The sequence below is a fragment of the Mercenaria mercenaria genome, chromosome 19 (genome assembly GCF_021730395.1).
Source record: "Mercenaria mercenaria strain notata chromosome 19, MADL_Memer_1, whole genome shotgun sequence".
Classification (NCBI taxonomy): Eukaryota; Metazoa; Mollusca; class Bivalvia; order Venerida; family Veneridae; genus Mercenaria; species Mercenaria mercenaria.
This window is the reverse complement of record NC_069379.1, coordinates 33,111,479-33,247,909: the sequence shown is the minus strand read 5'-3', so window position 1 is coordinate 33,247,909 and position 136,431 is coordinate 33,111,479. Positions and strand designations below refer to the sequence as shown.

The 136,431-nt window shown below is 35.6% G+C and overlaps 5 protein-coding genes and 1 long non-coding RNA gene across 9 annotated transcripts; 3 read left to right on the top strand and 3 right to left on the bottom strand.

Annotated features, from left to right (window-relative positions):
- The first annotated feature begins 17,518 nt into the window (after positions 1–17,518).
- LOC123542192 (ras-related protein rab-11.1-like) lies at positions 17,519–25,321 on the top strand. Of its 2 annotated transcripts, none has more exons than XM_053531005.1 (5): positions 17,519–18,014; positions 18,299–18,358; positions 20,897–21,099; positions 21,550–21,643; positions 24,715–25,321. In XM_053531005.1, exons 1-5 carry the CDS (start codon positions 17,830–17,832, stop codon positions 24,833–24,835), a joined length of 663 nt encoding a protein of 220 aa, XP_053386980.1. In that variant the 5' UTR covers positions 17,519–17,829; the 3' UTR covers positions 24,836–25,321. The 2 variants fall into 2 exon arrangements, with proteins under 2 accessions (XP_053386980.1, XP_053386981.1); XM_053531006.1 differs by having other exon boundaries at positions 17,546–18,014; positions 21,550–21,630.
- Positions 25,322–32,978: 7,657 nt separating this feature from the next.
- Positions 32,979–39,212, top strand: LOC123542319 (ras-related protein rab-11.1-like). 3 transcript variants are annotated; one of them, XM_045328117.2, is made up of 6 exons: positions 32,979–33,948; positions 34,726–34,843; positions 35,986–36,072; positions 36,848–37,016; positions 37,889–37,969; positions 38,458–39,212. In XM_045328117.2, exons 1-6 carry the CDS (start codon positions 33,873–33,875, stop codon positions 38,479–38,481), a joined length of 555 nt encoding a protein of 184 aa, XP_045184052.2. In that variant the 5' UTR covers positions 32,979–33,872; the 3' UTR covers positions 38,482–39,212. The 3 variants fall into 3 exon arrangements, with proteins under 3 accessions (XP_045184052.2, XP_045184051.2, XP_045184050.2); XM_045328115.2 differs by having other exon boundaries at positions 32,993–33,948; positions 36,848–37,047; XM_045328116.2 differs by lacking the exon at positions 37,889–37,969 and having other exon boundaries at positions 32,980–33,948; positions 36,848–37,047.
- Positions 39,213–44,567: 5,355 nt separating this feature from the next.
- LOC123542257 (acidic leucine-rich nuclear phosphoprotein 32 family member B-like) lies at positions 44,568–56,168 on the bottom strand. The gene is made up of 8 exons (XM_045327990.2): positions 56,009–56,168; positions 53,594–53,737; positions 53,179–53,298; positions 52,189–52,345; positions 51,072–51,125; positions 50,392–50,558; positions 49,610–49,694; positions 44,568–49,325 (listed from the first exon to the last, which is right to left on the bottom strand). Exons 1-8 carry the CDS (start codon positions 56,060–56,062, stop codon positions 49,270–49,272), a joined length of 837 nt encoding a protein of 278 aa, XP_045183925.1. The 5' UTR covers positions 56,063–56,168; the 3' UTR covers positions 44,568–49,269.
- Positions 56,169–56,611: 443 nt separating this feature from the next.
- On the bottom strand, positions 56,612–60,538 carry LOC123542258 (uncharacterized). The gene is made up of 3 exons (XR_006684712.2): positions 60,381–60,538; positions 57,093–59,081; positions 56,612–56,626 (listed from the first exon to the last, which is right to left on the bottom strand). It is a non-coding gene; the product is annotated as an uncharacterized LOC123542258 (long non-coding RNA).
- Positions 60,539–66,189: 5,651 nt separating this feature from the next.
- On the bottom strand, positions 66,190–103,129 carry LOC123541786 (dipeptidyl peptidase 9-like). The gene is made up of 20 exons (XM_053531003.1): positions 103,077–103,129; positions 96,689–96,973; positions 96,336–96,521; positions 92,932–93,034; positions 92,022–92,193; positions 91,427–91,605; positions 91,004–91,120; positions 90,208–90,311; positions 89,521–89,695; positions 87,995–88,145; positions 83,937–84,007; positions 83,268–83,338; positions 81,493–81,701; positions 79,243–79,420; positions 78,569–78,680; positions 78,081–78,183; positions 77,512–77,561; positions 76,758–76,900; positions 75,434–75,545; positions 66,190–73,762 (listed from the first exon to the last, which is right to left on the bottom strand). Exons 2-20 carry the CDS (start codon positions 96,886–96,888, stop codon positions 73,670–73,672), a joined length of 2,529 nt encoding a protein of 842 aa, XP_053386978.1. The 5' UTR covers positions 96,889–96,973; positions 103,077–103,129; the 3' UTR covers positions 66,190–73,669.
- Positions 103,130–107,967: 4,838 nt separating this feature from the next.
- Positions 107,968–136,090, top strand: LOC123542814 (uncharacterized). The gene is made up of 11 exons (XM_045328819.2): positions 107,968–108,113; positions 109,898–110,041; positions 110,966–111,031; positions 111,686–111,934; positions 112,205–112,310; positions 119,913–120,833; positions 121,820–121,949; positions 122,971–123,068; positions 126,984–127,100; positions 129,645–129,739; positions 135,938–136,090. Exons 2-11 carry the CDS (start codon positions 109,910–109,912, stop codon positions 136,088–136,090), a joined length of 2,067 nt encoding a protein of 688 aa, XP_045184754.2. The 5' UTR covers positions 107,968–108,113; positions 109,898–109,909.
- Positions 136,091–136,431: the final 341 nt, after the last annotated feature.

Genomic DNA, 136,431 nt, shown 5'->3' with positions numbered 1-136,431 from the left:
AAGGGGCCCAGAATTAAGATTTTGTCATACTGGAGCTGTGTACATCTGTTTTGAATGAATTTTACCTCGTATTTCAAACAGTAAGGTTATTGTACCCCCCGACAACAAAGTTGTAAGGGGGGGTATACTGATTTCAGGTTGTCTGTCTGTCTGTCCGTAGACGCAATCTTGTGCACACCATCTCTCCTTATCCCCTTGACAGAATTTAATGAAACTTCACACAAGTGATTAGTACCAACAGTAGTTGTGCATGAGGCATGTTAGGTTCTTTTAGAAAAAAAATTTGCAGAGTTATGGGACTTTGTTTTTTTGTTACTGTACTATATACATAGACACAATCTTGTGCGCACCATCTCTCCTCATCCCCTTGACACAATTTAATGAAACTTCACACAAGTGATCAGTACCAACAGTAGTTGTGCATGGGGCATGTTAGGTTCTTTTAGAAAAAAAAATTGCAGAGTTATGGGACTTTTGTTTTTTTGTTACTATACTATATACATAGACACAATCTTGTGCGCACCATCTCTCCTCATCCCCTTGACACAATTTAATGAAACTTCACACAAGTGATCAGTAACAACAGTAGTTGTGCATGGGGCATGTTAGGTTCTTTCAGAAAAAAATTTTTTAGAGTTATGGGACTTTTGTTTTTTTGTTACTATACTATATACATAGACACAATCTTGTGCGCACCATCTCTCCTCATCCCCTTGACACAATTTAATGAAACTTAACACAAGTGATCAGTAACAACAGTAGTTGTGCATGGGGCATGTTAGGTTCTTTCAGCAACAAAAATTGCAGAGTTATGGGACTTTGTTTCTTGTTAACATACTATGTACATACAGTCTGCATATGCAATCTTGTGCGTGCCTAATCTACCAAACCCTTACACACAATTTAATGAAACTTCACACAAGTGATCAGTACCAACCCTAGTTGTGCATGGTGCATGTTACATTCTTTTAGATAATATTCTGCATAGTTATGGGACTTTGTTTTTTGTTACTATACTGTATACATACAGTCTATAACATACAGTCCACATAATTATGCAATCTTGTGTGCGTCAAATTGCAATGTACTGTGTCAGTGCATGCGGGGGGGACATTCATCACCTTTAGTGATAGCTCTAGTTTATTATACAGCTGGTGAAAATTCCTAATTGACGAGTACCTTGCTATCCTGATTTTAAATACAATATTAAGATGTATTTTTCCTTAATACAAAGTTTGAAACTAGTTCACGGCATTTTTAAAAAAGAATTGTGTTTGTTTCATGACCAAAACATAATTGTCATTTTATGAAACATTGGTTAGAATTCCGAATGTTAACTCCTTGCAAAATATATTTACAGAATGCGCAGGCTTACAAACTTGGGTAATATCCACCGAAAGACAATATATAGTTCCAGACTCCGTAGATCGTATTGGTTTATATTACGTTTAGAAATAAGCAAATAACGCGTTAATTTTTGCTGGTCTAAAAAATGAGCAATAAAATTACAGAACGCACCACTAAAACCTTTTAAAAACATAAATCTGAGTGTCTGGATTTCGGTTAACTTGCCCGATCAGCAATCCCACAATGAACTACACCCATCGTAGATTCATAAACTTGCTGGATTTTCTTTAAACGATAAATTCGAAGAAGTCGGCCTTACTGGCTTTGTTTAGTTATTACTTTATACTGAAAAATGATTTTAATTTCGATTTTCAGAAATGAAACAGATTGCGTGGCAAACATAAAATAGTTTAATTTTCTTATTAGTTTTTCGTGAAAGTCAGAAAGTAATCGCCTCATGTTTGGCGATAACTAACATCAAACTTTTTTTCATCAAAAGGTTTAAATAAGGTTAATTTCAAGTAAACTCCTACATTCAGATCTGCCAGTCCTGTAAATGTCTTCGGATATCCTGTAATACTTTGTTAAACATGAAACCTTATATCGTATCCCGGATATATAATATTTTGGTTAAAAAATGGCCGTATTAATAAATTTTAAAAAAAATGACACTAAAAAAAAACATAACAGAAACTGTATATCTATTATAGTATACATCAATTCATTAGGACTCAACAAACTTTGTTATACATTTGAAAATTCAATTGCATCAAAAAACTAATTTTTACATTTTTATAACCTCATGTTTAATTGTAATTTTTCAGCTAATATCCCAACAGTTAATTTCTTGTCATTCAGCAGTTTAAAGAAAACCGTAATGTTCAAGAAGGGAAAACATTGCCTTTGAATCAGCTGCCTAGATTCCACAAATTTGGTGTCATAATATATTCAGTAGTGTAACTAAATGACGGTTAAGCTGTGTGTGTAATTTTTTGAAAATACTGTAAGCACTGATTGTTGATTTTGATTTTAAGTTAAGTGAAATTACTCACGGAAAAAAGGTTTTTTAACTTTGACTGAAATGAGCAAGAGCTTTACACGCCAGTCTAGCCACTAAATTTATTCATTTATCAATTAATGGCAATTTCGGTGAATTAAAATTCTAATTCCACTTCGCCTGGGCAACCTAAACTGATTTCAACTTGCCCCCTTAATCCCTTTTGGATCTCTTCTAAAACACGTCCAATTCCAAACATGGGCAGTGCCTGTGAAAAAGGGTTACATCAAAACAGTTACTTTCTACCTAAAACTGATTTATGATCGGCTTTTATGAAATGAAACAGCATGCTTTGGAGGAGCAGTCATCAAGTAAAGATAGTCATAACATTTTCTTTATTATTTTTCCTTGAAACTCGGAGATATGAAAAAAACACAACCTCACTTGGTAATTCACTCACTCGACCGTATCACGAAGTTTATTTTATTCACAGAAGGCTTCCATAGGATCATTTCGGGTGGCTGTAACATCAGATTTTGCAGCTTCCCTTTTAAAGTTTTCTTGCGTCTAGTTTTTTACTTCAGTGCAATGCCCTTATTTACACGGAAATGAAAATATATCTTCATATAAAGTGTTCAAACCATCTTTAAAAGTATTTAGACATAAAAAAAACACAGAATGAGTAGGAAAACAAAATAACAGATAACCTTTTTACAGTTTCAATATAATTATAGCATGTCGGGCCCTTATTAAGATCAAATAAGCCTTACTGTTCATGACCTCTCTTTAAAAATTCTGTCCTAAAAAACAATGTACTTTATAAACTCATGTAGAATTAAATGCAAATTAACGTCCAAACACTCGGCAATGTCCAACTCATTACTTCTCCCCCAAGAGCATACCGTTGGAATTTGCCGTCCGACGTCACGCCCTTCATTTTAAAATACATAGAATCATTTGTAGAACCTTAAATTTGATAGGATTGTAGGGTGTGGAGTGCTGTTCTTTTGGTACTGTCAAAGGCAAAGGATTTAAATTGAAAATTTCAACAATAAGTAGAAACACTTACTCAGGAAAATTTTTGAAACTTATGATGAATTTGGGCATAGTTAATCCCCATTGATTTTAGGTCACTTATCTTGTCTATGGCAGGAAGGGGTAACATTGAACAATTATTTCTAACTAACCACTTGAGCCAACATTAAACTTTATTAATATTGTTAAATTATCCCAATCAGCGCCTCTCAGTCAGAAGGAATCACGGGCTTAACATTTAAACCCTTTCCTCTTTAGAAACACTGACCGATTTACTTTACGGTATTTAATGCAAAGATGATGCCTACGATTTATGGGGTCTCATCCATTTAAAGAGTTAAACGGGGGCCCGAAAATGAAAACCACGGGCCCGTTAATTGAACCACTTGTTCCCATGATGAAACTTCGGATGATTGAAAAGTGACCATGACATTTTTGGATATTAGGGTTAAGCCACATCGACCTCGAGCATGAACCTTATGCAATTCATACTTGACTGATCTGCAAATTAAACTTCACTGGCTGGCTGCGGTGTAATCCGACTTTGTTTTTGGGGTTCCCGTCGCAATTAAGGCAGGTCCAGTTTGAACTTGCCCGTCATGATTTTTAACCTTGCCAGAATGGGCAAACCTTATTTTGAAAATTGAAATGAAAGATGACATTGATTGTTTAAAACCAGTCCCTTTAAAATGATTTTAGTTAATAACAATACAAAAAAGAAATGGAGAATTTAATAGGATAGGCAAATGGGAGTATAACCCTTTTAATTGGGTACAATTGATCTCGGCCTTTGCGGCCTGAACAGTGACTGAGACCCTATCCGAGTGTTGAATTTAGCGGGAGACTTTGACAGCCCAAGGGAGAGTCCTAATTGAAAGCAACCAAGTTCTTATAGAAATTACGTTGAATTGACTTAAAATGCAATAGTACTTGGCATTGGGGACAACATGCTGCTACAAATTTACAGTTTTTGGTTTTGATTATCAGGTCATTTATCTCTGACTATTTCATCTAGGACATTTTGGGTTCTTCATATTTTGCGTGACTGAATTTGATCTGAGTGATTATATAATTTATATACTTTATGTTATAAAACTTTAACCAGTCGAATTTCTGTTTTTAGAAAATTTGATTATGCTTTGTGGGCTTTTGGGTGACGCGTATATTTGTGCATGATAGCCTATTGTCTGAATGTCTCTTTGAATATTTTTTTGATGTATTGTGGGTAAAAGTTTCTGAATTTAATTTCTTTTCTATTTCAGAGATATACAAAATAGTTTCACAAAAACAGATACGTGACAACCCTGACGACGATAATTCCCCGAGTAACAATGTACAGACTATTACTGTTGCGCCGACTGATAATAACGTTTCAAATAAAAAATCGTGTTGCAATGTTTGAACGTAAACTTTGTGTGATTGCGGATACATGTGTGGACAGAATTTTTGATGTAATGCTGTGGATGAGGGGGAAATTTTAAAAATGTCGCCGACTTACATAGATGGCTTTTGATAGGGTATTATAAAACGAAGATATGTGCGACATTTTAATATCGAGGGTGAAAGATTATACATGTCCTCGTCTTTTTTTCTGGTAGATTCATAAAGCTTATAAAAAATGTGTATATTTTTAGCGCTATTCCATAAGAATACTATTTATATGATGTTAATATTTTTTGCTTGTATCCTAAAATGAAAGAAGCTTCTGTATAAAAAAAGGTCAGTTATCACTTCTGCGGATTCTTTGATTATTTTCATCGTACGGTTAATATTGATGTAATATCAGCAGCTGTCTTTTTGTCTCGATGTATTCACTGGGTTTTGTACCAGGTTTGGTTTAGTTAACTGAAATGTCTGTTACTAGTGGTGGTAACAATTTATAACAATATGATAACCAACGTATGATAATTACACAGTGATATACATTTGTAAGTTACTTTCAAGTTGTTAATGCATGCACACATTTTCGTACTGTGCCAGTATGTTTATAAATAATTTTAAAAACAAACTTAGGTCATATATTCATATAAGATAAGTGGAGATTGTTGTTTTTTGCCTCTGAAAACTCCTACATGCTGTTGCTGAAGGTAAAAATAATATATACATAAACTCTGCTATGAAAAAGATCCTATTGAAGCATATGGTACAACCATGCAACTTAGTAGCAGACTCTGATGTGAATGCGTCGGTTCATTACCAGGACAGAGGTAATTGTGTTGCACAAAACCCCTCGAGGCCCCATTTTAGCAGAATTTTTTTCTTAAATATAGTTTAATGGACTTCATGATACATAAGGACCAGAAATACTAAGTCGAAGGTCATTTACCCCTTTTCAAAGTATTGAATTAATGTGCATTTTGAAAATGGCAATTCATGCCTGTAAGAAATAGCTTAGAATATCAGAAATGTTTGTTAAAATTTCTTTATTTTCTCTTTCTTTAGATACTTCATTTTTATTGTGTAGATGTAAGGCTGTTGTTTGAAATATATATATGATGTGATAAACTATTAATTATTCTGGTAAATATATGTTATGTCTATTAATAGATGTCATGCCTATATATAGATTTCTGTGTCTATATATAGATTTTAATGCTGCTTATTTTGTGACATTGTTGCAGTGACCACTTTGTACATTCTGACTTCAGTTCAACATTTATGTATCTGTCTTATAGTGTATGAATGGTTTCGTGACTCATGGCAGTCTGAATCGTACTTTGATTTTAATTAGGAAAATATTGATATTTATTATAGCTGTGTGTCATGGTTATAAAACAGAACAGGGGAGATAAGTCTTGGAAAGCAAGTTCGAAAAAAAATCGAAATCTTATTTAACCAGTCAGATGTTGGGGTTGTATATTTCAGATTGTAAACAATGAACCAAGGTGTTAAACTATACCATTTGCAAGATAAATGTCATCAAAACTGCCCAGATTTGTATACCAGATAAGATTGGGGCAGGTTGGGTTTTTTTTAAATTTACTTTGAACAAAATGTCTGATTGGACTTTGTATGGGTGCATGTGTATGCTTTCTTACAGTAACTTCAGTTTAAGTATGTATTCATATGTTTTCTAATTGTTCATTACAATACCTACTCATCACTGTAATGTATAGAAAATGAAAGATATATGAAAAAGTACTATCAAGAACTGTTTTTCATGTAACATATACCATTTATGCTGTTCTGTTCATTGTAATGGTTTATCACTGTTACAGGAAAAATGTCCATTTAAATGTTACAGCTTTGGTACATTCTTAAAAGTTGTATTGTTTGTAGAAAAAAAACAGCAGAAAGCACACAAGTGATTTATTTCTATAAATATACATGTATGTAAAGGGAAACAACTCCTGTTAAAGCGTCACTGGCTTAAGCACATAGGCTCTACCGAGCAGTTCATGTGGTTCCCAGCTGTTTTCCGTATATTTTCTATGTTGATTCCCAGCTGTTTTCCTTACATTTTCTTTGTTGGTTCCTGGCCGTTTTCTCTATATTTTCTTTGTTTGGATCACTTGGGGGATAACTTAAGCTTTTTGCTCATCCATCTGAGACCTCCAAGAGACCAGTTAATGATTTATTGTTACAGCTTGAACATTTTGTTTTCAAATTAAAAGCTGCATTATATTAATTATATTGTGAAAGTAAGAAAAATATTTCAGCTGGTTTCTGCTGTTGCATACAAGCGTTTCTTTGATTTATAAACTTTTATATGCATAGATATAACAATAGAAGTATCTTTTAAAGCTCATGTTGACGAACATGACAAAAAAATAGTTGAATAAAACTCTGAACTGGAACAAATGCATCAGTTTTTCTGTTTCCAAGATGAAATATATTAAATATATATTTGTTATCCATTTATTGTGTAAAGAATTAATGTGTACGGTTGTTTAGATATTAAAGAATGTAATGCTATGTCCGAGCAAGTGTTGTAAAAAATTGGTGCAACCCTTGATGGGGGGAAAAAAACAGAACACAAGAGTTATGTATTTTGACATCTTTATTTTCAGCTTTTATTTTTACTGGCTGTTGTTTCTCCGTTGCAAACAGAATCATATCACCCTTGTTCTTATATGTAACATGTCATGTACAATTGTTCAAAATGAGTAACTTATGTATAATAACACTAATAAATTATGAACTGAACAAATGTAAAGTTTTTTTTCGTATTTTGTTAATCAGTTCAGTGTAAGTGTTAAAGTGTTGATGATATACTGAAAAATATTTCTCAATTTGTTGGTAAAATAATTGCTTTACATACTGTCCTAAATTTTAGGAACAGAAAATATCCAAGATGATCTGTTTCCCAAATTTTAGGGATGAGATGAACAATTTTTTTTGTTCAAATTTTGAGTGTCCAAACACTTGGGTAAAATACATTAAAACTGGAGAGCCATGATATGGTTTAAAGGTTGATAAAACTAAGCTTGGAATCAGTCTTAAAACTCTAGCATCTGATTGGTTGAGTCTGGTCTCAGTCTTGATATTGACCAATGGCAAGGCTGTATCCTTAGACTGGTTTCTACAGAGTGATTATTCAAAGTTTTGTATAGTGAAGTTTCTTTAAGTCAAATGATTCAGTACTGTAATCATAATTATTTCAGGTTTCCTTGTGTTCATGGTTCAATATTGAGTACAGTGAATTCAAGTTTGCAGACATCGAATGATTCAGTACTGTGATCGTAATTAATACATGTTTCTTGCTGTACATGGCTCAATGTATTCTTTATTAGATATTTGTTTTGTTCATAAGAGGTGATGCTTAAGGCTCGTACATTTTGTATGATTTTAAGTTTGTGGTTCAGTGTTCAGTACAGTGGTGGCCATGCATTCATGTTTCCATAAGTTAAACAGTTCAATACAGTGATGATGATGATGATGACTTATGCTCCGTAAGCAAATGGGCTCAGCACAGTGATGGCAATAAAGTGATGTTTTCATAAAGTTAATGGTTCGAGGTCCAATACGGAGATGGCAATGAATTCCTGTTAACATAAGATAAATGGTTCAGAATGATGACAACAATGAATTCATGTTCTTAAGTTCATGGTTCAATGAACAAACCAGTGGTGGCAATGAATTCTTATCTTAGAATGAGCTACACTTGCATACATGAAACAGTCTACAGATGATTGTAAAAACGATATCAGAAATAGCTTTTTCTTATAACATTGATATATAATAAAGTGAAGAATATAAGAATGTTTTAGTTTGCTTCAATGTCACTATCATCTTTCAGTTTTTAGCTTGTCTGATTTGTGAAAAAAGTTACTGTCATCAATTGATGGTCGGCGTTGGTTAAAATTTTTGTTCAGGTCCGCCTTATCTCGGTAAGAGCTAAAGCTTTGAAACTTACCACATTTGGTTATCATCATTATATGACTACGTAGGTCAAGAACCATAACTTTATTTTGCATTTTGATAGAATTTTGTCCCTTTTTATACTGAGCTCTCTTATTTTGTCCAGCACTCGCAGACGAGTGATGGCACCTGTAGGCGGTGCTCTTGTTTAAAAAATACAGTAATAAATGACAGTATGTTCACCAAAAAGATGTGTTTGATCTTTGTAAGTGACACTTCTCCCTGCTTGATCAGAAATGAACAAAGGTTTGTTTTGTCACCTCCTTATAATAGCATAGGGGATCACTTTCAGTTTGTCTGTCAAGTCCTTAAAGCTTACCTGCTCAGCATTTTTAGCTCACCTGAGCCAAAGGCTCATGGTGAGCTTTTGTGACCACTCAATGTGTGTTGTGCGTCCGTCAACATTTTCTAACAAAATCTTGAAAACCGCTGAGCAGAATTACACCAAACTTCACAGGAATGATCCTTGGGTGGTCCCCTTTCAAAATTGTTCAAAGAATTTAATTCCATGTAGAACTTTAAAAATCTTCTTGTCCAAAACTGCAAGGCATAGAGCCTTAATATTTTGCATGTGAGATCATTTATGGTCGTCTATCAAGATTGTTCAAATTGTGCCCCTGGGGTGAAGAGGCCCCGCCCCGGGGGTCACAAGTTTTACATAGACTTATATAGTAAAAAATTTTAAAAATCTTCTTGTCTTAAACCACAGGACGTTGGCTTTTGATATTTATGCCCCCCATCGAAGAAGGAGGAGTATATTGTTTTATAGATGTCGGTCGGTCGGAATGATAACTCAAGAATGCTTGGGCCTAGGATCATGAAAGTTGATAGGAAGGTTGGTCATCACCAGCAGATGTCCCTTATTAGTCCCCTACTGGTTGAAAACCAGTTTCGGGGACTATAGGAATGCGCTTTTCCGTCATTCCGTCCGTCCGTCCGCAATTTCGTGTCCGGTCCATAACTCTGTCATCCATGAAGGGATTTTAATATTACTTGGCACAAATGTTCCCCATGATGAGACGACGTGTCATGTGCAAAACCGGACCCCTAGCTCAAAGGTCAAGGTCACAATTGGAGGTCAAAGGTCAACAGGGCTTTTTTCCTGTCCGGTCCATAACTCTCCCATCCATGAAGGGATTTTAATATTACTTGGCACAAATGTTCCCCATGATGAGACCACATGTCATGGGCAAAACCCGGACCCCTAGCTCAAAGGTCAAGGTCACAGTTGGAGGTCAAAGGTCAACAGGGCTTTTTTCCTGTCCGGTCCATAACTCTCCCATCCATGAAGGGATTTTAATATTACTTGGCATAAATGTTCCCCATGATGAGACGACGTGTCATGCGCAAAACCCGGACCCCTAGCTCAAAGGTCAAGGTCACAATTTGAGGTCAAAGGTCAACAGGGCTTTTTTCCTGTCCGGTCCATAACTCTGCCGTCCATGAAGGGATTTTGATATTACTTGGCACAAATGTACCTCATAATAAGATGATGTGTCATGCACAACTTTCAGACCCCTGGCTCAAAGGTCAAGGTTCCGTCTGTCCGTCCGTCCGCAATTTCGTGTCCGGTCCATAACTCTGTCATCCATGAAGGGATTTTAATATTACTTGGCACAAATGTTCCCCATGATGAGACGACGTGTCATGCGCAAAACCCGGACCCCTAGCTCAAAGGTCAAGGTCACAATTGGAGGTCAAAGGTCAACAGGGCTTTTTTCCTGTCCGGTCCATAACTCTCCCATCCATGAAGGGATTTTAATATTACTTGGCACAAATGTTCCCCATGATGAGACCACATGTCATGGGCAAAACCCGGACCCCTAGCTCAAAGGTCAAGGTCACAGTTGGAGGTCAAAGGTCAACAGGGCTTTTTTCCTGTCCGGTCCATAACTCTCCCATCCATGAAGGGATTTTAATATTACTTGGCATAAATGTTCCCCATGATGAGACGACGTGTCATGCGCAAAACCCGGACCCCTAGCTCAAAGGTCAAGGTCACAATTTGAGGTCAAAGGTCAACAGGGCTTTTTTCCTGTCCGGTCCATAACTCTGCCGTCCATGAAGGGATTTTAATATTACTTGGCACAATTGTACCTCATAATAAGACGATGTGTCATGCACAACTTTCAGACCCCTGGCTCAAAGGTCAAGGTCACACTTAGCAGTCAAATGTTAACATAGCATGAACAGGGTCTGTTTCGTGTCCGGTCCATAACTCTGACATTCATTAAGGGATTTTAATATTACTTCGCACAAATGTTCCCCATGATGAGACGACGAGTCGTGCGCAAATCCCGGACCCTTAGCTCAAAGGTCAAGGTCACAATTGGAGGTCAAAGGTCAATAATTTTTTTTCCTGTCCGATCCAGAACTCTGTCATCCATCAAGGATTACAATATCACTTGGCATAATTGTTCCTCATGATGAGATGACATGTCATGCGCAACACCCAGTACCCTAGCTTAAAGGTCAAGGTCACACTTTGAGATCAAAGGTCAGTAGGATTTTTTCCCTGTCCAGTCTAAAACTTTGTCATGCAAAACAGGATTTAGATATCAGTTGGCACAAATATTCCCCTGGATGAGACAACATGTTATGCGCAAAACCCAAGCCCAGGTCTAATGTCAAGGCACACTTAGAGACCAAAGGTCAGACACAAGAATGACTTTGTCTGGAGCATTTCTTCTTCATGCATGGAGGGATTTTGATGTAACTTGCACTAATGTTCACCAACATAAGACGGATTGTCATGCGCAAAAACCAGGTCCCTAGGTCTAAGGTCAAGGTCATATTTAGAGGTCAAAGGTCAAATTCAAGAATGACTTTGTCCGGAGCATTTCTTCTTCATGCATTGAGGGATTTTGATGTAACTTGGACCAAATATTCACCACCATGAGGCACCCTTATTTTTAGAATTAAGTCCCTTTGTTTTACTATAAATAGATTTTATTGTAACTTTTTTATTATTGGCCGTAGAGAAAAATCGAGATCACTTTTCTGTGGTACAACATGCATGTTACATCCATTTTTTAGGTGTATTTTGACCTATCTCTACCTGGTAAAGAGTTTCTTGTGGACTTATATTATATGGATTTTTTTTTTTTTTTTTTAAGATAAATTTCCCTTTGTTGGTACTATAAATAACTTATATGATAACTTTTTTATAATCGGCAAAAACATTTCAATATGAAAACAACTGTGGGTTTTTATATATGCACATTTTAATCCAGGTGTGTTGTTATAACATATTGTATATAATAGTACAATATTGTTTATGCATCATTGACAGATATCAGTTCATGATGTTATACTGCAGTAGAGAAAGTTAGGTGCCTTCCAGTAGGGGACTTTGTATTGCATGGCAATACTTCATTCACTTGTTAATTTTGAGATCTGTATGTCAAAGGTCACAGTGACCCTGAATAGTTAAACGGGCTTAGGATCATGAAAGTTGACTGGGAGGTTGATCATGACCAGCAGATGACCCCTATTGATTTTGAGGTCAGTATGTCAAAGGTCAAGGTCACAGTGACCAGGAACAGTTAAACGGTTTCCGGATGATAACTTAAGAACGCTTAGGCCTAGGGACATAAAAGTTGATAGGGAGGTTGGTCATGACCAGCAGATGACCCCTATTGATTTGGAGGTCATTAGGTCAAAGGTCAAGGTCACATTGGCCGGGAACAATTAAACCGTTTCTGATCTTCTTGTCCTAAACCACAGGGCCTAGGGCTTTGATATTTGGTATGTAGCAAAATCTAGTGGTCCTCTACCAAGATTGTTCAGATTATTTCCCTGGGATCAAATATGGCCCCACCCCAGGCGTCACATGGTTTATATAGATTTATATAGGAAAAAAAATTGAAAAACCTCTTGTCCAAAACCACAGGGCCTAGGGCTTTGATATTTTATATATGACATCATCTAGTGTCCTCTACTAAGATTGTTCAAATTATTCCCCTAGGGTCAAATATGGCCCCGCCCTGGGGGTCACATGGTTTACATATACTTATATAGGGAAAAACTGTTAAAATTTTCTTGTCCAAACCGCAAAAACTAGGGCTTTGGTATTTGTAATGTAGCATCATCTAGCTGTTCTCTGCCAAGTTTTTCAAATTATCCCTCTAGGGTCAAATATGGCCCCGCCCTGGGGGTCACATGGTTCATATAGACTTATATATAGGGAAAAACTTAGAATCTTCATATCCATAACCTACATCATTCAAATTTGGACCACTTGTATAGTTTTGAGTGACAAGATGAACCTTGACATGAGCTGACCTTGATCTTGACTTAGTGACCTACTTTCACATTTCTGTAGCTACAGCCTTCAAATTTGGACCACATGCATAGGTTTGTGTACCGAAACAAACTTTGACCTTGTTATTGACCTAGGGACCTACTTTCACATTTTTGAAGGTACAGGCTTCAAATTTGGACCACATGCATAGTTTTGTTTTCCAAAATAAAATTTGACCTTGATTTTGACCTAGTGACCTATTTTAACATTTCTCAAGCTATAGCCTTCAAATTTGAACCACGTGCATAGTTTTGTGTACCGAAATGAATTTTGACCTTGAGATTGACCTAGTGACCTACTTTCACATTTCTGAAGGTACAGGTTTCAAATTTGGACCACATGCATAGATTTGTGTTCCAAAATAAAATTTTACCTTGATTTTGGCCTAGTGACCTACTTCCACATTTCTCAAGCTACAGCCTTCAAATTTGTTTTGTGTGCCAAAATGAACTTTGATCTTGAGATTGACCTAGTGATCTAGTTTCACATTTCTCAAGCCACAGCTTTCAAATTTGGACCACATGCACAGTGTTTTGTACCGAAATGAAATTTGACCTTGATTTTGACCTTGAGACATTCAAAAATGGTTCAGTGGTGGGCGCCAATAACACTCTGTGATCTCTTGTTAGGTTAATAGGTTAAAGGTCAAGGTCAAATTGAACCAGGACACTAGAACTATTGTTTACAGTGAGCAAGTTATTTCTGTTTCTTGTGCAATTACTGAATGCATCAAGGGGGGCATTTCGTGTTCGACGAGCTCTTGTTTGTATGTAGCATTGCCTTGTGGTCCTCTACCAAAAGTATTCAAATTATGCCCCTGGGGGGAAAGAGGCGCTGCCCCGGGGGGTGGGGGAGTCTTAAGTTTTACATAGACTTATACAGGGAAAAAAAAACTTTAAAAATCTTCTTGCCTTAAACTGCAAGACTTAGGCTTTTGGTATTAAGTATGTTGCCTTTCCTAGTGTTTATCTACCAAAAATTTTCAAATTATGTCCCTAGGGTGAAAAGAGGCCCTGCCCTGGGGGTACCAAGTTAAACATAGACTTATATACGAACAAAAATAAAGATCTTCTTGTCTAAAAGTTCAAGGCCTAGGCCTTTGATATTTGATATGTAGCATTGCCTGGTGGATTTCTAACAAGTTTGTTCAAATTGTGCCCCTGGGGTGAAAAGAGGCCCCAACCCGGGGGTCACTTGTTATAATTATGAGTTAAAAAAGAAAAAATACTTCAAAAATTATCAGATCATATTTCCTGGACTGTTTAATCATAATTACCTGATGACCCCAAGAGATTAGGGATCATTTGACTTTTACCTTAAACTACTGACCTACTTTCTTGATTTTTAAGATACAGCCTTGAAATTCGGATGACATGTACAGTTTTTGCACACCGATATTAAAACTGACTTTCAGTTACCATGAATGTGACCTACTGACCTACCTTTTTAATATTTTAGCATCAGTTCGCCATTTGAAACATGTGGCTCATATTACTCAGGTGAGCGATTCAGGGTCATCATGACCCTCTTGTTTTGTGAGTTATTGTGATCGCTGAATGTCCGTCGTCTGTCTGTCAACATTTGGCTTGTGTATGCGACAGAGGCTGAATTAGTAGAATCAAAGAAAAACTGTGAATGCAATAGGGGCTACATTTTAGGCAGGAAATTTGATGAAAATGTTTGCTTTGATGAAATTTAGGTCAAGTTCAGATATAGGTCATGTTGGGTCAAAAACTAGGTCACCTGGTCAAATCAAAGAATAACCTTGTGTATGCAATAGGGGCTGCATTTTTAAGCAGATCTTCATGAAATTTGATCAGAATGTTTGTCTTCATGAGAACTAGGTCGTGTTCAAATATAGGTCATGTTGGGTCAAAAACAAGGTCTCCTGGTCAAATCAAAGAAATACCTTGCCAATGCAAAAGGGGTCGCATTTTAAGCAGGATATTCATGAAATTTGATCAAAATGTTTCTTTTGATGCAATCTAGGGCAGGTTCAGATATGGGTCATCTTGGATCAAAAACTAGGTCACCCTGTCAAATCAAAGAAATACCTTGTGTAAGCGTTAGGGGCTGCACTTTAGACTTGATATTCATGAAATTTATCCTACTGATTGTTTTGATGAAATCTAGGGCAGGTTCAATATGGGTCATCTTGGGTTAAAAATAGGTCAACCGGTCAAATCAAAGAAGTACCTTGTTCTAGCTGTTCTCGGGTGAGCGACCTAGGACCATTTGGTCCTCTTGTTTTAGAGTGCCCGTATTTGCTATTCACTTTGTATGGTCTTTTATCCTGGATAGTTTGTGGCTCCTATTTAGTTTTAGGATAACAGAGACAAATGTCAAGGTCACGGTGTCTTTGGTGTGAAAAAAGGAGTAATTTCCATAGTATCTTTCCATAGTATCTGATAAGAACACCAGTATATCTAGCATCGAACTTTATGTATATATTGTTTCTGAACAGTAGATGGACCGTATTTATTTTGCTCAGGTACGTCTTTGACATATGGCGGCGGTGTCGCCTCAAGATCGGCTAGTTGTATATTAGAATTGGCACTTGATTGTTGGGCTTGTGCATCTTGCATGGGTTTTTTTTCATTTCTTATTTCTTTACTTCGTTTTCTGTAAAATTAAGAATTTAAGCAATTACTTAAGTTCTTTTTTCATGAAATTGGGGCCAGTGTTTCGAACTGGTTGCCTCTCAGCTCTATGTCGCCATATGAGGAATCCATTCTTGCTGATTCTGCCCACCCCAACCCTGCATCTGTTGCGGTATTTAGCCTGCTAAATTTCTGAAATGGACTGGCCCATTATTCAGTTTGGGCAATACCATTTATTATTCTAAAGGGTGTTCACTGATAATTCACTGACTGAATAGCGAACAGTGCAGACCATGAACAGACTGCACGAATGTGCAGGCTGATCTTGGTCTGCACTGGTCGCAAAGGCAAAATTACTTGCCGACAGCAGGACGTGAGGTCTTTCTCCTCCCTTTTACCATTAAAAGCTGGAAAGTCTGCTTAAAACCAACCAAATTTAGACAGACAAAATGAGCCGCGCCATGAGAAAACCAACATAGTGGGTGTGCGACCAGCATGGATCCAGACCAGCCTGCGCATCCGCGCAGTCTGGTCAGGATCCATGCTGTTCGCTAACAGTTTCTCCAATTCCAATAGGCTTTAAAAGCGAACAGCATGGAGCCTGACCAGACTGCGCGGATGCGCAGGCTGGTCTGGATCCATGCTGGTCGCACACCCACTATGTTGGTTTTCCCATGGCACGGCTCAGATGTCTTTTTCCATGCTTTTTCTTGATGCTTGGAATAATTTTTTTAACGAAACTGTAAAGTTCAGAGGTTTTTTGTTTGAAAAGCATAGAATTCATTTGAGAGAAAATGAAAAAGAGCACCAGTATTTGAATATATGAAAACAGTTCGGCATTTATTTTATGGTTTAAAAACTTTTACATGTTAACGATAATCTATTTATAGCTGTACATGTATTTTACCGGCGTATTTTACTTCCTGATACACACCATTATAAATGTATCAAACGGCCAAATAGTCCAAAAAAAACAAACCATTTAAGACAGCGCGTAACGCCTTCTACTGGTCGCTGTCATACAACATCCCGATAAGCCAAGTGACAACGAATGAGCAAGACTGTGGTAAATGTTTGACGTGCGAAAAGTAAACAAAAAAGTATTTGTTATTCGCCGTCGATAAAAATAAATCTCACATCCGTGTATGACGAATTTGAAAATTTACTAAGTTGAAATTACTGTGAATGAAAAACGATGAACAGAGAGACGCTAAGGGCATCATGTCTGTCTCGTGCCAGGATTGTATTATAAAACGCTGTCACTACTGCCTTACCAAAGGAGCATTTGTTATCAAAGGTATATTTATTAATATTTTATCTTTCCTGTCAGTTGACCTGTATTTAATTAAGAACATCTTATTGCTTATTTGTGAAACAAGAGAGGATACGACACTCTCCAACATCTGCCGGTAGAATCTATGTTAATATAAATTTTGATGTGTTTGATATCTTTAATAAAATTTCCTCTAGGCTGAAAAAGAATGTATTTTGTTTCAGTTATTTTGCTTGGAGACAGTGGTGTTGGAAAGTCGAAACTAGCGTTTCGAAACTAGCGTTTCGTTTCTGTTATGATATTTTTTCCCCCGGTACATTTCAACCTGCATATATCGAGTTAAATTTTGGCTGCTCTAACTTTTAAGGTGATCAGTCACATTTACGCAACATTTGGATATTTTTCACTTTTCTTATATTCTTTTACAGTTATATTTAAGGAAAAAACTCTTTACATGGAATTAGGTCCCTATTAGAAATGTATATTTTATTGACTTATAAAAATTTGTAATTAATCCCCTATCATATATAGGGTATTTCTTCGGATTTCATTGTTATTTTCTAGAGTTTGAAAACAGCACATAGCTTTGAAAGTAATTTATTTCCATTCTATCTTGTTTGCGCCATCAATATAGGCAAATGGGAGATAACAATTTTGCAAACATGCATTTCCATTTAGTTTCTTGTAAATGCTAATCTCCGGAAAAAAAATGTGGTATCGTTTAATACCATTTCTATTGCAAAGTATGTTAATCAATTTTATGGTTAAGAACTCAGAAAATTTGATTTTTAATAATACCTCTAATGAAAATCCAACATGCATTAAGTGCCAGGGAGCATAAGTTTTGACAATCTACAACGTTTCATCCTTATTTGATTTCGCCATTTTCCGGTTGTGACGGTACTGATTGTTGATGACCGAAGAATGCCGAAGTAACAGACGAGAATACGGAACCGCACGGAAATTGCCGATTGTCCTACTAAGTTTCGTTCATGAACGATTCTGTTATTCTTTCTACAGAACCATCGAAATTGAGGGTAAAACAGTGAAGTTTGACGTGCATGAGTTTAGGGTCCCTTTACCTGCCGCTGAGGCTGCGTAAGTATTACGTTTATGATATATTTATTTATTTGTTGGGTTTGGAGTCGCATCGACACAGTTCAGGTCATATACCGACTTCTCCAGCTTTTGATAGTGGAGGAGGACCCCAGTTGCCCCGCCGAGCATTGTTTCAGGCGCGGATGGGCACTTGCAGTCTAATTACAGATACGTATATATTGCAACAGATCCAGCTATATGGTCTATTTACAGACAATACTTGATCTATTTACAGATCCAAATACTTGCCTATTTACAGATCCGTATACTTGTTCTATTTACAGATCAGTTTATGGTCAGAGACCACCAATTCAAAAAAGTACAGAGAACTTACTGGGAATGAGGTAAGTTTATACCTGGGAATAAGGTAGCATCTGTGCGTTCTGATTGGTCAGTCATGTAAACAAACCCAAGCAGTGATTATTTCTTTCAAAATTGAGATTTTTTACTACATTTACAGTATTTTATTATACATTTTGACAAAATTTGCTACATTTTATGTGTATTGAAAAAAGTTTTATCAAACGAATTTCTCCCGCCATGCCAACGATGTAAACAGGGAGTCATCTCGTTCACACGAAAATTACTTAAATAAAGTATCACTATTCATATGTTTTTCGTCCGATATTTTGGTAGAACTAGGATACTTCTTGAAATATGTGATTAGATATATATGTTTCGATTTATAGAAGGCCGTACACGCCTTAACCTTATAATGTAAGTCTATGGGAAAACAATTGGCTGTCTGTAACCATACTATAGTATGTAATTTATTCACAGATCGGTATACATAGTCCATTTACAGATCCGGCTTCATATTCTGTTTACAGATCCGCATGCATAGTCTGCTTACAGATCCGGCTTCGTATTCTATTGTGCAGATCCGTGTATTTAGTATATTTACAGGTTCTGCTACATGATCTATTTACAGTTACTTCTACATTGTCTATTTACAGATCTTTTAAGTCACCAGAACACAACGCGCTCAAGGTGAGCTACTAGTAATTGTGGCCACTCCGCCAGTCGTCTGTTTCTCCGTCTGTTCGTCCGTCAACTTGAACATTTTCTTCGAACGAAATCTTCTCTAAAACCATTATTAATGAAACTTCGTCCTGATGTTTCTTTAGTGGTCCACTTCCATGTTTGTCCAATGAGGCTGATTCGTTGCACATAAATGTCACCAGAGAATAGAATAATCTTCAAACAATATCTCCTCCTTTTCTGCCTATCCGATTTTGAAAGAAATTAATGTTCAGGGACTTCTACCAAGATTGTTCAATTTATTCCGCTACATAAAAACTTGGCCATCAGGGAGCTCTGGCGACCATCAAACAAAGTTGAACACTTACATTAGCAAGGGGTCACCTAAGGAATTTAAGTAGTATTATTTCAAAGAATAGTTTTTGTAAACTTATTTTAAAATTGGACCAGCAGTTTCATAGATATAGGAAAAAGTGACCATGCCCACTCGCGGCCATTTTTTTAATGAAAAATTGGTGGAGGGCAAATCGACGATCACTTGTGTAAAAATATTTTAAAATCAGGCCAGCATTTTCTGACAAGCTGGAAATGTCGGTGTATGGCCTGAATTGTGTTGATGGGGCTCTAAACCAAACCAGTAAATAAATTTATCACGTCTGTGAAATATTGGTATTAACCTAGTTTAATAAAACTTTGACGATGACGATTTTGAAACGATTTCACGGAAATGTTTCCTTGGGTGACACTCTACTACTAACTTGTCAAAAACAAAACAATCGTGGCTGAGATTGGTCTATAGATTTCCCTGTTTGACTCTATCTTCTCACCTGAATCTGTAGTCTATGTTTCAAAGTAATAATATCATATGGCATACATTTTTCCTGTTATACTGTTTAACCCTTAGCCTGCTGGCGGCAAGTGATTCTGCCTTTGCGACCAGCGCAGACCAAGATCAGCCTGCACGTCCGTGCAGTCTGATCATGGTCTGTACTGTTCGCTATTCAGTCAGTAAATTTTCAGTGAACACCCTTCAAATCATAAATGGTATTGCCTAAATTGAATGATGGACCAATCCATTTTAGAAATTTAGCAGGGTAAGGGTTAAGGTAGTTCTGCACGTTCAGATCGAATTTTTTTCTACAATGTAGAATTTGCTTAAACTCTGATTTTTTAAAACTTCAAAATAAACTTCGAAAATTCAACAAATAAAAAAGACAGGCCGATCCTGTATTTGATTTTTTGCTAGACTGATTTGAAAAATTTGGACTTCACTGAATTTTTCATTATGGAAGTCTATGTGAAAATCTCAACTTTCATAACATTTTCGCGAATAGATTTTTTTTTACAATGTAGATTTTAATGAAACTTCTCACAGTTGTAAATTAACATATGGTCTATAATGTGGTGAAATAAAATGTATAGGTCTTAGTGCTAATTTTTTTTATAGATATTTGACCATTATTAAAGCGAACAGCACATTTCAAGCTAATTTCAAGAGGTTATATATGATAACATGGTCAACTTTTAACTTTAGAAAGATCGTAAACGCGTCAATGTAATAAATTTACTCATGGGTTGCCATGAATTCATAAAATGATTTTCATTTCCGTATGTCGAATCCAGCATTATTCTATATTTCCCGGAAAAATGACATAACGCCATCACTTCCGGTTTATCAAACGTGCAGAACGGATAGCCCTTTTGAAGTTGCGAGACCGAAGACTCTCAGTTCAGCGACATGGAGCCATTATGGTTCTCTTATTTATTATGTATTTACATATCCGTCCGTGCGATCTATATACAGATTATCTTATATGTTTTCTTTTGGCAGATTTTATTTTTCTGTATGGTCTATCTATAGATCATGCCACATGCATTAATTCTACACGTTCTTTTAACAGATTATACTTCAGGAATATTGCCGGGGCTATGTTGGTGTATGACGTCACCAAACGTTCAACATTTGAACACGTAGAGTATTGGCGGAAACAAGTGCGTGAATACGCAGGGTACCATTCTAACGTTCCAATATTGTTGGTAGGAACCAAGTGTGATTTACAAAACCAGATTGAGGTGACTATGGAGGAAGCTTGTATTTACGCAGGTACTAATACGCGAATAAGACGCTTTAAGCTTTCCTTAAGCTGACGCGCATTTGTATAATCCAGGACTGTTTTGAAATCTGGTTTGACTGATATTTTGAGAGAATTCAGCGACTAAAAGATAGGTTAACTTGCTGCATCCTTACAAGAGACTGTTAACCGATAGAATGGGTTCCTAGTTTTGTTTTCCGCCGTATTTGCCATCGGACCATCCCTCTCCATAGTTATAAGTTTAGGCTACAGAATGTTTGGCACAGTCAAAGGAATATGGCGCTACTGCCGTTCAGCAATTTTTTTTTATTCACTTTCACATGAAGTCATCGCATTTCAATCCCAAAAGAACGTATGAACTAAAAAGTTAACTGCTTTAAAAAGTAAAGGGTTGACACAAACTAAAAGGTATTGTCCTTTTCATATTATGCGTAAAACTTTTCTTTGTCGTTTTATTTCAGGGAAGAACTCTATGTCATTTATCGAAACCTCTGCACGAAATTCAACGAACGTTAACACAGCATTCGAAAATTTATTCAAAGGTACAGATAAAGTGTACGTTTCATTTAAATGTAGATGATAGTAATATACGCATAGGAGCTAGGCTTCTTGATATTTGCATCAAAATCACTCGTTGAATTGGACGAAATGTTTCTGAAAAAGTTCCTTTTTTCAAAAAAAAAATGGTTATAACGAAAGGGGGGGTCCCAGTTAGGTGTCTGCGCAAAATGTTTTTTGATTTTATTAATATTTTGTGGTAATATACCTACATGTATTAAGTTTCATTAACAAGTGTTATTGTTACCAGTTTTTACTTACTTCTATAGATATTCATATTTAAAGTGGGTGGGGTAATCTGACATGTGACCAGCCAGGAACACAATTTCTGTTATTCTTTTAAAAATGGTTCTAACTTTTTACCTGAAACTTTCATGATAAAATAACTATGCAATGGAGATTCACGCAACATGTTGCATTTTAAATTGTACTGAATGCTTTTTTAATCACAGAGCCACAAAGTGGTCTGATCAAATTTACTGATTTTCAATGGACGAACTTTACCAAAAAGCTAAAACATTTTTCATTAGTTGAGATATTAAGGTGTTATTTTCAGCAGATATTGCAAACTAAATAAACATTAAAATGACAGTATATCAGTATATTTCGATTAGTATTGGTTGAGTGGTACACTCTCAAACTGGGAAAAAGTGGGTGGGGTAAATAAATATTCGAAGCAACACTACAAAAATTGTGCAGTTGTTACGAAATGGCCTCAGATTGTCTATTTCTATCTTAATTGTGCCACCAAGAGTGGTGGGGGCATATAGATTTGCATTTGTCCGTGCGTCCGTCCGTCAATCCGTCTGTGCGTCCGTCCGAAGTTCGTGACGCGCTTAGATCAAAAAGTATTTGATGTAAATTGATGAAACCTTGCAAGAGTCTTTATCATGATTTAAACTTGCACACCTTCTATTTTTCATCTGGCTCCGCCCCCTAATTTTAGAGTTACTGCCCCTGGAATATAAAAAACGCACATTTTCACCTTGTGACACGCCTGCTTCAAAAGTATTTGATATAAATTGATGAAATCTTGCATGAGTCTTTATAATGATAATGAACTTGCACATTTTCTATTTTTCGTCTGGCTCCGCCACTATTTCTAGAGTTATGGCCCCTGAAATAGTAAAAATTGCACATTTTCACCTAGTGACATGCCTAGCTCAAAAAGTATTTGATATAGATTCATGAAACCTTGCATTAGTCTTAATCATGATATGAACTTGCGCATCTCCTATTTTTAATCTGGGTCCGCGCCCTATTTCTAGAGTTATGGTCCCTGAAATAGTCAAAAATGCACATTTTTCACCTTGTGACATGCCTAGCTCAAAAAGTATTTGATATAAATTGATGAGTGTTTATCATGATATGAACTTGCGCATATACTATTTTTATCTGGTTTGCCCCCTATTTCCAGAGTTATGGCCCCTGAAATAGTAACTGATAAATGCAAATTTTTACCTAATTATGTGCCTTACTCAGAAGTATTCTCGTTGCCTTACTCAGAAGTATTTAAATGTAAATTCATGAAACCTTGCTTAATCTTTATCATAATGTGACCTTTGCACTCATGGCACTTCTGAGAATTTTAGCATTTATTACAGAGTTATGGCCCTTGAAATAGCTAAAATATTGGATTTTTTGTTTGTGATGCTCATAAAGTAAAATGGTATAGAATAATGAATCCTTTTCATAGTTTTTTGAGGCTATACCCCATTAAGACTGCAAACATTTGAATTATTTCCCCTTATTTGTGACAAATGTACCATGCGAGGGGTAGCGGGGTGGGGAGGGGGACACACCCTGTGTCCTACAGACACATCTAGTTTTATTAAATACAGACGTGGTTGATAAATTTTAACAATTTTTTTTCACTTTAATAAGACTTTATACATGTGTGCCATGGAAAAATCAATGCAGAAATTTAATGTTAATTTGAACAATAGCTTTCCTCAAAATATACTGCCTCAGCAAAACATTTTGTTAAATACTTGAGCTTTCAGGTTAATTTGGTTTGTCTACATGTCATGTTCAAGGTCCATGCTTTTTCCATGACACACATGTATAAAATGGGATTTTTTTGTTAAAATCTATCAATCAATGCTGTATTTAATAAAATTAAGATAGTAATAGACAATCTGAGGCCATTTCTTAACAACTGCACAACTTTTGTAGTGTTGCGTCGAATATTTATTTACCCCACCCACTTTTTCCCAGTTTTAGAGTGTACCACTCTTCCAATATTAATCAGAGTATACTGATATACTGTCATTTTAATGTTTATTTAGTTTGCAATATCTGCTGAAAATAACACTTTAATATCTCAACTAATGAAAAATGTTTTAGCTTTTTGGTAAAGTTCGTCCATTGAAAATCAGTAAATTTGATTAGACCACTTTGTTGCTCTGTAAAGAAAAAAGTATTCAGTACAATTTAAAATGCAACATGTTGTGTGAATGTCCATTGCATAGTTATTTTATCATGAAAGTTTCAGGTAAAAAGTTAGAACCATTTTTAAAAAAATAATAAAAATTGTGTTCCTGGCTGGTCACATGTCAGATTACCCCACCAACTTTAAATGTGAATATCTATAAAAGTAAGTCAAAACTAGTAACAACAATACTCGTTAATGAAACTTAATACATGTAGGTATGTTACCACAAAGTATAAATAAAATCAAAAAACATTTTGCGCATACACCTAACTGGGACTCCCCCCCCCCCCCCCCCCCCCCCCCCCCTTTAGGTCTTGAACTATTGTTCTGTTCTTTGCATCTTCTAGTAATTTCAAAGTTTACACTGCGAATTCTGAGCCATTTACAATGTTCGCCGATGTTTCTCAAAAGTCCGTACCCGAGTGGTTCGAATAATATTGTCATCACGAAAGAAAGCCACCCAGCTGTCACGGTCGGTGGTTCTACCTGGGTGCCACCCGCTCCCTCCACCATGAAATACAATTTGACCTAAATTGATCAAATTTGGACGGACGAAAATGCCTTTGCTGAAAATGTTTTGAAATATATATTTTCACAACATAACTATCCTTGCATAATTCATTTAAAATTTCAGAGGTTCACTGTTCAAAAGATGTAGACGATTGTTCCTTCTTTGGGAGATCGAGAATAGACATATCGAATACAAGAATCTGTGGAATTATTTGAAAGAATTATCAACAACATGCTCATGCTAAAAGATGTGTCTTTTTATGGGTATAACAGTACAGCAAGACATTGGTTTTAATACGAGCGCAGTGCAGTACCAGGCCTTTAACTTCCAAGTATGACCTTGACCTAGTGACCTTGGTAGTTCGTTTTGCATGTTGTCTTGATGAGGTTAACCATTGATGCGTTTTATGAAAATCTTCCCTGAGGTAAGGAAGATAAGGAGCAGACACAGACGGAGAGATGGGCGGACAGATGAAGGGACCAAAAGACATGTGACTCATTTACTTTGTATCTGTTATAAGGAAATCTAATATCAAATGTTAAACTAGATGTGTTTTCTTAAGCTATGGCATTTCAAGTATTTCTTTGATTTGACCTTTGTTAACATTTTTCTGATTTGTTCTAGTGACCTATTTTTTTACCCAAGATGACAAAGTTTCATCTTCACCTGACTTTATAAAGACAAACATTCTGAGCACATTTCATACGGATCAGGCAGAAAATGTTCACTTTCCAGTGTTATTCTTTATCAATTTGTCCCAGTGACTTGGGTTTTGATCAAATGACTCTGTTCCAACCTTGACCAAGATTCTGTAAAGCAGCCTTTTGACGTTTTGTGTAAAGTACAAAATTTGGTCTTGTGTAAAGACAATTCTGGGAAATGACCCCAAATAACCCAGTTTCAGTTTTAACGCAGAATACATAAACTCAAATATTCTTACCAAAGTTCATGCTGATCAGGCAGATATGGCCTCTTCAGTGGTCTGTTATTCGACTACGTGACCACATTCATTTTAACTTGACCTAGACACTCGGAGCAAGTTTAATGTAAAGACAGTTGAAAATAATTCTATGATTTGATCTAGACTTGTATCCCAGATTTTTCAGTATCGAACTTGCCCAAGCTTCCATCGAGGGAAACATTCTGATCAAGTTTCATCATTTAAGATTGGGCCAAAATAAGACAAATGGACAAATGGTTCAGTATGATGATGACCATGAACTCATGTTCTTTAAGTTCATGGTTCAATGAACAAACCAGTGGCGGCAATGAATTCTTATCTTAGAATGAGCTACACTTGAATACGTGAAACAGTCTACAGATGATTGTAAAAACGATAGTCAGAAATAACTTTTTCTTATAACATTGATATATAAGTAATAGAAAGAGTAGGGGTTCACAAGAATAATTAGGTTATTTCGAGAAGGCGTAGCCTTCGAGATATAACGTCATTATTCGAGTAGCCCCTACGCTTTCTGTTTTGTAATACAGAATAACCTCATTATTCGAGTGTATCATGGTCTGCCAATATGAACAACGCATTCGGCTACTAATTTTCATTGACAAGTTAACATTCCATTTTAAGCGTTGGTACTATCACGTGACAAGCGTACTTTAACGGAAATAGAGAACGGTTTCAGAAAGTTCAACATTTCCCTGCAGGATTCTGTATGTAGGCGGGACCTAAGACATGTTCTCTAACTTAGAGAACGGCTTATAGCCACGCCTCTTCCTCAGTTGAAGAATATTACAGATAGAAGTTAACAGTTATAATGACACAGCAGGTAACACACTGGATAACCGGCTATCTTGACGCCCGCTGGAAATGTAACTCAGCTGGAAATGTAACGCAGCTGTAAATAGGTAGGTAAAGTTTTTCATTTATTTCTATTAAAACGAAGCCAATTCTTGCAAATCAACTTGACAGTTTTATCAAGGAATGACCATTGCTTACATTTACAATTTCTGGGCCAAAAACGATCGTTATGTTTTGAGATATTCGCTAACAATTTCTTCACTTTGAAAAATCGAGCAAAAATCCAAAGTTTTGCGCAAATTGTTTTGTTTATGAACAACCTGTGAAAAATTTTATCATCTGGTTGAACAGATGTGTCCTTTCGGAACACCTGTGTGAAGTTTCCGGGTTCTACGTTATTCCTGAAAAAGTATATTAGCCGTTAAATAGGCATGGTCGAAAAAAAAAGACTGTCGAAAACGGCCGCTGTTATTTGCAAAAGGCAGTCGTTGAAGTCAGCTGTCGGCTATCGAGAATACAGCTGTATCAAAGTAAAAAAAATGTCTTGTAGACATGTAATATGCCCCGTAGAGTCTCTTCTTTATGTATATTTTGGATCTGTTTTGTCTGTCTGTGTTTTTGCGACTTCTTTCGTCTTTAATTTGTGTAAAATGTGTATACTTGCAGTCCGTAAACAGTTTGAATATACTTATGTATGGTCCTTATTGCCTTGTCGAGTAATTCTGGTTGATTTCATTATCATTGTCCGTTTGGTTTAGGGTCTAAAAGTTGCTTAGTTCCTTTCGTCTGTCCGTTCGTTCCGCCCGCAGTGTCTTGTCCGGAATCTGATTCTACATGCATGGACTGATTTTTAACAAAGACCTATAATACTTCTTTGTTTTTAAGTATTAATTTTTAAACTTCAAACATATGTTACCAATGATACAAGTATTACTGAGGCCCATTCATTAATGGCCACCTCCAATGTCGGTATAACAAAAAAAAATAACACAGACCTATATATAAGTATTTTGTGTCAGACTGGCAATTTCTACATGCATAGACAAAATTTCAAAGATATGGTATTAATTCCATTTTTTCCATAGGTTTATAAAGCAACATTTTGTTTTGTCTGGCGTATGACTTTATCATTCATCGAGAGATTTTGAAATATGTTACGCAAATGTTTACTACAGCCAAATTATCTTAGACATGCAAGAGTCGTCATCCTTCCTTGAAAATTAAGGTCGCAGTTTCGAGACCGGTCTCCAAGCAACAATTCGTGTCCGGAGCATAACTTTGTTACTCAGTGTGGTATTTTGAATTAATTTTATATTATTAATTACACAGTGAAACTCAGGAAGGTCAAGGTTGTATTTTCGATTAATGTTTGTACTATAGTGTCGTATAGTATAACTTTTATTTGCATGTGGTTTTATTTGATTGCTAACTATGTATTGCAGGGCAATTTAACTTGTTTCAATATGTCCTTTTCCTTACCTTTTTTCAATAGAAAAATATGCTGGATGAAGTAGCTGATTTACAGTTGGTAGGCAATGATATAATGGGTTTATTTCTTTTTTTCACGTAATACATGATTTATAATTTCAAAATTCAATTCAATTCATTGTTATATTGTTTATGGATCATGCATGTACTTATTTATTAAGTTGCCAGTCGTTTCTCGATAATGTATATAGTTTACATTTGATTTCAGAATGATGTACATCTGTTACTATTGTTCAGCGGTGTATGAGGTGTACAGAGACATTATACATCATCTTATCAAAAATCATGACCACAAATGCCTGAAGTACAAAGAGAAAGAATTGAACTCTGAAACTGGACAATTTGGGTATAGAACTAAAAGTTTCGAGGATATTATTCCAAAAGAGTGCAAAATAAGTATTATTAAATTAAATAATTATGTATGAGCAAATAATATTATACACCATCTAGCACCATCAAGGACTGACGGCCAGAAGCAATCATTTGCACTTGCAAAACCCGAGGTGAAATTACTTTCTGTAGTAGCCCGGAGGCACCTGTAGTGGTTTTCCTCCACCATCAAAAGCTGGCAAAATTGCAATATGTACTATATTGCTTCGGTGTAACTGCAAAAAAATATATGGTTGGCTTTCGCATGCTGGAAAAATGGCAAGAACGCGTGAACTACGTTTAAATTCAGCCCGGGTGTGAAGGAATATAGTCCTAAAGCCTCTTGAAATGAAAGTGCCAATTTTAAAAATAATTACGTTTCCGTCAAATCACTGCCAGTAATACTTTTTAATTACAAAAGTATTCTAAATCATCGGAGTTAATGGATAGTCTATAAATGCTAACATCTGAGTTCAACGACAGCACTAGCGGCCGTTTTCGACAGTCTTTTTTTCTCGACCCTGCCTATTTAACTGCTAATATACTTTTTCAGGAATAACGTAGAACCCGGAAACTTCACACAGGTGTTCCAAAAGGACACATCTGTTCAACCAGATGATAAAATTTTTCACAGGTTGTTCATAAACAAAACAATTTGCGCAAAACTTTGGATTTTTGCTCGATTTTTCAAAGTGAAGAAATTGTTAGCGAATATCTCAAAACATAACGATCGTTTTTGGCCCAGAAATTGTAAATGTAAGCAATGGTCATTCCTTGATAAAACTGTCAAGTTGATTTGCAAGAATTGGCTTCGTTTTAATAGAAATAAATGAAAAACTTTACCTACCTATTTACAGCTGCGTTACATTTCCAGCTGAGTTACATTTCCAGCGGGCGTCAAGATAGCCGGTTATCCAGTGTGGGTAAACCATGATACAATAAAGTGAAGAATATAAGTAGAGATGGTACCCACCCAATAAATCTAAGGGGAACAACTCTGACTTGACCAATAAACTGAAGCCAACATAAAACGTTGGTCAAAAGTCAAATAGGTCCTTTTCCCAACAACTGATCGGGCAGACAAAATATGACCTACATTTGTTTAAATCTCTTTGTATTCAATATACAATATGCACACTTTTCTCATGGCTTACACTGACAGTTATTCTATAAGTTGTAGTGAGGCCCTGATAGAAAGTTCAGTAGATCTAGTGCATAAACAATAAAGTAAAATAATGTATAAATTCCTTTAAAGGAATTTTACGACATTAAGACACGTTATTAAGTTTTGATCTGTTAGCCAAAGTTATTTATTGTTCTCAATGATGATACCTTGGTTTACACAAAATTTATATGTTAAAATGTAAAATGTATATATCCAACAATGAGAAATTACAAAAAAAGTTAAATTGGTATCACGTTTGTGTAACAACGTAGGTAGACTGGTTATATTCATCATTTCAATTCAATCATTTATTTTGAAGCATTTTTCTTACTGTTCATGAGTTTTTTGCTGCAAATAATGTAACACAAAAAGTCATTGTCATCAAATGAAATTACAACATTTTAAGGTTGTGGTTGTAATTACAACATTTTAAGGTAGATGATATGTAATGACTTTCTGCGATGTATTTTAAGCAATTCAGCATTCTCTGGTTGGAACTATCACGATCATTGCTTTCCATGAAAAACGAATAAATGCTGAAAAAGCATATGGAGATTATTTTATTTGATGATTTTCGTTACAGGTCAACTATCTTAAACAAACTACAGTAAGGTGGTTTATTTATTGTCGTAAACAAAGTAAGCGGGTAACTTCGGATATCAACATTAATTTACAGGTTAAACTGTTTACACAACTTGAAAAAAGATTTTTGTTGGGTCTCTCATTTACAATTATATCAACAATTATCACCTGAATTGAGTGCATCCATGAGTGGAAAATATTGATGGTAAAATGGTGTAGGGGTTTGTTTACATTATAAAATCTTTAATAACTTCTTTCAGGTAAATTTTTGGTATGGTTTTGGTAAGCTTATAATAAATAGCATGGTATTCTCTTTCACTCAGATTTTTTCAAGTTCATAAGTTTTAGGCTCTTGGCTAGTCTTGGATTTTGACTTTATTAAAAGTCAAAAGGAATGTCAGTACAGGCTCTTTCAAAGTGTTGAAAGTAGACTAAACTTACACTATACTCTTGTAGCAGTGTGTATATAATGTATATAATTAGCCTGTGATATCGATTGTCCGATTAGCTCAGTTGGTAGAGCATCTGACTTGCCAGCAGAAGGTCGCAGGTTCGAGTCCTGTATCGGGCTGCACATTTTTCCGCTCCTATTACACTGGTGCCGTGAGTGTGGTGACTAGCCTTGGAATCCTGGAGCTAGGGTGAAGCAATGGCTGGGTTAGTCAAAATAATCTGAGTTTGTCTTTAAAAAAGGAGGGAGGAATATAGCAGTGTGACCGTGAGTGGGGTGACTAGCCTTGGAATCCTAGAGCTAGGGTGAAGCAATGGCTGGGTTAGTCAAAAGAATCTGAGTTTATCTTTAAAAAAAGGAGGGAGGAATGTAGCAGTGTGTATATAATGTATATAATTAGCCTGTGATATCGGTTGTCCGATTAGCTCAGTTGGTAGAGCATCTGACTTGCCAGCAGAAGGTCGCAGGTTCGAGTCCTGTATTGGGCTGCACATTTTCCCGCTCCTATTACACTCTATTGAATTTATTTAGCTGTGGAGACTTTTGATATAGACTATAATTGGGGGAAATCCTAAAATCATTGAAAAACGGTCAATACAAGAATTGACCAAATATTTCTATTTTTACACGGAGAGGAGGAAAACCATAAATATATTAAGTAAATTGGTGCACTTTGAAAAAAATCTGTAAAGATGAATTTGAATTTTTAGGTACCATCTCTATATAAGAATGTTTTAGTTTGCTTGATTGTCACTTTTAGCTTGTCTGATTTTTGAAAACAATTCTACGAGGTATTGTTACTTGATCGTCGGCGTCGGTTAAAAGTTTTTGTTTAGGTCTGCCTTTTCTCAAAACCTATAAGAGCTACATCTTTGAAAGTTTGTCTACTTGTTTATCATCATTAAGTGACTTAGTAGGCAAAGAACCATAACTCTGATATGTATTTTGACAGAATTATTTCCCTATTTGTACTTATAAAATCTGAACTCTCTTTTCTTACATATTGTCTAGCACTTGCAGACGAGCAATGGCACCGGAAGGCGGTGCTCTTGTTTATAAAAATTACAGTAATAAATAGCATTATGTTCACCAAAAAAGTGTGTTTGATCTTTATAAGTGATATTTCTCTCTGCTCGATCAGAAATAAACAAAGGTTCCTTTTGTTACCTGTTTAGCATGGCATAGGGGATCACTTTCAGTTTTGTCTGTCTAGTCCATAAAGCTTACCTGCTCAACATCCTTTTTTAGAGTGCCTGTATTTGGTATTCACTTTGTATGGTCATTTGTCCTTGATAGTTAGTGACCCCTATTTATTTTTAGGGTAACAGAGACAAAGGTCAAGGTCACAGTGTCTTTGGTGGTAAAAAGGGGTAATTTCCTTAGTATCATAAGAATAGCAGTATTTCTAGCATCGAATGTTTATTTTGCTCAGTGGGCGGCGGCGGACAGAAAAGCGAATCGCGTCAATATCGGCTAGTATTATGTAAGAATTGGCACTTCATTGAAGGGCGTGTTTCTTCTTACAGGGATTTTTCATGTCACATGCGCATTTGCTATCAACGGAGTTCAAAATAACATCGCTGTCATCTGGTACAATTAGTTTTTTTACTTCACCGAATGAACAGTCTCCTTCAGATGTCTTTCACTTAAGCTTGCCCTTACAATTTCATTATAAGAAAAAGTGTTTCATAAACTGTTGGCCATAAATGAATTAAAGCAAAACTGTTGAAGAGGACACAATGTGCCAGGGGAAGACTCAATGTATGTGGGTACAATTCGAGGTCACGACATGATGTGTGATGAATGCATATTGCACACTTCATTGTACCGTCTTTTGTGCTAGTGGCAATACAATGCTAAAACGGCTGCAGGCAGGTTCTGTAAACAGGATGTTTGTGATTAATATTCCATATTTCATTTGCAGCATTTTTGCATAGCTTTCTACATGTTTAATTAAGAGATCTTTCTACATGGTCTATAGACAGACACTTCTAATAAAGACTATATGGTCTATTTACATATCCTTCTTCATTTACAGATCCCTTGTCACGGTCTATTCACAGATACTTCATCATTGTCTACTTACAGACATTTTACATGTCTAAATCATGGTCTACTTACAGGCATTTTACATGTCTAAATCATGGTCTACTTACAGGCATTTTACATGTCTAAATCATGGTCTACTTACAGGCATTTTACATGTCTAAATCATGGTCTACATGTCTAAATCATGGTCTACTTACAGGCATTTTACATGTCTAAATCATGGTCTGCTTACAGGCATTTTTACATTTTACTGTTTACTGTTTCTTCTTTATGGTACATGGTGTATTTTCTGCCTACTACAGCCCCGTATCTGTTACGGTATTTTTAAAAGGGCGTGAGGTCTTTCTCCACCATTTAAAATGAAATTACACTCCCGCGACGTCAAACATGTGATAAATAGAGGATATTACATGAGTGTCTTTTCATATTGAATTTATTAAACGAGTTGAATTAAATTCAGTGATAAAATGCTCGGCAGAGCCTCGCATTTTATCATTTTATTCAACTCGTTTAATAAATTCGGTATGAAAAGACACTCATGTAATATCCTCTATTTAAAAAAGCTGGAACATCGCCTTAAAACCAATCAAATTTAGACGGACAAAATGTCTTTTGTCATGGTTTGTTGTTGATGCCTGGACTAAATGGGACTGAGACTATAAATTTCTAAACTGAGCGGTAGAATTCTTTTTTACTTTGAGAAAAAATGAAAAAGACTACACGAAAAGATGAAAAAAAAATATGGTTTAGAATCATTTGAAAACGTATCAGCTATATTTCAAATAAAAATGGAGCTAAGATATTTGAAAACAGTTCGGCATTTATTTATGTGATTTAAAATTGGTTGCGATTCAAAACCTGTTAAAATCTACCACTCAAAGTCTAACTTCACATGTTGATGATAATCCATATATAGCTGTACATGTATTTTACGGACGTCTTTTTGTTTCCTACACCCACCTACATAAATGTATCAAACGTCTACAGCTTCAAATTTTGCCAGTCCAAATACAGTCAAACATGTGTTAAAGACCACCTCTGAACAGAGACCACCTGGCTCTAAAGGTCACATGTTTTGTTTCCCATTTTAACATTTACAGTGTATTTTAACCTGTGAATAAAGACCACCTCAAAATAAAGACCACAACTTGGCTCTCCCAGTGGGTGGTCTTTATAAACAGGTTTGACTGTAAAACATTTAGGCCAGCGTAATAACGCTTTCTACTTGTTAGGGGAAGGCAAGAATGACAACGAAATAGCAAGGCTGCGGCTAATGTTTACGTGCGAAAAGTAAACAAAAAAGTATTTGTTATTCGCCATCGATAAAAATAAATCTCACATCCGTGTATGACGAATCTGAAAATTTACTAAGTTGAAATTACTGTGAATAAAACGACCAACAGAGAGACGCTAAAGCCATCATGTCTGTCTCGTGCCAGGATTGTAAAATAAAACGCTGTCACTACTGCCTAATTGAAGGAGCATTTATTATCAAAGGTATATTCATTAATATTTTATTTTATCTGTGAGTTGACATGTATTTAAAGGCTCATAATACCTTTGTTTATAATGTGGCTGACACATTTTTTTGTTATCAGAATAAAATATATAAATTTCTTGTTAAATGCTATTTTCAGTACATTGTAATTGTTTTATCTGATATTTGTCAAAGGTTTGAACACTAATTAACATAATGGGAAGTTCTATCGAATACACTGTTTCTGATTACCTCCCTTTACGGTTCTATGTATTGCTTCTCGGCTGTGACTAATTAATACAGAGTTGGTGCACCTGTGATATATTACAGACTCCGGTATATACTGGATTAACTAAATTTGAAAGAAAATATCTTAAATGTATATATTTTGTAACCATGGTGATACTAACCCTAACCTCTAGTCAGTATATTATGCATTTGATACACTAATTGCGTGCGGACATGCAAAAAAATGAGTAATTTTGCCGTGCGCTCCAATGGATAATAATTCCGCGCCTGCGCAGAACGGCTGCACCAACTCTGCAATGAGAAACATTCTTGCTTCTCTGACCACGTGATTATGCATAACATCTATTTCGATCGTTTTATTTAATTGTTTTAACATAACGTTTCAGTTCTTATGGGACTTTAAGAACATCTTATCGCTTATTTGTGAAACAAGAAGAGTATACGGCACTCTCCAAAATCTTTAGAATCTATGTTAATATAAATTTTGATGTGTTTAATATTTTTGATAAGATTTCCTCTAGGCTGAAAAAGAATGTATTCTTTTTCAGTTATTTTGCTTGGAGACGGATGTGTTGGAAAGACGCAACTGGTGCGTCGTTTCTGTTATGATAGTTTTGAACCCTATACCTATCCAACAACGGCAAAAGTTCTTCCCTTTGATAAAAGGTACCCCGAGCGTTTTGTATATGAGTTAAATTTTGGCTGCTCTCACTTTAAAGGTGGTCAGTCAAATTTACGCAACATCTGGATATTTTTCACTTTTCTTATATTCTGTTACAGTTGTATTTAAGGAATAAAAATGTGCTTTACGTGGAGTTAGGTCCCTGTGTGAACTGTGTATTTTACTGACTTTTACAAAATTTTGTAATTAATCCCCTATCATATGGAGTATTTCTTCGGATTTCATTGTTATTTTCTAGAGTTTGAAAACTGCACGTAGCTTTGGAAGTAATTTATTTCCATTCTATCTTGGTTGCACCACCAATATAGGCAAATGGGAGATAATTATTTTGCAAACATGCATTTCCATTAAGTTTCTTGTAAATGCTAATCTCTGAAAAAAATGCGGTATCGTTCTTAAATTAATACCATTTCTAGCGCAAAGTATGGTTAAGAACTCTTATGGGAACCAGGATAGAACATTTGATTTTTAAAAATACCTATTATGAAAATCTAACATGCATTAAGCGCCAGGGAGCATAAGTTTCAAACAAATACATTTGTATGTTCAAAATCTGATTGGCCACTTTTTATGGTATAGCCCGGATAGTTGAACAGTTCCTTTTACTTACTGAAAATGTATAGCAAATATAGCAAATACATTCAGGACACACCAAGTTCAAATATATTGTTTAAATCAAAGAAGTAATAAATAAGCTCTTTGTTTAAATGTACAATGTGTGGTTCGTAAATTTCATTTATTGCCACAAAGTATGTTAAGTTTTGACAATCTACAACGTTTCATCCTTTATTTGAGTTCGGCATTTTACGGTTGTGACGGTACTGATTCAATCTGATCACCTCGGCCTTTATGCTACGCAATAGACCTCTGACAATCTGATTACCTCGGCCTTTATGCTACGCAATACGTATTTACCGGAGAATACGGAAATGTCCGATGTTGCACGATTGGGTACTGATTGTTGATGACCGAAGAATTCCGGGTAATTCCGTATTCTCCGTATAATACTGCGTAGCATAAAGGCCGAGGTGATCAGATTGAACAGACGAGAATACGGTATCTCACGGAAATTGCCGATTGTCCTACTAAGTTTCGTTAATGAACGATTCTGTTATTCTTTCCATAGAACCATCAGGACTGAGGGCAAAACAGTAAAGTTTTACGTACATGAATTAAGTGGAATGTACATAAGGTTTAGGATCCCCTTACCTGCGTAAGTATCAAGTTTATGATATATTTATTTATTAGTTGGGATTGGAGTCATACACAGACTTTTTTTCAGCTTTTGATGGTGGAGGAGGACCTCAGGTGCCTCAACACACGGGTGGGCACTTGTAGTCTACTTACAGACCCGTATATACATTTACATGGTACATGGTCTGTTTACAGTTCGGTGACCCTTAACTAAGGATATCCAAACAGATGGCCACCAGAGCTAACATTTATTAAGCGGTTGGTCAGCTTTTTAAAATGCAATGTAATGTTGCAAAAATGTCATTCAGTAACGATCTACCGAGAGCGTTCGTATTATTCTGATTATTGTAAAAAAAAATAATAAGAAGAAGAAAAAAAAAACATGGCAAAAAAGCTAGAAATAGAAAATCTTCAATACACCACTAGTCCAATTTTCAAATAATTTCACAGAATCGTTCCTCTGCTAACCTTGTTAAAAGCCATCTTGAATTGCCAAAGTGAAATTTTCTGTTATCCCTATTTGGGTCTATATCTTCTTCTCTGAATCTGCGGTCTAGTTTTTAAAGTATGTTGGCAGAATATTTTTTATTCCTGTTAAGACTGTCAAAAGCTCTGGCGAGCTATATAGTACCATCGTGGCTTTCATATACTTTCAAATGATGTGGTTACAGATCCATTATACAGTTTACTTCATAAGTTGTCTTTTGACAGTTCTTTTTTAAGGTGCATTTATATATTTTTCCACTTATTCTGGTTTTACTTTAACACATTAATTGTACACGGTCTTTTAACAGAATAGAAATCAGGGAGATGGCTGGAGCTATGTTGGTGTATGACGTCACCAAACGTTCAACATTTGAACACGTAGAGTATTGGCGGAAACAATTGCGTGACAACGCAGCGTACCATTCTGCTCCAATATTGTTGGTAGGAACCAAGTGTGATTTACAAAACCAGATTGAGGTGACTACTGAGGAAGCTTGTATTTACGCAGGTACACTCCAGTAAGGCACTTTAGGCTTAAGCTGATGCACATTCGGATTATTAAAGTTTTTTTCTGAGAGTGCGAATGCGTTAAAGTTTACTTCCGTTGCTAAGGGACAGGCTGAGTCAATATTTGGTTGCTTCTAAATTCGTTTGAAAAAAGTCTCTCAAATTCAATATACTCCCTATATATATTTGGCAGAATTACACGATAACCCTGTTTTTACTGATTATTTTTGATGGGAATATTAAAGTTAAATTTCCATCCCTGATATATTTAGAAAGTTCCCGCCATGCACATTCTAGACATATATTTTATTATAAAATAAGTTATTTCTTTCTTGCTTCTAAATTAGTTTAAAAACAGAGTTTCAACGCTTTCTGTATATTGACAAAAACGTGCTAAGTTTTACGATAAGATAGAGCCGTGTCGGAATAGGAATGCATGATTGTGTAATTATTTAACAGAGTTTAGCTTGATTTTTAGGTGCGTTCCGTCTGACAAATGTTCTTTTAAAAGTTTTCGTGGCATTTCCTTTGAAAATACTGAGATATGTTTTTAAAAATTCGAAAATAAAAGTGAAAGCAGCTCTGTAGTTGCATTACAGTAATAACCAAAATAATAATACAATATATTTATTATGACTTATTTTGACAAAATGACTGGGTGTTTCAGTAAATTAGTTTATTTAAACTTTATTTATTTAATTTATTTATTAAAGTGTCATTTTGGTCAGGTAGCATCCCGTTTCTTGTATACATCCCAAAAACAAAAGTATGAACTGTAGCGAGATATTTTGATGTCCTTTTCATATTATGCGTAAAACTTTTCTTCTGTCGTTTTATTTCAGGGAAGAACGCTATGTCCTTTATCGAAACCTCTGCACGAAATTCAACGAATGTTGACGCGGCGTTCGAAAATTTATTCAAAGGTACAGACGTGTGTGTGCACGCTTTATTCAGTTGTAGATGATAGTAAATATACGCATAGGAGATAGGCTTCTTGATATTTGCATCAAAATTCCCTCGTTGAATTGGACGAAATGTTTATGAAAAAGTTCTACTTTTTTTCTAAAGAATGGTTATAACGAAAATTAGGTCTTGAACTATTGCTCTATTCTTTGGATCTACCAGTAATTTCCAAGTTGGAACACGTTTTAATTCTGTGTCATTAACAATGTACGCCGAAGTTTCTCAAAAGTCCGTATCCGAGTGGTTCGAATAATATTGTCATCACGAAAGAAAGCCACACAGCTGTCCCGGCCGGTGGTTCTACCTGATCGCCCGCCCGCTCAGAGGCATCTGGCGTCTCCGTCATGAAATAAAATTTGGGCGGACGAAAATGCCTATCGCTGAAATTGTTTTGCAAATATATTTTTCACCACATAACCATCTTTGCATAATTCATTCAACATTTCAGAGGTTCACTGTTCAAAAGACATAGCCGATTGTTCCTTGTTTGGGACTTCGAGAGATATTGTAAATATTGGAAAAGACAAATCGATTACAACAAGGTGCTGTGGAATTATTTGAAAGAATTATCAACAACATGCTCACGCTAAAAGATATGTCTTTTTATGGGTAAAACAGTACTGCAAGACATTGGTTTTAATACGAGCGCAGTGTCTTTATTAAAATAAATAAGTCTTTCACGAATAGTTGAAAATGCCAGGAGCTGTTGTGTTTTTACAGACTATGAATCTCCTGGCAGCCCCTCAGTTATGTCGAGTGAAGTACTTTCCATTACCTAGAGAGGTTCTTACCAAAGTTAAGGGGATCACTACACGTGTACAACAAAACTGCTGGAAACAATCTATTATTGTATCGACCACCTTCAAGCACCGCTACTCACAAATACCACGTGACCATGAAAATCACATGACCGTTGAAAAAGAAATTCAAATACTATTTTCTTATTTTCGATTAGGCCTACTTAAAACTTTGAAAAATACTCAAAACAATTTCAACTAGAGCTATCACTAAAGATGACTAATACCCCCAGACGCCGCTTTGAGAAAGGATAAATAAATGTTGTGATCATGACCTTTGGTCTTTAAGTGATACCGATGACTAGGATACGCATTATGCAGGTCGTCTTTATGAGGTAAACTAACTGATGTTAGTTTTTATGAAAATTATTCCAGTAGATTCTTAAAAATATATGATGAAAACAGGTTTGATCTTTGACCTCTAAAAGAAACCTTGGCCTTGGGCCTAGTGACCAGGATTGTGCGCTCTGCATGCCGTGTTAATTTGGTTAAGAATTGATGCTAGTCTATTTCAGTGGTTTAGAAGATATGGAGCCGACACCAACTTGAGCTATCACATCTTTGACCTATAAATGTGACCTTAACCTTGGACCTAATGATCTGGGATGTGTATTCTGCATATCATCTTCATGAGGTTAACATTTGTAGCTAATTTTATGGAAATCCTTCCAAAGGTTAAGAAGATATAGAGCGGGCACAAATTTGAGTTTTTTTTTTTTTTAATCTTTGTTCTCTTAGTTTAGCATTGACTATGGACATAATGGACTGTCGTGCACTCTTTTTTTTTTTTTTTTTTTTTTTTTTTGGTTGGATTTAACGTCGCACCGACACATGATAGGTCATATGGCGACTTTCCAGCTTTAATGGTAGAGGAAGACCCCAGGTGCCCCTCCGTGCATTATTTCATCACGAGCGGGCACCCGGGTAGAACCACCGACCTTCCGTAAGCCAGCTGGATGGCTTCCTCACATGAAGAATACAACGCCCCGAGTGAGGCTCGAACCCACATCGATGAGGGGCAAGTGATTTGAAGTCAGCGACCTTAACCACTCGGCCACGGAGGCCCCGTGTCGTGCACTCTGGTTAACACTGAAGCTACTTTTATGAAAATCAAATTGTGGTTAAGATTTTTAAGCTGTCAAATCCTTGACCTAAAAGAGTGACTGTGACCTTCAACCTACTGACCTGGAATGTGCGCTCATGTTGTAAATATTTGATACTAGTTTTATGTAAAGTAAAGCTATCAGGCTTTTTACTTCAAAGTGTGACCTTGGTTGTGCGCTTGGCTTGTTGTCTTGATAAGAATAACGATTGATGCAAGTTTTATGAAAGTGGCATTATACGCATCTTGCTGCACATAGTGTGTTTTTGGTGAATGTTTTATAAAAGCAATTTTCGGCTGCTGCGCATTCAAATGTGTTAAATTAACGATAATGCCGCAGAAGATTTGAATTTATTTCAATGTAAATGAGATGTGAAACCAAAATTTGTAGTCCTGTTTGGCGCCATATAACCTATACTGTGTTGGTGCGCCGTAAAACCCAAATAAATAAATACATAAATAAATGTTCTTGATCTAGTGGTTGTAAAGTTATTAATCGAAAACGGTTTTCCATATTCAGGCCCCTGTGACCTTGACCTTTGATGGAGTGAACCCAAGAACAATAGGGGTCATCTTCTCTGCATGTCCGGTCAACTTATGAAGTTTCAACATTCTAGGTCAAGTGGTTGTCAAGTTATTGATCAGAACGGTGTTCCATGCTCAGGCCTCTATGACCTTGACTTTTGAGCGACCCGAGAATCAATAGGGGTCATCTACTCTGCATGTACAATCATCCTATGAAGTTTAAACGTTCTGGGTCTAGTGGTTGTCAAGTTATTTATCAAAAACGGTTTTCCATGTTCAGGCCCCTGTGACCTTGACATTTGCTGGAGTGAACCCAAGAACAATAGGGGCCATCTACTCTGCATGTCCAGTCAACTTATGAAGCTTCAACATTCTAGGTAAAGTGGTTGTCAAGTTATTGATCAGAAACGGTTTTCCATGCTCAGGCCTCTGTGACCTTGACCTTTGAGTGACCCAAAAATCAATAGGGGTCATTTACTCCGCATGCCCAATTATCCTATGAAGTTTCAACATACTGGGTCAAGTAATTCTCAAAGTATTGATCTGAAACGGTTTTCCCTGTTCAGGCCCCTGTGACCTTTGATGTAGTGACGCCAAAAACAAAACGGGTCATCTACTCCATAAGCCCTATCATCCTATGAAGTTTGAAGGTTCTAAATCTAATGATTCTCCAGTTATTAATGAGGAATGAGTGCAACAGATGGACAGGGAAAAAACAATACGTCTCCCCTCTGGAGACAGAATTACTGACGACACCCAGCAGACACGGGACGATCACAGAAGGTCACCTTGTGCGTAGGAGGGCTAAGTATCCGTTGGATACCTAATCATTAGTTTAGTATCTTCTAAGAAATATGTCATTGGTATACAAAGCAAAATTTTGTTAATACTCCTTTCTTGGAAGTACAATTTTACAATTTTTACAGCTATACACAATAAAGATTTGAAACAAGAGGGCCAAGATGGCCCTAGGTCGCTCACCAGAGTAACACACCATAACAAACATGTTTGACCTAGTGACCCAGTTTTTGACACCACATGACCCAGTTTCAAACTCTTCCGAGTTTTCAAGAAGATAAACATCTGACTAATTTCATGAAGATTGGAGCAAAAATGTGGCCTCTGGTGTTTTTTTCTTCGATTTGGCTTAGTGACTTAGTTTTTTACCCAACCAGACCCAATTTTTAACCCATCCGAAATTTCATGGAAACATTCTGACCAATTTTCATTAAGATTGGACCAAAAATGTGGTCTGGGTGTAAACAAGCATTTTCTTTAATTTGACCTAGCTTTTCCTCCCACATGACCCAGATTAGAACTCATAAAAACAAGAGCTGTCCGTAAGACAGCCAAGCTCGACTATTCGAAATATTGTCACAGAAGCAGGAAATTATTACCCAAAATGTTAAATATCAAAGGAGTTTTAAGTTCGAAACGGGTCATAATTTGACCAAAATGCATATCAGAGTTATGGGACTTGATGCTATCAACTAGTTTAATAACCCCGAAGAAACATGGTAAGTTTCAATTCCATATCTGCATTAGTTTTGGAGATAGTAACTTGCATGTAAAACTTTAACCAGAATTTTCTAAGTCCAAAAGGGGGAATAATTTGCTCAAAATACATGTTAAGAGTTATGGAACTTGACCCAGTGAGGTTGGTAACTGACCCAGAAAAAGAATAAATAAGTTTCAAAGCTATATGCCTTTTGGTAATAGCTGTATGTACTTGCACGCAAAACTTTAACCAGGATTTTCTAAGTCCAAAAGGGGGCATAATTTGCCCAAAATACATGTCAGAGTTATGGGACTTGATTCTATCAACTAGTTTTATAACCCCGAAGACACATGTGAAGTTTCAATTTAATATCTGCATTAGTTTTGGAGATAGTAACTTGCATGTAAAACTTTAACCAGGATTTTCTAAGTCCAAAAGGGGGCATAATTTGCTCAAAATACATGTCAGAGTTATGGGACTTGGCCCAGTGAGGTAGGTTATTGATCTAGAAAAAGAAAAAATAAGTTTCAAATCAATATGCTTTTTAGTAATAGCTGTATGTACTTGCACGCAAAACTTTAACCAGAATTTTCTAAGTCCAAAAGGGGGCATAATTTGGCCAAAATACATGTCAGAGTTATGGGACTTGACCCAGTGAGCTAGGTAATTGATCTAGAAAAAGAAAAAATAAGTTTCAAATCTATATGCCTTTTAGTAATAGCTGTATGTACTTGCACGCAAAACTTAAACCAAAATTTTCTAAGTACAAAAGGGGGCATAATTTGGCCAAAATGAAGGTCAGAGTTATGGGACTTGGTGCTATCAACTAGTTTTATAACCCCGAAGACACATGTGAAGTTTCAATTCAATATCTGCATTAGTTTTGGAGATAGCAACTTGCATGTAAAACTTTAACCAGAATTTTCTAAGTCCAAAAGGGGGCATAATTTGCTCAAAATACATGTTAGAGTTATGGAACTTGACCCAGTGAGGTTGGTAATTGACCTAGAAAAAGAATAAATAAGTTTCAAAGCTATATGCCTTTAAATGATAGCTGTATGTACTTGCATGCAAAAACTTAACCAAGGTGTGACGCCGACGCCGATGCCGACGCCAGGGTGAGTAGAGTAGCTAGACTATTCTTTGAATAGTCGAGCTAACAAACATTCTGACAAAGTTTCATGAAGATTGGAGCAAAAAGTGGCCTCTAGAGTGTAAACAAGCTTTTCCTTTGATTTTACCAAGTGGCCTAGTTTTTGACCCTACATGAACCAGACTCAGAATCATACAAGACTTTATGATACCAAACATTCTAAGTTTTATTAAGACTGAATCAAAAATGTGGCCACTAGAGTATAAACAATCTTTTTCTTTGTTTTGACTTGGTGACCTAGTTTTTGACTCCAAGTGGCCCAGATAAAAACTCATCCAAGATTTCATGTAGACAAACATTCTGACAAAGTTTCATGCACATCAGATGAAAAATGCAGCCCCTATTGCATACAGGTTTGTCTTTGATTTGACCAGGTGACCTAGTTTTTGACCCCAGATGACCCATATTCGAACCTGACCTAGATTTCATCAAGATCATTCTGATCAAATTTCATGAGCATCCACTGAAAAAAGCAGCCCCTATACCACAGTTTTTCTTTGATTTGACCGGGTGACCTAGTTTTTGACCCCAGATTCCAATGTTGCAATATTCAGACCAATTCTCGTGAGTTTCAAACTTAAAATGTGGTCTCTAGTGTTTACAAGCTTTTCCTTTGATATGACCTAGTTTTTGACCCCACACGACCCAGATTCAAACTTGGCCTAAAGATCATCAAGATAAACATTCTGACCAAGTTTCATGAAGATAGGGTCATAAATGTGGCCTCTAGTGTTAACAAGATTTTCCCTTGATCTGGCCTACTGACCTAGTTTTTGACCCCACATGACCCAGTTTCGAACCTGACCTAGAGATCATCAAGACAAATATTCTGACCAAGTTTCATAATGATTGGTTTAACACTGTGGTCTCTAAGAGTGTTAACAAGGCAAATGTTGACGGACGCCGGACAATGACCGGTCACAATAGCTCACCTTGGAGCACTTTGTGCTCTGGTGAGCTAAAAAGTACCAAATGGTCAACCGACTGACAACATGAGCAAATCAATACAATCATGTACTCTCCCTTGAAGTAAGTGTATTTATGTGTCGCTGTGAAGTGGGGCAGGACTACCAGTTTGTTAAGTATAAAGACATGGAACTGTCAGGGATGAGAATGGCCGAGAGCTGATACCACTGAAAATTTCACGGGGGGTGGGGGGGTCCAGCTAGGCCCCCTTGCAGGTCCAGGGCAGAGCCCTGGTGGGGGTCACAGGGGGGCAAAGACCCCTGAAGCTCATGGAATTTAAGCATTCTAAGAGCCTCAGATTGCATGAAAACTTATGTCGCCCAGGGGATCCAGACATTTGCCCCCCAGGACATTTGCCCAGACTTAAGAATTAAAACAAATTTCTTATCTCATTCCACAAGACTCAGTGCTTTTAGCTCAAATTCCTCATTTCCAGCTTGTCAATTCTGATCCATGTATATTGTAGTTTCAGTTACTGAATTTGACAAAGTGGCTGGTATAAAAACTGAAAACTTAATTACATATTTAAAACTTTTATTTGCATCTAAAATTATACAACTGCAGACATACAAAGATTGGACAAATATTTTTACATGATACCTGTAACAAAGTTGGCAGTCAACTGAAATCTCTGTAAAGGTAAGTAATGAACAGTTTAGATTGTATGTGGTCAAAATTTGACAAGTATCAAGGAGTAAAGCTTGTACTGATCATGACAAAATGGCATAGGGTTATCCTTAACCCTTACCCTGATAAATTTCTATAATGACGAGTCGATTACTTTACTTTCTAAACCTCGCATCAGTCATTAACAACACTCCCTGAAATAAGATATATTTAACCCCAAGGTGGCCAAAAACAACTATCAACCCATTTTCGTCAAAGTCAAATACTCAACTTTCAAAACCTCACACAAAAGTCCATAGCCGCATCATTTTCTGAGCTTCTCGGACAACAGTTGACAATGTGACCTTCAAAACTTAATATGGAAGTCCATAGCCACCACCCAAGAGAGGGGTCATGAACAAGTTTTCAGAGCTTCTCGGACTAGTCGACTACTTGACTTTCAAAACCTCACACAAAAGTTCATAGCCACACCCCCAAAAATAAACACAAGTGCTAGGTAAGACATAAACAGTTTTCAGAGCTTCTCGGACAACAGTTGACAATATGACCTTTAAAACTTAATATGGAAGTCCATAGCCACACACCCAAGACTGAGTTTTCAGAGCATCTCGGACTACAGTCGACGACTTTACTTACAAAACATTATATCAAAGTCCACAATCAGACACGCAACACATGTCAAACATCTAGTTTTCATTTTGCCAGCCCTGAATTTTGACATCTCGCATTTCAAATGCTCAGAGCAAAACTAGTCTATCTGCTTCTACTTCTATATACACTTAGACTAGTTGCACTCTGAGCCCTTGATTTGCAAACACTGATTTGTTATATTTCTCTATTAATGCTGTTAAATGAAAACATGGTGACGACCTTATGCCCTCTTTTCTCACAATTCCAATTTTCCAGAGGCCCCTGTCAAAATGACATCTCCACTCAAAGCTAGCTTCGTGAAAAACCTGTAGTCACATCTGCATTAATAGCTTACCATCAATTTTCAACATAAAATGAATATTTTCCTTGTTATCTGTATGAAATTAAGATATCATTCTACTTTCCTACAAATATACTAGGAAAATATGAACAATACCTCAAATTAGCGAACACAACAGAAAATATCCATTTGTAATGATTTACAAAACATGATACTGTGTAATGAAAACATGATAAGTATGTATGCGAGGATACATTTTTGTTATGTTTTTTTATTGTGTTGAACACCTTTTTTGAACAGACAGGCAGTTCAGCCTACCTAACCAGTTTCCCTGGATTCCATACACCAGTAAAAACTTCTGGCACAATCAACTGCCAACTTCCCCATATGCATAAGAGAGAGATTTTTAATTTGAAAAACTTCCAAGACTGCAAAAATAAAAACCTATCGTAGTACACAACATAATTCTATCATGTGATAAAAGTGTGAAAATACACGACATAGTACAAACTGCAACAATGGAACTGTATAAATATATATCTTGCTATAAAGCTAGGTTCAAAAACATAGCAATTGGTGGTTAATAAATAGCCTGTAATTATATAACTCCAGATGCCTCAAAATCATATCTTAACAAAATACATATTTAACTTCATTCAAGTCCGACAGTAATTTTGGTGATGCACATGTGTAAAAATAATCAAAATTGCATAATACAGGTCAAGTCTTACAGAGACAGTGTGAAAATGTTTCAACATGCCATGTGAATGAAAATTTACAGTGTTAGGCCTGCTATCCTAAAATTCCCAATTTCTTATTGAAAACACTTTTTTCCCACAATATATATTTTTAATAAACAGAAAACTGTCTTCTTAAACACCCGATTTCAAAGCCCAACATTGCAGTTTCACTGTGGAACAAGAAAAAATAAGGCTGAAAACTTTGTCAAAGGTTATAAATCCAAATTTGAAGTCCAGTCTCCAATTGCATCACTGCCATTGGTCAGTTTAAATATTCAGCCTAAAAATATCCAATCATCTGCTAGAATGTTAGACTGGTTTCAAAATTTAGTTTTGTTCAAAAACCTGTTTTAGTAACAGTAGCAGGCCTGACAAATTTGTCATCAAATAATAAATAAGTAAAAACATAAAATATGTACTATTCAGATGTATCTTCAAAGAAAAATATTAGTTATAAACAATGAAAATTTTCGACACAATTAACTTGTAAAATCAAAATGCAGTTCCTAAATTTTAGTATTTGTCTCATAAAATTTTCTTTTTACATGTACAACCAAGAAAGTGGAGATTTTAAAAGACTCTACCTGTGTCGCCTTAACCTAGATTAGATTTTAAATGAATATAACACTTCTCACCATGGTCAAGCACTTCCTGCAAATTAATCAGGTTTACGAGTTCCAATGTAAAATTTTATTTACTTTATAAATGTACGGTATTTATATACCTTAATTCTGATTTGAGTTAACACCTGGGATACATGAAAAAAATATACTAAAGAAATTCTTACACGGCTCGAGAAATCTTGACCTTGTATTGTTTGTGTAAAATTCAAACCTGATACACATAAGTGGATGAGTAAAATTTACAGATGATAATGTGATTTGTACAAAGTATTCACAAAACTTTACAAGGTCATACCACCAAAATGACCTCTAGAGATCCTGTAACATTCAACATGAAAAATGCAATGAAATGCCGTATATTTTTGCTTATTAGATGCACTCGCTTACAAGACGCACCCACGAAATTGGACATGCAATATGGGGTTTCTTTTAATTTTCTTGTAGTACACGCTTCTTTGAACTGGAAATAGGACTCCTAATAATGCGTCTTATAAGCAAATTAATACGGTGGTCTAGCACATATACATACACCTATGGTACAATGTTGCATGATCCTACTTTTGTTCAATCCATGAAAGCAAATATTTCGACAGACTAAAGACCGATTTATTTCTCAGTAACGGTATTTCAATATTTCAGTTCAATCGAAACTGATTAATTCGGACAAAGCCAAGCATCTATAACTAGCAATCATATCTAAAAGACCAACATCGTAACTGTAACCATAGAAAATTTCATAATTTACCGATGGAACAGCCAATCAAATAATAATAATGTTGATCTTTAACAAATATGCATATACCCTTTTTGCTGGACAATTAAACACAAAACTGGCTAAAATTCTAAATGTCCTCTACAGCTTTTTCACAGCTAACAAATTTCTAGGAACAAATTAGTGTAAAATTTTCAAGCAAAATCTATATACAATTGTTAACTGAAATTCATTTATATATCTAAAAATTTCGTGCACGTTTGTACCAAGAGTTTAAAACTTTTCTTGTTAAGGCACTGTTCTTATATCATAATTTAGATCAATCATCCCTTTTCTTACAGTAGAACACTCCTATCCAATTTATCGGAATAATCTACTTTAAGATAACAGGGAAGATAGGTTTAATTATGATTTAAATCCAAGGCAGGATAATTCTGTTCCTACTATGGTGTGAATGATAGGCTGTTGGATTTGTTCTTTGAAATATGCAAAAATTCTACAGCTGAGAGACTTCAGAAGCACAGTTTAACCCTTACCCTGCTAAATTTCTAAAATGGACTGGTCCATCATTCAGTTTGGGCAATATCATTTATTATTCAAAGGGGTGTTTACTGAAAATTTACGGACTGAATAGCGAACAGTGCAGAACATGATCAGACTGCACGGATGTGCAGGCTGATCTTGGTCTGCACTGGTCGCAAAGGCAGGATCACTTGCCGCCAGCAGGCTAAAGGTTAATGAGACAAGAAAACATTATTTCTCAAACCTTCTAATGAATAATCTTACATTAAAATGACCAATTCTGTATATGTCAATATGGAGAAATGTTAACAACGAAGGTTGCATTGGTTCTTAAAAGAGCTGTAACAAGTATGTACTGTAATAATTTCCAAGATCAAATTTTCATTTTCCAAATTCCTGTGAAGGTAAAAACAAAATTTTCCTGCCAGTACCTGCAACCCTCAGACCTCTGAAGTCATTTTTCAAATAGATCACAACTCTTCCTTACTTCTCTAAAAGGTCATATATGTTTCAGTCTTGTATAATAATAAAATAACATTTCCATTCTAAAGTGGAACTTTTCTTTCACTATTCACACTGTAAAATCATTTTTCACCGACATTAATTTAAATGGATTTCCAAACAGAATGGCATAAAATTTAATATCATGACTTTTTAGTGATTTTAAATAATGAATTATGAACTAAAATAGTAAACCTATTTTTCCTTGATTTGGTTTCATTATGAATCCCTGTGAAAGTTAATGCCCAATAGAGAAATGATTTTACAGAACGTTAAAGCTGAGATATTGAAATGTACAATTAACAATTAATCAAAACAAAGAATGAACAATGTTCCATGACATTCATTAACTTGTTGCCATTTTCATTCAGCACTTTTCATCCAATGAAATCACGGTTTTCGGTTTCCCAAGCAAATGAAACTGCTTCTCTCATCATGGACTTTCTCATATTAAATACAAATTTAACAAGTTTATGAGATGTAACACGATCCGTGATTGGATAAGAGTGATGTAATGGTCATCTATGTAAGACAATTGTCCAATGAAATGAAGGATAACATTCTCATGACTCTTCCTCATCTTCAAGTTTCCTTTTTGTCCCTCGCTGTTCTGAATCTTCTAAAGAAATGACAGAGAAATAAAAATCAATTTAGAATTGTCCTAACTATAAAGTTTAGCAAGAAAATTTATTTCGTCATATACAAGTCACAAATAAAGTATAAATTATTGATGCTTCTTAAAAGACACCAAAAAAGTGTTTTCTTCAGCGACTATAGAAATATTGGCAGGAAAATTGCATTGAAACGATTAAAATATGGTAAAGATTGTATCGTTAATAAAATCCTGTATAAACTTTAAAACCAAAAGTTTAAAATAGCTACAGGTCATGTGTAAATAATTACCTGCTGCTTCTTCATCATCTTCAACATCATCGTCATCCTCATTTTCCACACCTTCAGCATCAAAATCTTCATCATCCTCCTCGTCCTGCAACAATGGAAAATCAGTAAACAATGAATACATTCTTATAATATATACATTCTGTCCTGCTGTTTTGTGCTTGCTATTAAGTTTTAGTAAAAGTGTCTTAATTTGTTGTTTCTTTTTCTTTTCCATCCAACGGTTTTAGTCATACAGACACAATACAAGACACATGGTGCCTTCCCTACTTTTCGATGGTGGAGGAATATGAATATTCCTTCTGGCATAATTGGGTACATCTATAGCTAAAGTAGCGAATCTTTGACCAACATGCCAGCTCCAGACACTTGCAGAGCCCAAACCCAGAGGCAAATTGAAAACGATTCAAAATCTGCCGGCAACAGCACACAGTCAATAAAGTCTCTGTCAAACTTGAGCAAACTGTCATTTTGGTGGCTTTAAAGTCGCACAGACACAATCACAGGTCATATGGCGACTTTTCATGGATAAAAATAACCCCAGGTGCCCCTCTATGAATTATTTCGTGATTAGAGTGGATAAAACCCACATCTGTATGGGGCAGGTGATTCAGTGTCAGCTACCTCAACCAGTGGGCCACGGAGTCCTCTTGTACTGTATGTGCAACAATTCATTGGACTGCTCCAACAGTGGACAAGGCCAAAATGTCCAATTTGAAAATGAATTGAAGCACGAACAGGCATCTGAGAAAATTCCATTTCAAAAGCTTTTAAGGCTTCCATACCTCCAAATCACCTGACTGTTGTAAAAGTTTTAAATTTGATCCTTCTTCATCTTCCTCTTCTTCATCCTCAACATCATCATCGTCGTCATCATCCTCACCAAGACCATCTTCATCATCATCGTCATCATCATCTGGCTCACCTTCCTCATCATCATCGTCATCATCTCCTGAAAAAACAAGAGCCGTCACTAATGGTGACAAATGCCCACGCAGCGCCTTGACCTTTGACCCCAAAGTCAGTAGGGGTCGTGTACTCAATAAGTACTATTAGCATGTGAAGTTTGAAGGTCCTGGGTGCAGTGATTCGCAAGTAAAGTGCCTTCATGAAGAAAGTTAACGTTGTGACGAACGAACGAACGGACGGACGGTTGAAAACTAATATGCCTCCCTTCGGGGGCATATAAAGTTAATACTGACAAAAATGAATTCTTACTTTTAAATGTTTGCAAGAATCGACTAAATCTATCATTTACGCCAAATTAAGCAAAATGGAAAATTCATCAAATCTCAACATGCTATGGAATGGCTTCACACAGAAAATTTACAACTGGTTTAAGCTAAAATCAGGAGCCACACGAGTAAACAAAACACTGAAAAGGCTTGAAGTTCAAATCAAGTTTGTTTTTTCTGACGACATATAAGCATGACAATAAAAACCATTGACTGACTAAACAACATACCTTCTTCATCTTCTACCTCTTCATCGTCAAAATCTTCCTCATCATCTACACCATCTGTAAAACATTTAGCAAAATAAGTTTAACTTTTACCCTGCTAAATTTCTAAACTGAACTGGTCTATCATTCAATTTGCCAAATTTGGGCAGTACCATTCATTATTCTAAGGGGTGTTCACTGATAATTTACTGACTGAATAGCAAACAGTGCAGTCTGTTTATCTGTGCAGGCTGATCTTGGTCTGCACTTGTCGCAAAGGCAGAATCAACTGCTGCCAGAAGGCTAAAAGTTCATATAAGCATTATGACTTTACTAATGTACCAACATACATAATGCATTTGGCCTATTTTCTTTGGTAGGTTACCAAGTAACCTAAATGTTCCAGACAGCCTGACACGTCCGGTAAAATTTCATTCAGATTTGTGTAAATTCTGGAAACTACAACAGACTAAGTCAACAAGAAGACGGTAATGACTTCCACATCTGAGATTCAATGACTGTTCGAATATACAATCCTAATTTTTGCTATTTTCTACAATTTCTTTCAGAGAAGATTCTTTCTTTTACAAAATAAATCTGCATATCAAACCGCATAGTATTCTTAAGTCTTTAAAAATGTATTACAGCAGATAAACACAATTACTGTCACTCAACCACAGGTTGTCAGTTCAAACCAAAAATAAAAATTCCGTGATTTTCCCCAAAAGATGTTAGTAAAATGTTCAAGTTAAAAAATATAGTCCTCAGACAAGTCTAAATTATACCAGAACCTTATTGGTCGTTTTTAAGCTCAATCTTTAAACAGACCAATGATAAGGCATTTCCAGACTGCTCTCCACTCTCAGTAGATAATGTTAGGCTATTAACGAAAAAAAACATTTGTTTGCTGTAACAGCAACTACCTTTGAAAATCGTTGAAACCCTTTTTTGGCTAGTCAGATGAAATCTCTTCCCCGCCTCCCCTGTATGATTACGTATATGAAAAAAAAAAAAACCCTTCCTACCTACCCCCACAGGGAACTTTGGGTCGCCTTACCAAATAAAATTTTAATTACAGCCTAATAACAGCAGACACAACAGAAAGTTTAAAGTTAACACAAAATGTCTAATTTAAACTTACCTTCGTCTTCATCATCCTCAGCTTCTTGGTCATCTCTGTCGTAACCGTCGAGGTATTTTAGATTTGGTAACAATTCAAACACTTTCTCTCGGTAATCATCAGCATTGGTTACTTCACAGTTAAACAAATCTAAACTTTTCAAGTTAGCTAAGTCTTTCTGTAATTTAAATTTCATTATATATAGTTACTCTTAAATTTGGGCAAAATCAATACTTACACAAAATTTGTCTTAGTGCTTGTCAAAGAATAGCGCAATCATTTGACGAATTTTTTAAGGGTATATATTTCAAACACTCCAGAGCTTTGGAACTGCTGAAGCAAAGAGAAAAATTATCCCGTCTTAAAATAAGACTGACATTTGTTTATATTTGAAAGACCAATGTTGTTGAAAAATGTGTTTGTTTGTTTTAGGTTTAACACTGTTTTTCAACAGTATTTCAGTCATGTAATGGCGGGCAGTTAACCTAACCACTGTTCCTGGATTCTGTACCAGTACAAACCCGTTCTCTGCAAGTAACTGCCAACTTCCCCACATGAATCAGAGGTGGATGACAAATGATTTCAGACACAGTGTCTTTTATCAAACTGTCACCGCGAACGACAAGAAGATCAAATTGTCACAAAGAACATATGCCTCGCCCAGGGTTCCAACTCATGACCCCAAGATCCGTAGAGCTGCGCTCTCTGCAAAGGGAGCATCATAATGCTTGTTTGTTCAGGATGACAGCTACTTTAAGACAAGTTGAAATTTAGAACAACAAGTCAATATAGGAAGTTAGCCAGTTGGTTGCTTAATATAGGTGGTCAGCAACGCATGTGCAACTGTACTCAATGGTTGTCCCTTTTACATATCCTTTGCTTGAAGAAAACTGTATTTTAAAATTTAAGTCTTTAAACTGATAACTTTTAAAAAATTCCACAGCATCTTCTCACAATACCAACACTGCCTTACTTGGACATTATTCCACGACTGTACAGAGAAGTACTTACAAGTGGTTCTAAGGGTTCAAAGTCTTTGATTTTGTTTCCGCTGAGACTAAGATGTGTAAGGTTCACGCAGCCTGTTAAATTATTGAGACCTGAGGAAACTCTGTTGTCGCTCAATTCAAGCTGAAAAAGGCAAAACAGCAATGTGAATAAAGTGCAATTAACAGTCAAAATGACTATAATAAGGAATTGTTGAGTAAGCATTAATAAATGTTGTTGTTTTTTTCTCTTCTTGAGCTAACTCAAAATACATAAATTCTGTAAAAAAATATTTTGAAGTATATTAACTCCTTCAGGACATTATTTTCAATTTACTCACTTGTATAAACCTAACTGATAATTTGTACTAACCCACCGTCTGAAAGCAACAGTTTAAATTCAAGAGAAAAACATTGAACGACCCAAAACGATTACAAACCTTCCTTAGATTCTGTAATTTTGGGAACCCTTTCAGACCAGTCAGTCCAACATTGATGATGCTGAGTGATTCCAGGGCTGTGTAACCATCAGTCAATCCCTCTATTGCCTGTGATCTACAGTTGTCAAGATTGAGTTCTGCAATCTATAAAATCAAGGTGAAATATAACTCTTTTTGTTAAATGTTATCTGTTACACTAATACAATTAATTTACATAATTATCTGAAATTTAAAACATAAGAAAGTTTCAAATTTTGCAGTTTTGATTTCTATAAGTCTGGCTCTTCAATTTATTAAAGTTCTTTAGCCTGCTGAATTTCTAAAATGGACTGGTCTATCATTCAAAGACAATTTGGGCAGTAACATTTAGAACTGGAAGGGGTGTTCCCTGAAAATTTACTGGCTGAATAGCGAACAGTGCAGAGCATAACTGTCTTGCACTGAGGTGCAGGCTGATCTTGGTCTACACTGGTTGTCAAGGCAGAATCACTTGCAACCAGCAAGCTCAAGGTTAGCCTAAAATTGATAACTGAAGTGCAAGAAATATATTCATTGAATTAAAAAACTGCAAGAATTCACTTCTAGTAACTGAGTACAGTTATAAGCGGGATAATTTTAGTTTCATTCAAATATACCAGCCTCAATTTTGTAACTTAACCCCAACACAGTAAATTTTCTACTTTCGTTTTGCTGTAAATAGCGTGACGTCATCAAATGATTTGCATATCACCGTAGTACTAACCCAAAAATTATTCCTGCGTGTATAAAGTAGTCCCTAAAAAACATTAGTCCGGAAACAGGAAAACATTAATAATTTGAACAACAAGAAAATAAAGCTGAAATCAGATCATTAAATATTGCAATCTAAATCATTCCCTGGCAAATACTGAAACATTTCAGTAAAAGGTTTGTTTTTGTGTATCCATCCGCTTCGATGGAGAAGAAAATATTACCAATACTCTGTCAGTGAAGGTTTATATCGGACCGCCATAACAAACCGTACGCCATTTTTTGTGCAAGTTTTTCGCTTAATTCGCTTAACTGACAAGTTCATGGTATAAATTAGGAATGAGAAACGGTAATGAAAACTATTTGTAATAATCTGCAGTGGATAAATTTGTTTTTCGCGATAAAAGAATGAGTAAATTTTATGGATACTTTTGGGCGTTTCACTCCGGTGATTTCCGCCTCGAGAGTAAAGATGGCGGACTTTGGCAGAAACAACTTTCGGAATTTGCTAAAAATGCGATTTTTGCAAATAGTTTACTAGAAGCAAACATCGCAACAGTCTTACTAGATAGAAATTTTGATGTTATAATAATATTTTGATAGTAAAAGTAAGCTGTCACTAAAATATAGCTTTAAAACTTAAAAAATCGTTAACAGTATGACCGATTTTGACAAACGTGAGGAAAGTAGGTCAAATGACGCAAAAGCGTGCAGCAACATTTTTCGCAGATACACTTACATCGCCAGTAACAACTTGTTTTTACAATCGAAATCAGTAAAACACTTTACAATTTATCCAAAACTGTCGTCAAATCATTTCAATAATAAACCTAACGCTCCGAAAAAGGAATTTTTATCTCGAAATTCAACATGGCTGCCAGGTTGTTATTTTGAAGATGCACACAAGATGGTGATCGGTTAATTAACAGTTTTTTTAAGTGTTTTTGTAAGTCCATGGAATTCATTTTGAAACAATATAACCCAAAACGGATTTCTGATCAAAACCGTACTTTGGAATGCAGCAGTACAGCAGGGACAGCGCTGTGAACAAAGAACAATCAACATCACAAAATGGCGACCCTGTACATGTAAATCCAGATTACACAAGTTGGATATGCTTATTAAAATTCATATCGGAGCTTCCTCAGTTGCTTAATACAAAAGTGGAATAAAATTTTAATAACGTTAAAGTTTCTGGCGCAATAAAGGAACCAAAAACACGACTTTCTACACCTGCATCGAAAGAAAAATTGACATGGAACAATTTCAAGTCGTCAAGAAAAAGAAATTCACAAGTCTTGCACATCACACAACACTTTTTAGAATGGTGTTCTCAAGTTCATTTCAGATGGATTTTTCAATATTGTTTTCCTGATCTAGATCGCATTTGAAAATTCACTTGTGACAGTTTCAGATCTCAACAGCTCATGTCTGACATAAAATATTTTTCCTTAAAAATCTGCCAGAAATGAATTTTCTGTTATATGAACAATCTTTTTCCTTCCTTTAATAATCACACTGTTGTATCATGTATGTACACTATGTTCTCTGTATCAAACTTGTCTAACAGCCCACTGTCTGATATGAACTTGAGAATAAAATGGACACATGCCACAAAAATTCACCCTTTAAAACTTCCTTTCCAAAGTCAAACACGACATAAAAATGAATACAAATAAAATATACCTCGTCCTCTTTCCTTCCCCGTCTCTCCAACTCGATCCTCTTTGCCATCTCCATCTTTATCAGCTTGAAAATAAGAATCTATGCCCTGAAATCCTGCTTGGGTCACTTCAACACCGTTTTTTCAATGTAGGCAAACCAAGGCAAAATCAGCTCTCCGCGCGGGCTGATCGCTGAAAGCCCGATTAACCAATCAAAATTGGCCTTGTGCGTGAACAATATGATGAATATTTATTAGGCAAGGTCGCGTTTAACCAATCATGTTCCAAATGGGCCGTGACGTCAGCTGCGCGGGCAGTTGTAAAATTGATTGTAAACACACTGAAACACGTGGTTTTGTTATCAATGGTAGTAGTAAACTCCGTAGTACAATCAGCTGTTGCGCTATGCGCGCTTTATCGGATTGTCATTGTTACGTCCCTTCTCGGTCATTTAGTGCGTCCGTCTGTGCTAATCTTAGAACAAGATAAGTTTAAGGCAATATTAAAAATAAGCACGTCATTTTATCCCGTCAGTCACAAAAATAACATATTTTTACTGGTAGAACTAGTAGATGTCAGTACTGAGATTTATTATCGTAGCCTGTCCGTCCGTCAGTCACCAAAGCGTACACTGCGATAACTAAAGGTTAGAGACCACCAATTGTTTTCCCATAGACTTACATTGTAACATTATGGCGTGTACGGCCTTCCATACATCGAAACATGTATATCTAATTACAAGTTTTTCAAGAACTATCCTAGTTCTACCAAAATATCGGACGAAAAACATATGAATAGTGATACTTCATTTAAGTAATTTTCGTGTGAATGAGATGACCCCCTGTTTACATCATTGACATGGCGGGAGAAATTCGTTTGATAAAACTTTTTTTCAATACACATAAAATGTAGCAAATTTTGTCAAAATGTATAATAAAATACTGTAAATGCAGTGAAAAAATATCAATTTTGAAAAAATAATCACTTCCTGGGTTTGTTTACATGACTGACCAATCAGAACGCAAAGACGTTACCTTATTCCCAGGTATACACTTACCTCATTCCCAGTAAGTTCCCTGTACTTTTTTGAATTGGTGGTCTCTGACCTAAAAGATATTTTCATGAAACCCGGTATATAATGAAAACGTCACAAAAACTTGGATGCTATGATAACTTTCACGATATGGATATATGGAGTAAATGTAGGTCCTTTTTACGGTTCCTGTAACAATAATTAGACTACATAATTATGCGCAAAAATTATGGACCATAAAAAAAGCTTTCTAAGCGATTTTCCTCATTAAATCTGCTGTACAGATAGACAGAAACACTAACCTTGGGCCTCCACAACATTCTTCCTTCTATCTTGGTCATGTGCAGCTGTCTTGCCTTTACCCATATTGAGAATATGAGGGCCATTTTTTTTCTAAATGTCTGGTTACTGTAGCAACGAGAAGTTGTAGCAACAAAAAGGTGCACATTTTTATTATCCGTGGTTGTACTTTATGCGCATATATGCGTAGGAGCAGATTGGGGAGGGTGGCACTCTGGGTGAGCCGGCTTTTGTCACAAAACCGGATTCTTCTAAAGAAAAGTAGATATAGCGAAAACCCTATCTGAAAGAGCGTAAGAATTGTTTTTAATTATTTTTTTCTCCAATCGTGTTCTGAAAAAAAAAAACACATATACGGTAAAACTGCATATGCTGAGGTTTGGCAGACATTGCTGGGCAATACTCCTTAGATGATTTTATGAAATGTAGAAAGTTTTCATACTAAGGGTATCATACGCGAGTAAATGATCTCGATAAATAATGCGCATTTCATAGCGAGACTAATCGGAATCTTTTTAAACTTTTTATTAATTGAAATTAAACCTAAGTATGTCTATCAAAGAAAAGTCATCACATTATTTTGACTGTGTGTTGTCATTCAATCCATTTAATAATATTCTTATATAAATAAAGACAAACAACAATGTCTTAGATTACTATTAATATTTATGTATACATATTATGCTTGATTTCCCCGTATCACACAGGATAGCTACAATTAACAATGAATACAAACAAACAATAAAGTGAATATACGCTGCCGAAAAAAAAAATTACATCCAGTTCTATAAATCAGTATATTCAATAAGCAAATAAAATTAATTCATGATATAAGAAAATAATGAATAAATGTAAATAAACAGTGAATAATAATCAAATTACAGGCAGCCAAACCAACACAATATTCTATTCGCTTACCACAGTATAGCAGTCACCTGTATAATTATATACATGTACTCATCCATTTGGTTTCTTTGAGTCTCCCTTATTTCAAATTAAAAAACAACAATAAAACTAATTTCCATAAAAAATACAAGGTGACTTATTTTTTCATAAAATAAAATAGTGTTACATACATAGGGAATGAAAACATTTTTTGTTTGTTTCAGAATTTAAAGTAATGTTAACAATGGCTGTTACTTACATAAGAATAGTAGGCTTTTAGCAGCGATGTTTTTATTTACATTATAAAGTTAAACACTGTTTTTTTCATGGTATCAATACTTTTCAGCGTGAGTCTGTAAGGACAATCGGGAAATGGCGTATTCTCCGTATGCGACTTCGGTATTCTTCGGGATTTTACGGAAAGTCACACTAGCGAGCAATCTGATCACCTCGGCCTTTATGCTACGCAATAGACGGATTTACCGGAGAATACGGAAATGCCCGATGTTGCACGACTGACTAGCGAGAAGGTCATTTCAGGTCCACTACCTTAAAAACTGCTACACATACACTGGTTTCCTTGCATCCATACATTCATCGTGTTAATGTTGCATCTTTTAAACAATTAACACATCGGTTTCATTGCTACCATATTTTCAGCACATGTTAAAGGTAGTTGCACACATTTTTGCAAGAATTGACATACATCCTTTAATGGATCTATGCAGACGCTAAATGGCAGTAGAAAGATGTACAGCCAGGCCAGGAAGAAAGCCACCGGCCATGCTATAAACCATATTGCGAGGAACCACAACAATCCCCAGAAGAATTTTGGTCCGCCGGTCCCTGATCCTGTCCCTTGGCCCATTTTGTGAAGCTGAAAAAGTAAAAAAAAAAAGAAGGTATTTTGTAATAATTTAGATTTTTACATGGGAACTAACGAAAATTTATTTCTTAGTAAGGTGTTTATTTTTTAGGTCCTGTCGGATAAGTCGATGCTAGGGCGCGTGTGGGGTATTGTACTTAAACTTATTTTGCTTGCTTGTGTCCTGTGCTTACAAAGGATTGGAAAGTGTGCATATGCATTCTGGGTACTTTTTAAGTTGTTGCCAGGATTTTTTTTCGTGGCCAAAATAGAAAATGTCGCGGTCATTTCTTCATGTATAGACTTACCAATGACCGTTGCGACAGACCTCGACCGAACGAACCTAAAGATGGGTGAGTGACCATATAGAGATAAATTTCAAACAAAAATAATGTCCTTACTGTAAGGTATTTGAAAATGTCCATAGTTTTACCATCCGTGCTTCCTTATGTGAACTTGAAATTTCAGCTACTAACAAACTTATTTCCAATATGCATTCATATATATTTTGTACCGATATAATTAACATGTATACGTTTTACATCATGATTGCAACCGTTAATTATGTTACTGATCGCATGCCGCCACGACAAAAGAGACCATCTTGGAAAATGACGTTTTCTTTTTCTTTTGCTATCGACCCAGTTTTGAGGATGGGGTGGGGCGGAGGGAAGGGCTTGCAATCAGGGGCAATTCAAGGGTTTTGGTTTAGAGGATGCAGATAATCTTGACAGTCTGGGGCACTTTACCTTGGAAATGTTTTTGATGATATATACCTCAAACGTTGAAATTTGATGTACGTTTTGGGACAGCGTGATAACTTTTGACTGTCGCTTGACAACTAAATAAAATAGCAGATCATAAAAGAAGTCATCCCGATAAGCCAAACAAGTAAGGCTAAAATCAAGAACTGGTGGAACCGGTGGACATAGATTTTTGATAGCCAGAAATTGATACAAATGTACTTCCAAAGTACAGTGGATTGCCAGGACGACTGCCAAAATTAAAATCTATAATTTTATCACACGTTTTTTTTTTAACCTACAAAGTGACATTGTGTTGAATATTACGACTAAATTATGTGACACAGGTACATCAAATTGGACATATGATTCGACTTCGGTAATATTTCCTCCACATATGATTCATGCGGGGAAGTTGTTTGTTACTTGGGGCGGACAGGTTTATGCTTAGGTAAGCTGACTGTCGTACATAACTGAATAATTGTTTAATAAGTAACCTCTTGCGTTAAATATAATACAAATATTACAATATTTACCATTTAAATCATATATGAAACAATACACTTACTTTTCAATCCAGATTTAACTGAGTTATATTTTTATGTTTTAATTTCCTTGACACAGTTTAAACAGGGCAGTGTTTGTATAAAAGATAAACCAAATAACTATTTAGACTGCATGTACAAATGCATTAACTATCAACATCCGCGTGATACGAAACACGGTGACCATCTTAAAGTTTAGTATGCGAATACGTTCAACATTCAACTGGCTGTGCCAAAAACTAAAACCGTCAAATTGACCAATACATTTTTCTTTTTCATGCCACAGCGCAGAACAGTTTTCTTTTATCCTAGTGTCACTTAATTCTTTTTCAAATATGTATATATGCTTGTCTCGATTTGTTTTATCTATTATTTTTACATTCATGTTTTTATTAGTGTAAAAAGGCTTTTTTTTCTGTTTGTGTTGAAATTGTAATTATATATTTTTAAAATGTATTCTGTAAAGCACGTTTGAACTTGTACATGTGCATGAAATGAATGGTATATAATAATAATTATAATAATAATGATGATGGTGATAATAATAATAATAATAATAATAATAATAATAATTTTGATTGTCTACAACATATATATGTATAGGGAGAGTTACATTCGTTAAGAGTACGATTTTCTATAATACGCACTTATTTAATACGTATGCTTATTTGGGTAGCGAACCTTTGCTTAGATCCGAAAAGGGTATTTCAGCGCAAATAACGAAAACAGTCAAGTTCTTTACAACTGCACAAAGCGGTAATAAACGAGTCTTTAAGCATTTGATATGTCTTATTTCCTCCTTTAGGAACTATAGAAATGTTTTAATTCGTCACATATATATATATATATATATATATATATATATATATATATATATATTTAATAGAAATTTTAAAAGTTACTCCTGGACAAGTATATAATAAATAAAAAAGAAAAACATCCAATGGGTTTCCTCTATCTGTATTTCTGTCTACCTACCGGTTTCATATCATAATCATCAGGGCAGACATATAAAAATATGTAGTTGCTACGCATATATATATATATATATATATATATATATATATATATATATATATATATATATATATATATATATATATACATACGTTTATAAGGAAACTTGTACAAAGAACAATACGAAAGGCAGCAGAGATGAACAGGTTTTAAAATTCAGTCTGAAAAAAAGTTTCATGTCTTTCTATGATTAGGGTTATCTTCCTCAAAAGTGGATGCGAATCGCAATCAAATCTGCCGTTGTACATAAGATTCAAGTTACCCAACGTGTAGATTTTAGTACAGTAATTGTCATATGATAAATAAACACTTTACTTACATCTTTGAGCGACACATAGGATGAAATGGTTGAACAGTAATGCGGCCACGCACTTATATAGTATAGTTAAATATCACAAGTGGTATACGAGTTTGATGTAACGATCAAACCAAGGGTTCCTTGTTTTGCACTGTTAGCTTATATTTAGTTGCTCCAAACCCAGTTCAATATCAGGTCTAGTTTCCTTTACACTAGAGTAAAACAACACTTTTAAGAGATTACTTTAGAATGAGTGAAAACTTCCTATTTTATGATTATATAGACGAACGCGGATGAGAATGACACTAGTGAAAGTCACGTGAAACTGTCTCATTAGCAACTGGTCACACAAAAACACTCAGGTCGAGGAAACTGTTTCACAAAAGTTTGCGCGTTTAATTTTTTTTATCTGGAATACGTTTTTCTTGCAAACCTTTTTAACGTAACATTCTTGTATGAAGCAGGTGGTAGAACTTAAAACTTTAATGCAGTGTGTTTATCCCTATATATCAAAATCCATGAAAGAGACCGAGTTAATGTGATTTTTTTCTTCATTTTTTTTTTCAGGTATAATTTTCACTTAGAAGGAACATGTTACTTAAATCATCACGGGTGCCACCGACCTTCCAAAGCAAATGTTTCTTAAGCCTCTGACTTTACAAAGTACGTTCCTGGTGTCTTAATGGTAGCCTTTAACCTTCCAAAGCTCGTTTTTCTCAATTCTTCGCGGACGCCTCCGACCTTCCAAAGCACACGTTTCTGAATTCTTTACGGGTGCCTCAGACCTTCCAAAGCTCGTTTTTCTCAATTCTTCACGGATGCCTCCGACATTCCAAAGCACACGTTTCTGAATTCTTCGCGGACGCCTCCGACCTTCCAAAGCTCATTTTTCTCAATTCTTCACGGATGCCTCCAACATTCCAAAGCACACGTTTCTGAATTCTTTACGGGTGCCTCCGACCTTCCAAAGCTCATTTTCCTCAATTCTTCACGGATGCCTCCAACATTCCAAAGCACACGTTTCTGAATTCTTTACGGGTGCCTCAGACCTTCCAAAGCTCGTTTTTCTCAATTCTTCACGGATGCCTCCAACATTCCAAAGCACACGTTTCTGAATTCTTTACGGGTGCCTCAGACCTTCCAAAGCTCGTTTTTCTCAATTCTTCACGGATGCCTCCGACATTCTAAAGCACACGTTTCTGAATTCTTTACGGGTGCCTCAGACCTTCCAAAGCTCGTTTTTCTCAATTCTTCACGGATGCCTCCAACATTCCAAAGCACACGTTTCTGAATTCTTTACGGGTGCCTCAGACCTTCCAAAGCTCGTTTTTCTCAATTCTTCACGGATGCCTCCGACATTCTAAAGCACACGTTTCTGAATTCTTCACAGTTGCCTCCGACCTTCCAAAGCACATGTTTCTGAATTCTTCACGGGTGCTTCCAGACATCCCAAAGCACACGTTTCTGAATTCTTCACGGGTGCCTCCGACCTTCCAAAGCACATGTATCTGAAGTCTTCACGTGTGCCTGCAACATTCCAAAGCACACGCTGTGAATTCTTCACGGATGCCTCCGACATTCCAAAGCACGTGTTTCTGAATTCTTCACGGATGCCTCAGACCTTCCAAAGCACACGTTTCTGAATTCTTCACGGGTACATCCGACCTTCAAAAGCACGTGTTTCTGAATTTTTCACGGGCGCCTCCGACCAAGCACACGTTTCTGAAATCTTCACGTGTGCCTCCGACCTTCCAAAGCACGTGTTTCTGGCGTCTTCACGGGTACCTGCGACCTTCCAAAAGCACGTGTTTCTTGCGTCTTCACGGGTGCCTCCGACCTTCCAAAGCACGTGTTTCTTGCGTCTTCACGGGTGCCCCCGACCTTCCAAAGCACGTGTTTCTTGCGTCTTCACGGGTGCCTCCGACCTTCCAAAGGCAGAGTCATCCCCGGTGAATTCTGCAAGCCCAGCCTTTGTTAGACACATTTTAACGTAAAATGTTCATTATTATCAGTTAAATTTTTATCAAGGCAGTCACGGGATTAGTTGTGCCAAACTACAAATATTTCTAAGCATCACTATACTGTTGAAATTACTTTATTATTGGGTCTATGAAAGTATCTGTTAATTAAATGGTAGTCGACATTTAACACGTGTGTATACATGTAGCCATCTAATGTTGGTTAAATATATTGGCACATGACAAATGTAAATATAATGTCTTTACCAGTCCTTCATCCACATGTGTTTGTCAATGCGATAGATGGCCTACTAAACATACTGATGTTCAACGACAGTGCTGAAATGTGTGCAGGTCAAAACGTATTGAAACCAAACTGTTCCCACATGGTAAAGTCCAAATGTATCCAAAAAGCCGAATTCAAATAACAGAATATAATTCATTCATGTATCCTATTTAACAATAATAAAATATTAATGCTTACAATTCATTAGTTTGATATTTAATAGGGGGGAGGGGTAACTTTATGGATCAAAATAGAATCCTACTTAAATCTAAACGAGAGGGCCAAGATGGCCCTAGGTCGCTCACCTGAGTATCACACCATAACAGTGTAAACATGTTTTACCTAGAGTGATTTCATGGAGACAAATATTTTGACCAATGTTTATCAAGACTGGACCAAAAATGTGGCCTCTTGAGTGTGAACAAGCATTTTATTTGATTTGACCTAGTGACCTAATTTTTTAACCCACATGACCCAGATTCAAACTTGTCCAAGATTTCATGAAAACAAACTATCTGACAAAGTTTCGGGAAGACTGGAGCAAGAAAGTGGCCTCTAGAGAGTATACACGCTTTTCCTTTGACTTGACCTAGTTTTTGACCCCACGTGACCCAAATTTGAATGATTCTTTATTTGGGTTTTACGGCGCACCAACACAGTATAGGTTATATGGCGCCAAACAGGACTACAAATTTTGGTTTCACATCTCATTTACATCGAAATAAAAACATGAGGTATGGAATCAAAATTTGCATACCTGCTGGAATCACAGAGTTACTGCAAAACAAAGTGTTAAGACCTATTAGTCGCCTCTTACGATCATGCAAGGGTAAAGCAGTGGTTCCAACTCTTTTCATACACAGATCGTCCCTGAACCACATGGGTGTCCCAGATTTCGAACAAACATTCTGACCAAGTTTTGTGAAGGTAGAATGAAAACTGTGCCCCCTAGAGTGTTAACAAGCTTATTCTTTGATTTGACCTGGTGTCCTAGTTTTTGACCCATGCGACCCTGAGAAAAATTCATCCCAGATTTCATGCAGACCAACATTCTGACAAAGTTTCATGTACTTCAAATGAAAAATGCAGCCCCTATTGCATACACAAGGTTTTTCTTTTATTTTAACAGGTGACCTAGTTTTTGACCCCAGATTCGACATTATGCTAATGATAATCAAGATAGACATTTTGACCAAGTTTCATGAAGATATGCTCATAAACGTGGCCTCTAGAGTGTTATCAAGCTTTTCCTTTGATTTGACCGGATGACCTAGTTTTTGACCCCACATGACCCAGATTCAAACATGACCTAAAGGTCATCAAGACAAACATTCTGACCAAGTCTTATGAGTTTCAAGCTTAAACTGTGGACTCTAAGAGTGTTAGCAAGATTTTCCTTTGATCTGGCCTACTGACCTAGTTTTTGATCCCACATGACCCAGTTTCGATCTTATCCTAGAGATCATAAAGGCAAACATTCTGACCAAGTTTCAAAAAGATTGAGTCACAATTGTGGCCTCTAGTGTTCACAAGCTTTTCCTTTGACTTGACCTTTTGACCTAGTTTTTTACCCACATGACCCAATTTCAAACTTGACCTAGAGATCATCAAGACAAACATTTCTGACCAAGTTGCATAAAGACTGTCACTGTGGCCTCTAGAGTGTTCACAAGCTTTTCCTTTGATCTGGCCTACTGACCTAGTTTTTGACCCAACACGACCCAGTTTCGATCTTGACCTAGAGATCATCAAGACAAACATTCTGACAAAGTTTCATAAAGATTGGGTCACAACTGTGGTCTCTAGTGTTCACAAGGCAAATGTTGATGGATGACACATGCCGGACAATGACCAGTCACAATAGGTGAGCTAAAAATTGCACATGAACGAAGTTCAACTTTTGTGTGAAATGCTGTATCCTTATAGAGAACAGCAAATCAATATTTAACAACACTTTATGCCAGACTGAGATCCTTTTGTTTTGTAGGCAGAGGGATGGGGGCACAATAAGGTATGTACTTCAGTGTGATACAAAGAGAGATAATTTTCCAACAAGATTCCAGCTCTCTTATTAGAGGCTGGTCAGTGCAGCCTACAGAGTCCAGACATTATCAGATACAAGCACCAAGATAAAACGTCCCATAACACCCCGCTTTTAAAAAATTACCATGGCAAGACTCAAACTTAGAGCAGAGAGGAACATACAACTTTGATGCCAGTAACAAGAACCCCACTGCAATGGATTTTGAAAATAAAACATACAGAAAAACACATCCACATAAAAAGTGTTTATTTTGTCAATGCCACATGAATATCACTGAATTAATTCCATTGAAATTGTTGTTTTTTTTATTACTAGTATTAATTTAACATATTCAGGATTTTACTAAATTCAAGCAATTTCACCTCCTATAAGAGAAAATAAATATCAGTATATACCGGTAAGAAAAATTGCAAGCAATATGCTGAATGTATTGAATACTGTAAAACATTTTTATTTTTATTTTGTTTTGGATGTAGCGCAGTTTTTCAACAATACAGTGCAACCTCTGTAGAGCAACACCCTTTGGGAGATACAAATATTGACTGTTATACAGAGGCTGTTGTTCTGGAGAGGTAAATCTGATAGTATATTTCAGCTTAGGGAAATTTTGATGATGTTGTTATAGAGGTTTTTGTTTAAGAGACGGCCGCTCTGGAGAGGTTGTACTGTATTTCAATTATGTAACTGCAGACAACTGAAACAACAGAATGATATGGCTCAATCAAACCAGTAAATAGCGAAGCATTTCCAATTACAAGTTCATTGAGCATTGAAAAATGTTAAATGTTGCATATGAATAAAACTGGGGAAAAATATCACAGTTCTTGTTATTTAAAACAATTTTTCAGCAAATTTTTCATAATTTTAATGAGTTAAAAATTTTCCTATTGCAGCATACTGATTTACAGGATCACATGGAAAACAAGAGCTGTCTGTTGACAGTGCGCTCGACTATTCGAAGAATTGATGGAAGTATGGGGTCAAAATATTACCAGAGATTTTCAGACAAAAGAAGAATAATAGATAAGACAAACAAACATTGTATCTGTATTTGTGGATTTGGATAAGTCTTGCACTACTGTAAAATCATTTAATTTCGTGGGTATGAAATTTCGTGGTTTTGGTCTAAACGGCAATTTCATGGGGATATGAATTTGTGGATTTCAACTTTTGAACATAAAATGAATGTGAATTTTACATGTTCGTTGGGATTAAATTTCGTGGATTGACTCAACCACGAAATCCAAGAAAATTAGTCCCCCACGAATATTAATGATTTCACAGTATATGGCAATGTGTGACCATGATATTAAGCAAGTGTTCGAAGTATCAAAGCCATATACCAAAAAGTTCAGACAAAATATGGAATACTATGTGAAACTTAACTTCATACCAAATACTTTTGACAAAATGCGGATTTGTATGAAAATTGTACCAATTTTCAAGTCCAAAAAAGGCTATGAATTAGCCAAAATAGTTGGCAGAGTTGTGTGCTCTTACATACAGATAGAGACTATTAAAACAAACAAGTAATAAAAGTTTCAAAGCCATATGTCAAACAGTTTACACAAAATATGAACTGGTACAAAAAACTTAACCAAGATTTGTAAGTTAAAAGGGGCCATAATTCAGCCAAAATCCTTGATATTATGTATACTGATATACTGAGTTATGTACTCTTGCAAAAAATTGGACATGGTGATGGTACACAAGTGTTCAAAGTTTCAAAGCTTTATCTCAAAAGGTTTTGTCAAAATGTGGACTGATATTAAAAGCTTAACCAAGGTGTGATGCCAATGCCCTGGTGAGTAGGATAGCTCTACTTATTCTTCGAATAGTCAAGCTAACAAGAGCTGTCCGTAAGACAGCCAAGCTCGACTATTCGAAATATTGTCCCAGAAGCAGGAAAATATTACCCAAAAAGGTTAAATATCAAAAGAGTTTTAAGTTCAAAAGGGGGAATAATTTGACCAAAATGCATATCATTTATAGGACTTGCTGCTATCAACTAGTTTTATAACCCCTAAGGCACATGTGAAGTTTCAATTCAATATCTGCATTAGTTTTGGAGATAGAAACTTGCATGTAAAACTTTAACCAGAATTTTCAAAGTCCAAAAGGGGGCATAATTTGCCCAAAATACATGCCAGAGTTATGGGACTTGATCCAGTGAGGTTGGTAATTGATCTAGAAAAAGAAAAAATAAGTTTCAAATCTATATGCCTTTTAGTAATAGCTGTATGTACTTGCACGCAAAACTTTAACCAGAATTTGCTAAGTCCAAAAGGGGACATAATTTGGCCAAAATGAAGGTCAGAGTTATGGGACTTGCTGCTATCAACTAGTTTTATAACCCCGAAGACACATGTGAAGTTTCAAAGAAATATCTGCATTAGCTTTGGAGATAATAACTTGCATGTAAAACTTTAACCAAAATTTTCTAAGTCTAAAAGGGGGCATAATTTGCTCAAAAAACATGTCAGAGTTATGGGACTTGACCCAGTGAGGTTGGTAATTGATCTAGAAAAAGAAAAAATAAGTTTCAAATCTATATGCCTTTTAGAAATAGCTGTATGTACTTGCACGCAAAACTTTAACCAGAATTTTCTAAGTCCAAAAGGGGGCATAATTTGGCCAAAATGAAAGTCAGAGTTATGGGACTTGCTGCTATCAACTAGATTTATAACCCCGAAGACACATGTGAAGTTTCAATTCAGTATCTGCATTAGTTTTGGAGATAGTAACTTGCATGTAAAACTTTAACCAAAATTTTCTAAGTCTAAAAGGGGGCATAATTTGCTCAAAATACATGTCAGAGTTATGGGTCTTGACCCAGTGATGTTGTAATTGATCTAGAAAAAGAAAAAATAAGTTTCAAATCTATATGCCTTTTAGAAATAGCTGTATGTACTTGCACGCAAAACTTTAACCAGAATTTTCTAAGTCCAAAAGGGGGCATAATTTGGCCAAAATGAAAGTCAGAGTTATGGGACTTGCTGCTATCAACTAGTTTTATAACCCCGAAGACACATGTGAAGTTTCATATCAATATCTTCATTAGTTTTGGAGATAGTAACTTGCATGTAAAACTTTAACCAAAATTTTCTAAGTACAAAAGGGGGCATAATTTGCTCAAAATACATGTCAGAGTTATGGGACTTGACCCAGAGAGGTTGGTAATTGACCTAGAAAAAGAAAAAATAAGTTTCAAAGCTATATGCCTTTAATTGATGGCTGTATGTACTTGCATGCAAAAACTTAACCAAGGTGTGACGCCGACGCCGACGCCAGGGTGAGTAGAATAGCTAGACTATTCTTCGAATAGTCGAGCTAAAAATGATTGTTCAATACCCAAATCTCACTTAACAAAGTTCACAAATCAGACACAATTAAATTACATTGAACAAAAAATTTAGATACATCTTAGTATATCTCACATAATACAAAATATCACATCAATATCCAATGAGTGGATTTACAATAAAAAAAAATAGTCAAGCAGTTTAAAACTGTTTACTGCATAATAATTTAATCAGCTAAAAACAAAAGATATGAACTATCTATAAATCCTCAGGACATGAACTATTCATAAATCACTAACGTATGAACTATCCATAAGTCACCAATGAATGAACTATCCATAAGTCACCAAGGTATGAACTATTCATGAGTCACCAAGGTATGAACTATTGAGTATTCATAAATGCTCAAGATATGAACTATTCATAAATGCTCAAGATATGAACTATCCATAAACACTCAAGGTATTACTATTCCCAAATTACCCAGGCAAGGACTACTGGTATTCCAAAATCCCTACGGTATGAACTATTATAAATAACCTAAGGTATGAACTATTCCTAAATCCCCAAAGGTATGAACTATTCCTAAATCCCCAAAGGTATGAACTATTCAAAAGTCTTCAAGATATGATATATTCCTAAGTTTTTACACTTGGCACATTAAACAGGATTCACCCATACGGGCAACCAGTCACAACTATGAATAAATTTAGAAGCAAACACTATGGAACAAGTGTCACTTTGTCACATGGCAGGTAGAAGGCGAGGTATGGCAGACCAAAATTCACAGTGACCTGCCGATGGGGCAAGCCATTTAACTTAAAACTTCTCAGTACACAGTGAAATAACTTAATTTCACGGGCACAGAATTTTGTGGTTTTGATGGAAATGGCTATTTTGTGTGGATACCACTTTGTGATTTCAAATTTTAAACATAAAATGAATTGAAAACTTACTAGTTTGTGGTGATTCAATTTTGTGTATTGACCTTAACCACAAAAAAAAGTTCCCTCAAATATTCTCGCAGTATCTATACAGTTTCTCGTCAATGGTTTTGGTAATGAAGCTATTTCATGTAATTACTTGATGCAAGATGAAAAATGGTTTGTACAGGTAAAAACAAAAGAAAATTTGCACTTACGGCAGTGCTACAAAAAAGTCCTTCATTACTACAATAAGTAATCTAATAAATATGTATTTCATAACAGCACGTCTTTCAACAAGAGCACCGCCTTGCGGGTGCTGACGCTCATCTGATTTTTTTTGTGCAATAGAAATATTGTCCTACCCATGATTTTCTAAGTCTAAAAAGGGCCATCATTCTTGCAAAAAGCAGGATAGAATTATGTTTCTTGATGTACAGTGTCCACTTATGATGGTGAAAAACTGTTGCAAGTTTTAAAGCAATAGCTTTGATAGTTTATGAGAAAAGTTGACTTAAACATAATACTCAACCAAGAAAATGATTTTCTAAGTCCAAAAGGGGCAATAATTATTGCAAAAAGCAGGATGGAGTTATGTTGCTTGCTGTACAGGGTCAGCTTATGATGGTGAACAAGTGTTGCAAGTTTCAAAGCAATAGCTTTGATAGTTTAAGAGAAAAAGTTGACCTAAACATAAAACTTAACCAAGAAATCTGATATTTTCTAAGTCCAAAAGGGGCCATAAATCTTGCAAAAAGCAGGACGGAGTTATGTTTCTTGCTGTACAGGGTCAACTTATGATGGTGAACAAGTGTTGCAAGTTTTAAAGCAATAGCTTTGATAGTTTAGGATAAAAGCTGACCTAAACATAAAACTTAACCAAGAAAACTGATTTTCTAAGTCCAAAAGGGGCAATAAATCTTGCAAAAAGCAAGATGGAGTTATATTTCTTGATGTACAGGGTCTGCTTATGATGGTGAACAAGTATTCCAAGTTTCAAAGCAATAGCTTTGATAGTTTAGGAGAAAAGTTGACCTAAACATAAAACTTAACCAAGAAATCTGATATTTTCTAAGTACAAAAGGGGCCAAAAATCTTGCAAAAAGCAAGATGGAGTTATGTTTCTTGCTATACAGGGTCAGCTTATGATGGTGAACAAGTATTCCAAGTTTCAAAGCAATAGCTTTGATAGTTTAGGAGAAAAGCTGACCTAAACATAAAACTTAACCAGGCAACGCCGACGCAGACGCCGACGCCGACGCCGACAACCGCTCAAGTGATGACAATAACTCATCATTTTTTTTCAAAAAATCAGATGAGCTAAAAATGATTTACGCAATATAAATGGTATTACCTGGTGTCTGTTTAAAGGTGCGTGCCTCTGTATAACAGTATCAAAGGTTTTATGTAGTTAGGTACAGCAAGTTAACATTATCTTACTGTGAGGTCTTATCTACAAATTTTACATAACAAACAAACTTTTAATACATAAATATTTTCTCATCAAATTACTTTATTTTTCTGGGCTCGGCAAATTGTCTGTCATTGACAACTGAATGTCTAGCAAACAATAAATTAACTTCCCTGTTCAACTACTGATATGCTTCAGCTCCAATCTTTAGCCTTTACTCTGCTAAATTCCTAAAATGGTCCATCTTTCTATTTTGCAGTACCACTTATTATTCAAAGGAGTGTTAGCTGAAAGTTTACTGACTGAATTGCGAACAGTGTAGATCATGATCAGACTGCATGGATGTGCAGGCTGATCTTGGTCTGCACTGGTCGCAAATGCAGAATCACACAAAAAAGATGTAATATAAGTTCTGACCCTTAAAACCTTCAAATAATTAGTCTTAATTGTGATCTCAAACAAAATTATGCTCTTTTTTCTCCTCCATCCTTGCAAGGGAAGGGAGATAATTCTGCAAAAAAAATTGATGATGAAGTTTTACAATTTGATTTACACAAGAACTGATTGTGTCCTGTTAAAGTTTTAAAAGTGCTAAAAAACCTTAATCCTTAACTACTGTAAAATCATTTAAATTCGCTGGCATGAAATTTTGCGCAAACATGAAGAAGGACTGTTTTGCGCGGGCTTAAATTCGCGCATTTTCAATTCTTAAAAGGGAAAAATATAATAAAAAATAATAATAGCGCGGTCTTAAATTCGCGCATCGGTCCTAGCGCCAGATACGCGAAAATTCGTCCTACGTGAATAAAAATGATTTCACAGTATAATAAATAGTAAGAACAACTGTCTAATAGAAGATTACACATGTATATTTCAAGAAAAATTATACAGATCTGATTAAATGAGGTAATCTTTAAGATAAACATGAAAAAATGTTTCATTCTAACTATACAGTCAAACTTGTGCTAGCGACCACCCGTGAATAGCAACCACCTGTCAACAACGACCGGTCTCTGGTCCCCCCATAGAAAAATGTTCATAAAAAGGCCGTGAATAGCGACCACCTGGCGACCGCGACCAGTGACCGGCCAAATTCATTCCCAGGGGTCATATTTGCCCCCCAATAACGACCAAGCTGGACCGTTCCTGCTTGAAAATATTTGATATCCGCCGAATTTTCACGACTTTAGCCTTGTAACAAACATAAAAATTACTGCTTGATTGAAAATTTGCAAGTTTGCATCGGCCGAATTAATACATAGAGCATAAAGAATGCAAGAAGCTGTAAAAATACTTTTTATCAGCATGATAATGGCTGACTGAGAAGTGACCCCCCCCCCCCCCCCCCCCCCACCCCCCGAATAAAGACCACCTGTGAACAAAGACCATTTTTGCTTGTTCCTAAGAGTGGTCTTTGTTCACAGGTTTGACTGTAATTCAAATATCTTATGGTAAAAAGAAACTTAGATAACTTTTTCAATGATTTTTTGTTCTTTGCCAATATCTACGACCACTGCAGGTGGCCATTTCCAATTAAACCTACATTTGAAAATAAATTAACTGGCATTTGAAAACTCACTGGCATTTGAATACGAAGCATCATCTGAAAATCAACTGGCATAAGTCAGAAAATATCTTGTAGTGATTGTTTTTTTTTCATTTTTTAACTAACTTTAACATCACATCAACACAATTATAGGTCAAACATTAACTTTGCAGCTTTTGATGGTGGAGGAAGAACCTGTAGCTATTGGAAACAGCAATAAAGTCAGAGGCTTCCAAATGATAGGACCAACTTACAATATTATTATCTTGGTCATAATCCAATAAGGGAGACAATTTGAAACTCACTAAAGTCCCTTCTTAGAAAAAGCTTCCTCAATATATAGTGTAATAAAATGAACGCTAATTATAACCACTGTTCCATATGTCTGTGCTTCATGAAGATGTTTTCATAGAAAGGTCAGAAAATTTTCCAAAAATATTTCATAGTTGCAAGACACATTCTTTTTTCTATCCTAAGAAAATCACTGCAGGCAAATCACATCAATTTTACAGTACATTTTTTGTTCCCTAAAGATGCTTTTGAAGAAAGGTCAGTATCAAGGTTTTGTAGTGCTCGCTAGACTCAGGGTTGCGTATTCCGTGCCGTTCATTTGGATAAATCTGAAATACAAAATTACCAGCATTACGACTGAGAATAAAATCAAATCCATTTTACAATGCATAATGTTCATATATAAGATCTTTTCAGTTGAGAAATCTGTAAATTTATCATGATTTTGTTCAGGATTCCAGCTGCTAGGATACAAACACCAAGACATTCCTGGAGACATGTTTCTTTGATATTTGAAAATATCAGTAATTACATTTATGAGCTTGCAATATTTCAATTACAACAAGAGCTGTCTATAAGACAGCCAAGCTCGACTATTCGAAATATTGTCCCAGAAGCAGGAAAATGTTACCCAAAATGTTAAATATCAAAAGAGTTTTAAGTTCAAAAGGGGATATAATTTGACCAAAATGCATATCAGAGTTATGGGTCTTGATGCTATCAACTAGTTTTATAACCCCGAAGGCACATGTGAAGTTTCAGTTCAATATCTAAATTAGTTTTGGAGATAGTAACTTGCATGTAAAACTTTAACCAGAATTTTCTAAGTCCAAAAAGGGGCATAATTTGCCCAAAATACATGTCAGAGTTATGGAACTTGACCCAGTGAGGTTGGTAATTGATCTAGAAAAAGAAAAAATAAGTTTCAAATCTATATGCCTTTTAGTAATAGCTGTATGTACATACATGCAAAACTTTAACCAGAATTTTCTAAGTCAAAAAAGGGGGCAAAATTTGGCCAAAATGAAGGTCAGAGTTATGGGACTTGGTGCTATCAACTAGTTTTACAACCCCGAAGACACAAGTGAAGTTTCAATTCAATATCTGCATTAGTTTTGGAAATAGTAACTTGCATGTTAAACTTTAACCAGAATTTTCTAAGTCCAAAAGGGAGCATAATTTGCTCAAAATACATGTCAGAGTTACGGAACTTGACCCAAAGAGGTTGGTAATTGACCTAGAAAAAGAAAAAATAAGTTTGAAAGCTATATGCCTTTTAATGATTGCTGTATGTACTTGCATACAAAAACTTAATGATGGTGTGACGCCGACACCAGGGTGAGTAGAATAGCTAGACTATTCTTCGAATAGTCGAGCTAAAAATCTGTCAATGTCTACTTTCATAAGTGATTAAACTAAGATACAGTCAAACCTGAGTAAGCGGTCACCTTTATTTAGCAACCACTTGTTTTAAGCAGCCATATTCCCAATTTTTCCCATTTCCATACTTCCAGAACAAATTAACCTGTATTATCCAAGAACCTCTCTTTCAAAGGCCACCTGCTCTTTCCATTGACTGATTGAACAAGACAGGCATGAATATACATCACTTATCCTCTTCTGATAAAATCGGCTTCCAAACTAAAAACTTAAAGCTCATGTAATACTATTTTCTACGCTGTGCAAATGAACATCTCCCACCAGTATTACTAATTCCTGGAGTTAGTATGATCTATACTGTGAAATCATTTAATTTCGTGGGCATGAAATTTCCTGGTTTGGGTCAAAACGGCAATTTCGTGGGGATATGAATTCGTGGATTCCAACTTTTCAACATAAAATGTATGGAAATTTTACCTGTTCGTTCGGATTAAATTTCGTAGATTTACTCAACCACGAAATTCACGAAAATTAGTCCCCCACGAATATTAATGATTCCACAGTATTGCCCTGCTTGGAATGCAATCTTTATATAATATCACAAGAATTAAACAGTTTACCTGTATTTGATGTGGTTTGCATGCTTTGATTAAGGCATTCACTAATATACTGCTGTGTTGGAAATGTACATTCTCGTCTATCAGGCCATGAACTATCATCAGTCGATTCTCTCTGAAATGGTAAAACAAGTCATTTTCCCTTAAAAGGTGTTTACGATTTTATATTACTACAAACCCTAATCTTTCACTTCTTCACACCGACATACGAGGGATGTTCAATAAATACCCGGAAAAGTGCTCTCATTTCTTTATTTCTAGTCTTATTTTGCTAAAATTTGAAAATATGACAGATATGAACATACTGAATTCAAATACCTAAATTACAGATTTCAGAACATGCACAATATTTATTTGTCGTCTCCTAGGCAACGTCATCACCTCAAAGCGGCCCAACGTCATTATGATGCTGTCATATCACACTCAATTAATCAATACTACTCGTGATTACCATTGATTCAATGTTTATTACCATTAAATGCATTTTACATCTTCCTAAGAATAAATAAATAAATACTGTTCATATGATGTTCCTGTCATGTTGAAGAAAGTGGACACTGAACTGGTGCCCTATCAAGGAGCTTTTAATTCATTAAATGTGACTGAACGTTATTTTTCATGTCTGTAATACAAATCGTCAGCAATATTCTCCTGACCACTTTTAAACGTCACGTCCAACTAATAAAATTTTGTTTTCTTCAGGGTATTGTCCCTAAAACCTTTTTCAGCATAGCATTTGTCTCTTTCCTTCATTTTCGATTCAAAACACAAAATGTTATCTCACATTTCCGTTCAACACTGATTTTCAAGCAACGACCAATTCAATACGCCTACCAAATATTTTAATGATGTCACATTTATAATTTAACATTATTGGTGTAATGCTTACTTTTCATATCAGTATTCACCCAATTTAAGGAAAAGGTAGTTTGAAAAATAGGTAAGTGGCAAGTAATGTTTTAGCGCATGTACAATAGAAAAAGAGACAAAATTGGGACGGATGACGTCACATGACGTTGCCATGGGGACTTGCATTTACTTATTATTTATCCAAAAACAATCTAATTTTGACATATCAACTCAGTATTCCCTAGTCTACATTTTGTAGCATTTTTATCTGTTTGTGATTATAGATGAAGAATTGAGAGCACTTTCCCGGGAATTTATTGAACGCCCCTCGTACATAAACATTTGGTGTGGAAAATATTAATTATAAAGGAAATTTGTTTATAAACAGATACTGAAAAACTCCAAGGAAAACCAATAAAAATGTTTGGAAAGATGACAAACTTATAACTAATTTTGTGAAATAAATTACTGTACATACTCATTAGGAAAGTTGTCTATATAACTGAGAACATTTCCTTGCTGGTAGCCATATGTGTTGCTTTCAGGAACATCCATGTATCTTTCTGTGTAACCGGTATCATACAGATGCCAGTCTACTACGGGGGCACCTGCTATTGCAACCTGAAATATAGAAATATATATTCTGTGTAAATGGTATCATACAGATGCCAGTCTACTACTGGGATACCTGCTGTTGCAACCTGATATACAGACATACACTGTGTGTAAATGGTATCATACAGATGCCAGTCTGCCATTTAGTCTTAAGCCATTAAATTTGTAGTTTGTGTATACTATCATTATACAGATGCCAGACTAGCACCATGCCTTTTCAACCTCTGAGTAACTTGACATCAGATAAATACTTGTCTACTAGGTCACCTACTATTGCTACCTTAAATACAGAAAAACATTTTGTGCAAGTGGTATTATATTGTTGCCAGTCTACCTGAGAGCACCCCCCTTATGCAACCTTAAGTACAAAACTATGTATTTGGTTTAACTGGTATTAAACTGACATGAGTTTACTTGTGGGATTCTTGCAACCTGTAGAGAATTTGAAGCAAATGCCTGTTTTCTTGCAGGGCAGCTATTTGATAGAACAATCTCTACATTCTTAAGATTTTTTTTTCAAAATATTCTATGCATATTTTGCTTATGTTTCTGTATTCCAGTGACACAGACTTATGTCTAAATATGTATCATACTTCTATAAAACATTAAAGTCATACCTTAAATATATCTGGACGTTGAGCTAGCCCCATTAATGATAAGTAGCCACCTGAAAAATATAGAGTAGTAAACATGTTATTCAACTGATAAATTAAAGGATTTTTTTTCTTTATTATCTTTCAATAGATCAATACTTTTCAACTGTATTTCTAAGTGTATTTAAAATGTATAACTTAAGATATTATAAAGCTGTTATTCAAAACTGAAATTCATGCGAGGAAATGACTTGTTTGACTTTGTGCAATTAAATATTTTTAAATGGTGTTAATTCAATAAAAAGAAGTTAGTAAAATTAAAATGTTATCATATGTCAAGCCTTTTCACATATATTTACTGTAGACTTCCAATTTTTAAATGGTTGCAAATGGTATATTTGATATAAAGGGAGATAACTAATCAGTTTCAGTAGAATCAAAATGATGCCTCCCCCACAAATCATCCCACCAATTCTATCCTGTACCGAACACAGCTGCTTCCCTGCAGACTTCCACTTTTCAATGGTTGCAAATGGTGTAATTTTCATTAAGGGAGATAACTCACTATTAGATCAAATCAAAATGATACTCACCATATGACCAGCCATGTATGGCTATCCTGTTCTCGTCTATAAAATCTACCATAGACATTAAACTTTGTAATCCTTCAACCTGGTCCTCAATCTCTGTTGTGCCCTGAAATGAGGAAAGGTAAAACATAATTATTCTACTAAATCTGTCCCAGTGCCAAGGAAAACAAATTTTTAAAACTGTTCGACACAACATACAATTTGTAAATTGTGGTAATTTTCTTCATGCAAAACCTCTGAATATTGCTGGAATGAAAATAGTCAAAACACCTTTTTTTTTTTACTTCTATTAATGTGACTTAAGGGTTATCCTCATATGAAGTTTTAGAATTTTGAAAATATGAGTTCTGACAAATGAGCACTGCCACAGTTTAACACTTAAGCATAAAACTAGTCTGTTATTGGTGTTTGGTGGCATTCATTTAATTCAAAAAAGACTTTCAAATATCATGCTTCTTTTCTGAAAGGTTTTTATTGTACAAGCATTATACCAGTCTGTTTTTTATATGGCTCTCAAACTTCAGACCTCTACACCACGAACCTCTGCCATCTATCAGAACAACAGCATACCCCTGAGATGATAACGTATGTAATCTCAAAAACCTGCAACAGAGTACAACATAGAATTTCACATTTCGAAAATCAACCATGAAAAAAATTACCTCCAACAAAAAACTTTCAGGCATAAAGTTCATTTTACTGTGAAATCATTTCATTTCGTGGGCATAAAATTTTGTGGTTTTGCTAAAAATGGTTATTTTGTGGGAATATGAATTTGTGGATCTCAATTTCTGACTGCAAAATAAGCAGGAATTTTATTCCTTTGTTGGGAAAGATTTGATTGATGTGATTTTGGCACAACCACAAAATCCATGAAAAATACTCCAAAATAAGTATTAATGATTCCAAAGATTTCCACAAGCCAAATTTCAAATTTTAAACAAAACTTAAATCCTCAAAATTATACACTGGTAAAAAAATCTCAATGAATTTGGAGTGCAAGATCTCTGTGTTAGAGGTGTACCAACTTTGTAATCAGCACAGTAACAGGAGAGTGTGCAAATGTAAAATACTGGTTGTACCACACTCACAACAGCCATGGGCAAATACTGATTATAGTGACAGAAGTTGACAACTGTATGTAGTTCAAAACCAGATTACTTACTTTAATCCTTTAAACGTGTTTGACACCAGTTGAACATGGGGTCCACCGTACACAAACAGAACCGTCGGGTACTTTACACCTGGCTGGTAATTATGTGGTTTGTAATACATTCCGTACATTGTATAACCAGATTTACTCTTGAAGTTGAACAGTTCTGGAGGGCTGTAATCAGGACATGCTGAAAACAAACACCAAGAAAAATTATGACAAACTTTTTTTTCATAGGAAAATAATGATGCTTGTATTAATAAGCTAATTGGAAGGATCTGCAGTAGGCAGAATAAATTACTGTAAAATCATTTAATTTCGTCGGCATGAAATTTCGTGGTTTTGGTCAAAACAGCAATTTCATGGGGATATGAATTCGTGGATTTCCACTTTTTAAACATAAAATGAATGGGAATTTTACTTGTTTGTTGGGATTAAATTTCGTGGATTGACCTAACCACGAAATCCACGGAAATTAGTCCCCAACGAATATCAATGATTTCACAGTACAATGTTCAGGTTAAAATCAGATATCAAAGCTGCAAACGCTTTGCTGAATAAGTAATCATGCTTGTATGGAATATCTGACCCCCATTTTGCTGGGTTCAAGACTTGCACAAAGCAGTAATACCATATAATCCCTACTTAACGCCCTCCCATGATAATTGTCCACTCCTGTATTTTCAAAAAAATAATCTTTTTTTTTTTTTTTTTTAATTTAGATCATAAGGGAAAACCAGCAAAAAGGAAGTGCTGTTATTGTTAACATTCATTTTCTTTAAGCTTGACTTATATTTGCTAAAAAAAAATACTGGAATATTTTTCTTTTTCTTTTTTAAAGAACTGCTTCTGTCTGCTTTGCAGAATACTGGTAGCACCACCAAGGAGCCGCCTACTTCTTGAAATGGGAGTCTTTATCCATTATAAAAGCTGAGATCTTCACCCTGGTTCTTTAGTTCTTGTCATGTGTAATGCACACATACAAAGATCTCTAAGGAGTAGGGGCTTGAACTTAACTCAGCTTTGAAGTCGGGTGTTTAACCACTGGACCCCTTCAGCCATTCAAACGACTTTATCTGTATACAGAGTGATAAATATCTCCAGGAAAACTTCTTGAATTCACTAGGAACTAGAGCTATCACTAAAGATGATGAATGTACCCCCCACATGCACTGACACAGTACATTGCAATTTGACCCACACAAGATTGCATAATTATGTGGACTGTATGAATATAGACTGTATGTATACAGTATAGTAACAAAAAACAAACTCCCATAACTATGCAGAATATTTATCTAAAAGAACGTAACATGCACCATGCACAACTAGGGTTGATACTGATCACTTGTGTGAAGTTTCATTAAATTGTGTGCAAGGGTTCGGAAGATTAGGCGCGCACAAGATTGCATATGCAGACTGTATGTACATAGTATGTGAACAAGAAACAAAGTCCCGTAACTCTGCAATTTTTGTCGTTGAAACAACCTAACATGCCCCATGCACAAGTACTGTTGTTACTGATCACTTGTGTGAAGTTTCATTATATTGTGTCAAGGGGATGAGGAGAGATGGTGCGCAAAAGATTGTGTCTATGTATATAGTATAGTAACAAAAAACAAAGTCCCATAACTCTGCAATTTTTTTTTCTGAAAGAACCTAACATGCCCCATGCACAACTACTGTTGTTACTGATCGCTTGTGTAAAGTTTCATTAAACTGTGTCAAGGGAATGAGGAGAGATGGTGCGCACAAGATTGTGTCTATGTATATAGTATAGTAACAAAAAACAAAGTCCTGTAACTCTGCAATTTTTTTATCTGAAAGAACCTAACATGCCCCATGCACAACTACTGTTGTTACTGATCACTTGTGTGAAGTTTCATTAAATTGTGTCAAGGGGATGAGGAGAGATGGTGCGCACAAGATTGTGTCTATGTATATAGTATAGTAACAAAAAACAAAGTCCCGTAACTCTGCAAATTTTTTTTCTGAAAGAACCTAACATGCCCCATGCACAACTACTGTTGTTACTGATCACTTGTGTGAAGTTTCATTAAATTGTGTCAAGGGGATGAGGAGAGATGGTGCGCACAAGATTGTGTCTACGGACAGACAGACAGACGGACGGACGGACAGACAGACAACCTGAAACCAGTATACCCCCCCTTACAACTTTGTTGTCGGGGGGTACAATTAATAGATCAATTCCGGTTACAAACTAAATGTAATTAAGACAGTAAAATGGATATCTAAACATACGAGAAGAAGGCATGAGAACTCCAATTGGCTGTGTCTTCACGGCACTTTCTGAATGCGTTATTTGGTGTAACGTTGACATAGGTGTAACTTTAGCAGAACTGTACACCGATACAAACAGTGTACGTTCCTTGTTGAAGGAGACGCTGTGTGAATATCCTAGCTCAGTTAATCTCACAGGGTCACCAGGCGTGCTGTATGAGGTTACATATCTGAAATATATATAAAATTTATTAAACGAGTGTCTTTACATGCTAAATTTATTCAATAAGTTTAATAAATTTAAAGTGGAAAGACACAAAATATAGTACTCTTTTTATCACATGTAAGCTTCTCCTGATGAAATATTAAAATTTCTTCTTTCTTTACATTTTATGGACCAAGTCTATTTCACCAACCTCTCTAATATTTAACCCTTACCCTGCTATATTTCTATAATGGACTGGTCCATCTTTCAATTTGGACGGTACCACTTACTACTCAAAGGGTTTTCACTGAAAATTTACTGACTGAATAGCGAACAGTGCAGACCATGATCAGACTGCACGGATGTGCAGGCTGATCTTGGTCTGCACTGGTCGCAAAGGCAGAATCGTCTGCCGCCAGCAGGCTAAGGGTTAAAATTACATCAGTGTCAATGCTTTAGTACACTAAATGCAACACCAAATTTTGTAAGGCTTAATTTCACTCCCACAACGTCAAACGTGATAAATAGAACTAAAATGGCTGAAGAAGAAAAATATACATATGGTGAAACTTCTACAAAATGAACACAAGCGGGAAGGCAGAAATATGTTTGTTATACTGATGCTATTACTTGGGAAAGTTTAATTCACTGGTATTTGTTATGGAGGCCTTGCTATTCAGAGGTGTTGTTTTTGTTTGTTTTAGGTTTAGCACCATTTTTCAACAATATTTGTAACAGTTGTGATAGCAGACAGTTAACCTAACAAGTGTTTCTGGATTCTGTTATCAGTATATTCTCCTCAAGTAGCACATGAATAAACTATGGAGGATGAATGTTTTCAGACGCAATGTCTTTAGTCAATTCACAAGGAAAGCATAAGTCTCACGATCTGTAGATCTGCGCTCTCTCTAACAAGCTAAGGGGACAGACTGAGGTGTTGCTAAAAGAGGAGATACTGTATAAAGTGTATTTTAGGGTTGATGGGACTTACAACTGGCTTTCATTATTAATACCCCCAGACACAGCTCTGATACAAGGATTTAAAATACAGTCAAACTTCCTTCGCTGAACCCGGATTATTCGTACACCACCCTTGCTCAAACTTTTGGTCAGGTCCCAGCAAAATCCTTGTATTATGTATTTTGTTTGATGGCTCAGTCTACAGGTAACTCAAACCAATTTCGCTAGTCCTGTCAGTTCTAGCAAACAAGGTTCTACTGTGCTGTGGTCACGACATTGGACCGTCAAGTGTGACCTCGACCGTGAACCTAGTTACATAGTTTCTGCCCATTGTCTTGTGAGATATACAACTGATACTAGTGTTATGAAAATCTTTCCAGCAGTTTAGAAGACACTGAGCAGACACGAAGAACAGATGAATGGGGGTGTGACTCCAATATAGTCTCCATACACTTTGTATCTTGGGGGTAAAACAATGTTCATCTTTAGATAAGCCTCCAAACTCTTCTTAACATCCTTGGATGAAAAATCTTTCTAACATGCTTAACAAAAGGACAAATATTATCTGTCAATTGTGCAATCATCAATTTGAGGTACTTGAGAGGTAAGAGTATAAGAAATGCACACTTACAAATGAGTTTCTAAAGGTGTATCTTTCAAGCCTATAAAGTATACTAGCTGTCGACTCTCATCTACCCAACACTGAAAAACAGAAAATAATGTTGTAAGCATAGTATCCTGATAGCTGACTGTCTTTATACAACTGACTCAATTAGTGTCCTCCTTCAGAAAGCTCTGCAAGTTCCGAACCAAGCTTTTTCTACAATGTAGTATTTGAAAAAAAAACCCTGCATAATATCATCCAACAGACATCTGCTTTTTTCTAATGATTTAATTTTTGATGATCTTACTTCTTAATTCTGCTGAGCTTTCTGCACTAAAAGATCATTTTTTTACCAAAATTTGTTTGCAGTATCACCACTGAGAATTTTTGTCCCAAATTTGGGGGAAAAAAAAAAGAATTTATCTTCAAAATGGGAAAATAAAATTTTGTTTGCAGGGTCACAACTGAGAATTTTTGTCCCAAATTTGGGGGGAAAAAAGAATTTATCTTCAAAATGGGAAAATAATATTTTGTTTGCAGAGTCACAACTGAGAATTTTTGTCCCAAATTTGGGGAAAAAAAGAATTAATCTTTAAAATGGGAACATGACCCAATAACAGCTATAAAATCAGCCAAAAAAAAAGGTTGTGAGCAAGCTATCTGAAAATGACTTAAAATAATCTGTGCAACACTTACCTCTTTAGGAGAGACCTCCCATTCTCCGGACGTTATTGCTGTAACTGTAGAGCACTCGCATCTCAACACATCTACAATATAACAGTAAATACAGTTAGTTTTAATACAATATCAAAATACTTTGTCTACTGAAGCACACTCGCAAGAAAAAAAGTCTGTTGACAGCGCGCTCGACTATTTGAAGCACTGATAGAAGTATAGGGTCAAAATATTACCTGAAATTTTCAAACAAAAGAAAAGGAACAGATAAGGCAAACAATGTACCTGCATTTGTAGATTTGGATAAGTTTTGCACTATAATGCAATGTGTGGCCATGTTGGTAAGCAAATGTTCAAAGTGTGAAAGCCATATATCAAACAGTTGATAGACAAAATATCGAATGGTATGCGAAAGCTAACTAATTTCTTTGTCCAGAAAAAGGCCATAACTGAGCTCAAGTCCTTGTCCTAGGTAAGCAGACTATGAAGGTAAACAAGTGGTCAAAGTTTCAAATCCATATGACAAACAGGTTAGGCATAATATAGACTGGTACGAAAAACTTCACTGATTTCAAAGTCCAAAAAGGTCCATAATTTAGCCAAATTAGTTGACAGAGTTATGTACTCTCGCCTACAAATGGAAACCATGATGATAAACAAGAGTTCAAAGTTTCAAAGCCACATGACAAATAGCTTTGACAAAACGTTGGCTTGTATGAAAACTAAACCAATTTTCAAGTCCAAAAAATGACATAATTCAGCCGAAATAGTTGACAGAGTTATGTACTCTTGCCTACAGATGGAAATCATGATGATAAACAAGTGTTCAAAGTTCCAAAGCCACATGTCAAATAGTTTTGACGAAACATGGACTTGTACGAAAACTGAACCAATTTCAAAGACAAACAAGAGGACCATGATGGTCCTGAATCGCTCACCTTTTCCCACATGATCCAGTTTTGAGTATGACGTTGTTTTTTTTCTATTATTTGACATAGTGACCCAGTTTTTGAGCTCATGTGACCCAGTTTTGAACTTGACCTAGATATTATCAAGATAAAAATTCTGACCAATTTTCATGAAGATCCATTGAAAAATATGGTCTCTAGAGAGGTCACAAGGTTTTTCTATTATTTGACCTATTGACCTAGTTTTTTAAGGCACGTGACCCAGTTTCAAACTTGACCTAGATATCATCAAGGTGAACATTCTGACCAATTTTCATGAAGATCCATTTAAGGGTATAGCCTCTAGAGAGGTCACAAGGTTTTTCTATTTCAAGACCTACTGACCTAGTTTTTGATCGCAGTTGACCCAGTTTCAAACCTGACCTAGATATCATCAAGATAAACATTCAGACCAACTTTCATACAGATCCCATGAAAAATATGGCCTCTAGAGAGGTCACAACGTTTTTTCATTATCTGACCTACTGACCTACTTTTTGAAGGCACGTGACCCACTTTCAAACTTGACCTAGATATCATCAAGATGAACATTCTGACCAATTTTTATGGAGGTCCATTCACAAGTATGGCCTCTAGAGAGGTCACAAGGTTTTCTATTTTTAGACCTACTGACCTAGTTTTTGACCGCACATGACCCTGTTTCGAACTTGAACTAGATATCATCAAGATGAACATTCAGACCAACTTTCATGAAGATCCATTGAAAAATATGGCCTTTAGAGAGGTCACAATGTTTTTCTATTATTTGACCTACTGACCTAGTTTTTGACGGCACGTGACCCACTTTCGAACTTGACCTAGATATCATCAAGATGAACATTCAGACCAACTTTCATACAGATCCCATGGAAAATATGGCCTCTAGAGAGGTCACAAGGTTTTTCTATTATTTGACCTACTGACCTAGTTTTTGATGGCACGTGACCCACTTAGATATCAGCAAGGTGAACATTCTGACCAATTTTCATGAAGATTTCATGAAATATATGGCCTCTAGAGAGGTCACAAGGTTTTTCTATTTTTAGACCTACTGACCTAGTTTTTGACCGCACGTGACCCAGTTTCGAATCTGACCTAGATATCATCAAGGTGAACGTTCTGACCAATTTTCATGAAGATCTTATAAAATATATGGCCTCTAGAAAGGTCACAAGGTTTTTCTATTTTTAGACCTACTGACCTAGTTTTTGATCGCACGTGACCCAGTTTCAAACTTGGCCTAGATATCATCAAGATGAACATTCAGACCAACTTTCATACAGATCCCATGAAAACTATGGCCTTTAGAGAGGTCACAAGGTTTTTCTATTATTTGACCTACTGACCTAGTTTTTGAAGGCACGTGACCCAGTTTCGAACCTGACCTAGATATCATCAAGATGAACGTTCTGACCAATTTTCATGAAGATCTTGTGAAATATATGGCCTCTAGAGAGGTCACAAGGTTTTTCTATTTTTAGACCTACTGACCTAGTTTTTAAAGGCACGTGACCCAGTTTCGAACTTGACCTAGATATCATCAAGATGAACATTCTGACCAATTTTCATGAAGATCCATTGAAAATTATGGCCTCTAGAGAGGTCACAAGGATTTTCTATTTTTAGACCTACTGACCTAGTTTTTGATGGCACGTGACCCAGTTTCGAACTTGACCTAGAATTTACCAAGATGAACATTCTGACCCATTTTCATAAAGATCCCATGAAAAATGTGACCTCTAGAGATGTCACAAGCAAAAGTTTACGCACGCACGAACAGACGCACGGACGGACGGACGCCGGACGCCGGACGCTGCGTGATCACAAAAGCTCACCTTGTCACTTTGTGACAGGTGAGCTAAAAAGGGCCATAATTCAGCCAAAATAGTTGACAGAGTTATGTTCTCTTGCCTATAGATATAAATCATGATGATGAACAATTGTGCAAACTTTCAAAGCCACAGGTCAAATAGTTTTGACAAAACATAGACTTGTACACAAATTGTACCAATTTCCAAGTCCAAAAAGGGCCATAATTCAGTCAAAATAGTTGTCAGAGTTAGGTACTCTTGCCTACAGATAGAGTCTGTTATAATAAACAAGTGTAATAAAAGTTTCAAAGCCATATGTCAAACACTTTACACAAAATGTGAACTGGTACGAAAAACTTAACCATGATTTCTAAGTTAAAAGGGGCCATAATTCAGCCAAAATCCTTGATAGAGTTATTTACTCTTGCCTACAACTGGCCATGGTGATGGTAAACAAGTGTTGAAAGTTTCAAAGCTTTATCTCAAAAGACTTTGTCAAAAAGTGGACTGGTACGAAAAACATAACCAAGGTGTGACGCCGACTCCGACGCCGCCGTGTTGAGTAGGATAGCTCTACATATTCTTCGAATAGTCGTGCTAAAAATTCTACATGTCAGTCCAGCATGTTTCCACCCTGCAGCAGTGAGTGGCAAGTGTTTTTTGAAATGCCTTTAGCCACTCAAGTTTTATATGTGTTCAGGTCCAATTTCAGACATTTATTTCATCTGCTTCTTTATTCACATGTACTCAAGTTGTTACACTCTCCCCTAGACATAGAAAAGATTTACATTTTCATGATTGTAACTCTGTTCAGAAGATGTCCAACTATTTTGTTTGCTTGTGAATGTTTCATAAAACCTAACAATATCTAGAGTCTACACTAGAATATCCTATTTTCTGCAAGTAACTGACAACTTCTCCACAGGTCAAATAAATTTAGACTAACAATCACCGCCAAACTTTTACAGGTTGACTTCCACTGACTTTAACGCCGTTTTTCAACAGTATTTCAGTCACGTAAGGGTGGGCAGTTAACCTAACCAGTGTTCCTGGATTCTGTACCAGTACAAACCTGTTCTCCGCAAGTAACTGCCAACTTCCCCACATGATTCAGAGGTGGAGGACTAATGATTTCAGACACAATGTCGTTTATCAAATAGTTTATCAAATAGTCACAGAGAACATACGCCCCGCCCGAGGATCGAACTCGCGACCCCGCGATCCGTAGACCGAAACTCTACCTACTGAGCTAAGCGGGCGGGTTTTCCACTGACTCTGCAAGCAGGCTGATTTAAAAAGTTTGAAAATTAAATTAACCTACCATCATGTAATTCTGATTGTCCAAGCACTTGCTGTGAGGCTAACTTTGACGAGATTTTATACAAATGTCGAAATCCCGATCTTTCCGACATCCAAATAAAGTTAATCTCATTTTGTGACTCTCCAGGTAAAAAATGTAGTATATCGTGTACCTAAAATATATAAATAAGTTTACTATCATTTAAGGTAACACACCAGTGATGACACTTGGCAATTTACATATGATAACGTACTCCCTTTATGCAACTGAACACACACGACATGACTTTCAATTGAAAGCCAGAGAAAATCAAAATCATTTATATACAGAGAATACATAAATGACCCCCGCCATGAGAAAACCAACATAGTGCATTTGTGATCAGCACGGATCCAGACCAGCCTGCGCATCTGTGCAGTCTGGTCAGGAGGATCCATGCTGTTTGCTAATGGTTTCTCTAATTACAATAGGCTTTGAAAGTGAACAGCATGGATCCTGACTAGACTGCACGGCTTTTCTGGATCCATGCTGGTCACACATGCACTATCTTGATTTTCTCATGGCGTGGCTCAAACTGTCAAATGACATTACAGGTCCACTAACCTTAATGTTTTTTCTATTAAATTTACACTGAACAAGTACAAGATATAGTTGTAACATGTCTAAAATGCATAATGTTTTAACATTAAAAAGCATTATGTGTCAACACGGACGTTTGATTTCATAGTTGGTACCCATTTTCTTTCATATCCATTAAAGATATTTTGTTTCCTTTCAAACTTGCTGGAATTTTGGATTTTTCAATTCCTGTCTTAACTGAATTGCATTTTTAGTATATGATAATGTCAGTATTATGACCTCAAGGTCAGTCAGACATTTAGAAAATAAACATGTATCACCTATCAATGAACTGTAGTCTGACATACTTCACTGTCATGGTATTTATCATGATCAATGAGCAAAAATGGTCTATGAATAAAAGAAATCTGTAAATGCAAATTTCAGTGCTTAAATAATGCTTTTCCTAAATCTGCCACAACGAGCAAGCAAGACTCTTAAAATCAACTGAAGAATTTTAATGCTGGCAATCAAAATATGCCCTTAACTGATCCTAATTACAATAAACCATATTTCTGAGGTATCACGGGTAAATTGGATATTTCTCACATATATTACATATACCAAACTTTTGGAGGTGTGTTCCTGTATCATTTAAATTCGAATATTTCTCATACTCATGTAATTGTAAAGCGCAATAGAATATTTTATAATTTTTGCGCTATATAAAATGCCATGTATTTGTATATTTGTATTTATTTGTATACATTATATATACTTACATTTAATCACATTTCTGAGGTATGCTCCTGTATGACAGGTAAATTTGGATATTTCTCACATATACTAACAGTAACCCATATTTCTGAGAAATCTTCATGTATCACATGTAAATCTGTATATTCCTAACATTTATTTATATCAACTTATATTTCTGATGCGTCTTCATGTTACACAAGTATATTTGGATATTTCTGACATATACTTACATTAACCCATATTTCTGAGGCGTCTTCATGTATCACATGTAAATTTGGATATTTCTCAGATTGTGTAGCTTCCATATCAACATCTTCTGTTGCCTTGGTTACGATAAAACATTGTGTAGGTATCAATACCAGAGACAGGTGTGTCTGTTTCCTGTTTAGCAGTTGACAATGGACACTGTCAAAAATAGTTTACATCATATATAATTCTGCTTCTATCTTGTACATACAAACAAAATACATGAACTTTCGTGCTTCACGAAACAATTCGCAGAACACTGTTGGTCAAGAGGATTATGCTTTCCTATGGAGCTGAAGGTCATAGGCTCTTCAAAAAATAAAAAGAAAGAGTAGATTTCCCGGAAGCACAGAGCACACTAAACACAGTCTGAGAGCTTAATTTTTTCACAAAGCGAATGAAAATAAAATTCATATTTACCATTACCTTAAGTAGGCATTTTGCATGCAGAAATGTTTGCAAATGTTTTTTATGAATGTGATAAATATAAAAAGAAGCATTCCTGAAAATAATTTAATAATGTTTTTGCAGATGTCTTTAAGAGTAAAATAATACAAATAAACATACAAATTGTCAACCAAGTACAAGAGGATAAGTGTTACATTAATTGCACTTATTCACTTCCTGAGCTAAGGCAATAAAATGTTTTCAAACACTTTTCTGATACTCACTATTTAGCATCTGGGGTCCAGCCCGCTCTAAGTAAATACTCCATGGACGGAAACAATGAGCTAATCGACTCGTATAAACATTTGCATACAACAGTCTCTGATATCTGAAACAATAACATATATTTCCCTTACTCTGCTAAATTTCTAAAATGGACTGGTCCATCATTCAATTTGGGCAATACCATTTATTATCTGAAAGGGCGTTCACTGAAAATTTACTGACTGGATTCCATGATCAGATGTGCAGGCTGATCTTGGTCGGAAAGACATAATCACTTGCCACCAGCAGGCTAAAGGTTCCCTATTACACCATTTTCCAAACAAATTACCACAATATCTCTAGAAAACATATCCATTTCTGGAGAATATACAAATTGTTCCTTTTTGTTGAATTTTAAGTCGTACTGGCACAATTAAGGCCATAGGGTGACCTTCTAGCTTGATGGCGACTCCATGGACAGTGATGGTGCCATGCTAGACACCGATGGTGCCTCAATGGACAGTATTAGTACCTCGATGCACAAGCACTTGGAAGGACATCAAGCCTACTGCAAGCCAACTGAAAAGCTACTTATCATGAAAAAGAATGTTGTGTACTGACCCCTAAAGTTGTGATGGGTAAGAGGTTTCAAGCCAGTGACTTTTAACTATGCAGGCATGCATCCACATGAAATCTGTTCTTATATTGTGAGCTTACATTCCAGTATTACAACTATTTAAGGTATTTCTACAGACAAGAATACTTCAGTATGATTTAAAAGAAAGAAATAATACAATATTTAATGTCAAAATTTACCTGATCAGTTTCATTGATTGAGAATTCTACAATTTTGAGGCAGCTTTTGGCGTTAGTTTTTCCTGGCCGAGGGTATCTGTACTCGTCCACACCCTTGTCTTCCAGTGGAGAATAAATCTGAAATATAAACACCCAAATACTTTGACCATAGACAAACTTCTCAGTGAGTTTTAAAAATACCTATAAAATACTTCTAACACCACTGGAAGTGCAAATTTCTTGAAATGTTTTTAAAGCATTCGTAAAAGCAAAAAGACATTCAGATGACTTACACATCACCACCCTAGTAATTTGATGTCTGTGTTTTTATTTTATTAAGCATTGGCGTTACAAAAGTATTTGGATGATATAGCTAATCATGAATATGAATTTCTAGTAGTAGACCTGTTTTATCAGCATGATGGTTTTATATTCTATGGTTACCTGTAAAATATCAACTTCCGACTCGTCTACCTCCTCGTACAATATTCTGTAAGTTTTACTGTCAGGAGATTTATCACATTTAGGTTCCCACCAGTAACCTGTATAGCGGTCAAATTCCTCCTGTACAACAAACGATGGTACTCCAGAACTGTACGGGTCCTCCTTTAGACACCCAGTACCTAGAGAGAAAAATACAATACTCTTAAGTTATAGTGTTTTTGTCTTTAAAGGGGCACACCTCCAGATGACAAATAAATCTTGGATTTTTAAAAACAAATAGCAATTGATATTACATATTGAAAATGATAAATATGTATTGTTTAAAGAACATCTAATCCTGATTGACTGAAACTAGAGCTATCACTGAATGAAAAATCACTTTTGTAGAGAAAAAATTAATTCTGCAATGCTTAAACCGTCCCTGAACGCATATTTATACTAGATGGTTATCATGTGTATGAAGCTGACTGGATCCCTTTAAACTTGTGGAAATAATTTGCCCAACAACTCTTCTGCAGCAGACAGACCACATTGTAAGAAGACTCTTATATACCCCTCTAAATTTCTGTTCATAAGGTTATAAAATTATATTTACCTTTATTTGAATGAGTGAGCCTCACTTCCTGTCCAGTTTTTGTATTGACTACCCATAAGTCATTGCAGTTAACAAACGCTACAAGATCCGAATTGTTTGGGCAGATCTGAGGGTCCATTCTTGCACCTTGTACATTGGTATCTATATTTTGAGGGAAAACTGGGTCTACACTCTGTAAAGTAAAATGAAACTGTGAGGATAATTCACTTTTTGAATATGTTAACCTAGTATGGTGCAATTTGTTATATTATCATAAGAATTTACAGTAATTCCGTGGTTAAGCGGACCAAGTGCTGGACATGCAACCTATACATCCAGACTTCGCAGCTGCATGATATCGAACTGCATCCCTTAAAGTGCCAGGTCCTTTGCCAAACACAAAGGCACTGAAATACTATATAGCCATAAAACAAGCCTGCCACATCAGCTTATAACACAATGCTGTGCCTTTAACTTTTCATACTTCTGTATTTACTTACATACAACACAAAGTTTTTCTCCTTAAAATCAGCCCTGTGTTGCTTCGTCTAATAAGTGAGACAGTCTTATAAGTGAGTAAATGTCACTGACTCAAAGTAGTTATAAAATAATCTGCAAAATACTGCCAATTCTGAAGTAATTTATGAACTCTGTCTTACAGAAGAATCAACTTTAAGTGGGTAAATAAAGTGTGTTGACTGACATCAACAGCTTTCAGTTTTAAATACTGACAAAATTAATGTATTTATATCACAAAGATTTCATTTTTCTATTCATAGTTTATAATCATTATCAACATAATATCTGACAAAATGAATCCAAATCCAAGTTCATACTAGGTATACAGTAAGCATAAACAAGCATGTCAGATATTTTTAGTCTTCAACACTAAAAAAAAAAAGATCTAATCCAGAATGTTTTTATAACTTACCGTAAGATTTTCATCAGAACATGTAAACAAAGTATTGCATGCTGGGAAAACCAATTTCCCTTTCTCTGTCAACTCATAGGAAGTAATTCCAAATACTCCTAACCTGAAGTTAAAACAAGAGGACCATGATGGTCCTGAATCGCTCACCTGTCCCAACATGACCCAGTTTTGAACTAAGTATGACGTCGTTTTTTTTCTATTATTTGACATAGTGACCTAGTTTTTGAGCTCATGTGACCCAGTTTTGAACCTGACCTAGATATCATCAAGATGAACATTCAGACCAACTTTCATACAGATCCCATGAAAAATATGGCCTCTAGAGAGGTCACATGGTTTTTTCATTATTTGACCTACTGACCTAGTTATTGATGGCACGTGACCCAGTTTCAAACTTGACCTAGATATCATCAAGATGAACATTCTGACCAATTTTCATGAAGATCCATTCAAAAGTATGGCCTCTAGAGAGGTCACAAGCTTTTTCTATTTTTAGACCTAATGACCTAGTTTTTTTGACCGCAGCTGACCCAGTTTCGAAATTGATCTAGATATCATCAAGATGAACATTCAGACCAACTTTCATACAGATCCCATGAAAAATATGGCCTCTAGGGAGGTCACAAGGTTTTTCTATTATTTGACCTACTGACCTAGTTTTTGATGGCACATGACCCAGTTTCAAACTTGACCTAGATATCATCAAGGTGTTCATTCTGACCAACTTTCATTAAGATCTTGTGAAAAATATGACCTCTAGAGAGGTCACAAGGTTTTTCTATTTTTAGACCTACTGACCTAGTTTTTAACCACAGTTGACCCAGTTTCGAACTTGGCCTAGATATCATCAAGATTAACATTCAGACCAATCTTCATACAGTTCCCATGAAAAATATAGCTTCTAGAGAGGTCACAAGGTTTTTTTATTATTTGACCTACTGACCTAGTTACTGAAGGTACGTGACCCAGTTTCAAACCTGACCTAGATATCATCAAGATGAACATTCTGACCAATTTTCATGAAGATCCATTCAAAGTATGGCCTCTAGAGAGGTCACAAGGTTTTTTTATTATCTGACCTACTGACCTAGTTATTGATGGCACGTGACCCAGTTTCAAACTTGGCCTAGATATCATCAAGATGAACATTCAGACCAATCTTCATACAGTTCCCATGAAAAATATGGCTTCTAGAGAAGTCACAAGGTTTTTTTATTATTTGACCTACTGACCTAGTTATTGACGGCACGTGACCCAGTTTCAAACTTGACCTAGATATCATCAAGATGAACATTCTGACCAATTTTCATGAAGATCCATTCAAAAGTATGGCCTCTAGAGAGGTCACAAGCTTTTTCTATTTTTAGACCTAATGACCTAGTTTTTTTGACCACAGCTGACCCAGTTTCGAAATTGATCTAGATATCATCAAGATGAACATTCAGACCAACTTTCATACAGATCCCATGAAAAATATGGCCTCTAGGGAGGTCACAAGGTTTTTCTATTATTTGACCTACTGACCTAGTTTTTGATGGCACATGACCCAGTTTCAAACTTGACCTAGATATCATCAAGGTGTTCATTCTGACCAACTTTCATGAAGATCTTGTGAAAAATATGACCTCTAGAGAGGTCACAAGGTTTTTCTATTTTTAGACCTACTGACCTAGTTTTTAACCACAGTTGACCCAGTTTCGAACTTGGCCTAGATATCATCAAGATGAACATTCAGACCAATCTTCATACAGTTCCCATGAAAAATATAGCTTCTAGAGAGGTCACAAGGTTTTTTTATTATTTGACCTACTGACCTAGTTACTGAAGGTACGTGACCCAGTTTCAAACCTGACCTAGATATCATCAAGATGAACATTCTGACCAATTTTCATGAAGATCCATTCAAAGGTATGGCCTCTAGAGAGGTCACAAGGTTTTTTTATTATCTGACCTACTGACCTAGTTATTGATGGCACGTGACCCAGTTTCAAACTTGGCCTAGATATCATCAAGATGAACATTCAGACCAATCTTCATACAGTTCCCATGAAAAATATGGCTTCTAGAGAAGTCACAAGGTTTTTTTATTATTTGACCTACTGACCTAGTTATTGACGGCACGTGACCCAGTTTCAAACTTGACCTAGATATCATCAAGATGAACATTCTGACCAATTTTCATGAAGATCCATTCAAAAGTATGGCCTCTAGAGAGGTCACAAGGTTTTTTTATTATTTGACCTACTGACCTAGTTATTGATGGCACGTGACCCAGTTTCAAACTTGGCCTAGATATCATCAAGATGAACATTCAGACCAATCTTCATACAGTTCCCATGAAAAATATGGCTTCTAGAGAGGTCACAAGGTTTTTTTATTATTTGACCTACTGACCTAGTTATTGATGGCACGTGACCCAGTTTCAAACTTGACCTAGATATCATCAAGATGAACATTCTGACCAATTTTCATGAAGATCCATTCAAAAGTATGGCCTCTAGAGAGGTCACAAGCTTTTTCTATTTTTAGACCTAATGACCTAGTTTTTGACCGCAGCTGACCCAGTTTCGAACTTGACCTAAATATCATCAAGATGAACATTCAGACCAACTTTCATACAGATCCCATGAAAAATATGGCCTCTAGAGAGGTCACAAGGTTTTTCTATTATTTGACCTACTGACCTAGTTTTTGATGGCATGTGACCCAGTTTCGAACTTGACCTAGATATCATCAAGATGAACATTCTGACCAATTTTCATGAAGATATTGTGAAAAATATGGCCTCTAGAGAGGTCACAAGGTTTTTCTATTTTTAGACCTACTGACCTAGTTTTTGACCGCAGCTGACCCAGTTTCGAACTTGACCTAGATATCATCAAGATGAACATTCTGACTAACTTTCATAAAGATCCCATGAAAAATGTGACCTCTAAAGAGGTCACAAGCAAAAGTTTACGCACGGACGGACGACGGACGCTGCGCGATCACAAAAGCTCACACTGTCACTTTGTGACATGTGAGCTAATAAAAATAAAACAAATTTTTATGGATTTCCTGTTTGAGGGGATTTTTTTTATTAAGTAAGTTGATTATGTTGAAAGCATGAAGCTTATTTGAATCACCCTCGAGTCTACATCCTGGAAAAACCAATATTCCAACAAGGCATGGTCCTGACCCCTTTGGGACTCGAACCCATGACCTCCTAGATGAGCTGCTGTTATCTTAACCAACTGACCACATAGATCTCATCTGATTGTCAACCGACTTTGTGACATTTCAATCTTTAATACGTTCCTGTTACACCTTCCAGACTTGTTTTATTTTTATAGATCTTGATTTTGGCTTCAACAATCAAAATTTATTCAAAAGAAATAAAGCGTCTTCAGGAAGCCTCTAATTACCTTTTCCTTTCTCTCAGCAGTTGTTCCTCCCGTGACATTTGTCCACTATTTGATAACGTCGAAGAGAAAGACTCCAGCAGACTGCACCACTGTAACATCGGGGTGATACTCATTGGAACTGACGGGACATTCACATACATTAGCGTTGACTCTCTTTGCTTTGGCGGGATGCCAAGAAAATACAACCTGATTATAAGAATACAAATTTACACTAAACATTAAATTCTACATGATATAAACATGGACTTCTTTATTCTGTTACTCTATTCATTGAAAAAAAAATATAAAAAATTACATTACCATAATAAATTCATCTTAAAATTTGCTTTTCACTGTTTACTGAAAGTATATACCTTGTAATAGGTCCATTCGGAGTATCTTGGGTCCGAAACTGGAAATTTGACGGCACTCTACTAGCTAATGAGCTCACCAACTTTCTTGTATCCTTGACAACAGCTTTTATCTCCTCCCACGTTTTAGCCCCGCCTTTATTTTGCTCAACAAAAATTGGATCACTGGCTCCGACTGGACTTTCCAATAATTCGGAAGCCATTTTTAATTTCTTTGCTGGTGTATCAATTTTTGCTGTGTGAATAGTTAACTTCGGTCAATTTGCATGATAAAAGTAGTATTCATATCTGAAAATACACACAAAATTATCACTTTATTACAAACTTATAACACAGTTCTTGGTACTGAAAACAGAGTTAAATATTCGTAACAAGAATGATGTCAACACTGTTTGACACATGCGCCCTGAAAATGTTTGATATAATAATAAGTAAGACTAGAAAAACGATTGAACAATAAATTCCCAGCAATATGTATCTGTCTACTTCATGTTATTGATGAAGTACAGGTTTTTTTTCCGGCTGTTTTTATAGCCGTGATTCGGCTATATTCCCAATGCCAAAAAGTATGTATTTTTCCCAAAATGAGTGCAAAAATTCCCAATATACATTCTGAAAAAAATTTCATCAAAATTGCACAAACATTGACTAAATTATGGACAATTTTGTAATGGAAGTATGTTAAAGAGGTTGTACAATGTGAAACAAGTGTATGAGAAAGTGCTTAAACTGTTAAACACACCTTTACTATAACATATTTCCCAATTTGGAACATTTACGCATCAAAATTCCCAATTTTGGGGGTATAGGCTATGTTCCCAAACTTGCTAGAAAAAACCCTGAAGTAAACCAAGCTGCCTTGTTCGGATGTAGCTGTACTATTTCAAAGACCAGGAAAATGCCAGAACTCAGCCTACATAACTTCAGCAAATAAAACCAAACATGGAAATTCCAGCAATATTCGCATGTCCACTTCATGTTGATGATGTATACCAAGTTTCATTTCAACTGAATGGTAAATGCTGCAAGAGTTGTGAACACAAAGTCACAGTGAAGGACTGAAGGACGTACTGACAAGATACATGTAGTTCAAACACTCTATGCCTCCCTGGTCTTCAAAACAGCCTGACCCGCATATTCCCATCTGCGTGTACACCCATTTAAAGAATCTTAGAAACTTAAACCTGGGAGTGTTCATTAATTTCTTTTTCTTTTATCCCATTAAAGTAAATAACAGGAAAAATGATTCAAGAAAGCATAATGTAAAATTGTTAAAAATCAAATATTTTTTGTGGACCATAGCAAAACACTTGGAGGTATATGTATTGTTTCTGATTCAGAGAGGTCCTTGCCATTTTAAATGCAGATTAACATGAAAAGACAAAAAAATATGACTATAAGCTGTTGTCACAAACCATCATTCTACTAAACACAATACTGGCTGTTTGTGCACACATGTATTATAATGGTCATATTTCAATATTTTCAGATAATTCTAGGAAATTAGTGCATATAAATATGCGTAACCCTTATCATTTTATTACAGTTGTTCTTAATGTTAGATCCAACATTATGTTCTTGTAGATACAATGCAATGCAGGGAAACCATCCCACAGCCGTGACTGTAAATATTGTGCTGTATACCACTTTCTACATGTCACCCTGTGACACTGGGGCTGTGACTGAATATATGCCAAGTTCATGTTTACATTGTTCTCTATCCAATTAGAAATTTGAGGACAAATTTCATGTGGTGGTAGTTGGGGTGGGGGCGTATGTCAAGGTATAGGACTTAATTACTTAAAAAGGGGAGGTGTGTAGGCAGCCAGGTAGCTCATTAGGTACTGCATCAGAACAGCGTTCTGAAACCACTGGTTCAAGTCTCAGGCCAAAATTAAAAATATGTTTGTTTGTTGTCTCCTTACCTACCCACTTTAAATGCCGCGCCCCAGAAGTTTTTATTGGACAATGCTGGTCAAATGTTTTTTTTAAGTTGTGATATGATATTTCAAGTAAGTAAAATACTAAGTAAGAAAGTTTAAATTTTATTAATTAATTTCATTTATACAATATAATATAGATTTGTCTTATTTTTACAGAAGAAATATTCTGTAAGAAAGGATCATATATCTACTGGTAGGGCTGTCATTGATTGGGTCTTAGGCGTATCGACGATACCGATATATCAGAAGACAAATATCGACGATACATCGATATATTGATTATTAAGTTAGATTAACGACCTATTTGTTCATATGCATACTATATACCTTCCTGTAAATGCTATTTTAGGCCTAAATTAAAATTAAGTTTGTTTGACCTTTACCGACCCAGTATTTTTACAGTGGGTAGGTAGGTAGGTAAATAATTTTATTATATTTTAGTTTTTTTAATGTTTGTTGTCTCAGTAATAATAAAAATTAAAGTCTATTTATTAATACCTATTGCTTGTAGATAATCTCGGAAGATGCTCTGTTAAATGTATGCTTGTAATAAACCCCTAGCCCTATTCATGCACACACAATATGGGCACAGACTTAATTTGCACATAAGGCAAAGTTGACCAAGTCTTTGAGTATCTTTCATGTCTATACTTTTTCTTTATATATATATCAAAAATGTATTTACTACATCTGCGCTTAAAAGTACAAAACGATATAGTCGCGAAAATATTTGGCATCTAAACACACTACTGAATTACAGCTTATTTTCAACAAGTGTTTGATGCTTAATACAATAGATAATAACTTTTTATGAGTTTTAGAAGGTTTTTACAACGGTTATGGCAGTATGCAAGCAAAAGTGATGATTTTTTAGCTTCAAGCTATTATGTACAAGCAAATTTCAAATATAACACATAGTAGACAAATAATAATCTCATGTACATTACGTTTCCTTTGTAATCAATCGTAATTGTTCTTCTTAAATTTCGTTTTCACAGCAGACATTTTTCTTTCAGGGTATTTTAGTAATCACCACCACCTAGTTGCTCTCCATAATAACTGCATCGATAGTAAAAATAATCACAGTCTAGCCCTTACCGTATTTCCCAAAAATGTTAGGACTAGTTATTTTCACTTTCTCAAGACTTATTTTGTAAAGTGTCCCAAAAATATGGACACAATAATCATAATCCACCCAATGTTGAAAGCGTAATAAAAAGCGTAAACGATTATCGGTAATTATTCTGTTGATAAACTTAGTCCTTGTCATTGTTTTCATCATCAATTAACACCCCTCTCAAAGAGCTAAAAGAAGTGTGTAGGTATCATGGCATCTTTAGTGGAGATCAAAGCGTTACAGTTGCCCGAGATTGTCATGGAATTACGTCATGTTTTCGCGCCATATAACACATCACTGTTTGATCGTACCGCCTCGGTTCTTTGAATTAATCAATAAAAAAGTTTCTTCTTTAATTTCTTAAAGCGAATTCAATATCCTGTATAAACTGACAGGTAAATGTGTCAAACGATAATTGTGGATATCCTACCTCTGTGAGCTATTTTGCCGCACTAACATAAATCTGTTTGCCAAAAGTCGTTTTACGCCATGTATTTAAATTGCTGACGCTTTTTCATTATTTAAGATTTTTTTATTCTGTTTTTGTTTTGTTTTTGTACCTTCTGGTCAAAAGTCTGAACTTTATGCTCATAGAATTTATCATTTATTTACTCTTAGAAAGAAATAAGTAATTTTAAGATCGCACTGTTTGAAATTTTACAAAGAACTAAATTTAAATTTGACCGTTTTTATAGAATTTTGCCTACATTCCTGTCGATATCTTATTAAAATCGTTATAGAATTCAAACTATATTACTTCTTAAGCGGTGCTAAAAAAGTATTGATGCGATAATAACAAAAAATGAATGCACTACGCGCGTTTTTTTTTGTGTATGTGTAAACAAAAGTAACGTCGAGTGATGGAAATTAGATATTACGATAGCTCGCACGTGCTCGTGGAATGGATAAGTACCGGCATGACGTTTTGGTTTCTTTACGTTTAGCGGGTAAATTAGATACTAGATTTGTAAAATTATGTCCTTTCGTCAGATTGCCCTCCGGTTATAAGCGGTTTGATTGTCGTCTGCATCCTATGGCCTTAGGCAACGTTATCGGCATAGTTGACACGTTTTCGGAATACACGAGATGATAAACAGTCCGCTTTATCGATTTCTACTAGCCGACCGCGGGTTACTTTCTCACTTGCCATAATTATGTACGCATTTGTTAAATAAAATAATCGCCAGTTTCAAGCACCAAAATAAGTTTTTCCCTTTGATAAGAAAATAAAAATATTTTTTTTCTCTGGAATGCAATAAAATTATTTGAGTCGCGGCAATTTTTTCGGGTCGGTCGGTAAAGGTCAAACAAACTTAATTTTATTTTAAGCCTTAAGTTTTATTGCCTACTTTCCATATTTCTATTTGATTGTGTTGTATTTGTATTTATGAAATAAAAGAAATACACAAAAATTAATAACATCTTTCATTTTTATTTTGCCTTCACTCCTTTTTTGCATTTATCCAAATTTACAACTTTGTGAACTTTAGTTGTTTTTTAGGGTCTGAGTGTTTATTTGGGTAGTTTTTTCTCTCTGTAAAATATCGATTTTTGAAAATGGGAATCGATAATCGATCGACAAAAAAATATCGTTGATACATCGATATCGTTTCAATCGATGACAGCCCTATCTACTGGTCAAAGTATAATCCCCCCACAAGGAAAAAAAAAAGAATTGCCTACCTACCTACCCAACTGTAAAAAGTAGGGTCGGGAGACAGCAAACAAAGAGTTTTTTAAATGTGGCCTCAGTCTAGCTGTACATTCTCACCCTGTGACCAAGCTAAATTAACATGATGTTGAATGGTAAAATTTGTTCAATATGTTACGGTGTAGGACTTGAATATCAAAGCAAGACGAAAATGCAATACACAGCAACTGTAGGTCCGAATACACATAAAAACCATTTAGCAGCTAAAATGTTGCAAAAGCTATATTTCTCATGGCAAGTTACACGACCACTCAATTTGGGATCCCTGCTTCCAGAATGTGCACTATGCACCTAAACCCAGTTAACCAAAGACTAGCCCAGCACACAAATGATACTACATAGCAGTTGGTTTCAGTCGGTTCAAAAGCTCACATGAGCTTATGTTGCACATGTTCACTATCTTGTCGACTTTAAATAAATCTTATCTTAGAGCAGGGTGTTCGGTAGGTTTTTAAACTCAAGAGTCATTGACTCTTCAGCCTAAATTTTCAAGGGTCAAAATCAGATTTTCAAGAGTCAAGATCAGCTTTTCAGGGGTCAAGCTATACTGTGTTATAAAATTTTAATGCAACTTCCACAGACTTTATCTTTTTCTGACCACCTACAAATCCTAAATCAAATAGTTTTCGTTGAGCCATAGTGTCACAAAATATTCATAAAAAAAGTTCATAAAAGCATAAAATTATGACTTTTTCAAAACATAAATAAAGTCTGAATGTTTTTGAGGAACTAAATAGTTCTAAATAAACCTAATTGTTGCGTCATGATAATAATGGTAGGAAAATGTGCTTAAAATAACAATCAATATGAGTAAATGTATTGAAATCAGAAATAAATGGAAAGATCAAAGGCGTTGTCCAGTTGATTTCTCCTTATTATCAAACCAACAAACCTTTCTTTATAAAATTGTCACCTACCCTCTGTGCATTGCTAATTAACAAGTGGTAAAAACATGGTAATTGGCTGCTCTTCTTTTATACATCGATCAATAAACACCTTTGATAATGACAGACATTATTGTACTAAATACAAAACATGAGATGACCACGAGTCAGTGTGCATGTGGCGTGACTGACATCTCTTTGTAGCTAATTAATATACGCACTCTGCCTACTGCCATTCTTCTGCTTGTGGCGCCAAACAATATTGAAAAACTTCGGGATCATGGGGATTTTGACTGACAAGGGGCAGAACACTTGAACTCGAGACACATCAAAGAAAATTTCTCTGGGTCAAGCCGACGCACGGGGTATTTTTTGTGCGGGTCAAATACAAATTTTTCTCAATTTTTGCAGGTCAAACCCGGAACCTCAGGTCTACCGAAAACCCAGACAGTTTTCTAACTTGTTAATTTTATTCCAAGTATAATAAACGGGTAAGGCACAATGCCTATCTTATACAGAACGAGCACTGTGCCCTACCTGATGAACTGCAAGCAAATTGTTAATTGAAATTTGCGAAACCGGTGCATTTTGTTGACACTTGCATTTCCACTTCTTAGCTAGTCTCTGGCACGTGAACACAAAGCGGAAACCTGTGTTATGATATATAAATTACTTTTCTATTTTTACCACAGTGCTTAGGAGCATGATATCTGTTTCAATTTCCAAATTCACTTACCACAGAACCCAAATAATTTGAAAGGTCAAGGTCATCAAGTGACGATCTTGTTAAAAACCGTCATACCGTACCGAAAGTCGCAATATGTAGTTTTCCCCCTGTCTGAAAATTATATATAATCTATTGGTTTTTTTTCTTTTCTTATTTTCGGTGTGGTGGCATGGGATCTTTGCTAAAAGTTATCTTTTTAAATTCTTTTGGTGTTTTTCAATTTGTTTCATTGTGCCATGAACACAGTCTCACATTTTTATAAACTCTTTTCTCGCTCTATCAGATTTTGGAATGCACTCCCATGCATCATCAAGGCTAGTGCAAGCATTCAGTGCTTCACTGACAGCATAGCTGCGTACATGTTTTAACACAATCATCTTGTTTTTATTTTTAACTACAACTAACACCCTTGTAATATAGTAAGATTTTACAGATGACCCCCGACCTTCAAGTTATAATCAAATTTGATTGTTGGAAGTAACACAGTTGAAGTTGAAGATGCTGAAGTCGATTTTGGTAATGGTCATAGAGATGATGACTAATAAGGTCGTACACTGGTTCGTTTATGAGTGAAATTAAAATGAGAATCGCTTGTTTGAAGCTTCAAGTGCTTTGTTATGGTCCTCTGCACTTTATATTTACCTATAAGAAAAAGTATGCTCTGAAATAAAAGGCTTAGAACAACGAGTTGGACAGAATATATGACTCAGTTTTGTTACCATGACAAGACCCATATGTGGTATTGTACCATAACTTTTATATCAGTAAGTAAATTTTCCTTCATGAACTACATTGAAGGAAATTATAAACTAATAAGAGTATATATAGGTCTATATGTCAGAATGCAAAATTATTCAGGAGGCCTTGAGTAACCTTGCAGATATTGGAGATATGCAAAGGTAAATCAAGGCGATTGAAAAAAGTATGTTGATAGATAGGCTTTTCAATATATTAAATAAAATGGATATAAAAAAACACACACAACATAAAAACAAGAATATAAGAAATTGTTCAGAGTATATATGGCATTAAATAAGGTAACACATGAACTAAGGAGTAAGTCAAATTACGAAACTAATCTAGCTGAGCAGTGGAATCAAAATCCAGAGTTCTGGAAGTATGTAAGAGAAAATATTTCAAAGCAGTTGAAAATTTAGGAGAATCTGTAGGATAATAAAATAGCTGAACAAACCGTTAGCCCTGAGAGTTTTTCTGTCACTATCAGCTGACATGACAAATAGGCACAAAGGCAAAACTTGTAAATAACCATTCATAGAGAGTTCACGTTCACCTTTGAGAAAATTGGCAGCCTACCATATTCCAAGAGAAAAAGTAGAGACCAATTTTAAGAAGAGACAGAAAAAGTTGCAAAAAAAGAGAAAATCATTATAAGGCACAAAGACCTAAAAATATTCACCCCAAAGTGATAGAATGTGAACAAGAAATGACACCGAATTCAAATTACAGCTAATATTAAAAAAAATCAGTGATTAAATGGAAACGCTCAAAATATGGAAAGGGTAAATGTAGCAGCAATCTTTAAATCTGGTAGCAAAAAAAAAGTTGCAAACTATGGACTATAAAAGTGTAAACTCCATATATTGTACAGTTCTGGAAAGAATTATTAGGGAGAACTTATTACGCATCTGCAAAATAATACAAACTTGTCATAATGCTAAAAGATTTTTTTAAAACTGGACCACTATTGAAAAGGTACCGAAGTTTGAAATTTAAGAAAATGGCGGAATCATGAAGGCAGAAATGTTAGTGTGTTAATGACGTTTTATGTGCACGTTGCTTAATACTTCATCAAATAATCTTTAAAATATATAAATTTCTAATGTATCTTAAGTTTGATATGTTGTACATGTTTCATTATATTCTGGAAAAGTAGATGAATTATTTTACAGAAATAAGTAAGTACATTCAGGCCTGTGATATTTCATAATTTGCCCTGAATTCAAACTTTTGACTGACAGAATTTTCTTATGTATTTCTACTCAAAAAGTAAATATTTCAGGCTTAAGAAAGCTGATTTTCAGGTTTTTCATGACTTACCTTATCTTAGGACTGAGCAATGTTCTTTCAGCGACTCTGTACTAAATTCCTTTAAGCTATGTCGATTTGTTTAGAAATATACCTTCCTTGGGAGAGCGGTGCTACTTTTCCCTATACAGAAAACTTTAAAAATCTTTCTATGAAACTTCTGGCCCAAGTTCAAAGTAATTGTGCACAAATGTTCCTTTGCTGACACCCTACCTAATTTCTTCAAGCTCACATACCCCATCCCCAACATCCCTCAACCCATCGCTCAAAACGTTTTTCCTACATATTTACTTTACTGAAAATTATCTCAAAAGTTTTAAGTTTCCGGGAAATATTATTTATCGATGCAATGTTTTCAGAAAAATGCACACTTTTTGCTGAAAGTTTAGAATTATGTCGTGATACTTATTTAGCCCAAAGATAATTAACAACCCAATTGTTCTTAAAGAGCTTCGTTGTCAACTTGCACCTATCCTTAAAATCATTATCCAAAATTCTCTTGACTCTTGTACTTTGCCATCAGATTGGACAAAGGGAAATGTTGCCCTTCTAAACAAAAAGGATATCATAGTGATCCATCTAATTTTCGTCCTATCACATTAACCTGTATCCTTTTTAACATATTATTACATCTAATATTTCCTCCCTTTTTAAAAAAGCGTCACTCATGTGAAACGCAACTCCTCCAATTGATTGCTGGTCTAACCAGAACTCTTGTTGCAGGCCAGGAGTCAGACATTATTCTCCTTGATTTTAGTAAGTATTTTGAAAAAGTAAGTCACACTTAACTACTTTCCAAAATTCATGAGCATGGTATCAGAGGCTGCACTCATGGCTGAATTCGCTATTTCCTAAAAGGCTTAAACTAGGTGCTTGTTCTCGAGGGCGAGAAATCTGTTAAAGTTCCTGTTACATCTGGTGTGCACCAAGGGTCTGTCCTCGGGCCTCTTCTATTTCTTCTATATATTAATGACCTATAATCCTAGTTCCAAATTTTTGCTGAAGACATAACTGTCTATCTTACTATCAATAACACAACTGATTGCAGTAAATTACAACATGATCTCCAGAATTCAAATCTATGTATTTCAGACTATCAAAGAAAATTCAATGTTCTAGCCTGCATCAAGACAACCATAGGCCTGCTCTCATCAACAAAGCATTGAATGATGTTATGGCAGCGTTATTACAAGGACAATACATTAATGAGTTCAACTTCCAACAGAGTAGTTTTAGAGTGACGCTCTGAAAGTCCTATATGTGTACACAGATTTAATATGTTGAGCTGACGTGATATTTAGTATGTGAAACTTTCGAGACATTTAGTATATGAATTTAGATCTATTTTTTTGAATGCTGTTCTGGCAGTATTACTACAAGGACAAAATATCAATGAGTGACACTCAGAAAGGCGTAGGTGTATAAAAATTTCGTATGTTGAGCTGTCGTGATATTTAGTATTTGAATCTAACGAGACATATGAAGCTGAAGTGATATTTAGAAGGGTGGAGTTTGCTTGATTGTACATTCATTAAACTATCTCAACTGTGTTGCTTGTCATCGTTCTGAGTTAGAGCTGGCCTGCTGATTGTTATTTTGTTACAGTCTTTTCATGGACAGCTTTTTTTCCAGTGGAACTTCATATTAAAGAGCAAGGAATGCCTGACAATATCATGTTAATTTCATATGAAAGCCATCCTCAAGCCTTTCATAATGCTGAAAGAATTTTTAAAATCGGACCACATGTGGCAGTTTGAAATTTAAGAAAATAACTCACCATGGAGGCAGCCATTTTAGTGTGTTTATGACGCCATTTACACACTGCTGAGTTATTTATTTAACAAATGACCTCTAAAACAGATTATTTTCATATGTTTCTTGAGTGTAAGTTGTGAAACATGGTAACTTCTTTAATTATAGCTGGGAAAATCTAGATATATGTGCACATACTGAAAGAGATTGTAAGTAATTCTTACAATACGTAGGTTCCTGGCAAACTGGACAGAAAATGGGCCATTAAATGGGAAAATCGGAGATTTTGTATAGAAATAAGTAAATACATGAATTCAAATATGTATCTAGAATTTAAATAATTCCACCATTTTTTTCTTGCCATTGAAACAAAATGGCCGCCATTTTTATCAAATATCATAACTTTCTTATGTTTAATTCTTTTACATCTTTAAATGATTTAAGAAATCCTAACAGATGGAATTAACATAAGAACAACATTATCTTGCCCTGTTTAAAAATTTTAATGACTTCTTTATTTGTTTGATTGGAAGGTCAAACTTCATTAGTTATGTTTGAAACGTGTATGTTTTTTGGTAGATAGTGACTGTAAAGTAGATTTTTTCAGCTTCGTTCAGTATATGTGTTTGTATTTTTGTAAACTTTTTTTCTTTTCTGTCATTTTTCTGTTTATTAAATTGTTAACCTCTGAAATGTTGTTTTCTTCTCAAAGTCTTACAAGCTGTCTTTTCCCTAAATTTCCCGTAAGATACCCACTACTGTGCTTTCAGGATGCACCATTTTACAGTAAAACTTAAAAAAAAAATTCGACGCTGGAGGGGGGTTCAAGAATTTTTTGGGAATGATCTAAAGGAATTTTTTTGGGAATGATCTGAAATTAGTTGTAGTAAAAAGTGTTTTTTTATCAAATTTAACTATTCTCGTTTGTATACCTAAATTTTTTAACTGTTTTCAGTCTCGCTGTCTCACTTTGACATCTCACTGTCAATACTTTTGTAAAAATCTTTCTTTTAATTCGCTGTAAATGTGATTAAAAACTGATAGAACAATAGTTACTTATCTTTAAGGAAATTTTGCAATTATACATAGTTACTTCCCTTTAAATAATTTTTGCCATTTGCAACAAAGATATTGTATGGGGAAAACCGACTCTTAGACCGAATAATTTGTTGTTTTGTCGAATATGATAATATCTGAATGTTACAAGCCGGATCTACTGAACGTCATAAATCTAAATTCAGAGAAAACGTAGGTAGATCTGGTACCACTACTAGTGAGTAAGGTAAAGGTAAATTTTATCTACTGCAATGAGCAGGCTGGTAACATTACCCGATCGGGCTTATGACACAAAAAGTAATATTTCTTGACAAATAATGAAGATATTTTTTTCAAACTTGGTCCATTTATTAAGCATTACATATAATGCTTATCAAGATAGAAATAGCTTTGTTGCCTTCAGTTTAGTTAGAATTACTTCCCTTTTTCAGATTTTTATGATGCATAATTTTTGAAGTCCAAAAATATTATGTTTTAATGCAATGTTTAAAACAGAAAAGGGTTCAATGGCTTTCTAGTGCTCCAAACTTGTGCGCCAATACCTTTATTCTATATATTTAGGGTAAATACTTTGTTTTTAGTGCAGATGTATGAGCAATTTTTTTAGGACTAACATTTCTCTATAATGTTGTAAGTGAAAGCAGAATAAAATGTTTACATTCATGTACTAGCGCAATAATTTAGAGCATTAGAAAGCCATTTAACCCTTTTTTGTTTTAAACTTAGCATTAGAACATTGTTTTTTTGGACTTCAAAGATTATGCGTCATAAAAATCTGAAAAGGGGAAATAATTTTACCAAAACTGAAGGCAACCAAGTTATTTTTATTCAGATTTGTATCATTTGTTATGCTTAACAAATGGACCAAGTTTGAAAGAAAATTCTTCATTATTTTTCAAGAAATATTACTTTTTGTGTCATAAGCCCGATCGGGCAATGTTACCAGCCTGATGAGACAATGAAGTTCAGTAGAGCTTTTGAGGAACCTTATTTTAAGAACAGTGAAAAGCTTCTGAGTGACCAGGCTGTTTTTAATCTTTTTACTGTACATTCGCCTTTTTATTAGCACTATCAGCTTTGTCTCAAATTCTCACAAATACTTTATGTATTACTTTATTTCTCCTGTACATTCCTGCTTTTAAACTCTTATGCACTGATGCGCACCTGCATAAAATACTCGCAAGGGTGTCATGCAGTATTTATAGATAAAAGATAAGATAAAGCAATTATACAGAACCCTCAGCCTCTAATGAGTTTTAAATTTGATATATGAGCCGCACCAAGAGAAAACCAACATAGTGGCTTTGCAACCAGCATGGATCCAGACCAGCCTGCGCATCACGCAGTCTGGTCAGGATCCATACTGTTTGCTTTCAAAGCCTATTGCAATTAGAGAAACCATTAGCGAACAGCATGGATCCTGACCAGACTGGGCAGATATTCAGGCTGGTCTGGATCCATGCTGGTTACAAAGCCATTATGTTGGTTTTCTCATGGCATGGCTCATATCATTATTTGTTTGCCGATAGCAATATTTACTGTTACACAACTACTCTAAACTGATTCCAATTGACCTAAAACTTTATTATTTTTAATTATTGTTTCTAAATGAGTAAAAGAAGGAAGCGTAAAAAACATAATAATGGTGAAATTGAAGATCAAACTGTTAAAATAGATATCAAACATGTTATGTAAAGTGAATGTTTTAACATATGGATATTAATATGTATTAAAATCTTAAATGAAAGTTAGAAATATTTAGTGTAAACTGTTGGTACACCATGACGGTGCCCAGAAACATACCTCTAGCTTAATTGATGATTATTTTGGATAAATCTCCACTCATGTCTGGAGCATAACTTTTCAGAAGTTCACCTGTAAAGTATTTCTAAATATTTTTTTTACTGGTTAGTTTAGTATGTAAAGTCATTACTTTAATTGTTATTAGTTGTTATAAGTTGCATTTTATTTTTCAGAACTGATTGATAATGGCTGCCAGTAATGTAGAGGAAGAGGACTTGAACGAAGTTACTTCATTTCTGGCAGATCATAGGTGGATATTTGATTTTAAATTGACAAGGGTATTTCAAGATCATGTTTTAGACAACATACCTCCTGTGGTAAGTAAAGGATGTAAATTGATGTAGATATTTATATCTTTGAGTAAGTAAGACTTTCTTTTGTTTTGTCTGGGTTCTCAGTGAAAGTCTGCATCTGGAATGGATGAAACAATTTATTTTCAATCAAGACCGTGGAAGGTGTTACACATTTTTAGGTCACCTGGTGATTATCCAGCTTTCTTTTATAGTGAAGGAAGACCTTAGGAGGCCCTCAGAGCATTGGTTCAGATGCAAGCTGGTACCTTGGTAGAACGGCTGATCTTCCTGATGGATTTCCAGGGCACTCGTTTGGCCGTTTTTGGGGCTGAATATGGGCCCCATTCCCCTCATAAAATGATAATGTTTTTTCCCCTTTCTCAGAAGAAAATTCCCCTGACAATAGGTTGTTTGACACAAATAAATACAAATTCTCTTTCAAATTATATCATAGTGCCTCTAAGGAAGGTCACTGCTGGAATATAGTTACATTAGTTAGAAATGATTGAAAACAGTATTAATAAGTGTGAAAAGTAGTATCATATATGTGGCCAAAAACTTCCCCTTTTTGTCTTAAAACGACGAAAAATTCCCCTTCCTTGAGGGTATGGGTACCTGTCCCCAGAAGTTGTCTAGTGCCCTGATTTCTCACATGAAAGGATTCTACATACCATGCAAGGTTTTGGATCGGCAGCAGTATGGGACAAGTGATTTGAATTCAGTGATGGTAACCACTTGCCAATGAGAAGGAATTAAGATGTACTTTATATTGTATAATATTTTTCATAATTTTACTGAATCAGGAGTTACTGCATTTAATAGTTGTTACTGTTTTTGAATTCTTGATATTGTGATATATCTTGAGGTCATTCCCTTTAAGAATGTATTAGTTTAACTTTACTCAATATTTTATTCTGATAAACTGTTAAATTTAGTATATATTTACAGTGGAAAGAAACTTTCATGAAGCTGTCCTTCAAGGAACTTGTAGAGTTGCCATTTGGTAAAATTCAGGTAGGGAAAATCTTGAAAGGTCTTTGGAGAAAAGTGGTCAAATGTATATTTCCATTTTAACACTAGCTTTCTTTTTCTTGTTAAATCTCAGTGTCTTTTAAACATTTTAAATCTTATTCTTTGTTGATGTAGATATTCAAGTTTTTCACTTTGAGTGTTTGCAAGTGCATAAAAACATTTTTTTTTGAAGAAGAAGAGTGTAGCATTTTCTGAACAAAAGTTAAAGTCATCTTAAGCTTGACTTTTCGAAGAAAAAGTAGAGCTTTTGTATTTGCCCTGGTGTCGCCGTTGGTTGAAGTTTTTGATAAAGTCAAATATCTCTGTTACTATCAAAGCTATTGACTTGAAACTTAAAATATTAATTCACTATCAAAGTCTACACTAGGAAAAACAATGCCCATAACTCTTATTTGAATTTTGACAGAGTTATGCCCCTTTTTAATTTAGAATGTTTTTACTGGCAAAGCTCTAATTCAAAGTCAAGCACAGAGAAAAGTTGAGCTTGCTGTCTTATGGACAGCTCTTGTTCTGTTCATTGTATATATATAATATTTACATTGTTTTGTTAAATGTTTATGTATTTTCATAAAGTGAGCTTTTATCATCTTTTCTGTTTAATCACTTGGAACTGTATGAATACTTTTAATTTTACAGGCAGAATGTCCAGACACATTGAAATATTTTGTTCAGAATTGTGTGAAGTTTTCAATACCAAGGGAGATAAATGCATCGAGACAAAACTTTTCAAATATTTCACCAGTAAATGCAGCCGAGGTTGATCCTGAGATTCAGAGAGGGATGTCACACAAGAAGATCCATGAAGTATGTCACATGACTTCCCTTATTGATCATGTGACCAGGAAGAGGGGAAATAATGGAGTAGTGGATGTTGGCTCTGGTTTGGTAAAACATTTTCTCTTCCATGAACTTTTCATTTATCAAATTTTATGATAAGTAAAGATGTTTTTAACTTAAGCAAATGTTCTTTGAAGACAGTCTGATGACATTCATCATTCACAGCTGATTTACATGTGGAAGTTGACTTTTACTTGCGGGGAGCGTGAAATCCAGTAACTACGACCACCATTATATAACTGAAATATTGTCGAAAATGGCACTTAAACAATATCTGCCTGACAAATATAAGGAAATGTTTACTGTTTCAATCTACAGGGATATCTGGGTCAGGTGTTACATTGTAACTATGGATATAGTGTGCTAGGGCTTGAAGGAAAACAAGGGCACACAACGGGTGCTGACAGAAGAATTAACAAGTTTGGTAAGTAATTTTCTAAAGACTGAAGTGATGCCTAATTTTTCCTGTCAGTCATCGATTAAGTAAATAGTTAGGAGAAAAACATATAGTTCATCATATCTTAGTATAAAAGACAGATATTTATTTTAAAAGAGTATACATGGACTTAGATAATAGGTCTAGCTCTTTTCATTTCTATTAACTTTGTTGGCAAGTTTTCATGACATGAATTTGGGAGAGAATAAAAACAGTATAGAGTTTAAAATGCTGAATTAATAGGATTTTCCTTCCATCAAATGAGACCACTTCTCCTTTCTGACTTCCACATGTTTTATCAAGGTAGAATATGTGCTAGGTGGTATGTAGAATATAAACTAATCAGTATATAGAATATGTATTGCATATAGTTTGTAGAAATATGTACTGGATAAAGTATGTAACTAAAAACAGGTATAAGTATGTAGAATATACACTAGTTGTTATTTTATTACTCAAAATAAAAACCAATTATCTCATACAACACTCTTTATTCATCAAGAATATGCATTGATACTTACAACGATAGTTAAACATACGCATGATACATTTTGTAATAATTTAATTAAATTCAGTAAAAGTATATTGACAATATTGGGAGTTGATCGGCCGCTCATGACTCAACAAGGGTCTCACCGTGTAGAATCGTTAAAAGCACAGCAAAATCCGTCGACCGAGAGGAGAACAGACGCACCAACCCAAGGCTTGCAAAAACAACGCAACTGCGCAATCCATCGAACTTCGAATTGTGAATCCAACCCAGCCCGGGTGTCACCGGGATGCGGTCAAATGCACAACCCTAGCCAATGTAAAGCGAGGCAATATAACACAACGGACCACAAGGCAAAGCAATGCAAGACACTTTGTACTTTGTAACAGGTATCACTCAAACAACGCAAAGTAACGCAAGACACTTTGTACTTTGTAACAGGTGTCACTCAAAGGCAAAGCAACACAAGACACTTTGCACTTTATAACAGGTATCACTCAAATGCAAACACACAACAATTTCAATTGAACGTCGAGCTACCATTCCACCCATTTCGGGTTTCACCGAGAATGAGCGAAACCGCAACACGAGTCAATGAAAGGCAAGGCAAGGCAAGGCAAAGTGACACCACTGAGAGCAACGCAACATACGCAACACACGCAACACTAGGAATCGCCAAGTACTAGGGCAAAACCTTTTACTATCCAGTTAACACAAACTGGTAAACATATGATACCCCAAAGTACGCAACTTGAATGCAAACATACAGACACCGTATCCGCTCACCTCACGGCCGACAGAATTTTACCGCCAACATATTATGAGCGACAATATCCATCAAGCCAGTATTATAAATAAACACCTTTTACTTATAGTATTATGACAAGATAAAGAAAAACTAATATTAAGGTCTATCAAATGTCACAGTTAAAAAGCCGGTGTCCTACATAATAATTGTTACCACAAATAATAGCAGAATTTTCTTAGAGATATCCAACTGTGATCACAAAGTTTTTAAGTTCACATAAAATAATATTTACGACAGTCAATACTTCCTATAATTATTTTCCTGTCCTTGAATTTCATGTCAATACGACACATTTAACTTGAAAAGTGAAACTTATTCTAATAATTTTATTACTTCACTATTGTCTTCTTGTACATTTAGTTTATATATTTTAATATTAGAAATACGTATATTAATATCAATCAACTATCCCGTGCCTTTTTAAAGAAGTATAAAATCTTTCAAATTATACTGGAGAGTCTTATACAAATATGTAGTCACGCCCATGCTAAACCGTTTTCTTAAATAACAAAATTTATATACACTGCATCAAAATGTCTCAGTTTTTTCTTCATAACACGGTATGAACATCTCACATTTGGAAGTCCTTGGTCACGTAACAAGATGACATCTAGCCCCGTCATACATTTTGATGGCTGGATGTGTTATCTCCTGCAGTGTTATTGCTCTCCGGTATATCACCCTCATCAATTTACTTTGGCACGGTTTAACCCTGCAATTGTAAGTAAAAAGACGGCAGTACCTAACAACTCAGTCGTCAAGACCGGGTGGACAATAACAATTAACTTGAACTAGAACATCAACGTTAGCTATTGTTAAATAGATGGACTTTATGCAAATTTCCTTTACAACTTTGAACCAATTTCATAAAACATTCCACAGATGATGTAAGATCAACATAAATAGATCAGTAAAGTGTAAATAAAATACTGACAGAGTATTCTAGCAAGTTGTTAAAACTACAATACTAGCCCGAAATTAAAGATGCAAAGCTCTATGTTTCGAAAGTTTCCTATAAATACAGGGTGTGGCGGGCGGGTAGTTTTGACGTTACCGACGGTGTAGCTAGCAAAATGTGAGAGAACTGCACGAGATTATTGGTATTTATATTATATCGACTGGGTACCAGTATCAATAGGAACCAGTTCAGATCAGCCAAGTGTAACAATATCGATGACACGTTTATCTACGAAAACAGACGACAATTTAATAAACTAGCAGACGGTAATTAACGAGCAACAATTTGAGAAAAAATAAATTAAATTATTTTAATTCTAAAATAATTTCCATTATTTTATTACTCAAAATAAAAACCAATTATCTCATACAACACTCTTTATTCATCAAGAATATGCATTGATACTTACAACGATAGTTAAACATACGCATGATACATTTTGTAATAATTTAATTAAATTCAGTAAAAGTATATTGACAATATTGGGAGTTGATCGGCCGCTCATGACTCAACAAGGGTCTCACCGTGTAGAGTCGTTAAAAGCACAGCAAAATCCGTCGACCGAGAGGAGAACAGACGCACCAACCCAAGGCTTGCAAAAACAACGCAACTGCGCAATCCATCGAACTTCGAATTGTGAATCCAACCCAGCCCGGGTGTCACCGGGATGCGGTCAAATGCACAACCCTAGCCAATGTAAAGCGAGGCAATATAACACAACGGACCACAAGGCAAAGCAATGCAAGACACTTTGTACTTTGTAACAGGTATCACTCAAACAACGCAAAGTAACGCAAGACACTTTGTACTTTGTAACAGGTGTCACTCAAAGGCAAAGCAACACAAGACACTTTGCACTTTATAACAGGTATCACTCAAATGCAAACACAACAATTTCAATTGAACGTCGAGCTACCATTCCACCCATTTCGGGTTTCACCGAGAATGAGCGAAACCGCAACACGAGTCAATGAAAGGCAAGGCAAGGCAAGGCAAAGTGACACCAGTGAGAGCAACGCAACATACGCAACACACGCAACACTAGGAATCGCCAAGTACTAGGGCAAAACCTTTTACTATCCAGTTAACACAAACTGGTAAACATATGATACCCCAAAGTACGCAACTTGAATGCAAACATACAGACACCGTATCCGCTCACCTAGCGGCCGACAGAATTTTACCGCCACAATAAATTTATAATTTATCCGCCAAAATTCTACGGCCTTTCAAACTCTTCTTTAACAAATCGCATCTTTTATGTAATCACCAAAAAACTGTAGTCCTACTTTCTTATACTGTATTCCACCTGACCGAAGCAAAATGTGGCATAGCATCAATATCGAGCCTAATTATAATGAATTTGCCACCTGAATAAACTAACTTGCGGTAGGCCATATATTACTAAATCTAATCTTACAACTTCCAAAGCTATGATTTTGTTATAACTTGCATCAACAATTAGACAGTACAAGCTCCCCTTTTAAAGATTTGGCTGAAACGGCAGAAAAAAGAAAAAACTGACATTTTACTCTAGATTAACGAGTAGAAGTCCTGAATTTACGATCATTTCTCTATTAATTGAGATAATTAATGCACACACAGAAGACATTTTGTCTGCGCCTATAGAAAAATTTATGTGACCCGATTTCTACTCCTTAATTCTGAAATAACGGGGGATAGATACATATTTCATTGTTTTGAAATTTTATATACGCATATTTGTTCTCAACTACGGACAAGTCTGAAACTTGAAAAATTTGTATGTTAATCGTTTGCTCACATAAACAAACCAAAGTATGATACAATAAACAAAGACTAACATATTTTCAACTCGTATTCCTCGTATATCGTGCACGTGAAGCAGTCGCATTTGACCTTTATTAAAAACTTTGTCGATAGAGCCCGCTTGTCTCGGGTAGCACAATTATTTCAACAGCCGTCTAACAGTTTATTTATGACGAAACCCGTATGTAAATGAAAAACCCGTGCAGTTTGTGAAATTAATTTAAAGCCCTGCTCCCGTCCTACATTTTAACCTTGAATCGTAACTGAAAAAGCAAGAAAATCCCGACTATGAACAGTGACACCTGTCAAAATAGAGTCTATTTTATATATAATTCTATATGAAATACCATTAGTTTTGCGTGCAACAGTGTGGTACGTGCCTATTATAATCATGGTTGCATACACACAACAGAATTAATTGAATAGCAGCGGGGTAGGATTTTAAGCCTGTAATGTAAATTAAATTCGTCTTTCACAAAACAACATACACTATAAGAAAATAATGTGATGGGTTGATATCGGTCATTGTTAAGGTAAACGGTAAGTGATTTTTTTTTTTTTTTTTTTTTTTTAATGATTCAATAGCTGTATTGTATGTAACCGAGGTATAAGTGCTACTTTTATTTAAGATTGTAACAATGTTCGAACTCTATGGATCTACATCAGGAGCTGCTTATCTGAATCTGAATAACTTAAACCAAAAATGTCATATTGACGACCTGGTACATGTTCAGCGTATATAGGAAAGCAATAAAATCTGACAACTACATGATAGTTTGTACAAGATACTTATAACTGCCCTATTGAGGCAAAGAGCTTTTAGATTTATTACTTATTATTCAGCAGTTGTTTAATAAGTCTGATCCCCAAACCACAACCGCCGCTAAGATTGGAAACAATTCCGTCAATGTTATGTTTGCTGTAAATCCAGGTCTGTATCATAAATCAAGTCATCAGTGACGGTGAAAATAAATACCAAAATCGGAATATTCACCCGGGTACTATCAAAAGACAAAATTATAAATCTTAGCTTGTAACAGAAAAAACTGAAATCCAACAGATTTATTTTTGTAAAAATCATAACATTGTTAAATATCCTAATTCTTGTATGATGATATAGTTTTGTCAGACCAAAAACGGCGAGTAAAGATTGACCGGTAAAAATTGTCATCGTGACGAACCGGTACAATCTTAGAAATGTGACAATTTATTAGTGTTCAACTTTGATTTATGCCGATTCTAAAATCTAGCAAACTATTCAAATGTTATGTACCTGGTTAAGTTACAAATGAAAGCGACTTTAATTGATATGTCAACGTCCTCGTGTATCTACAAATAAGTTTTAATTTGTGTTCGCCTGTGAATTTAATGTTTTGACATACTTCTATGCTACATAACGTAAACTATTTATAAATGGTTAAATTGAACCTGCTGCGCATGAATGACGTAAATTGAGATCCGAAGTGACCTAATTATTGAACCCATTTATTTTAACCGTTAATAAGATCGTTCATTGTATGATAAATGGTGAGTTCCTCTATATTCACCTGAAATATTTTTGTGAAATGAAACATTTTACTGAAATCTTGAAATTTAGCAGTGGGACCGGCTACTCGGTCAGTTTCAATATTATTTTAAATATTCTGAATTCAGTGAAACGTATTTAATTATTACTCTTAAAGTGAACATAGCAGTTCAATGAAATTAGAAGACAGTTTGTGTAAGAGATAAGATGTTCCAACTGTTATGTTTCCTAAACTGACAGAATCTGAGAAGTGATCCTTTATGAAAGGAGCTCGAACAAAAAGACGAAAACTTTTGGTTACTTAAAGACTTTATATGCGCGTTGAAATTTGTACACTTTACCTCGTAAGCAAATTTGCGAATAAACCACGTACGATTACAGAAATTACAGTCATAATACATATGCATAAAAACTGATGTTAACTGGTTTAACCAGCATGTAATGGCCCATAAATTATTGTTTGACTTAGACCATGGAGCTGAAGTGCTTTGACGTAAAAGAAATTGATCGTCATAACTCGTGAATGAATAAGTTCTTCTAACGACGTGCGCGATCTCTGAAGTTATACATGTAATGCAATATCTCATCAATTTTGTAAGAATACCTGGTATACTGAAACGTAAGTGATGAATTCATTAGTAGATTTCTCAAAAAACTTAATATTTTTCTGTACATTTAATGCGCTAGTAGCTATTCAGATTAACTACCAAACCCTTGCAAAATACGGACTTTTGACTGTGCATTTCGGTTGCAATACCTAATTTATCTACTCGCCTTAACATTTAATTAAAGCTGACACTGAATCGCTACGTAAACATCTGTCGAGCGTAAAGTTTGTAAAGAAATGTCAAATACAGTTCAATTACTAGGTCCTTCGTACCACAAGTTTTCAAAACAAATATTTCTCTACATGCAAAATAACCTAATTTTTGTTTATATTTTGTTTTAGCTTGAACTCATGTTTTTCTTATAAATATCAAAATATGAAAATCGTAGCTAGGATACAAAAACTAAATCTAATTTTTACAAACATGATGTTTACAAAAACGAACTGTTGTTAGACACCTGCTCCAGTTCTACCTTATAACCTTAAATTGACACTGAAAAAGCATGGAAATCATGACTATGAACAGAGTCGCCTGTCAAAATAGCGACTATTAAATCAAATTATACATTTGTGTATACAAAACACCTTTGATTTTGCAAGCTAAGTGTAGTACATGTTGCCTTATGTCATCAAAAGTTATATACACAGTAAAATTTGAATAACCGTGGAACCGAGTTTACTGATATTGTATGCCAAAATAGAGTCAAAAGGATAGCCTGTAGCCGCGTGCGTAGATATATATTTGCGTCGCCACACCCTATTCGTGAATATTATGAAAAAACGTAAGGATCTATGTTTGAACAACAAACAATCTACTAAATCTGTGATATTATTTTTCGACATACCGGCAGAAGATTAGTAACACCGTCAACCATTCTCTTCTAATGCATCTGCACCTAGCATCCCTCTTGCCATTGTCCTGAGGAGCATACTGCAGAATATTTCTGTTGCAAGGATTCCTCCGAAATATCAGTTCCCGCCTTTGACCACGAGGCATTGCGATGATAAATCAAAACATGTAAATAGTTTTGACGTTACCGACGGTGTAGCTAGCAAAATGTGAGAGAACTGCACGAGATTATTGGTATTTATATTATATCGACTGGGTACCAGTATCAATAGGAACCAGTTCAGATCAGCCAAGTGTAACAATATCGATGACACGTTTATCTACGAAAACAGACGACAATTTAATAAACTAGCAGACGGTAATTAACGAGCAACAATTTGAGAAAAAATAAATTAAATTATTTTAATTCTAAAATAATTTCCATTATTTAAAATATGTTCTGGATACAGTGTGTAGAATAGTACTGGATAAAGTATGTAGAATAAATACAGATATGACTATGTAGAATATATGTGTATATATTCATATTATGGATATTTTGATTTTTGTAGTTTTAAATTTCAGAAAGTTGTCATCATCTGCATAATGTAACTTGTGAACTAAACCAGCAGACACAGTCTCAGCAAGAGTTCCTGTTTCTGATTCAAGACTGGTTCTCTAAACTAAAATCAAATGGAAACAACTGTTGTCATAAAAAGACTGGTACTAGAACTTTTCAAACACATGATCAAAGTATTCAGACTGGTTGTAGTGAAAAACAGCAAGAGAAAACAACTGATTGTGAAACATTTAAGAAACATGGAGGCAAATTTGTAAAGCAGACTGGTTACACAGACAGTTCTAGGAGTGCTTCTCAATTATGTCCTAGAGAATGTAGGATTGAATGCAACATGATTGAAAAGCTTGATACTGGGTTCAGAGCCGCAGTGACTTTTCAGACTGGTTCAGAAGAAATTAAAAGTAGTGAGTTTTCATCTTCTTTAAAGGAGATGGGGGATAGTGATTGTACAATATCTCTAAAAGAAACTGATGGAAGTGAGTGTAGGGCTCATAGCATAGTAAAGGAGGGTGGAGATGTAACAAGCTCTTCAAAAGAAACATGTGGTAGTGACATTTCAGCTTGCTCGGTAACAACAAATGATAGTGCTTTTACGGCTCCTCCAAATGAAATAGATGGTATTAACTTTAATATGAAAAAGGATCAAAGTACATTGAAATTTGGTAAATTTGATAGCAGTCAGAGTTCTTCCCTTTACTGTACTGAATTGCAAACTAATTTCTGTAAAACTGATGGTATTAAAGATCAGCAGTTTGGCAAAGAGGATCATGCCAAAGTGAAAGCAGACGACACACCACAACTTTGTATGGTTGGTCTTCACTGTTGTGGAGATTTAACGCCAACAATGCTGAAACATTTTGTTGAGCTGGATCAGATTACCTCCCTTTGTTGTGTGAGCTGTTGTTACCACAGGATGAACTTTAATGGTTGGTATACAGAACTTGTTGATACAGTCAAACTTAGTTTGCTCGAACTCGACAGGACCATCAAAATTTGTTCGAGTTGTAGATAGTAAGAGCCATCAAACAATAAGCATTATATAGGGATTTTGTCCGTACCTGTTGATGAATTCAAGTGAAAGGTCTACATTTAAGCACAGGTGTTCAAAGCTCGATCAATAAAAAAGAATATGTAGGTTAGATCTCTTGAAGAGTATACATGTATTAAGGTGGGTGGGATATGATAATGCATAAATTACATTGATTGATAGAGCTTCAAGCGCCTGTGATTTAAGGTGTCGTATCAACAGCTGCATGACTATACATTATTAAAGAACATTCAGTAAAAGGAATGTTCATAATCAACTTATCAAGTCAAGTGCAGAATTTCGACCACAGTCCTTTTTGTTAAAATTTGGTTCTAAGGTTATTAAAATGACTTTTGAGGCCAGTCTTGCACTGTTATTTTTGACCAATTAGATGCAGGAATCTTGAGCCTGACCTCTAACCATAGAACCATGTCAGAGGTCATGGATATATATTAAATACACAAGATGTGAGAAAATTCTGTCAGACAAACAAGACAGTGTATTTCAAATAAAGTATGGGTGCGAGATAATCTTATCTCATATGGCTTGTCTCGCATTGGTCACAGACTTCTTATTTTAAAAAGGCTACTTATTTGCTGGGTAAAAATTTTTGACAGAAAACCTAAAAATAAGAGTAAACGGAGATCTACGACTCCAATTGAGTACTGGGTAAGGAAATCCCAGTCTTGGTTTAAAACTTTAGAACCTTACTTTTGGACAAGTCTCAGTCTCAAGTGTAACTTCCTTATCCAAACTCAAACGTTTATCTTTGAACTGTAGCATCAAAATCATGATTTCAATATAACATTCTCCTACCATGTAGACACTATATCACATTGATGAAATATGAGAATCTCTCTTGAAAAGCAAGTCCGTCTTTTCCAGAAGGTGCTCAGGAACATGATAATTTCCCCATGAGTCAACTTTTGAAAAGGTCAGTGGCGGAAACTCAACAGACACATCCAGAATTCAAGTTTTCTTCCTTCTGCCTCAGACTAGCAGCCCAGGAAACCAGGTATTGTAACCGACTTCATTTTTATCAGAAATAACAGTCAATTGCATTTCTTTATCCACTTTATGTACTATCAGCAGATAACAAATAAAATCTGTAAAGTAGATCCCTCGGAAGCACCGAGAACAAAGCAAACAGTGAAAATTGCAGATTCGGTTTGACTGAGTCTGTTCATGAGCAGTAATGGAAAATGCAACAGTGCACATGCCCCCTAGCACCGGTTTAAGCAGTATTCAATCTTCAAATCTAAATGAGTTGAAATCAATGATCCAGAAGAACCAGAAAATATAACAACACTGACATGAAGTCTTATTTAAAGATGTAGCATTACAAAGGTTTCAGTTTTCTGTTGCTTTTTCCACAATTATACAAAAAAATGTCTTCCATGGTCAAGGTCACGAGCCTCAGAATTTTTTTTGATAAGCTAAAATAGCATGTTCTTCATGATACAAATGGACAGCAAACATATACAACTTACATACTGGCAAGAGTGTGAAACAGAGCTATCAGTCTGTCTGGAATAAAAGCATAAATACTGTCACAAATGAAATATTACAGCGGAAAGTTGAAGTGATAGAAGTTTTTTTTTTTTTTTTTTTTTTTTTTTTGATTTAACGTCTCACCGACACATGATAGGTCATATGGCGACTTTCCAGCTTTAATGGTGGAGGAAGACCCCAGGTGCGAAGTGATAGAAGTGGATTGGATGGTTTGATTATGGGAAATAAATGAAGCAACTTCCTGTGAATATTCATGATATTATCAGTATTTTCCGAAAACAGCGGAAAGGCTTGTTTGTATTTAAGATTTCTTAATCATTTTAAGATATATAGATACCTGGGAAACTTCAACAAAATTTCATGCTTTGGACCAAAATGGCTACCATACTGCACTTGGATTTGAAATTGTAGATTGCAAATTTTGAACATAAAATGAATGGGAATTTTATTTGTTTGTTGGGATTTAATTTTGTGGAATAACTGGACTGCAAAATCAGTATACATAGACTGGTAATAATTTTCAGAGCAAGATGGCATGAGCAGACAGAGACAGATCATGATTTTCACATGAGAAATGTGGCGTACAGAGGGATGCTCGAGACATGTCTCCAGCAAGGAGAAAGTATATTTTATATCTGCATTCAGCTATATTTTAACTCAATTTTGTGGAGTCCTTCATTCTCGAGTCCATCTCAAATTCCATAATTACTTTTGTTCAAAATCCTATCCAAAAAACTGCATTCATAAAGTTATAGTGTGGACTTTTTCTAAAAGTGTAAACTATATACATTTTTTAGCTCGACTATTCGAAGAATAGTCTAGCTATTCTACTCACCCTGGCGTCGACGTCGGCGTAACACCTTGGTTAAGTTTTTGCATGCAAGTACATACAGCTATCATTTAAAGGCATATAGCTTTGAAACTTATTTATTCTTTTTCTAGGTCAATTACCAACCTCACTGGGTCAAGTTCCATAACTCTAACATGTATTTTGAGCAAATTATGCCCCCTTTTGGACTTAGTTACTTGCGTGTAAAACTTTAACCAGAATTTTCTATCTCCAAAACTAATGCAGATATTGAATTGAAACTGCACATGTGTCTTCGGGGTTATAAAACTAGTTGATAGCACCAAGTCCCATAACTCTGACCTTCATTTTGGCCAAATTATGCCCCCTTTTGGACTTAGAAAATTCTGGTTAAAGTTTTGCGTGCAAGTACATACAGCCATTACTAAAAGGCATATAGATTTGAAACTTATTTTTTAGCTCACCTGAGCAATGCTCAGGTGAGTTTTTCTGATCGCTCGATGTCCGGCGTCCGTCGTCTGTCGTCTGTCGTCCGTCGTCCGTCGTCTGTCAACATTTAGCTTGTGTATGCGATAGAGGCTGTATTTTTCAATTAATCTTCATGAATATTGGTCAGAATGATAACCTTGATGAAATGTAGGCCGAGTTCGAAAATGGGTCATCTCGGGTCAAAAACTAGGTCACTAGGTCAAATCAAAGAAAAACCTTGTGTATGCGATAGAGGCTGTATTTTTCATTTAATCTTCATGAATATTGGTCAGAATGATAACTTTAATGAAATCTAGGCCGAGTTTGAAAATGGGTCATCTCGGGTCAAAAACTAGGTCACTAGGTCAAATCAAAGAAAAACCTTGTGTATGCGATAGAGGTGGTATTTTTCAATTAATCTTCATGAATATTGGTCAGAATGATAACCTTGATGAAATCTAAGCCGAGTTCGAAAATGGGTCATCTCGGGTCAAAAACTAGGTCACTAGGTCAAATCAAAGAAAAACCTTGTGTATGCGATAGAGGCTGTATTTTTCAATTCTTCTTCATGAATATTGGTCAGAATGATAACCTTGATGAAATCTAGGCCGAGTTCGAAAATGGGTCATCTCGGGTCAAAAACTAGGTCACTAGGTCAAATCAAAGAAAAACCTTGTGTATGCGATAGAGGCTGTATTTTTCAATTGATCTTCATGAATTTTGGTCAGAATGATTGCCTTGATGAAATCTAGGCCGAGTTCGAAAATGGGTCATCTCGGGTCAAAAACAAGGTCACTAGGTCAAATCAAAGAAAAACCTTGTGTATGCGATAGAGGCGGTATTTTTCAATTGATCTTCATGAATTTTGGTCAGAATGATTACCTTGATGAAATCTAGGCCGAGTTCGAAAATGGGTCATCTGGGGTCAAAAACTAGGTCACTAGGTCATATCACGTAAAAACCTTGTGTATGCGATAGAGGCTGTATTTTTCAATTGATCTTCATGAATTTTGGTCAGAATGATTGCCTTGGTGAAATTTAGACCAAGTTCGAAAATGGGTCATCTGGGGTCAAAAACTAGGTCACTAGGTCAAATCAAAGAAAAACCTTGTGAATGCAATAGAGGCTGTATTTTTCAACTGATCTTCATGAAATTTAGCCAGAATGATTACCTTGATAAAATCTAGGTTGATTTCGAAAAATGGGTCATCTGGGGTCAAAAACTAGGTCACTAGGTCAAATCGAAGAAAAACATTGTGTATGCAATAGAGGATGTATTTTTCAATTGATCTTCATGAAATTTGGTCAGAGTGATTGCCTTGATGAAAACTAGGTCGCTTTTGAATATGGGTTATCTGAGGTCAAAAACTAGGTCACTAGGTCAAATTAAAGAAAAATCTTGTGTATGCGATAGAGACTGTTTTTTTCAGTTGATATTTATGAAATTTGGTCAGGTTGATTGCCTTAATGAAATCTAGGTCGAATTTGAATATGGGTCATCTGAGGTCAAAAACTAGGTCACTTGGTCAAATCAAAGAAAAAACTTCTGTATGTGATAGAGGCTGTATTTTTCAGTTGATCTTCATGAATTTTGGTCAGAATGATTGCCTTGATAAAATCTAGGTCGAGTTTGAACATGGGTCATCTAGGGTCAAAAACTAGGTCATATCTAAGAAAATGCTTGTTTTATCGCAAGAGACCAATTTTTTGGTCCAATCTTAATGAAAATTGGTCAGAATATTTGTTTCCATGAAATCACTAGGTCAAACATGTTTTACACTGTTATGGAGTGTTTCTTAGGTGAGCGACCTAGGGCCATCTTGGCCCTCTTGTTCTTTTTCTAGATCAATTACCTACCTCACTGGGTCAAGTCCCATAACTCTGACATGTATTTTGGCCAAATTATGCCCCCTTTTGGACTTAGAAAATTCTGGTTAAAGTTTTGCGTGCAAGTACATACAGCTATTACTAAAAGGCATATAGATTTGAAACTTATTTTTTCTTTTTCTAGATCAATTACCTACCTCACTGGGTCAAGTCCCATAACTCTGACATGTATTTTGGGCAAATTATGCCCCCTTTTGGACTTAGAAAATCCTGGTTAAAGTTTTACATGCAAGTAACTATCTCCAAAACTACTACAGATATTAAATTGAAACTTCACATGTGTCTTCGGGGTTATAAAACTAGTTGATAGCACCAAGTCCCATATCTCTGACATGTATTTTGGGCAAATTATGCCCCCTTTTAGACTTAGAAAATCCTGGTTAAAGTTTTGCGTGCAAGTACATACAGCCATTACCAAAAGGCATATAGCTTTGAAACTTATTTATTCTTTTTCTAGGTCAATTACCAACCTCACTGGGTCAAGTTCCATAACTCTTAACATGTATTTTGAGCAAATTATGCCCCCTTTTGGACTTAGAAAATTCTGGTTAAAGTTTTACATGCAAGTTACTATCCCCAAAACTAATGCAGATATTGAATTTAAACTTAACATGTTTCTTCGGGGTTATAAAACTAGTTGATAACATCAAGTTCCATAACTCTGATATGCATTTTGGAAAACTTCTGAAATAAAGTGTAAATAAAAAAGAAATTAGTAAATCATGCATCCACATTACTTTTTTGTAAACAAGAGCTGTTTCTTCGGGGATATAAAACTAGTTGATAACATCAAGTTCCATAACTCTGATATGCATTTTGGTCAAATTATGTCCCCTTTCGAACTTAAAACTCTTTTGATATTTAACATTTTGGGTAATAATTTCCTGCTTCTGTGACAATATTTCGAATAGTCGAGCTTGGCTGTCTTACAGACAGCTCTTGTTTACAAAAAAGTAATGTGGATGCATAATTTACTAATTTCTTTTTTATTTACACTTTATTTCAGAAGTTTTCCAAAATTTGAGAGTTGCAACCTATAAATTTTAGAGCAGGAATTAGATATTAGATAGTTTCCCTTTTCAAAAATATTTTGAGACTTTGCCTACATAACTTTTCACATTCATTAAAGAAATCAAGTTACATGTATTTCATCCCACCTATTTTCAGTTTCTTTATTTACAATATACAGTGAAACCAGGTCTTAGTAGAGCCATAAAATGATCATCGTTTACAGGTTTTCTTTAATATTCATAGGCTAAAATACACTGCAAATGTTAAGATCAGAAAGGACAGATTCTGAAGTAGTCTAATACACGTTTTACAGTGTTTTTATTTTATTTTATTTATTGCTGGTTTTGTTTTGTTTAACTACAGGTGACAAGATGTTTCAGTTGAAGAAAAATGTGAGGAAACTGGCACATAAAGGGGACTATGAGTCATTCACCAGATATACTGATGCTGTCTTCCAACATATTCACAAACCTGATGAAGGTACTGTTGCAGAGTTCACATTTATGTACCATAGATTGGGAAATATTTTCGATGATTTTATTTTTGCCTTGTATCTGTGAGCAGAGAAACAAGCTTTCATGAATATTTCAAAGCATTTTCTCCTAAAATATACAACTGATGTTGATTTTCTAAAGGTAGTGGACTCATTGTTACATTTTGCAATTTCTCATTAGGCAAGTTGGCATTTGTTGGATGTTATATAGCTCAACATGCACAAAGCTTTCCATCAAAAATGGAGAATGCCGACATTGCATATGGAGAATTCTTAAATGTATGGAAATTGCCGATTTCCATTATCCATCCACTACAAGGGAAATATGTCTGTTGCCTGTTGAATAATGAAATAAAAGCAGTTTAAAAATGTAGTAAAAAATAAAAAAAAGTGTTTACATAACCTAAACTGCATTATGGATATATATACCAAACTTAATTGGCCTGCACACAGGGTTCTTGGGTAAAGCTGTCTAAAATTTGATCAAAGTCTTGTTTGCTAGTAGGGGCCGCTAGAGCTAAAAATACAACAAGAGGGCCATGATGGCTCTATATCGCTCACCTGTTATCATTGCACTTTTTGTTCTCAGAAAAAATATCTAAGTCCGAAGGACAGGAACAGAAAGGGAAGAAATTTAACCAAAAAGAAAAAAAAAATCTTAAAAGGTACAGATATGTCAAAATACACATAAAACTTGGAGGTACCATCCATGTTGTACCACAGAAAAGTGGTCTCGGTTTTTCCCTACAGCCAATAATAAAAAAGTTACTAAAAATAAGCTATTTATAGTAACATAAAAGGGAAGTAATTAAAAATAAAATTATTGTAAGTGAACAAAAGAAGGATCTGCCATATAAATCTGTTGACATAAATGAAATTTTAGATCAGTATCTTCATTAGTTACAAAGATATACCCATTTTAATTTGAAATAAAGGGAGGTAATTTGACATAAAATCAGTCCATAGTTATCTACCCTGATTGGCTCAGTCCAACTAATGACAATAATGAAATTTCAAATAAGTCCTATAAGTACTTACTGATATAAATCCATTTTGATTACAATCAGGGGAGGTAATCAGATATAAAATAACTCTGGAACCTACGATTGGATCTGATTTGTCAAGGAATCCAAGATTTATTGTTGTTGAAGATATTTTGGAAGTTTGTATCAAATAAAACCATAAATGAAGTCTCTATATGGCTGCAAAAGCCAAAATAGCCAATTTTGGATTTTTAAGGGGCCATAACGCTGGAACCCATGATGGAATCTGGCTAGTTCAAGTAAGGAACCAAGATCTTATGGCGACACAAGTTTTATGCAAGTTTGATTAAATTCAAATCATAAATGAAGCTGCTATTGTGCAGACAAGGTCAAAATAGCTAATTCTGGCCCTTCCAGGGGCCATAACTCTGGAACCCATAATGGGATCTGGCCAGTTCAATAAAGGAACTGAGATCTTATGGCGACACAAGTTTTATGCAAGTTTGATTAAATTCAAATCATAAATGAAGCTGCTATTGTGCAGACAAGGTCAAAATAGCTAATTCTGGCCCTTCCAGGGGCCATAACTCTGGAACCCATAATGGGATCTGGCCAGTTCAATAAAGGAACTGAGATGTTATGGCAACACAAGTTTTGTGCAAGTTTGATTAAATTCAAATCATAAATGAAGCTGCTATTGTGCAGACAAGGTCAAAATAGCTAATTCTGGCCCTTCCAGGGGCCATAACTCTGAGACTCATAAAGGAATCTGGCCAGTTCAAGAAAGGAACCAAGATCTTATAGTGATACAAGTTATGTGCAAGTCTGGTTAAAATAAAATCATAAATGAAGCTGCTATTGTGCAGACAAGGTCAAAATAGCTAATTCTGGCCCTTTCAGGGGCCATAACTCTGGAACCCATAAAGGAATCTGGCCAGTTCAAGAAAGGAACCAAGATCTTATGGTGATACAAGTTGTATGCCAGTTTGGTAAAAATCAAATTATAAATAAAGCTGCTATTGTGCAGACAAGGTCAAGATAGCTATTTTTGGCCCTTTCAGGGGCCATAACTCTGGAACCTGTAATGGGATCTGGCCAGTTCAAGAAAGGAACCGAGATCTTATGGTGATACAAGTTGTGTGCAAGTTTGGTTAAAATAAAATCATAAATGAAACCACTGTCATGCAGACACGAAATTGTTGACGCACGCATGGACGGACGGACGCACGCACAGACTACAGACGAAGGGTGATCACAAAAGCTCACCTTGTCACTATGTGACAGGTGAGCTAAAAAACTTTTAAAGAATTTCTTCTTATGACAGCTATGCACCAAAATTTGATCAGACACACTGTTTTATTAACCACTATAAGCTGGTTCATGTGGCCTTGGTGTTATACTTGAAGAAACTGACTCTAACATTATTTTACTTGCTGCTGTCTCAGTAAAGCCAGATTTATTCCTTCCTTTTCCTTTTATTCATTTGCCTGTTTAGAGCTGTTGATGAAAAAGCATATTTTGATACTGAAAATCTTGTTTTTGTTTCAGTATCAACAGAAGAATTTAAACAATTTTTCAAGGACACAATGCAGGAGAAATACGACCACTACCAGCAATACTTCTGTCTGATTGAGCCCTTAACAGTAAGTTAAGAGCCAAGTCATGTTAAAAAGAACCTTATCCTTTAGCTTGCTGGTGGCAGGTGATTCTGCCTTTGTGACCAGTGCAGACCAAGATCATGGTCTGCACTGCTTGCTATTCAGTCTGTAAATTTTCAGTGAACACCCCGTTCAAGTAATAAATGGTACTGCCTGAACTGAATGATAGACCAGTCCATTTTAGAAATTTAGCAGGGTCAAGGTTAATGTATAATTTGAGTGTACTGTCAGACATATGCTAAGGACCACCTCCAGATACAGGTCACTTCTCTATAAAACCTGCTTATAAAGGCCACTATATTCTCTTGGTTCTCCATTAACTGTTATCCTGCTAAATTTCTATAATAAACTTATCTATCTTTCAATTTGGACAGTACCATTAACTGTTAAAAGAGGTGCTTATCAAAAAAGTACTCACTGAATGGCAAACAATGCAGACTGCACAGATGTGCAGGCTGATTGCAATCTACACTAGTCGCAAAGGCAGAATTAGTGGTGTCCAACATGATAATGGTCAGTAGTGTAAATTTACCCTTATAGAGTAAACACCTGCCAGTAAAGATCACTTTCTACTTCTGAAGGGTGGTATTTTCAGATAGGTATTACTGTATTTGGATTCTTACATTTTGTACACCTTTGAGGAACAGATAAAAGAATTCTCAGAGGTGGCGGGTTGATTTCATAGTTTTGTGAGAAGCTGTTTGGCTGAAGACTATAGTTCAGCTGTCTGCCCTGATATCCAGGGAAAATGGTTTATACGGGTTCCCCAACACCCTTGAAAACCAAAATTTATTTCTAAAAATGCTTCGAAAGGCTAAAGAAATAAACAGCTTCATAAGCTGCGATGGCTCAAAGAATTTTTCCACATCTCTACTATGTCTGAAACAGTTAATTGGAGAGAGAAACTGTTATAAACTGTGCTCACTCCTACTTCAATATCGGTAACATTTACATGAAATATATAAACAATAGGGCCATGATGGCCCTATATCGCTCACCTGTTATCATTGCACTTGAGGACAAGAAGGTCCTCAGAAAAAATATCTAAGTCCAAAGGACAGGAACAACAAAGGAAAGAAATTTAACCAAAAAGAACTAGAACTGTCACATGAGTGACTCATACCCCCACCATACGGTCTTGTCACAGAAGAATGGCAACCATAAGAAATCTTGAAAATACTTAGTCTTTGGAGTACTTCATCCTGGGCTTCCACATATAAGTAATACTAGTATAATACTAGTATAGTAATACCAGTAAATATATTAAATCTCTAATATTAGAGATACACTAAAAGTGAATACAAAAAAAATGTCTTACCGACCCATGTTACCACAGAAAAATGTATTTACTTTTTACATAGGACTTATAATAAACAAGAGGACCATGATGGTCCTGAATCGCTCACCTCTTCCCACATGATCCAGTTTTGAGTATGACGTCGTTTTTTCTATTATTTGACATAGTGACCTAGTTTTTGAGCTCATGTGACCCAGTTTTGAACTTGACCTAGATATTATCAAGATAAAAATTCTAACCAATTTTCATGAAGATCCATTGAAAAATATGGTCTCTAGAGAGGTCACAAGGTTTTTCTATTATTTGACCTATTGACCTAGTTTTTTAAGGCACGTGACCCAGTTTCGAACTTGACCTAGATATCATCAAGGTGAACATTCTGACCAATTTTCATGAAGATCCATTCAAGGGTATGGCCTCTAGAGAGGTCACAAGGTTTTTCTATTTCAAGACCTACTGACCTAGTTTTTGATCACAGTTGACCCAGTTTCAAACTTGACCTAGATATCATCAAGATAAACATTCAGACCAACTTTCATACAGATCCCATGAAAAATATGGCCTCTAGAGAGGTCAAACGTTTTTTCATTATTTGACCTACTGACCTCCCTTTTTGATGGCACGTGACCCACTTTCGAACTTGACCTAAATATCATCAAGATGAACATTCTGACCAATTTTTATGGAGATCCATTCACAAGTATGGCCTCTAGAGAGGTCACAAGGTTTTTCTATTTTTAGACCTACTGACCTAGTTTTTGACCGCACATGACCCTGTTTCGAACTTGACCTAGATATCATCAAGATGAACATTCAAACCAACCTTCATGAAGATCCATTGAAAAATATGGCCTTTAGAGAGGTCACAAGGTTTTTCTATTATTTGACCTACTGACCTAGTTTTTGACGGCACGTGACCCACTTTCGAACTTGACCTAGATATCATCAAGATGAACATTCAGACCAACTTTCATACAGATCCCATGGAAAATATGGCCTCTAGAGAGGTCACAAGGTTTTTCTATTATTTGACCTACTGACCTAGCTTTTGATGGCACGTGACCCACTTTCGAACTTGATTTAGATATCATCAAGGTGAACATTCTGACCAATTTTCATGAAGATTTCATGAAATATATGGCCTCTAGAGAGGTCAAAATGTTTTTCTATTTTTAGACCTACTGACCTAGCTTTTGACCGAACGTGACCCAGTTTCGAACTTGACCTAGATATCATCAAGATGAACATTCAGACCAACTTTCATACAGATCCCATGAAAAATATGGCCTTTAGAGAGGTCACAAGGTTTTTCTATTATTTGACCTACTGACCTAGTTTTTGATGGCACGTGACCCAGTTTCGAACTTGACCTAGATATCATCAAGGTGAACGTTCTGATTAATTTTCATGAAGATCTTGTGAAATATATGGCCTCTAGAAAGGTCACAAGGTTTTTCTATTTTAAGACCTACTGACCTAGTTTTTGAAGGCACGTGACCCACTTTCGAACCTGACCTAGATATCATCAAGGTGAACATTCTGACCCATTTTCATGAAGATCTCTTGAAATATATGGCCTCTAGAGAGGTCACAAGGTTTTTCTATTTTTAGACCTACTGACCTAGTTTTTGACCGCACGTGACCCAGTTTCGAACTTGACCTAGATATCATCAAGATGAACATTCAGACCAACTTTCATAAAGATCCCATGAAAAATATGGCCTCTAGAGAGGTCACAAGGTTTTTCTATTATTTGACCTACTGACCTAGTTTTTGAAGGCACGTTACCCAGTTTCGAACTTGACCTAGATATCATCAAGGTGAACGTTCTGACCAATTTTCATGAAGCTCTTGTGAAATATATGGCCTCTAGAGAGGTCACAAGGTTTTTCTATTTTTAGACCTACTGACCTAGTTTTTGACGGCACGTGACCCAGTTTCGAACTTGACCTAGATATCATCAAGGTGAACATTCTGACCAACTTTCATAAAGATCCCATGAAAAATGTGACCTCTAGAGTGGTCACAAGCAAAAGTTTACGGACGCACGCACGCACGCACGGACGGACGACGGACGACGGACGCCGCGCGATCACAAAAGCTCACCTTATCACTTTGTGACAGGTGAGCTAAAAAGTTAGAAAAATACCTAAAATCTTGAAAATCTAAAAATAGGATTTCTAAAAATAGACTAATTCCTGGAATTTAAGGGGAAGAAATTCAGTACAAAAGTTAAAAAAGGTTACTTCCCGTTGGCTCTGAGCCAATCAGAATGAGATATAGTGAAAATACATCAAAATTAACCTTAAATTCTAGGTAAAAGGGGACACAATTCAAGAAAAATTAGTGTCAGAGTTATGCACCTTGTGTCACATGATGTGGGTGATGAGGTGGAACATCTGTTTTAAGTCTGAATCAAATCCATTCAGTAGTAACTGAGATATAGTGAAAATACATCAAAATTAACCTTAAATTCTAAGTAAAAAGGGGCATAATTCATGAAAAATGGTGTCAGAGTTATGCACCTTGTGTCATATGATGTGGGTGATGAGGTGGCACATCTATTTTAAGTTTGAATCAAATCCATTTTGTAATAACTGAGATATAGTGAAATTACATCAAAATCAACCTTAAATTTAAAGTAAAAGGGGACATAATTCATAAAAAATTTATGTCAGAGTTAAGCACCTTATGTCACATGATCTGGGTGATGAGGTGGAACAACTATTTTAAGTTTGAATCAAATCCATTTAGTAATAACTGAGATATAGTGAAAATACAACAAAATTAACCCTAAATTCTTGGTAAAAGGGGACATAATTCATGAAAACTTGGTGTCAGAGTTATGCACCTTGTGTCACATGATGTGGGTGATGAGGTGGAACATCTATTTTAAGTTTGAATCAAATCCATTCAGTAGTAACTGAGATATAGTGAAAATACATCAAAATCAACCTTAAATTCTAAGTAAAAAGGGGCATAATTCATAAAAAATTGGTGTCAGAGTTATGCACCTTGTGTCAGATGATGTGGATGATGAGGTGGAACATCTATTTTAAGTTTGAATCAAATCCATTTAGTAATAACTGAGATATAGTGAAAATACAACAAAATTAACCTTAAATTCTAAGTAAAAGGGGACATAATTCATGAAAACTTGGTGTCAAGAGTTATGCACCTTGTGTCACATGATGTGGGTGATAAGGTGGAACATGTATTTTAAGTTTGAATCAAATCCATTTGGTAATAACTGAGATAATAGATTTCGGGATGCGACGGGACGGGACGGGACGCGACGTGACAAAACTGACTCCTATATACCCCCCTCAAACATGTTTGGTTGGGGTATAAAAAACAAAATTCTTACAAGGTACAGATATGTCAAAATACACCTAAAAATTGGAGGTACCATCCATGTTGTAGCACAGAAAAGTGGTCTCGGTTTTTCCCTATGGCCAATAATAAAAAAGTTACTAAAAATAGGCTATTTATAGTAACGTAAAAGGGAAGTAATTCAAAAGAAAATTATTGTAAGTTAACAAAAGAAGGATCTGCCAAATAAATCTGTTAACATAAATGAAATTTCAGTTATCTTCATTAGTTACGGAGATATACCCATTTTAATTTCAGAAATAAAGGGAGGTAATTTGACATAAAATCAGTCCACAGTTATCTACCCTGATTGGCTCGGTCCAACTTATGACAATAATGAAATTTCAAATAAGTCCTATAAGTACTTACTGATATAAATCCATTTTGACTACAATCAGGGGAGGTAATCAGATATAAAATAACTCTGGAAACTACGAATGGATCTGATTTGTCATGGAATCCAAGATTTATTGTTGTTGAAGATATTTTGGAAGTTTGTATCAAATAAAACCATAAATGAAGTCTCTATATGGCTGCAAAAGCCAAAATAGCCAATTTTGGACATTTAAGGGGCCATAACTCTGGAACCCATGATGGAATCTGTCCAGTTTAAGAAAGGAACCAAGATCTTGTGGTGATACAAGTTGTTTGTAAGTTTGGTTAAAATCAAATCATAAATGAAGTTGCAATTGTGCAGACAAGGTCAAAATAGCTAATTTTGGCCCTTTCAGGGGCCATAACTCTGGAACCCATTAGGGGATCTGGCCGGTTCAATAAAGGAACTGAGATCTTATGGCAACACAAGTTTTGTGCAAGTTTGATTAAATTCAAATCATAAATGAAGCTGCTATTGTGCAGACAAGGGCAAACTAGCTAATTCTGGGCCTTTCAGGGGCCATAACTCTGGAACCCATAATGGAATCTGGCCAGTTCAAGAAAGGAACCAAGATCTTATGGTGATACAAGTTGTGTGCCAGTTTGGTAAAAATCAAATCATAAATAAAGCTGCTATTGTGCAGACAAGGTCAAAATAGCTGATTTTGGCCCTTTCAGGGGCCATAACTCTGGAACCCATAATGGGATCTGGCCAGTTCAAGAAAGGAACCGAGATCTTATGGTGATACAAGTTGTGTGTAAGTTTGGTTAAAATAAAATCATAAATGAAACCATTATCATGCAGACAAGAAATTGTTGACGGACGGACGGATGGATGGATGCACAGACGCACACACGATGGACGAAGGGTGATCACAAAAGCTCACCTTGTCACTATGTGACAGGTGAACTAAAAAAAAAAATAGAAATTACCTTTTACATAGTGTATTAGGGCATAAAAGAAAGTATGTCTCATTGTTGGAAAGTTGAAAGTTAATAGCCAAGAACAAATTTGAACTTGTTCCAAGAATTTATGTCAACTGATCTTTCTTTAATACATGTCCTAAAAGGATAATATAAAACCAACAAAATTTTTTGTGGATGAATGTCAAACCTTGGTTTATATATTTTCATTTCAGGCTTTGCAGTACCTCCTCCAGCCAGTTATAGAGTCCCTGATATACCTCGACAGAAAACAGTGGCTTTGCGAACAAGGCCTACATGCGGACGTTATACCTGTGTTTGATGAACTCATATCACCTAGAAATCTTGCATTGGTTGCTTGGAAATAAATATTTTTTATGAAACTTTGTTTGAATTTGTGCATTTCCCCATATATTTACATCATGTAAAGATAAATACAATGTAAAACCAGTCTGAAATATTGCTTGCTATTGGTAATTTTCAAGAGAGAGCTCAAAATGGACCAATGGAATGCTTGTGTCTCAAGACTCCAGACTGGGCTTAGTAACCTTAGGGCTGGGAATCATTTAGGCAAAGGTTGACCCAGTAACATGCTGAAAAATCACTAAAATTCTGAATGATGGACAAAAGATCATCTTAACCTCTGTATATATGTTCAAAACAATTCTGTTGAATGCTGAATATATGGACAAAAAGTCCTCGTCGTCTT

What these genes read in the sequence shown, in the direction of transcription:
- LOC123542814 (XM_045328819.2), top strand. Translation starts at nt 109,910, where the DNA reads ATGGCTGCCAGTAATGTAGAGGAAGAGGACTTGAACGAAGTTACTTCA. An exon ending in TGGATGTTGGCTCTGGTTTG is followed by an intron (nt 111,935 to 112,204) that starts GTAAAACATTTT and finishes TTCAATCTACAG; the next exon opens with GGATATCTGGGTCAGGTGTT. An exon ending in CCACAGGATGAACTTTAATG is followed by an intron (nt 120,834 to 121,819) that starts GTTGGTATACAG and finishes CGTCTTTTCCAG; the next exon opens with AAGGTGCTCAGGAACATGAT.
- LOC123542319 (XM_045328115.2), top strand. Translation starts at nt 33,873, where the DNA reads ATGTCTGTCTCGTGCCAGGATTGTAAAATAAAACGCTGTCACTACTGC. An exon ending in GTTCTTCCCTTTGATAAAAG is followed by an intron (nt 34,844 to 35,985) that starts GTACCCCGAGCG and finishes TTCTTTCCATAG; the next exon opens with AACCATCAGGACTGAGGGCA. An exon ending in GTTCGAAAATTTATTCAAAG is followed by an intron (nt 37,970 to 38,457) that starts GTACAGACGTGT and finishes TCAACATTTCAG; the next exon opens with AGGTTCACTGTTCAAAAGAC.
- LOC123542257 (XM_045327990.2), bottom strand. Translation starts at nt 56,062, where the DNA reads ATGGAGATGGCAAAGAGGATCGAGTTGGAGAGACGGGGAAGGAAAGAG. An exon ending in TGAGGATGATGAAGACGAAG is followed by an intron (nt 51,126 to 52,188) that starts GTAAGTTTAAAT and finishes AATGTTTTACAG; the next exon opens with ATGGTGTAGATGATGAGGAA. An exon ending in AGATGATGAAGAAGCAGCAG is followed by an intron (nt 49,326 to 49,609) that starts GTAATTATTTAC and finishes TCATTTCTTTAG; the next exon opens with AAGATTCAGAACAGCGAGGG.
- LOC123542192 (XM_053531005.1), top strand. Translation starts at nt 17,830, where the DNA reads ATGACCGAAGAATGCCGAAGTAACAGACGAGAATACGGAACCGCACGG. An exon ending in GAGAACTTACTGGGAATGAG is followed by an intron (nt 18,359 to 20,896) that starts GTAAGTTTATAC and finishes TTCTTTTAACAG; the next exon opens with ATTATACTTCAGGAATATTG. An exon ending in GGAAGCTTGTATTTACGCAG is followed by an intron (nt 21,100 to 21,549) that starts GTACTAATACGC and finishes GTTTTATTTCAG; the next exon opens with GGAAGAACTCTATGTCATTT.
- LOC123541786 (XM_053531003.1), bottom strand. Translation starts at nt 96,888, where the DNA reads ATGGCTTCCGAATTATTGGAAAGTCCAGTCGGAGCCAGTGATCCAATT. An exon ending in ACACCTTTAGAAACTCATTT is followed by an intron (nt 81,702 to 83,267) that starts GTAAGTGTGCAT and finishes TATATATTTCAG; the next exon opens with ATATGTAACCTCATACAGCA. An exon ending in AACGTCCAGATATATTTAAG is followed by an intron (nt 76,901 to 77,511) that starts GTATGACTTTAA and finishes TCTATATTTCAG; the next exon opens with GTTGCAATAGCAGGTGCCCC.